Source organism: Quercus robur, chromosome 11, assembly GCF_932294415.1.
Source record: "Quercus robur chromosome 11, dhQueRobu3.1, whole genome shotgun sequence".
Classification (NCBI taxonomy): Eukaryota; Viridiplantae; Streptophyta; class Magnoliopsida; order Fagales; family Fagaceae; genus Quercus; species Quercus robur.
In genome coordinates this window covers 17,262,972-17,394,610 of record NC_065544.1, presented here as the reverse complement: position 1 = coordinate 17,394,610, position 131,639 = coordinate 17,262,972, and the positions used below count along the sequence as shown (strand labels likewise).

The 131,639-nt window shown below is 35.9% G+C and overlaps 2 protein-coding genes and 3 pseudogenes across 5 annotated transcripts; 4 read left to right on the top strand and 1 right to left on the bottom strand.

Moving 5' to 3' along the window:
• Positions 1-24,072: 24,072 nt before the first annotated feature.
• Positions 24,073-28,816, top strand: LOC126706542 ((-)-germacrene D synthase-like). 3 transcript variants are annotated; one of them, XM_050406072.1, is made up of 7 exons: positions 24,074-24,306; positions 24,492-24,768; positions 25,060-25,435; positions 25,533-25,751; positions 27,025-27,163; positions 27,258-27,506; positions 28,182-28,816. In XM_050406072.1, exons 1-7 carry the CDS (start codon positions 24,178-24,180, stop codon positions 28,473-28,475), a joined length of 1,683 nt encoding a protein of 560 aa, XP_050262029.1. In that variant the 5' UTR covers positions 24,074-24,177; the 3' UTR covers positions 28,476-28,816. The 3 variants fall into 3 exon arrangements, with proteins under 3 accessions (XP_050262032.1, XP_050262029.1, XP_050262030.1); XM_050406073.1 differs by having other exon boundaries at positions 24,075-24,306; positions 25,063-25,435; XM_050406075.1 differs by lacking the exon at positions 25,533-25,751 and having other exon boundaries at positions 24,073-24,306.
• Positions 28,817-30,221: 1,405 nt separating this feature from the next.
• On the top strand, positions 30,222-108,259 carry LOC126704779 ((-)-germacrene D synthase-like; annotated as a pseudogene).
• On the bottom strand, positions 41,797-46,341 carry LOC126706552 (glycine cleavage system H protein 2, mitochondrial-like; annotated as a pseudogene).
• A 12,066-nt stretch (positions 108,260-120,325) lies between the features above and the next one.
• LOC126706544 ((-)-germacrene D synthase-like) lies at positions 120,326-124,982 on the top strand. 2 transcript variants are annotated; one of them, XM_050406077.1, is made up of 7 exons: positions 120,326-120,546; positions 120,732-121,008; positions 121,303-121,675; positions 121,773-121,991; positions 123,256-123,394; positions 123,488-123,736; positions 124,415-124,982. In XM_050406077.1, the coding sequence occupies exons 1-7, from the start codon at positions 120,418-120,420 to the stop codon at positions 124,706-124,708; spliced, it is 1,680 nt and encodes a 559-aa protein (XP_050262034.1). In that variant the 5' UTR covers positions 120,326-120,417; the 3' UTR covers positions 124,709-124,982. The 2 variants fall into 2 exon arrangements, with proteins under 2 accessions (XP_050262034.1, XP_050262033.1); XM_050406076.1 differs by having other exon boundaries at positions 121,300-121,675.
• A 2,419-nt stretch (positions 124,983-127,401) lies between these two features.
• LOC126704778 ((-)-germacrene D synthase-like) lies at positions 127,402-129,691 on the top strand (annotated as a pseudogene).
• Positions 129,692-131,639: the final 1,948 nt, after the last annotated feature.

Below are 131,639 nucleotides of genomic sequence, written 5' to 3'. Positions count from 1 at the left end.
TACACCTTGCCTTTCGACTTCAAATAATTCGGACATTCCCTCTTAAAGTGTCCATGCCCGTTGCATTCAAAACAAGTGACACCTTGTGTTGATTGGGATTCTTTTCCATCTTTCCTCTTGAAATCCCTCTTCTCCCTTCCAGAATTTTGGAAATTTCTCTTATCATCAAATTTTCCATTGTTTTTGAATTTCAAAAACTTCTTGAAATTTTTAACAAGATAGGCTACATCCTTGTCAACCATATCTTCTCCTGACGAGCCTTGATCTTCCACCTTCTCATTAACAGTCTTTAGAGCAATGGATTTACCCTTCCGTTGATTTGGCAGCGACATTTCATAGGTCTGTAGAGATCCAACCAGCTCCTGTACCTTGATGTCGTCAAGATCCTTGCTCTCTTCAATGGCTGTCACCTTAGCACGGAAACTTTCCGGCAATGATCGGAGGATCTTCCTGACAATCTTTGAGTCCTCCATCTTCTCCCCCAAGTTAAACTTACTGACAACCACTTCATTTAACTTCCCATAGAAAGAGTCGAAAGACTCATCCTCACTCATCTTGAGCTCCTCAAACCGAGTGGTCAGCATTTGTAACTTGGTATCTTTCACCTTCTTCGTGCCTTCATAAGTTGTTTCCAGAATCTCCCATGCATCTTTGGCAATAGTAATGTGAGAAATCCTGTGAAATTCATCTGGAGACACACCACAGAAAATAGCATTTAGTGCTTTACTGTTAGCATTAGATGCAGTAAGTGCTGCCTTATCCCATGTGGATTTGGCTGCTTCAGGTTTGGCCCAACCAATCTCAACAGCATCCCACACGGATTCATCAATAGAGCATAAAAAGGCTCTCATACGAACCTTCCAAAATGCATAATTACTTCCATCAAAATATGGAGGTGCATTAAGGGATTGAGACCTATCCATCTCAAAAAGAAAGGGAGTCAAGGATCACACAGTGGTAATGAAACCAAACAGATGTGTACCCGCTCTGATACCAATTGAAAGTTCAAAAACGTGTACAAAAACACTTTTGAACGTTTAGACCCCCAAAAACCAATTTAATCAACACATGCAATATGTTAAACAACTAGTGTGCGGAAACTTAACATATGCTATAACATGGAATTGATTAAACAACTATCTAAGCCACAACAATATAAACCACAGCAAATAATGTAAAGGCAGAGATAGAGAGGAAGGAAGATGCAAACACAGCGATAACACCAGATATGTTATCGAAGAGGAAACCGAAGACCTCGGCGAAAAACCTCTCCGCCGCCCTCCAAGCGGTAATCAATCCACTAGAAAATACAGTTGGGATACAAGGACAGCAATAGACCCTCCAAGCCTAATCTACCCAATGCACCTAAGCCCTCCAAGCTTCTTGCTCCAACGAGGTTGCGCCGAACCTTTTTCTTTTCTAGCTTTCCGGATTCCGCTACTACACCGTAGCATCAACCAATGAATATTGGCTCCTTCCTAACTGCTTCCCAGAACTCCAAACGTCTGTCTCACAGAGATGATAATGGTGAGAACCAGGTTTGGTATAAAGGCCTCTCAAGGATTTGACAATGGAGAGGAAGAGAGTGAGGGAATTTGATGAGACTCTAAGGTAGAGATTGTGGGTGAAACAATCTGGTTTTTCTTTAGGGTTTTTCTCTCAAAATTCTCTCTCGAAGCTCTCTTTCAATCGTGGGTTAAAAGGGTATTTATACTGGAGTGAAGAGGAATGCGAAACGTCAGGTTTTTCCAAAACAGGGGTGGCTCGCGGCTTGACCTCGCGGCTTGACCTCGCGGCTTGACTAAGTCGCGAGATCCAGTCGCGAGTTAACCGTATGGCCAGTTGTCCTGTTTTGTCCTGTAGCGCTCCAGCTGGCATGACTGTTCATCTTCCAGCATGCTTGGCACGTGTGCATCTTCTGGCGGGTTGAAGCCGCGAGTCCAGCCGCGAGTCCCAGCCGCGACACTCTGTTTTCTTGCACACTCTTGAGCAATCTTCACACTATCTCACTCACTACCCTTACAACAATCCCACCTAAATACAGGGTTACTAAATGCTGAATTACAAGCAAATTTGGCACGGAATAAAGCCAATTAGATGGTTGAATAATTTCAACCTTACATCTTACAACATGAAGCTCAATCCGAGCAAGTGTGCATTCGGGGTGATGACAGGGAATTTCCTAGGGTTCATGGTTTCTCAGAGAGGTATCTAAGCCAACCCAAACAAGATCCGAGCCATACTAGAGATGGCACCCCCAAAGAACATAAAAGAAGTACAGAGCCTCAACGGCAAGGTAGTTGTGCTGAATAGGTTCGTATCGAGGGCAATGGATAAATGTCTACCTTTCTTCCGCACGCTGACAAAATATTTTCAATGGACGGCCGAGTGTTAGTAAGCATTCAAGGATTTGAAAGCCTACCTCTCTTTTCGATTATGGCAGCCTGCAAGCTCAAGCCATACTTCTAAGCCCACACGGTGATCGTCCTGACTGACAAACCCTTATGGCGAGCAATGAGCAATCTGGAAGCTGCCAGACGAATGGCATTATGGGCAATAAAATTGAGTGAGTTCGACATATAGTATCGCCCGCGTACTGCCATTAAGGGGCAGGTGGTCACTGACTTCATCGCAGAGTTCACCAGTGACGAAGGCCAAGGGGCAGAAAAGTGTCCTCAGTAGAGTATACACATTGACAGATCATCCAACAGGCTTGCTGGTGGAGCATGCGTTGTACTTCGTTCTCCAGAAGGGGATGAGATTGAATGCATGATTTGTCTTGACTTCCCTATTACCAACAATGAAGTGGAGTACGAAGCTCTAGTAGTGGGACTTGATCTCGCTAAAGCTGTAGGAGCCGCGAGTGTGGTTATTCATTGCGACTCCCAAGTCATCGCAAACTAGGTAAACGAGGATTACGAATGTAAGGGGGAAAGGATGAAGAAGTACCTGGAACAAGTGAAGAGAAGGATAGACGACCTACAGGCCAAGATTATTCAAATCCCCAGAAGAGAGAATGAGCAAGCCGACCGTCTTGCCAAAGCCGCATCGACAGAGCACATGATCATCCCAGACAAGGTACTTTCCTTTGTTTAGTTTTCACCATCAATAGATCCCGTTAGTGTGCAGGAAATAAGTTCTAAAAGCAACTGGACCACACCATTAGTCTCCTACTTAAAAAACGGTGCATTACCAAATGGGAAGGAAGCCGTAAGGAAGTTGAAAGTCCAAGTAGCACAATTCATTTTGATAAGGGACGTCCTGTACAAGAGAGGCTTCTCTCGCCCATACCTAAGGTGTTTGTGCCCTGAAGAAGCAGACTATGTCATGAGAGAAGTCCACGAAGGGATCTGCGGGAATCACTCAGGGTCGCGGTCGTTGGTACACAAAATAATTCGAGCTGAATACTATTGACCCACTATGCAGAAGGATGCCCAGATTTATGTTAAAGCCTACGACAAATGTCAAAGGTTCAATAATGTCATTAAACAACCGTCGGAAGAATTGACCCTAATGACAGCACCGGGGCCATTTGCTCAATGGGGATTCGCACCGTAGGCCCATTCTCGATAGCAATACGGTAGCCGTCTGGAAGTACATCATTTGTAGATATGGGATACCCAGAGTCTTGGTCTCAGATAATGGGAAACAATTCAACAACGACTCCTTTCGGGATTTTTACTCACAGTTAGGGATCAAGAACCACTACTCCTCCCCCGTCCACCCTCAAGCCAATAGACAGGTTGAGGTCACAAATCGATCCTTGCTTAAAATCATCAAGACCCGGCTCGAGAGGGAAAAGGGTATATGGCCTGAGGAACTACGAAGTGTACTTTGGGCATACAGGACAACAGCTAGAACACCTACAGGAGAGACGCCATTTTGACTAACATACAGGAGCGAGGCAGTTATTTCAGCTGAGGTCGGACTTACAAGCTATAGGGTAGACAATCATGATGAAAGAAATAATGACGAGGCTATGCGTCTACAGCTCGATCTACTAAACGAAGTCAGGGCGACAGCTAAACAAAGACTCGCGCAATACCAAGCCCTCATGGCCAAGCACTACAACTCCCGAGTCAGACACAGAGACTTCAAGGTAGGAGACCTCGTTTTGAGAAGGGTGACCAGCGCCACTAGAGATCACACTTAAGGAAAGCTCAGTCCTAACTAGGAAGGACCTTACAAATTTGTTTCATGGCAGAGGAAGGACACCTACCACTTAGAGATGTTAGATAGACAGAAGAGCGACACTCCTCAATTCTAGTCTATTTCTTTTTAGTTAAAATTTTTTTTGCAGTACTTTTTAAGCCCAAAGGGCAGGTTCTTTTTTAAGAACAATCTTTTACTTATGCACCCGTTTACCAAAATAAGAGGAGTATTCAGATACAAGCTGTGTATATATTTGTCTCTACCAAACTACTTTTGTTATGAAGTCCACAAATGGACAAGTTCATGATTAAGTCCACAAGTGGACGAGTTCATCCTACAAGAATGCTCTAAAGTTAAGTCTACAAATGGACAAACTTACAAGTCCACAAGTAGACGAGTTCACTACAAATCCACAAGTGGATGAGTTCATTATATAGTCCACAAGTGGACGAGTTTACTACAAATCTAGTGGACGAGTTCATTCTATAATCCACAAATGGACAAGTTCATGATTAAGTCCACAAGTGGATGAGTTCATCCTACAAGGATGCTCTAAAGTTGTTGAGTTTACAAATGGACAAACTTACAAGTCCACAAGTAGACGAGTTCACTACAAATCTAGTGGACGAGTTCATTCTATAGTCCACAAACTTAGAAGTCCACAAGTGGACGGGTTCATTATAAAGTCCACAAGTGGAGGAGTTCATTATATAGTCCACAAGTGGGCTAGTTCACTACAAATCTAGTGGACAAGTTCATTCTATAGTCCACAAATGGACAAGTTCATGATTAAGTCCACAAGTGGACGAGTTCATCCTATGAGGATGCTCTAAAGTGAATGAGTTCATTATATAGTTCATGAATGGACAAGTTCATGATTAAGTCCACAAGTGGACAAGTTTATTACAAATCCACAAGTGGATGAATTCATTATAAGGTTCACAAGTGGACGAGTTTATTATAAAGTCCACAAAGGGACGAGTTTATTATAAATGGATGAGTTTACTAGTCCACAAAGTGGACGGATTATAAAATCCAAAAGTGGACGAGTTCAAAATGGATGAATTAGAATTATTAAGTCTACAAAAGTAGACGAGTCCATGCCATGTGGATACTTTGAGGATAAAAAGTCCAACAAGTAGATGGGTTCATCCTAGTCTACCAAGCCCTTTGAACATACATACAAATAAAAAGCAATACGCATATGTTGAAGACGACAAATATAAAATAAAATACCATAAATAAAGTGAAGTCTTTACAAAAATAGCCCAAAAACAAAGGGGCATTTAACATTGTCTAAAAGTTAGACTAAATATACAATAAAATTAACATTAAAAAATGATAAAGAGCAAAGCTAAAGAGGCTAGGGCATCCTGAGGGTTCTTGTCAATCTTTGAAGAAGGTTCTTGAATGTCCTAAGCAAGGGGGTTTTCAACGTTCAGTGGATCAGTGGACGAGATCAATGAAGTGACGGGAGAATCCGCAGCAGGTTGAGCAAGGACGACACCATCATCTTTGGGATCCTGCTCTGACTAAGTGGATTCGTTGGTTTTCTCAAGGATAGTGTCGCCGGCAGGAGTTGACGGCCGGGGGTCGTCCATAGTGACCTTGGATAAATCCAAGTGTAGGTAGATGGATTTAACCTACTTAAGACAATCCTCAAACCCGTCACCATAGTAGACGGCACAGGAATCAATGTATGACTGTGAAGCCTTGAATTCCGTCACGACATCAATCCTGGCCATCTCCACTTGCCCGAGAAGGGCCGTTAGCTACTTCTCTGTCGTCGTCTTCGCAATTTGCTCCTCCTCCCTCCAACAGACCTCCCCCTCCAACTTTTCTTTCAACTTCATCACCTATTGGTTTAGGGTACGAAAGGCATCCTTGTACTGCGCTTGCTCATTAGTCAGGGTCTCGTTGCGCTTGCGTAGACGACTGATCACCCCCTCCTCAGCAACGCATCGGTCTTGGAGAGCCTTCATCCGCACCAGTGCCTAAAAAATGGAATACAACCGTCAGCTTATGAATAAACAATAAGGTGAAAATTGTTTAGGAAGAAGACTTACCCTGGAAAGATCAAAAAGACCTGAAGCCCCTAGATCCTCCGTCTCCTGCTCGGCATAAGGTTCAACATCTGTCTCCTTGATGATTGGTTCAACCATCTCGACAGCATAACCTTTGTGTGTAAGGAGGCGATGGGGCTTGAAGACGTCATTAAGCCCTTGCCAGCCCCATGGCTTAGCTTGGGAGGCGATTTCTTGGGCTGTTTCTCCCCAAGGACGACTGATGGCTTTTTAAGAGGAGGTTCGTCCTTCTTGTCACTCTTCCTCTTAAGCGCCCCCTTCCTGGTAGCCTTAGGGGTTGACGAGGACGCCCCTTCTTTTCCCCCTCCTTCTTTCGTGCCGCAGTAGTAGCCCTCACCAACGCCTTCTATTTGGCAGCTTGCAAAGGACAAGTGATGGCGTTAGAAAAGCAGATGCGAATAAAGATAATAAAAAATAATAAATGCAACTTACGTCGACAGGAGTAGACGTTTAGTCTACGAGCTATTGGTGTCGGCCCAGGGCCTCCGTAATATGCATGCAAAGTGTCGAGTGTAATTAGGTCCCGACACCTCTGCTCGTCCAACGGGATCTCTGTAACCCAACGGATAAAGGCTTCTTGCTTGTCTATAATATGTGGACAAACACTAGCTGAAAATGAGGAAGGTAGACAACATTAGAAACTTGAAACAAATGAATAAAGAAAAAGGTGGGATGTAGACGTTACTAAACCTGAATCATTGACGATGCCCCATGTATTGTCAAATCCATTAGGCATCGTCGCCCACTCTTCTGACGGCACACCCAGTCCGTTCCTTTGACAAAGAAATACTTGCCCTTCCAATTCCTATTGGAGTCGGCATGTCTGACACCAGCTTTAGCTCTTTCTTCCATATCACAAAGTGGTATATTCCCTAGGACGAGACGATGTGTTGGGGTCAATAGCACCAAAAGAACTCATCAAGGGTTAGCTGACGGTTCCCGCCACTTAAACGACCCCACAAGATCTCTATCCCAATGAATATCCTCCAGGCGTTGGGGGCAACTTGACTGACGTACAATCCCAAGAAATTGACCAACTGACGATGCAGTGCCGTCAGTGGCAACCTTAATCCTACCGCGAACAGGGCATCATACATGCTGACTCTGCAGTCCTCCCCGAGTAGCACTTCTCAAACTTTCTAGGGAGATGGATTGGGATGTGGTCTGGAATTTGGTAACGGTCCCGTAAAGAATTAAAAACCTTGGCCAATATCGTCAACATGAAGTCGTTGACGGTCCATATTTTAGGGAGAATAAATGGACAGGTATGCCCATCCTTAGGGCTTCCTGAACTTCCACCTTCGAGGGTTCTCTCGTCCCCATCATCCTCTCCCTCCTCTCCTCCCTCATCACCTTCATCATCACCCACACCTATCTCCTCTTCCTCACCTTCCTCTCCATCACAACTTTCCACTTCCTCGTTAGGAGAATGGGTTGATGGTTCCCTCTTTGACGACCAGGAAAGGCCCTCCTCAGGCTCGTGACTTATCTGGAAGACCTTGTCGTAGCCTGCTCCCTCACGGACTGAAGACTGCTTACTCGTCGCTTCTCTAGACATCTAATTTACCTATAAGCGACAGAGGTATTCTAAGCACCTAACTTGACGGCCTCTCCAAAAGAGTTAAACGATCAACTAGAGGAGCAAAGATCAAAGACATGATGAAATAAAAGAAAAGGTGACTTACCAAGTAGACGGTTCCTTGATAGGTGACAGAACAACAACAAAGGCAACATGGTTAGCAAGATGACTTGAGCAAAGTTCTCGAAATGACGAGTTCTCTCTTAAAGATCAGCAATAGTGAAACAAGAGAAATGAGGAAGGAGGTGAGATATATATAGGAAGAAGAATGCACGGGAGATGAAGCGACACCCTCATTCAGAGGCGAAGCCAACCGGCTTATGCCACGTGTTCTAGCATTTAATAATGGCTGCTTAAGGAAATCATCAATAAATGCCTCTTTCCTTTTTCCAAGAATATATATATATATATATATATATATAAAACAAAACAGCTACAAAATAAACTCCATAACTCATCAACTAAAGCCGACGGGGCTATGGAGTAGGGGGCAGCTGATAAGGATGATTTTATAATTTTGTTAAACTTGTCAGCATGAGTCAAAGGCGACGGTCCTAATGAACCCGTCAGTCTTACTTGAACAACCACGGCCAAACAGCGTTGTGAAGTTAACGATTTTACCTCAAAGCTTACGGATGCGCCTTCAGACCAACGCCTGAATTAGACGGCCTAAATATGTAGATGGGATAAGGAGCTGACAGAAGCAAGCTGAAGGGAATTAATAAACCTTTGATGAGTCTGACATGGCCTTACTTGGCCTCCACGCATGAGTATGTAAGGAAATATCTTGTGCCCCACGGTAAACCCTAATCAAGGAGACTCCTACAAGGAAATGATTCCACAAGATACATGAATTAAAGAAGATCTCTCCCATAAGGAAAGATCTTCTAAGCCAAGGAACGGATGTCAACCCTACGCTACTATAAAAACCCCAAAACCCTCATAAACCAAGGTACGCATAATTCACCCCGACTCTGGCATTCTAGAGTTGTGAGAAGTTCTTTGACTTAATCTTCGGAGGGTCTTTGGCCAGTACCACACCGGTACTCTCCTTAGTTCTTCTTGTTCTGTATTGTGCAAGTGTTGTCTTGAGCACGTGAGGACTGTGTGATTTACTGACGATTTTTAGCATCATCACCTCTAAACCTTATGGGAAGGAAGTGTAATTACCCCTTGATATTTTAATGGAATGTAGTTTAAAATAAATAATTCTGATGTGATGTTTTTTGAAAAGTGAGTATGTAAAATAAAAAAAAATAAGTTCTTATGCTAAAATAGACTGAAATTTTTGCACGAACTAATACGAATACTCTTAACGCTTAACTAAACCCCTAAAACTTTTTTATGGTTCAAGACACAATTTTATTTAATTTAAGCTTAGAGGAACTACATTTATTGTAATAAAAAAAAGCCACCAATGTTTTAAAAAATTCACATAACCAATCACATCTTTAGAAATTGCAGTGATTGTTGATGATTCCACACTCTCTCATACACTCATACACCACACACAAATCCCGTGAGCATTGCCAATGCAAGCGACACACCTGCGAGATGCACCGTGAGAAAGAAGGATCGTCATCCTATCTTCCCCACGAACACCGTCTCACCTTAAAATTCGTCATTAAAATCTCACAGGTATGAAAACTATTTCCAGTCCTAGGGTGTCAACAGGGATCGAAAACTTGGCGCCATGTTATAAGTATATTAGACATGTTATATAATATAATGTTCAGCGATTGAATTTGTATAGTTTCAAACTTTTTTTGGTGTATTTTTTTTTACTTGGAAACAATAATTATATGTAAATTTTTTTTTTCTTAGAAAGATATATAGCATTTATTTGGTTTATAGATTTTTCTAACCATAAATATTGTAAAAATAAGTTTTAATTACAAAAAAATGAAAAATATTTTTTTAATGGACTCTTTTATATATAGATAGATAGATAGAAAGGGAGTTACCGTGAATTTTAATGCAAATCAATCATAGATAGTTTTAAGGAAATTTGTTATTACAAAAAATTTCACCAAGAGAGTGCGGTAGTAAGAACAAGCTTATTATTTGAACTTTATTACTTTTATATATATAAACGCATTCAGTTTTGTCAAATGGTCAATTATGAGCTTGTCCTTTCCAGCCAAAGTCTTTTGCTTTTAAAAAATTGGCATACAAACAAGCGGATTGAGATCCGGTGATCTGGCACTAGAAACGTGATTAATCATTGGATGTGACAGAGAAATTACAAAATAATATATATATATATATATATAAGTAAAATGATAAAAGTTGAAAGTTAATTTTTTATTTCTATTTAAGGGCTGAAGTTAAAAATGACTTTAGAAATTTTTAATCTCAACTATTGATTTGTTATTATAGAAAATTTCACCAAGGGTGTGCGGTAGTAAGAGCAAGCTTATTATTTGAAATTTATTACTTTTATATATATAAACGCTTTCAGTTCTATCAAATGCTCAATTATGAGCTTGTCCTTTCCAGCCAAAGTCTTTTGCTTTTGGAAAATTAGCATACAAACACGCAGATTGAGATTTGGTGATCTGGCAATAGAAACGTGATCCATCATTGGATGTTACGGAGAAATTACAAAATAAAATATGAAAGTAAAATGATAAAAGTTGAAAGTTAAGTTTTTTTTTAAAAAAATTTTAAGGGCTGAAGTTAAAAATGACTTCTGAAATTTTTAATTTCAACTATTGATTTGTTATTACAGAAAATTTCTCCAAGGGTGTGCGGTTGTAAGAGCAAGCTTATTATTTGAACTTTATTACTTATATATATATATAAACGCATTTAGTTCTGTCAAATGCTCAATTATGAGCTTGTCATTTCCAACCAAAGTCTTTTGCTTTTGGAAAATTGGCATACAAACACGTGGATTGAGATCTAGTGATCCGGCAATAGAAACGTGATTAATCATTGGATGTGACAGAGAAATTACAAAATAAAATATAAAAGTAAAATGATAAAAGTTGAAAGTTAATTTTATTTTTTTTTATTTAAGGGTTGAAGTTAAAAATGACTTTTGAAAATTTTAATTTCAACTATTGGTTTGTTATTACAGAAAATTTCACCAAGGGTATGCGGTTGTAAGAGCAAGCTTATTATTCGAACTTTATTACTTATATATATATATAAATAAACGCATTCAGTTCTGTCAAATGCTCAATTATGAGCTTGTCATTTCCAGCCAAAATCTTTTGCTTTTGGAAAATTGGCATACAAACACGCGGATTGAGATCTAGTGATCTGGCAATAGAAACGTGATTAATCATTGGATGTGACAGAGAAATTTAAAAATAAAATATAAAAGTAAAATGATAAAAGTTGAAAGTTAATTTTTTTTATTTAAGGGTTGAAGTTAAAAATGACTTCTAAAATTTTTAATCTCGACAATTGATTTGTTATTATAGAAAATTTCACTAATGGTGTGCTGTAGTAAGAGCAAGCTTATTATTTGAAATTTATTACTTTTATATATATAAACGCTTTCAGTTCTATCAAATGCTCAATTATGAGCTTGTCCTTTCCAGCCAAAGTCTTTTGCTTTTGGAAAATTAGCGTACAAACACGCGGACTGAGATTTGGTGATCTGGCAATAGAAACGTGATCCATCATTGGATGTTACGGAGAAATTACAAAATAAAATATGAAAGTAAAATGATAAAAGTTGAAAGTTAATTTTTTTTTTTTTTAATTTTAAGGGCTGAAATTAAAAATGACTTCTGAAATTGTTAATTTCAACTATTGATTTGTTATTACAGAAAATTTCTCCAAGGGTGTGCGGTTGTAAGAGCAAGCTTATTATTTGAACTTTATTACTTATATATATATATATATATATAAACGCATTTAGTTATGTCAAATGCTCAATTATGAGCTTGTCATTTCCAACCAAAGTCTTTTGCTTTTGGAAAATTGGCATACAAACACGTGGATTGAGATCTAGTGATCCGGCAATAGAAACGTGATTAATCATTGGATGTGACAGAGAAATTACAAAATAAAATATAAAAGTAAAATGATAAAAGTTGAAAGTTAATTTTTTTTATTTTTTTATTTAAGGGTTGAAGTTAAAAATGACTTTTGAAATTTTTAATTTCAACTATTGGTTTGTTATTACAGAAAATTTCCCCAAGGGTATGCGGTTGTAAGAGCAAGCTTATTATTCGAACTTTATTACTTATATATATATATATATATATAAATAAACGCATTCAGTTCTGTCAAATGCTCAATTATGAGCTTGTCATTTCCAGCCAAAATCTTTTTCTTTTGGAAAATTGGCATACAAACACGCGGATTGAGATCTAGTGATCTGGCAATAGAAACGTGATTAATCATTGGATGTGACAGAGAAATTTAAAAATAAAATATAAAAGTAAAATGATAAAAGTTGAAAGTTAATTTTTTTTATTTAAGGGTTGAAGTTAAAAATGACTTCTAAAATTTTTAATCTCGACAATTGATTTGTTATTATAGAAAATTTCACTAATGGTGTGCTGTAGTAAGAGCAAGCTTATTATTTGAAATTTATTACTTTTATATATATAAACGCTTTCAGTTCTATCAAATGCTCAATTATGAGCTTGTCCTTTCCAGCCAAAGTCTTTTGCTTTTGGAAAATTAGCGTACAAACACGCGGATTGAGATTTGGTGATCTGGCAATAGAAACGTGATCCATCATTGGATGTTACGGAGAAATTACAAAATAAAATATGAAAGTAAAATGATAAAAGTTGAAAGTTAATTTTTTTTTTTTTTTAATTTTAAGGGCTGAAATTAAAAATGACTTCTGAAATTGTTAATTTCAACTATTGATTTGTTATTACAGAAAATTTCTCCAAGGGTGTGCGGTTGTAAGAGCAAGCTTATTATTTGAACTTTATTACTTATATATATATATATATATATATAAACGCATTTAGTTATGTCAAATGCTCAATTATGAGCTTGTCATTTCCAACCAAAGTCTTTTGCTTTTGGAAAATTGGCATACAAACACGTGGATTGAGATCTAGTGATCCGGCAATAGAAACGTGATTAATCATTGGATGTGACAGAGAAATTACAAAATAAAATATAAAAGTAAAATGATAAAAGTTGAAAGTTAATTTTTTTTATTTTTTTATTTAAGGGTTGAAGTTAAAAATGACTTTTGAAATTTTTAATTTCAACTATTGGTTTGTTATTACAGAAAATTTCACCAAGGGTATGCGATTGTAAGAGCAAGCTTATTATTTGAACTTTATTACTTATATATATATATATATATATATATATATAAACGCGTTCAGTTCTGTCAAATGCTCAATTATGAGCTTGTCATTTCCAACCAAAGTCTTTTGCTTTTTGAAAATTGGCATACAAACACGCGGATTGAGATCTAGTGATCCGGCAATAGAAACATGATTAATCATTGGATGTGACAGAGAAATTACAAAATAAAATATAAAAGTAAAATGATAAAAGTTGAAAGTTTTTTATTTATTTATTTATTTAAGGGCTGAAGTTAAAAATGACTTCTGAAATTTTTAATCTCAACTATTGATTTGTTATTATAGAAAATTTCACCAATGGTGTGCTGTAGTAAGAGCAAGCTTATTATTTGAGATTTATTACTTATATATATATATATATATATATATAAACGCATTCAGTTCTATCAAATGGTCAATTATGAGCTTGTCCTTTCTAGCCAAAGTCTTTTGCTTTTGGAAAATTGGCATACAAACATTGGATGTGATGGAGAAATTACAAAATAAAATATAAAAGTTAAATGATAAAAGTTGAAAGTTAAATATTTTTTAAAATTTTATTTAAGGGCTAAAGTTAAAAATGACTTCTAAAATTTTTAATCTCAACTATTGATTTGTTAGTATAGAAAATTTCAAACACGTTGAGAGAGAAAAAGAGAAGGTTGAGAGTCAGAAAAAAAGAAAAATTAAACTTTTAGTCTATGACTTGAATGTTATATACAAAACATTTGATTTTATAATTCCTCTATGTGTATTGATTTTAAATACTTTGAAGCGAATGATGAATGGACAAAATGTTATAATTACTTCACACAAAAAAAAAAAAAAAATTCAATTTTAAAAAAAAAGAATTACTAATCAAATTTTCTGTTTTTTTATTTTGGAAAATGTTTTTTTTTCTTCTAACCAAATGTGTTTTTCATTTTGAAAACACCAAAAAAAATTTTCCCCCTCTTTAAAACAAGAAAAAAAAAGCAATTACCAAATATGACCTTAGTTTTTCAATAAATTTTCTAATGTATTTTCTAATATACCCATGATACATGAATAGAAATGTATTAAGAACAATTATTTTGTCTTTTTATTATTATTTATATTTGATTAATATTTATACTATATTAGTTTGAATTTTATGTATCAACTTGCTTTTGATTTTTTTTTTAAATTTATTCTAGAATGATTAAAAAAAAATATATATCCTCTCAAGGAGAAATCCTGTTTCTGTGCATCCTTAAAGGAGAGGGAGCAACTGAATGATCTTGGAAAATTTTATTCTGAATGTACCCAATGTTAAATTTATTCAAAATGAATTATAGATTGTGTTAAAATTTTAATGTTATTGCATGAAACTTGGGAATCTTGATCTTTTATATTACTATTGGTATGAGTACCTTTTCAAATCCACCCTTCTAACTATCGACTTACTAGAATAAATAAATAAAATGAGTACTTTTTAAGAAAGAAATACATAATATTCATTCAAAAGTCATATCATAATGTTTTAATACAAAGGCATATTATAAACTTCACTCAAAAGTCAAACTTATAGTGGACTGGAAAGTACTATGTGATACACTCTATTAAACAAATATAGGACAATTACCTCTATTTATTTATTTATTTTTATTTTATTTTATTTTTCCTTTGAGAGACTAAGCAACTTGACTTAAGCAGAAAAGATTTTGTGAATGAAGGGAGGGGATACAATTTTTTTCCACAATTTATTTTATTTTTTTTACAAATTTCTAAGCGGTAAGTTATATTGGAATAACATTACTTGTAAATTGGTCCACCACTAATACAACTTTTATTATGTGTCAATTACAACAGACCAAGTTAACTATTGTGAAAAAACTTATGCCTCTTGATTTATTGGAATAAGGTAAGTGACTATGACAAATATATCTCTTCAAAAAAGTTTTAAACAAAGAAAATGTTAGAAAAATTGGAGGAGATATAGAAATATTGTAGATGCGGAAGCATAAAAGAGTAACATAAGAACAAACGAGGGTTACGTGGCTTTGTCTAACGACATATGTCCATGGAAAATGAAAAACCCCTTAGGGCTACATATTTGATAAATGAGTAAAGCACAATTCATATGTTATAATGAAGCCAATATAATCATAAGCGAAATCCTAAACTAATTAACCACACATTAGCTATGATTAATTGACTAGTAATAGAAGTATAAGACTTGACTTACACATAAAGCATAATTGGACTTTGGCCTAAATTATTAGGCTAACATATATTTCTAACATGTACAGAAAAAGAGAATGAAACTTATCTATATATATATATATATATATATATAAAGAGAGAGAGAGAGAGAGAGAGAGAGAGAGAGAGAGAGAGAGAGAGGAATGTTATTTGAGTATTGCTTATCGGCCTTGGTCCAATTCAAGCTAAGGACCTATGGTGGAGAATCGTTACACGAATGGTTGAATTAGTTTTGTGTAAAAAACTAATACTTAGCCGACCAAACCCTTGGTTTCAAAAGGAATTATGTTTGGTATCACACCCACCAACCTCCACCTCAAATTATGTGGCTAATAGATAAGGGTGGTATCAAAACCACCAACTTGACAAGACTAACCTAAACTGATGCCCAATTTTTTTACAATGCATAAAACATGTATGCACAACCCCTAACCCAACTCAACTCGGGTTTGGTTGGTTTCTACTTTCTACACGTGATGGATTGAGTTAAGTAAAGAATTTTACCAACCCAACTCATGCACACCCCTATTAACAAAGTCTTGAGGTGGTTTTTTTTTTTTTTTTTTTTTTTTTTTTTTTTTTTAACATAGTTATAACCTTGGACAACTAAGCCTCAAAATTTTTAATTTATGCTTTATATATATATATATATATGTATGTATGTATGTATGTATGTATGTATGTATATAAAATCTTCTCCTTGTCGACTCCGTCTTCTTCTCTTTCTCTTGTATGTACAATGATGAGAAATCAATTATAAACAAAAATTCACTTGTTAATAATTTATTGGTTTAATTTGTATGCACAAATTTATTATAGTCATACATATTATTCTTGATATTTGTATACAATTTAACTTAATTTAATAAAAATATATTTAATAAAATATTAAATGCACCTTAACTTATGCCTTTAAAGAACTTGATAATGATAGCCTTTTTCTCAAATAGATGTCATAAAAGTTGACATCTCTTTTGAAAAATTACTGATTGTAGAGTGAAAACAGGAATTGAACTCAAGATCCTCTTGTTTTGATACCAGGTCGAATTACACATTGTTCCAAAAGCTTAAATTATTAAAATGATGAATTCAATCATTTAACAATTAATGTATATATATATATATATATATCTTTTTACATCCAAATTCCTGTACTAACTTAGTTTAATATGAAATTTATGTAAACCCTCCTCTCATATATCATTTAGATGACACGAGAAAGGAGAAATAACTATGATTCTCAACTCAAAGATAGAAGAGAAAAGGGAAGGGGCTGACTCCAATATATTTAATAAAATATTATATGCACCTTAACTTATGCCTTAAGAGAACTTGATAATAATAGCATTTTTCTCAAATAGATGTCATAAAAAGTTGACATCTCTTTTGATAATTACTGACTGTAGAGTGAAAACAGGAATTGAACTCAAGATCCTCTTGTTTTGATACCAGGTCGAATTATACATTGTTCCAAAAGTTTAAATTATTAGAAAATAATGAATTCAATAATTTCACAATATATATAACTAATATCTTTTACATCCAAATTCCTATACTTAGTTTAATATGAAATTTATGTAAACCCTCCTCTCATATATCATTAAGATGACACCAGAAAGGAGAAAACTATGATTCTCAACTCAAAGATAGAAGAGAAAAGGGAAGGGGTTGACTCCAATATATGTTTGTTCATTTTGCTTTAAAATTTTTAAAAATTCTCTTCCTTGTTCCATATCGACCACAATTTTATTGCCATAAGTTTTGCTCACATGCTTCAGGAAAGTTAGAAAATACAACTGTATCGTTATCGTTAAGAAATTGTCCATGCAGGGAGCTAGGTTCCAATTATTTATAAGTGTGAGCCTCAGTTGTAAATATAAGTACATATAGGTGCATAAGCTTTTTCCTTCATGCTAGAATTTGAAGGACAAGAGGCACCCATTAAAGGCTTAAGCTGGAGAAAATGGGCAAATGCCTCCTTTGAAAAAAAAAATCCAGTATTTTACCCCCTTTCCCAATTAGGGAAATCCTCTCCTTTGAAACTCAATTTTCTCAAAATCGAGTTATAAAAAAAAAAAATTTCTGGAGCCCTATAGTGGCGTTTTTAAAGAGTCTATAGCAATGTTTTAAGAACCTATAATGGCGTTTTGTAACTCGATCTCCATGAAATTGAGTTATATGCAATTTTTTTTCTCTTTTTTACCTATAACTCGACTTCATGGAGATCGAGTTACAAAACGTCACTATAGGTCCTTAAAACGTCGCTATAGGCTACTTAAAAATGCCACTATAGGGCTTAGCTCGATTTTGAGAAAATCGAGTTTCAAACGAGGGACATTTCCCTAATTAGTTTGGAAAAGAGGGCAAAATGCTAGATTGTTTTTTTAAAAAGGGCAAAGGCCAATTTTTTCCTTAAGCCAATTGCTCCTTAATCCTTATCTACACCCCCAAAATGCTGTAAGAGTCACCTGTGGAAGTGTACATAAACCTATCATCTCTTATTTACTTTGGGAGGCCATCTGTCCTTTTGTGCATGGGTTTTTGTCTATTTACACATAGGGCCATGACCTTTCAATTTGTGAGAAAAAATCTTCCAAGTTCCATATCGACCACAAATTTATTGCCATAAGTTACATATGCTCACATATGATTTCGTTAGCCATTTTTCCTTTTTTTTTTTTTTTAGTCTTCCGTTTGTACTTTTTTTTCCTTTTATATATATTTATTGTTATATTGACACAACAAATTTCACAATATTTTCACAATTATTGAGGTGTCAATTTTTTATAAGTCAAAATAAAATAATAAAATATGAAACTGTGACCAACTACAACTGAAAATAAATGTTTTGTGAAAATTTTATGACACTTATTAGGTGAATGTGTAAAAGCTACAATACTTTTGGTTTGTTCAATATATACTGTTTTTTTTTTCTCAATCATCGATTTGTGCTCTTTTTTCTACTAACTATATAAAAAGAGGCTTGGTTTGTTCAAGTGGCACTGTAACTATAGCTTCTTCTTCTTTTTTTTTTTTTTTTTTTTTCCCAGTCTTCCGTTTGTACTTTTTTTTTCTTTTAAATATTTATAAGAACCTGCATATATATTGTTATACTGACACAACAAATTTCACAATATTTTCACAATTATTGAGGTGTCAATTTCTTATAAGTCAAAATAAAATAATAAAATATGAAACTGTGACCAACCACAACTGAAAATAAATGTTTTGTGAAAATATTGTGACACTTGTTGGATGAATGTGTAAAAGCTACAGTACTTTTTTTTTTTAATTTTTTTTTATCTATATATAAAAAGAACAAATAGGCTTATGAATAGTGTTATGAATAGTATTTTTGGTTTAATGACTTGTTTTTTTCCCCATTTTTTTCCTTCAAGTTCACCAACTTTTTTTTTCTTTTAAAGGATCTTTATATGTTTGCTTTCTACTTGTAATGTAAGCTTACATTGAATACACACAAAAAGTAGCAAATATTATATACATTTGCACAAAAAAAAAAGTACAAAATTTGCAAATGTGTATAACATTTACCAATTTTTTTGTGTTTAAAATATAAATTTACATTGTAAGTGCAATGTATATTTCTATATATATTATATATATAAAAAGAGTAAATGAGAAAAGTTATAGTAAATTTGATACAGTAGTTTTGGTTTGTTTAACTTTCACTATTTTGCTGGCCCTTTTTTTTTTTTTTTTGGTGAATGCATAAAGTTGTAGTATATTTGTATATTATTTTTGGTTTGTCCACAATAATTTTCACAACAATTTCATAACAAATCAAATATGGTAAATTGTTATTGGTTCTAATTTAAACTTACCAATAAAACTACTTTTTGCCCACCAATAACAACTTGTAGTAACCTAGTACTTATGATTTGTTGTGAAAATGTCATGGACATAACATTTTTTTGTGTAAAAAATGTTAAGACATCTTGATGTTGTCACAATATTTTCAAAACTGCTGAGCTGTTAATTCTTTACAAGTTAAAATAAACTATAACAAAATTATAAAGGTATTATGAAAATGTTGTGTTATTCTGTTGTGTTTTTAGAAATTTTTTGTTGGTTTAATAACTTTGTTGAGCCAAAATTCACTATTCCACATACAATTTTCTTGGGTTGACTTTTTGTATATTTTTTTCTTTACCCACTATTTTAAGTAAAAACACATAGTTTTGCACACAAAAACAAAAACAAAAACTTAGGAAAAAAACATTTTTCATCCTTTATGTTTGGGGTAGTTTACAATTCTTCCTTAAACTTTAAAATCAAGCAATTTTTCCCTTAATATTTTGGAAAAGAGCAAATATGTCATATTATTATTCTCTCAGTTAAACCCTAATAAAAGCTTATGATTCTTAAAATATTTTATTGTGTAATGTCTATATTACTCCTGCTAAATTTTAACATCCTCAAAATTTTCTTTACATATTTTGAGTTTTAAATGATAAAAATTCTTAGAAAGTTAGAATGATGATATTAGGTGTTTTATTTGTTATCTAAAGAATGTTGACTTTCTAGGTTTAAATTTTCAAAACTTATAATTTGTCTAATGAAAAATTCGATGACACATGCCTTTTGTTATCTTTTTTATTTTTTATTTTTTTTTTATTTCTTAGCAAAATTCAGTTGTTTATTGTTGAAAGATGATGATATTTGTTATCATTCTTAGAAGTTTTTAGAGAATAGATATATTGTCTTTAGCAAGTAGATACTAAAAAACTATTATAGTTAAATAAATATTTATATGTTAAATAGCTACCCTAACTTTGTGGTTGATCAAAATTCTTAAACGAATGAGATTAACTTTTTACGACATAATTATCAAAATTCTTAAAATTAATGTCTCTTTTGATTAATGTAAATCTTTGTATACTTTTGTAAGGTTGAATTTAATCAACCATTTTGTTGGCTTTATTCCGTGTCAATTTGCTTGTAATTCAGCATTTAGAAACCCTATATTCAGGTGGGAATCATGTAAAGATAGTGTGTGAGAGAGTGTAAAGAAAAGCTCAAAAGTGTGCACTAAAGTAGGGCCTCGCGATTGGCTCGCAGCTGGCAAGTCGCCAAAGGAGGCACACGTGTGAAGCATGTAGAGGAGCTGAAGAGACATGCCAGCTGGAGCACTATAGGATAAAACTTCCAGTCTAGCTAGGCAATTAGCTCGTGACTCAGACTCGTGATTCAGTCAAGTCGCGAGATCAAGTCGCCAGACTACTCTGTTTGGGAAAAACTAACCTTTCGCATTCCAAACACACACCAGTATAAATACCCCTTATACTCACGTATTGTAGAGAGTTTCCAGAGAGAATTTTGAGAGAGAAACCCTAAAGAAAAACAGGATTGACTCATCCACAATCTTCATCTTTTGATTCTCCAAATTCCTCTACTCTCACCCTCTCCATTGTTACATCCTTGAGAGGTACATTAGCCAAATCCTTATCTCACCATACCTATATTTGTGAGAAAGTTATTTGGTGCTTGGGAACCAGTTAGGAAAGGACCAATTGATATTGGTTGATGCTATGGGCTATAGCGGAATCTGGTAAGCTAGAGAAGACAAAGGTTCAGCGTAACCTCATTAGACAAGAAGCTTGGAGGACTTAGGTACACTGGGTAAATTAGGCTTGGAGGGTCTTCTACTGTTCATGTATCACAACTTCATTCTCTAGTAATTCTAAAATGTCAGAAAAAAATTGTTATAAAGCTTTATAGTTGTGGGCCATGCTGTGTTTAATGCAAGATACCTATTAAGGTGGATGAAAAAGATTTCAAGAGAGAGAAAATGACTAAATTTTTGTTTTTTGTTTTTTTTAAAAGGAAAAGAAATTAAAGAGAGATTGAAACTCATAAGAGTATTATTGCCATTTATTTTTGTCGTTAACTTGATACAGTTGTTCTGATTACCAAATGAAAATTAGGTTATAGTTTTCCTTTCTTTTCCAATATTATTATTGAGGCAAAGCTTGAGTTTGACGGGTTCTAAGTGGGAGGAAAATACAACTTGATAATCTGAAAGGAAAATATTGTGGGAAGGTAATAAATTAGAGCAAAAAAAAAAAAAAAAATTCCATGCAGGGAGGTTCTAAGTACGTGCCTCAGTTATAAATATCAGTACATATAAGCGCATAGCTCTTTCATTCATGCTAATGTTTAAAGATTTTAAATTTTATAAGAATGTGGTGTAAAACTAAAATTTTATATATATCTTCCAATCCAAACATGTAACGTCATCTTATTACATATTAAAAAAATAAGCACAACCACATTTACTCAATTCTAATATCCATCTGAAAATCCAACTCCACCATGTTATCTTGACAACTCATATCAAGATTAGTTTAGATTGTAGATCAAATTTAAATTCATTTATCAAGTAATCAATGGACCATACGCTATGGGTTGGGTCAAACTGACTCAATTACTAACACTTAGAAATCAAATTGATCATCTTGACATGAACTTTCTTAGATTTTTATTTTTTATTTATAATAATGGGAGAAAAATATTTATTCTGAATGCGAAATTGCACATGTACCTGTCATCTCCCACTTGCTCAACATGTCCTTTTGTGCATGGTTTTGTTCACTTACATGTAGGGATTTGACATTTCAATTGGTGAGAAAAACACATAAGAAACATGGGCATATAATTCTAGATGAGAGAGAATGGCTTTTGTGAACTATTCTTTTACACGTATTAGGTGAGTTAGGAAACTTATCTAATTTGCATTCTATATAGAGGTAATTAATTAATTAGCACAAAAAAAAGGTCTATGAAGGAGAGGTTCTAATTACGTGCCGCAGTTGTATCTATAAGTACCTAAGCGCATAATCTCTTTCGTTCATGCTAGTGTTTGAACTTTGTAGGACAAGAGGCACACATTAATAAGGCTTAATGTTAGGACATATGTGATTCAATGTTAGGAACATATGTCACTATTTTATGTAATTGGCTAATTCTTTGACAAAACGCACTTTACTTATAATTGGATAGATCTAGGATGTGTTTAACACTTTAAGGAACAAGATTTCAAGTTCAAGTGTTAAAGCCATGCAAGTCTAAGAATCAAGTGAGAAACTGCTGGATTTTAAAGCTTGACAGCTAGCATCTATCGAGGTTTAAAAGTTGTCTCAGCCCGTGGCTCGACAGCTAGCTCTATAGATTGCTGTATATCGAGGTTTATGAAACTCAGTTTTTCAGAGCTGTTTTTCATCCAATCCGTGGGTATTTGTTTGAACTTTCTTTTCTCACAACCCCAAAACATATATAAGGATTATTTTAAAGGCCGTCAAAGGTTGCGCAAGTGTGAAGCAAAGTTTTGTTCATGCAAATTGTGACTGGAGATAGAATTTGCCCTAGTTCATCTTTCTCTTGAAGAAGTTGTTGTGTTTGTATACCGTAGGGTTTTGTGACCAAGGAGTTTCTTGATCTTCATCATGCGATGAACTAAAGAAACAGCCAACATCCTTCTCAAGTTGGTGATTAAGTCACGTACTAGGATCCGCGCATCTATTGGTTAGTCATGTACTGGAAGTCGTGCATTGAAAATGAGAGATTGTCACTACAGAACAGTCTAATTGGGTATTGGGGTAAGGGTTCAACTGTAGGTTGGTATAAGGTACTGAGATTCCTTTACTTGTAACCGCTTATTATGATGATAGTGAATTCTCAGGAGTGGTAGCCTTAAAATCACCTGATGTTGTTTTTCCTCGGTGGTTTTCCCAATTCACAAATAAATCACCTGTGTCAAATTTAATTTCTGCTGGATTTAACTTAGTTGGTGATTTGTTTGTGCTACCACGCTTATTGCATGCTAATTGAATTAATTAATTAACTTGGCTAATTCATCACAAGCGGTCAATACATTCTTGGCCTATCACTTAAGCCTTTGCTCCATTTCCAAATATTATGGGGAGACCATTTCCTCTCTTATTCTAATGGCTCCAAGGTGTGTGTGTGTGTGTGTGTGTTTTGTGAAAAATTATCATTAATTAAGTACATATGTAAAATAGGCTTGATAACAGTTGCTTGTGTTTTTGGATAAAATAATAAGATAAGGTATATAACCAAGACAAACTGTTTTGCATCTAAAAAATGAAGATGTTAAAAGTGACATCTCTTTTGACAAATTACCGATTGTAGAGTAAAAAAATGAATTGAACTCAAGACTCTCTTGTTTTAGTACCACATTAATTTACCCATCATCTGAAAAGTTTAAGCTATTAGCAATAATTCTAACATCTTTACATTCAAATTCCTAAACTAACTTAGTTTAGTATGAAATTCATGTAAACCATCTTCACATATATCATTCAGATGACATCAGAAAGGAGAAAACTATGATTCTCAACTCAAAGATAGAAGAGAAAAGGGGAGGAGCTGTCACTGATATATGTTTGTTCATTTTTCTTTTAGTCCAAGAAAAATTGAAAAAATCTCTTCCAAATTTCATATCGACCACAATTTTATTGCCATAAGTTTTGCTCACATGCTTCTAGAAAATTAGAAAATACAATAGTCAATTGTATCATTATAAAGCTTTATAGTTGTGGTTAATTAATGCAAGATATCTACTTAAAGGTTGAAAAAAAAAATCAACCTTCATTAAAAGTTCCAAAATAACACCAAAGATAATCTATTAAAAAAAAATATGAAGGAATGCATTCTCAAATAGACTTACCAAACGTAACCAAAGTGCATGCCTCAGCTATATCTATAAATACCTAAGCACATAAGCTCTTCCTCTCATGCCAGTCTTTTGAAGGACAAGAAGCATACATTAAAGCTTTTGCTAATTGCACCATTTCAACACTAAGTTGTTCTCTCACCTCCCAAAATGTCTCAACAAATTTCCATGGCTACTGCTCAAACCCAAAATCAAGATGCTAAGGTACATCGTCGCTTAGCAAATTTTCGTCCAAGCTTATGGGGAGACCATTTCCTCTCTTATTCTAATAAATCCGAGGTATATATGTCTTCCACCTTACATGTTAGGCTACATAATAAAATTCATATTCTAATATAAATTGTGATTCATTTCATAGCCAATATTCAAATGTCATGGTCTTAAAATACATCATCTTTAAATGACAAATGATGCTTATAAACAGTGGTAACATGTCAATTTTTTATTTCGATTTCCAATTTTAGGAAACTATTGATGACTTGGAGAAAGTCCAAGGGTTGAAGGAAGAAGTGCAAAGGATGTTGATGGCTCCCATCGATAATCTTCTAGAAAAGTTGGAGTTGATTGATGCAATCCAACGTTTAGGTGTGTCTTACCATTTTGAAAGTGAGATTGATGAAGTATTACAACAAATTCACAGCTATCATTATACGTGTGATGTCCAAGAAAGTGATGATGCTCTTTACACCGTTGCACTTCATTTTCAATTACTTAGACAACAAGGTTATAACATTCTAAGTGGTAAGCACTCTTTTGGTTGGTTATTTGTTTATTTAAGAAAACTTACTTTATGTTTGGATTGAGGGAGATGAGAGAAGGGAGTAGGTGATTGGAATTTGCTAAATTTTAATATATTCTGGCTTCCTTAAATCCTTCCCCTCTATTCTCCTCACCTCTCCCTCCATCTCTTTTCATTCCAAACATATCCTCAAACAAGCTAAAAGTTAATTTTCATGATCAAGCATTCACTTCCATCAGTATTTTCATATCATCTACTAATGGCTCATGCATGTCTTGTGTTGGGTGGTAAAGTAGATATCTTCAACAAATTCAAAGACAATATGGGAAACTTCAAGGAATCACTTACTAACGATGTGAATGGAATGTTAAGCTTTTATGAAGCTACACATATGAGGGTGCATGGAGAAGATATACTTGATGAAGCACTTAAGTTTACTACCACTCACCTTGAATCAATGGCGATTAATTTCAGCCCTCCTCTTGCCACACAAGTAAGCCATGCTTTAAATCGACCTATTCGAAAGTGCTTGCCAAGGGTAGAGGCCAGGCAATACTTTTCTATCTACCAAGAAAATGCTTCACATAATGAAGTTCTACTAAACTTTGCAAAATTGGATTTTAACATGTTGCAAAAACAACACCAAAAGGAACTTAGCCATATCTCAAGGTAAGTTCATTAACTATATCTCACTACATTGGTGTTGTTCTTAAGCTTTCATAAGACATGATTTGACCAGCCAATTTTTGTTGAAATTGTAATTTAGGTGGTGGAAAGGTATAGATGTTGCAACAAACCTATCTTTTGCACGAGATAGGATGGTGGAGTTATACTTCTGGGCTTTGGGAGTATACTTTGAACCCCAATACTCTCTTGATAGGAAGATGCTAACCAAAATAATGTGCATGATATCAATCATAGATGACATATATGATGCATATGGCACACATGAAGAACTCGAGCTCTTCACAGACGCAATTAAAAGGTTTAATGCAAGCATATAGGATCCTCTTCATCTCCATTTGAAATGGAATGATATCATGATTCAAATTAAATATTATAAATCTAAAGATATATTCAAAACGACATCACTTAAAATTTTAAATGATGGAGTACTCTATGCACTATCAAATTAAAAAATAAAATCATAACCATGAAATGGATTTTCTCAATTTCTATTAGAATGGAGAATATCATTTTTCAAGGTTGTATCTTTACCAATAAGGATGTATCTTTACTTGCAAAAATATTAATTAAGCCCATATTAACCAATGGATGAAAAATAATGTTTTTAAAAATTAAAACGCTAAAACTATTACCACTTTTTAAAAAATAAAAATAAAAAATTATCTTCTTTTAATGTATAACTGACTGTTGGTTTTATTCATGTGAAAGTTTTAGAGTATAAAACTCATAGTGTTCCACACACAGAAGCTAGAAAATCACTTAATCTCTCTTTTCTATCTCAACAAAACAAAATTGAAATCTACAAATTAAAAAAAAGAAAAAAAAAAAAATCTCAAACCTCATTTTTTTGGGTACATATTGCTGGGATTTTTGACACTCTCTCCATTTAAAGAATAAAAAGTAATTTAAGCTTCTTTGTAGCTACACTGGACCTTCTTTTTTGTTCCTTTCACGTTTGGCTCAGCTTCAAATCTCTCTCTCTCTCTCTCTCTCTCTCTCTCTCTCTCTCTCTCTCTCTCTCTCTCCTTGTTTTTATAGGAGATCTTTTACTTTGTGTTTGTTTTATCCTGATAAAATAAATTTATTTAGTCACTCTTGTTTAGCTTAGCTTTAAGCTTTTACATAGTCCAGATTTATTATATTGTTCATCATTCACTATTTTTGACATAGCCCATTCAGCCATTCATAGTTTTGGGGGCGATGTAGCATGAGTTTCATAGTAGTTGTTGACAAATTTAAAAATTAATTTTGTGAAAAAATCAATTAAATATAACATGTTAAGAAAGATTAAGTGATTTAACTATATTATTAATTTAAAAATAGATGTTAGAAAACTTGAATAAAACAATTTAATTCATAATTTTTCATCTAATTAAACAAGCAAGTAGAATAATTTTATATTAAAAAATTATTACTTAATTGATAAATATATATATATATATATATATATATTTATATCAATTTAGTTATTGTCTTAAGCCCCAAAATACATGAAGCCGGCCCTGCCCTGTTTTTAAAATTTTGGGGTATAAGTCAACATTGCAAACATGATTTAAACGTTTAAATTTCAGGTGGGATATAAGTTGCATAGACCAACTCCCAAAATACATGAAGTTGTGTTATAAAGTACTCTTGGATGTTTTTGAAGAAATTGAAGAAGAGATGTGCAAGGATGGAAGATTATACTGTGTTTACTACGCAAAAGTTGCAGTAAGACAGTATTAATTCACTTGAAACCACTCTATTTTTTTCCCATTAATTCTCATTTTATAGTGATCAATATTTTATATGTTAATGTAACTAGATGAAAAAACTTGTTCAAGCCTACTTTGAAGAAGCCGTATGGTTGAAAGAAAAATATATTCCCACAATGGAGGAATATATGAGTAATGCACTAATAACTGGTGGTTACCTCACGCTTAGCACCATATCTTTTATTGGCATGGGAGATATCGTGACCAAGGAAGCATTGGAATGGGTCATCAAGGAGCCGAAGATTGTTAGAGCAGCATCAATCATAATCAGGCTAATGGATGATATTGTTTCCAATGAGGTACATTTAGCAAATGTTATATAGCACACATATTATTAGTGGATCTTATTGAGCATTGTGACTAAAATCAAGGGACGTTAATTATTCTATATTTAAAAAAAAAAAAAAAATTGAGAAAAATTGTTAAGTCACATTTGTGCTACACCTTAAAACAATTAGTCTAGTCACAATTGAGTTTTTTGTTATTATTATAAATTCCAGATTAACCCAATATATATGTCTAATGTGGGACTCAACACACACCTGCACAACACATAATTAATATTCAATCAATTCGGAGTATCACAATTTTAGTCCAATTAAAAGATCCTCCTACATGTAGTATGTACAAAAATTATAAAAATACATAGAGAATATACAATTTCACTCCTAATAACTATCTTCTTTCTTTTTTCGGTATTTTTACTTCAACAGTGTATATGAAAGACTAGTTCCGTACTACAAGGAATTAGATCCACGTCTGCAGATTTATGACATGGTTCAAATTTTGTTTTTGAATCTAGTAAATAACAGTGTACATATTGTTAGGTCTTAAATAATGTGGTATTAGATACACCTGTAAATTTTTATTATTTAAAGCAAGAAATTGATTCATTTCAAATGGATCCACAAATCCATTTAGGCCTAACAAAAAATGACACTCATTACATATTTTGGGAATTTATTTTTTTACAGTTTGAGCAAGAGAGAGAGCACGTTGTCTCGGGCATCGAGTGTTACATGAGGCAATATGGTGTCTCAAAGCAAGAGGTACATGAAGAATTTCGAAAGCAAATCGTGAATGCATGGAAGGATATAAACAAAGAGTGTCTTAGACCTACTGAAGTGCCAGAACCTCTCCTTACACGTGTTGTCAATCTTGCACGAGTTGTGGATTTACTCTACAAGGATGAAGATGCATACACACATCTTGGAGGAGTGATGGTAGAGGGTATCACCTTAATGCTTGTTGATCCAGTACCAGTTTGAAGATATTGATGCCAGTGCTCATTATGAGCACAAAATTATAACTAAGTTGGTTCCTTAAATAAAGATTTGATAAACTGTCCAACGAAGTTAATATAAAATGAATGTGTAAGTGTCTAGAGTGAAAATTTTACTTGAACTCCAAATTACTCTAAAAATTAGGAGCCCGATGTTTTTTTAGAATAAATATTGTTTCAATAGGTGATTAATGTGTGAGAATTATTTCTACATTACTTTTCTCATACGGTTCCATTTTGTAGAACTCTGCTTTGTTAATCCGCAATAATTAATATATGTTTCTTGTGCATGTGTTCTAACAATGAACAAATTATTCAATGCGACAACGCACTCTGTCTCTTCTATATATTAATATTTATCGTTTTTTCTTATTTGCAATTTTAAACTTGTTTTTATTTAGTTTATATTTGAGCTCTGAATTTCAATAAGCAATTTAGAAAAAATAAGGATTAATTCTTTTAATTGTAGATATTGAAAATCCCAAAAACCTAAGGTGATAACAAAAGAAGTTATTTTATTCACTTATTCATTATTCTAATAGCTCCTCACAAATGTAGATTTAAACTCTCTGCACCATGAGCGGCTCTAGGTACAGCCCAGGGGTTCAAATGTACTCCATGAGCTGGGCCAAAAAATAATTTTATATATAATTTTCTAATTTTTTTTTTATTTGAACTCTCTTAAAATAAAATTTTGAACACTCTAGGGTTTTTTTTTTTTTTTTTTTAAACCCAGCTGAAATAAACTTGAATATTATCATCTTGACAAAAAAAAACTCATAACAAATCAATTTGATCTAAAATATGGGGGAAATAGTAAGCCTAACAACAAAAGTCTAAATTTGTTCATCTTAAATCTAAAAAAAAAAAAATCCATGTAGATCTTAACAAATTTGAAATAAACTAATACATAAAATTTTATTGCATTTAGATCTTGCTTGGAGTTCACTTTATAACAATAATCAATATGTTTATTTTATTTAAAAACGATAGATGATTTCCAAGATTTAATCTTAGCAACAATAATTAGTATCTTCATTGTATTAATAAACAATATGTAATGAACTTATATTTTATCTTATATATGAGAAACGATATGTTTACAGCATTTTCATAACAAATCCTAAGTGACAAATTGTTACTGGCTGTTATATGTTGGCAAAATAGTAATTTCAGTTACTTTATAATAATAATCAATATGCTTATTATATTTAAAAACAATAGATGATTTCCAAGATTTAATATTAGCAACAATAATTAGTATATTCATTGTATTAATAAACAATATATAATAAACTTATATTTTATCTAATATGAGAAACGATATATTTACAATACTTTCATAACAAATCATAAGTGGCAAATTATTACTGGCTGTTTATATGTTGGCAAAATAGTAATTTCAGTAGTAAGTTTAAATTAGAACTAATAATAACTTATCACCAAAAAAATTTTGGGAAAGTGTTGTGAAAATATTGTAGATATAACATTTCTCATCTTTTATTCTCTTGTTAGTGCGTATTATGGACAAATTTGTAATAAAGAAATCACGTAAACTGCAAGATTAATTTTTTTTTACCCAAAATGCATCTTCTTACTGACCCCCTAAAATATATCCTGGAGCCGCCACTGCTCCGTACTAAATGAGGCCTAAAAATTGAAATTTTTAATTTTTGAGTAGAAGGTAGAATAGAGACAAGATTCAACTCAACATCATTGCTTTGACATAATAATGAAATATCAGGGAAAAAAAGGTAGATGAAAAGGAATCATTGAAGAAATTAACGCGATTCGGTCACTAAAAACTACGTACGTTCACAACATTTCATTGTTTCATGTAATCTTTTTAACATTAAGCATGTGATTTTTTTTTTTTTTTTTTTTTTTGGGTTAATGATATTAACATGTGAATCTGGTCATAAAAATTGGAAATTTGACTAACTAGCTAATTAACAAGTACAAAAGTCATCAATGGCGAAGTGAATCATGAAGCATTGATAACAACACTTTACAAACTAAATTAGAAATGTAACGTATCCGTAGCAAATGTACATTTATTTTTGAGACAGATAGAATTTTACTTTAATCTAAGTATATATGTATATGAAGCTTTCTCCGGAAGACTTAAATCCTGCCCTTGCCTCTCACACCTTACAAACACTTAAACTTGTGGAGTAACCACCGCACCAAGGGTGCGCAATGGTGTAGCACATGTACATTGACACTTAGAGATTGATCGATATGATTGAATGGGCAGTGCTATATATTGTTTAGGGGTTCAAATGAACCCCTGGGCTGGTAATTGTTTTTTAAAATATATAATTTATTTATTTACTTTTATTTAACCCTCATAAAATAAAAATTTTAACATCCTGGCCTTCATTTTTTTTTTTTAAGCCTAACTGAAATAAGCTTAAATTATATGATCCTCTTAATAATATCTTGGTCTTTTTAAACGCATAATAAAAATTCCAACAACAAATCAATTTTATCTAAAATCTAGAGGATTAAAAATAGTAAGCCAACAATAAAATTAGAAATTTGTTCATCTTAAAACTTAGAAAAAAACTCATTTAAATCTTAACAAATTTGAAATAAACTAATGAAAAATTCTTAATTTACATTGTATTATCAATATAAAATTTACATTGCCTCTAAACAAATACATATAGCTTTGTACACTTTTATGCAAATGTGTATAATATTGTACACTTTTTGCAAATGTGTAAAAAATTGTACACATTTATTTAATCTATAATATAAATCTTACATTGATAGTACAATGTAAACATATAATTGTCCTAAACTAATATGATTAATTCAATTTTGAGTAACAAAAATTAGTATAGTCATTGATAAAGAAACAATATGCTTAATGAACTTGTAGTTTATCTCTTATTCTCTTGCTAGTACATCTCATGGAGAAATTTGTAATAAGAAAACCACATAGACTGTAAAATTTATATATCTCTAACCTAAGATTCATTTTCTTACTGGCCCCTTAAGAAAAAAAAAATCCTAAAATCACTATCAGTTGATAAATGAAGCCTAGTGTTTAATCGAACTCTTCGCTTTCAAAAATGTAAAACATGTTTTATATCATCTACTAATGGTTAGTGCATGTCTTGTGTGGGGGTGGTAAAGTAGATGTCTTCAATAAATTCAACGACAATATGGGAAACTTCAAGTAATCTCTTATTAAAGATGTGCGAGGAATGTTAAGCTTGTATGAAGCCATATGACGGTGCGTGGAGAAGATATGCTTGATGAAACACTTAAGTTTACTACCACTCACCTCGAATCGATGATGATTAATTCAAGCCCTCCTCTTGCCACACAAGTAAGTCATGCCTTAAATTATCCTATTTGAAAATCCTTGCCAAGGGTAGAGGCAAGACATTACTTTTCTATCTACCAAGAAATTGCTTCATGTAATGAAGTTCTACTAAACTTGGAAAAATTGGATTTTAACATGTTGCAAAAACAACACCCGAAGGAACTTAGCCATATTTCAAGGTAATTTCATTAGCTATATCTCACTATGTTGGTGTTGTAATTAAGCTTTTTGTTGTGAAATTTTAAAGTATTCGCAACTGTATGAACCGTACCGAAATATAATTTGATAAGAACAAGATCGAACCCACAGAGACTTCTATGAACGTAAGAAAATTAATCAAATCTTAACCAAATTAATCCTAATCTAGTTTAATAAAAATTGATTGTTTTGAAATTAAATAAAGCTAAGCAAATAATTAAACTAAGCAAAAGATATAATACAAAAGCAGTAAAGAGATTAAAACAATCTAAAGAAATGAATTAAGGTTTTGGAATCTACCTTGTAAGTCATATCAGCATATATTTATGATCATTAATTTTTTCCAATTACTGCATTATAATCTAGAAATCAATCTTGCTATCATGGAAAATATTCTCATTAAAATTCTTATTTTAAAAACCTAAAGCACGCTCTTTTTTGCTTCCTAAATATAAAATCAAATCATCAATTGTATCTATAACTAAACAAATCACAAAAGATATTCAGTTTTATAATCAAGCAATAATAAACCAAGCATTCAATTTATTAAGATAAATCCAAAATCATGAGAAAAACATGATTGAACTCATATTAAGAATCCTATCTTAGTTGATTGTAATGAAGCAAGAACAACTATTTTGAGAAAAATCAAATCACATAAATAAAATTGATAATCTTTAAGAATGTTTCATCTTCAACCTTAATTGAAAATTTAGCTACTCATGGTAGCTGAAATAAAACACACAAAATAAATATTGACCATTAAACTAGACAATTAAACTGCTAACTAGAATGAAAGAGAAAAGTTAAAGTGCTAGCATAGAGAAAGGGTGAAGAAAAAAGCCACATGCGGCTCCTGCGTTTCAGCATTCTCCGTCCTCTATTTCAGCTTTCTTCTAGCCTGCGTTTCAGCTCTCCTCTAGCCACCCCCAATATTTCTTATTTCCCTCTATTTATACTTACATTCCCATAAGCGGCTAAGACCTAAAAGCTCATTATTAAGACCAACGTGGCCCAAAAGTAATTTCTCCCTCAGATGTTTTGGATGAGGCCCACAATAACAATACAATTCCTGATTTGGACCCTAAAGCCCACCACGTTGACTGTGTAAGAATTGCTTGAGTTGAGTTTTGTTTCCTTGCACACTTCATTCTCGTTGGATTGAATCTTGGGCTTCTTTTTGTTTTTGTTTTTCTCTTTCTTTTTCTTCTTCTTTTTTTTTTTTTTTCTTTGTTTTCGGCCTTCTCTTGAATTCACGCTTGGGCTGGATCTTTACTTTAGGCTGAATCTTTCCTTCGTGCTTCACATCTGGGTCATAAGTTAGCTTGACAATTGGCCTGGTGCCACTTTGAATGTAAAGCCTTTATTACCTATAAATCAAAGACAACTTACCATCAGTCACAAATTAATATAAAAGTGCAGCTAAATATGCAAATATGAAAGTATTTTATTGTATATATTTCATGATCATCACTTTCATAAGACATGATTTGACCAGACAATTTTTATTGAAATTATAATTTAGGTGGTGTAAAGGTATAGATGTTACCACAAACCTATCTTTTGCAATAAACAAGGTGGTGAAGTTATACTTCTGGATTTTGGGAGTGTACTTTGAATCCCAATACTCTCTTTCTAGGAGGATACTAACTAAAGCAATTTGCATGACATCAATTATAGATGACATATATGATGTACATGGCACACATGAAGAACTCATGATCTTCACAGATGCAATTAAAAGGTTTAGTAAAAGCATATATGATTCTCTTCATTTGAAATGGATTCATGTCATGGTTCATTCTAAATATTATAAATTTAAAGATGTATCTAGTGCCATGTCATTTAAAATTTTAATTAATGTGGCATTCTATACATACTGCCAAATCAAGAAAATAAAGTATTAACTGTGACAAAGATTCTCTCAATTTCAAATTAACTGGGGAATATCACTTTCATATCATTGTCCACCATATTAATTGATCTATATTTCTATTCATATCAAACCAAAATGCATATCTAAAAAAAAATCCATAATACATCTTTCTTTAAATGCATATTGGTAATTGATTAACTTATCTTGTGCTCACCACACTAGGTAAATTGTTGCTTTGCTTTCTATTTTAAATTGAAAGTTGTGTATTCTTCTCTATTTACTACAGGAAAAAGGTACAGTAACACTTGAGTACGAAATTTTAGACACTAGTGGAGATGTTTGTCATGGTACCTTGAGCGGTGATTTTGTATCATTTATTCGATATGATACTATTGAAAAAGCTCAGATGAGCCAAAGTCTTCTCCAAAGACTTAGCAAGGATGAATTTGTTTATCCTCTCTTGGTTATTATTAGTAGTAAACCCAACGTTTGGCTAGTGGTGCCGAAAATAGATTACACGTTAGACCAATTTAAAAAGAAAAAAACCCGGATTTGGTCTTGTGATGATCTATTGGATGATAAGTACAAGATCATTGTAAGGTATGAAAATAGATAATTAATTATTTTCTTGATCTTTGATCCTACGGATCATACATGATCCCACCAATCCTATATGCGATCTTAAAAAAGTACACGATCCTACTACGATCTTAATCATTTTGGCCTAGTAGATCCTACTCCGACTCCCGATTCTAATAATCATGCTTTAAATGCAAATTGACAGTTGATTAACTAATCTTGTGCTCACTACACCTCCCTAAATTGTTGCTTTGCTTTCTATTTTACTACAGGAAAAAGGTAAACACTGGACTATGAAATTGCAAACTCTAGTGGAGATGTTTGTCATGGCGCATTGAGTGGTGATTTTGTATCATTTATTCGATACGATACTGTTGAAAAAGCTCAGATGAGCAAAAGTCTTCTCCAAAGACTTAGCAGTGATGAATTTGTTAATCCTCTCATGGTTATAAGTAACCACAACGTTTGGCTAGTGGTGCAGAAAATAGATTCCACGTTGGACCAATTTAAAAGGAAAAATACCGGGATTTGGTCTAATTATCAATTGGATGATAAGTACAAGCCCATTATAAGGTACGAAAAGAGCTTGTAATTTATATTCTTGATCTTTGTAAAACTATCATGTGATATAATGATCTATTGATTGCTTTTTTAAAATTTCATATTTGAAGGGGCATTATTGCTGGTGTTATTCAATTGGTGAATCAAGGATATATGGGAGAACTAAAGATTGGAGACATTGCTATTATAAATGGACGTCCCAAATTGATGAGAATCTCAAATGAACTTGGAGTAAGTAAGCTAAGGCCACATTTACAAAATCTATCGGAAAACATATTGGGAAATGATCATAACAACAAGGAGTTGAACCATTTCTACTCTCATATGAAAAGAATGCCAATGTAAGTACTCATTTACATTTAAACCTGTTTGGTTATAAAATATTTTCTTGAAAATATTAACTGAAAACACCAATAAAATCATAGGATATGGTAAAACATTTTCTATTATTAGATAGAGATCTTTTATCTTCACTTTGTAAAAATTTTCAACCCAACAAAATCAACTAAAACTCTTCTTCCACTTGAAAAATACTTATTTTCCTTCAAATACAATTTTTCTTATGTGCATAAAATTATGTTTTCAATGTCTAAGTCGATTTCTTTCATGATTATTTTTACCTTTTACTTTTTGAAGGCACCAGCTTATTCATTTGAGAGATCATCCGATGCTGTTGACTTCTCAAGAGAGATTTCAATTCCGAGTATTATCACTCCTCTCACTAAATAATGAGAAATTGTCATCAATTTGGACACTTTCATATGATAAACTGTACAGTGACGAAAAAATTGACATAAAGGAAAGAGTTGAGAAAGATCCAGAATATAAGAAGATGTTCGATTACAGAAGTTACTCAGGCAGTCCATCGAGCCAGATTTATTTCTCAAGGAATGTCACAGTACACATTAATGATGATAGGCAATGTGTATGTCCTCTTATCTATCTATCTATCTATCTATCTATTACAATTATTATCATTAGTTGATTCTCCTTTAACTTTCTTTTACAGATTTCTTTTGTAGAAGTCGTATGTAGATTAATGTTACATGTGGCAGTGACAGTGAGAGAAGTTTTTCACAGATTTCTTTTGTAGAAGTCGTATGTAGATTAATGTTACATGTGGCAGTGACAGTGAGAGAAGTTTTTCAAAGTTTTTTGTTTTGGTTTGCTTATACAAAAGTAGATTGAATCTTTTTCGTAATAAGATTTAAATTTTTTTTTTTTTAATGCATGTTTATCACTTTATATATACAATGCATTAAAGTTTGTTTATATTGTTACAGAAAACTAGTGAGCAAGTTGAGAAAGAGTTGAATGATTACTTCCCAAAATTGTTGACAACTTTGTACTCATTTTTTATCAATGAGAGAATATAGGTTTGGGATCAACGTAAGTAAGTGTTCTCGTAATTAATTGTAAGAAACATGTTTCAATATATGTAGATTTATAAGTGTATCAAAAGTGTATTGTAATTTATATGGTCTCTTGAAGAATACCTTCCCAGGAGATATATAAATGCACCCATTGTTGGAAGAACAAAATTAATAAGGCATTTAATCCATTAGATTGAGTTATGAGATATTCCTTAATAGAAAGCATTTGTTTTCATGTACTAATTAATTGATAAATGTATATTAATATATTAGTGAGAAGTATGGAGGAGATCTACTCAAACATTGGAGAGCAACTTTGAAGCTTTGCATCTTGGAAAATGATGATTTGGCAACAGAGCATTTCTTGAAAATTTGCGGATCATTTCTTTCCCTTATAGGTATGGTAGTTCGTCTCTTGATGATACTTTCTGATGTGTGTGTGCCATCCTAAAACATTCTCTTTGAAGGGAGAAAGATACAATGACATTTAAGTAATCTTCTCAACCCAAAATGGCCTATTAGGAAAATGGTAAAATTGGGAAGGATAAAGATATGTAATAAGTTATTATATAAAACAAACAGAATTGAGTTTATTCTGGTTTGCTTGATTAATCTTCCCTTCACCAGTTGTTTGAACTTATACGACAAATAGTAAAAGCGAAAAGTAGACTCTATCTATATCTATGCATTTTGGTGCATGAATTCCTTGAGGTTGCATTGATTCAAACTCTTTACAAACTTGCTTAAGAAAACTTCCTTAAGCTTTTCTGAAGTAAACAAAGATTTGGGGGTGATCTTGGATGGTATACAAAAAGTAACATTTGTTACATGTATTATAATAATGTTGTTACAATTTGATGCATTGATGATTGCGTATAATTACGAACTAAAAATTTTGCATTGTATATGATGCCAGGGATTTATTTATATATGAGTGCCAATAAATGTGATGACATTTCAAGTCTTGTGACCATGATCAAAGACCAAATTCTTGTAAGTTCATCCCATTGACTATTGAAGCTCAAATTATGTGTCTAGATTTAAGCCAAAAATCAATAATGTGTTGTTATGCTATTTTTTTCCTAGGACAATATGCACTGTTCTCACTTTATTCAAAAGTCTTACATTGTTCTTGTTCATATGGCCAACTCATTTTACGTAGCAATATTTCTCAAATACATCCTATCGTGCCAAACCATATCGTGCCAAATACATCCTATCAATTCTTATTCCAAAAGTATTCTATTAATTTCTTGTTGTATCAAACTCAATATGTCAAGCCAACAAAATGAAATCCAGACCTTCCATGAAGCATACTCATGTGCTATTTTTTGTTACCAGTCATATCCTACATTAATTAGATCAGCTCCAGCATGATGCTATTGATAGAATGGAAATGAACAATCCATCCAACCACCTGTGGAACTCCACTAAACAAAATTGAATCTGTCATTCACCCTTGGCATAATTGAGTATTAGTTTTCTTCCTTATTGCAGATAGTGGAATCAAAGTTTCTACAAGATCAATTTAAATATAGAAGTTTGGCGTGGATATTCAAAGATGACAATGTCAGCAGAACATCTAGAAATTTAGAGGAGAATAGTTGCACAAACAGCATCAATTTTCTAATGAGGTAACTATGATTGATAAATTGCCTCTTGCCTATACATGCCCATATACCATTCATAATATCTGTAAACTATTTCAGGGTTTTTAAGTTCATAGAACTTCTTCTGCGCATTTATGCTCATAATCCTGATGGTGATGTAAAAGGAATGGTTAGAACTGCCTATAACAGGTTATTAAGGGATCATCCAGACTTGAAAACTCTAAAGAAACACAGCGTATGCTTCCATCTAAATTTTATTCCTAACTCCCTCTTTCCTAGTGTGTCTATCTAGCATTTGTATTACTTATCATTGTATATGTTGACTTGGCAGCATTTACTTAGAAGTGTTCCTAGTGATAAAGAATTCAAGTTACTGCTAGGCAATTCCAAAAACATCAAAGATTGTGGGATAAGTGTAGCACCAATCCCTTATGAATTTGACAGATTGTTGGCATAAATTATCGGTAAGTTTTACTTTATAAATTGTAATAAGCATTAATTTTGTGCACTATCCTGTCTTTCTTAAATATACCAATTTATTCTTCAATATATAAAATGAAATTATTCAAATGTTTTAACACCAAGCAAAGCAATGTTTGACTTTTGAAATAAATGAAACCAGAGAGAGACTGGTGCATCGGCTTTTTTTAATACATTACTTTTTAAATTAATCAAATATACCTTACTCGATGAACAGTTTCAATAATTCCATTTTAATTGTTACAGGTGAATGAGACGAGGTAATTTCTTGGCCCCCAATGGCACTTTACTACTTATCAAGGGCACAAGAAGAGGTCAATGAAACTGCAGTGGAAATTACTAATCTGAGAGAAGTGGGTCAAGGTGTGCAACAAGCACAAGTCATGATGAAGGCAAGAATGGGTTCTTGTTGATGTTAATATTATGGGTTGTTGATGATGATGATAAAAATAAGGAGTAGTGATAGTGGATGAGGATGACAATTGGGGCATTCTTACTCTTGGTGGTGTTGGATTTTACTTCATTTTTCAGTGTAAGCATCCTGATTCTTATTCTTGGGTGGGGCTTGTGGTGTTTGGATGGTTCTAAGGAATTCGAAGTAGAAGAAAAGAGCTTGAGAGAGAAGCAGATATGGCAGGGGCTGTTGGAAGACTGGAATCTGCAATATAAGAGCATAGTGAAAGAAATATCAAGTTGAGACTTGACACTTGAGAGACGACAAAGGAGTCAGCTCAGACCAATGAATATATATAGTCACCAAACAACAAAGACATTATGATCCTTGCCAGACCAAGTAATGATTGGTTCATGAGATCGATATTCATCATTCTAGTTTCAAGGGGGGTTCAGAGATGGTTATTAATGCTCTCCAACATGATGATCTGCCCCTGTCATCTATCGGTCATCTTGTAAAGACTAAAGATACTAAGTCTATTGTTGGTTCTCTTCAAAATCATTTCTTCTAAAGGTACTAAGTCTATTGTTGGTCCTCTTCAAAATCATTTCTTCGCTCATACTAGGAGGCAAGGCAATGTTGTAGCTCATGCCTTAGCTAAGAGAGCTATGTTGTCTTTTCCTTTGTTAGTCCAGATGGAGTTTATTCCTCCCAGCATTCATAGTATTCTTGATTCTGTTTTTGTAGTTGCTGAAGAAAACCATGCTGATTTGATCCTGTGAGTTCCAGAAAATATTTATTTATGATAATTTATTTAACAAAAAAACAAGTCTAGTAGGCTTAGGCTTTACTATTAAACGGTTACTAAAATATTATAATGTGTTCATGAATCATGATCATGAATATGAACAAATTCGTGAGGATGAGTATCAATCTAAAACTTCAGTACTTTACAAGTTCAGCCGCTTATACGTTCAGCATATGGTAATTGCAGTAAATTGTAGTTGTACCTTTTCTTGACAGTTTTTGTGGCAACACTTTATGAATATAAAGTTGGTCTAGATTCTAGAGCTGAATCAGTATAAAATAGTTGGAAATGCATTCTTAAATTGAGATCAAGTTGGTCTTGTCTGTCTTAGTGTTGTCAAAAATTAAAAATGATTGACAATGAAAATAAGGATGAAGGGTAACATATAAGCCGCTAAAGAAGAGGTGAAATTACCATTTTTATCTCTATGTTCTAAGGCCTTCCTCATTTTTTTATCAATAGTCAATTTGGTCACCATTATTTTTAACTTGCTGTCAAGTTAGTCCCTACCATCATCTCAATGCTCGTGGCTGATGGACGACACAGTTGGCATACTTGAAGCTGTCATGGCTACAAAAATAATAATAATAATTTTATTTGAAATTTTAAAATGTCAAATCAGCAAATAAATGAAAAAATAAAATAAAATAAAAACAAAAAAAAGTTAATTTCACAATTTTAAAGAGTAAAAAAATTATTTCCAAAAAAATGATTAAATTAAGAGAGAGAGAGAGAGAGAGAGAGAGAGAACATAATTTATATGCAAAAATTTTCACGTCAATTCAAAAAGTTTTGTTACCAAAATTCCTCTGAAAAACACCAGTACACAAATTCAATAATATATATATATAATCACAAATACAAGCAAAAAATTTTACACACAAATTCAACCAAATTTCAGCATCATTGTCATCACAAACACATACAAACATAATACTACACTAATCCCCTTTGATTGGAGTAGCAAAGTGTGTAATGCTATCAGTATTAATAGAACTTTCTTTCATTCAGAATTTCTATGTATTCTGCTTGAGTGTTGTGAAATTAATTACTAAAAAAAAAAAATTATAAGATATTTTCTTCCTAAGTATTTTGACAAATTTCTAATCAAAAAATCTCAACAAATGTCTCTTCAAGTTTCAGTGGCTGCTACTCAAACCCAAAATCCAAATGCTACTGTACTTCACGGCTTAGCAACTTATCATCCTACCTCTGGGGAGACAATTTCTTCGGTTATTTTAATGACTCCAAGGTATGTCTTCCACCTCACATTTCAGACCATATAATAATACTATTTTTCTAATATAAATTGATTCATTTCATATTCTATATTCAAATCTCCTAGTCTTCTATATCATCAATAAATGACAATTAAAATTTGTTCAACAACGCCGACAATTAAAATTTTTACTTTGATTGCCTTTTGTAGGAAACCATTCAAAACACGGAGCAAGTTCATAAGCTAAAAGAAGTGCAATGAATATTGATGGCTACCACTGATAAATTTTTAGAAAAGTTGGAGTTGATTGATGCAATCCATCACTTATGTGCGGCTTACCATTTTCAATGTGATATTGGCCAAGGATTACAACAAATGCACAAGTGTCATTATAATTGTGATGACTAAGAAAATGATGGTGCTCTTTACACCACTGCACTTTTTCGAGGCAACAAGGTTATAACATTCTTATTTACTTCAATTTTACGAGAGTTCTCAATCTGAATACGCAATTCAGTAAAAAAACTAGGATGCACATTCCGGTTATAAAACAAGAATTAATTTTTGAAATGGTAGCGCCAATCCGAAAAGCTTAAGATGATAAAAAAGAAGAAATTTAATCGCTGTTCTGGTACTCCCTCATACATGCTTAGCTAATATGTGAAATTTTTTATTTTTGAACTGGGGGTATAATAAAGACAAGATTCAAACTCAGTAACACTGCTTTTGATAAAATGATATTGGAAAAAGTAGATAAAAATGGAATAATTGAAGAAATTAGTGTGATTGGATCATTAAAACCTACATCCATAACACCAAATTTGGAAGAACATACCACTAGCAAGGTAGTAAAATGGTAATACAGGTTGAAATTAGTGAACAATGATATTTAGCCATTATGATTTAATTCCAAAGATCATTAATTTATGTTCCCTTGTCATCTACCCACAAAACTTCATCTAACTAACAAGAGTAAGTGAATAAGAAACTGTTCTCCAAGCATCGAGAAAATGGGATCCCATAAGTTGAATAAGTATTCAACTCAAAAGAAAATTATGAAAATGGTTCTCAAACCACAAACCTCCCTAAGCAGCACCAACGGATGAAACTAAAACCCAGAATGACTATTCGCTTAAGATTTCCACTAAATTTATAGCTCCTAGGCAACAAAAGAAGAACCATGAAAGCACATGTTTGGATAAAAATAGAAAGAAAGATATGTGCACCACGCACTTTTGAGGATTGTGTAATTTATCGTGATTATCCATGGACAACCCCTACATGAAAAGTACCCAAAGTTCTTTGTGGCAAGTCACTCAATGACTTCCATCTTCTTCTTCACAGAACTTGGTGTACTTATCTGCATCCATCAAGCTGTTCAATTCACCACTGTTGCTCACGTCAACCTTAATTATCCATCCTTTGTCATATGGGCTTGAGTTAATCTACATCAAGATAGCTACATCAGAAATAAGCATAAATGAAATGAAAGAAGAAACATATTCTTGATGGCAAAAAAGAAGTCAAACTTCACCAATTAAAGGAAATTGGAAATGTGAATGAATTTTTTAACACAATGAAGGTGGTTAACCAACATTTTCAGAGACCTATAAATTTATTCAGATGACTACCAGTATCAACCTTAAGCTCAATAAGTATAGTAGCATGAGTGTTGCCCTTATGGTCTATTCTGCCCTTGATTGTTCCAAATATTGGCTACTCAGGGACATTGCCCAAAACCTTGCATAATACAACTAAAAGGAAGTACATATAACCATTGGCCATTTAAGGTAAGGTGAAATAGAAAAGGAGGTGATGCGGGAGATGCAAGAAAATTATTATTTAATATTATTTATGTTTGCAAGTCAATTGTATTTTTATATTTTAGGTCCTAGTAGTTTATTGGGCTATTAGTATTTTAATTTGGGAAGCAAGATTATTTTTTTAATAAGGCAATTAAGGTTTCCTAGCCAATTAGAACTAGGGTTTAACAATCCTTTATATGCAACTATTGTAATCCTTGAGGAGATAGTTGATATTTTGATGAATGAAAAAACAATGGCCGTTTGGTCCTTCTTTGGTTTGGCGCTGACTCCAGGTCTACCTTAGGTGTTAACTTCTAGTTGTTTCCCCGCTTGATGCTGACTCCATGTAAGGCCTAGGTGCTGACTTCTAGGTCATATATTTTATTTTTCCGTTGTTTTAGTTTTGTTCTAGTTGTCCTGCGTCAATATGTGTTTCTCTTATAAATTATAAAAATACTTAGTGGGCTTTGGATAGTTGGGGGGGTGTTCCAAACTTCCAATCACTAGATTTTTAAGCCACAGGCAAGAAGAATTTTGGAGCCGGCTGAGAATTTTGGGTTGTTTAGAATGTTCTATAAGGAAGGGGAGACCATCACCACTGCCCTCAATATGTGCAACTCTCTGCAATTCTGAATCAGAACAACCTTTGCCTTCAGAACAACTTTCGCTTTGGCTTTGGGTTAATGTTGATGTTGGGGAACTGCAAGATGGTAGTATATCACTCAATTTGATGGAATAGATGATATAAGAGGCAATGCCCTTGTAAACAGACACAAACGTACAGAGACTTGCTAAGATCTACTCCTAATGATGGCAGTCGCAATAAAACCCTAAAATTCAAAAATCCCAAAATCTAAAGGAATAATAAAAAAATAAAGCTGATTAAACTAAATAATAAATGAGCTAATTAACCCCCAGAAACCCTAATACAACCAATTGCACGATAAAACCCATAATATTATGCCTTTAACTTCTAGTAATTTATCACAAGAGCAATTGAGAAAAAAAGGAAATGAAAGGCAGAAAACTTAATTATAACATTAGTTACGTTTTAGGGGTAGTGGTACCTAATGCAAGTATGGAGAAAACTAGAGTTGGATTGACCTACCACAAGCATTTGAAGCCCAGTGGTACCTCTTCCCCTTAATGGGAAGGCTATAGATAAGTGGAGGGTATTGATAAAAAGAAGATAGGTATTGGAATGAGCCAGTTGCATTGAATAGAGTGAGAGGGAATAAATAACAGGCTATCAAAAGGCAACTGTGTTTCAAAGTTTCAACACATGCTAAGAAATGAAGAACCTCCAAAAGAATAAAAGATGAGAGAGAGAGAGAGAGAGAGAGAGAGAGAGAGAGAGAGAGTCAGTTTAATGTGGTAAGTAAAGCTAGTTGACTGACTCTACAATCTTTTATTTGGAAGAAAAAGTATCTAGAGCACTTGCGCTTGAAATCTCATGTAAAATAAACGAACATAGGCTATCACATCCTTAACAAATGCAAAAGCAAGTTCAGATTGGCTGGCAATGTAATAAACTCTAGCATAGCTCCTAGATGATTGGCAACAAAGAGTCATTCAGTTTCAGTAAACCATGAAAAAGAAAATATGGTTATCTTTTCTGTTCCAATGTATGATTTTACTTGTGAATCTGGACCCAAAAAAATAAATAACCTACATAACATAAGGCACTGAAACTCAAATTAGAAAAGGAGACTCACCAGACCAGGGGAGTCATTGAGCTCTTCGTTACTTCAACCAATTTCCCTGAAATGGCCAAATGGGAGTATTAATATCACTAGTAGCCTTAACACTTCAACCGCACCAAAGCTGCTGCCATGTGATACAGGAGCCCCCACTTCCAGTAATTCAACATAGACAACATCACCTAAATGATCCTGAGCATAGTCGATTATACCAACAGTAGCAGAATTCCCCTCAACTTTAACCCACTCATGAGAGTCAAGATACTTAAGATCCTTAACAAGTGCATGTAAAATGGAGAAGAAAAGTATAAGCACAATAGGCATGACAATTTTCTAAGAATCCAAGAAAGAGCTGATCTCCTCAATTACCAAAATCAATATTAACTAAAGTGATTCTGTATCTGAAATGAGAAGATTAGAACCATCTTTATTCAATATGGATGCATCGATTAGAAATTTGATTGGATAACTTCATTTAAGATAAAAGAACTCTGATAAAAAAAAATTGAGAGAGAGAGCTGAGCAATGCACTTACAAATTAAGAATTTTTTTTGTTAACCTTGTAGAAGCATTCAAAACCCTTTACATTTTCTTTGCAATACTCTTGACACCCCACATACTGTTGGAGCATGTTTATGGTTACATTTTCATTAAATAAGCTGCTTTTTCTATAAGTACATACCTGAACGAAAAATGCTAGTGCCACAACAAGTAGCACAACTTTTGCCACAACTTGCCCACATGGCAAATTGTGAGTGGCAAGTTGTGGACCCACATAAACCCATTATTTTTTCTCCATCACTCACAACTGTCCAAGTGGGCAACTTGTGTCATTTGTTGTGGTCCTTGCAATTTTCTGCTTAAATTGAAATGGAGAGAGGTACTTGAAATCAGAGTTTGACCACCTAAAAAATAACAGCCTATTGACTTTACAGAACTTTGTACAAACACTTGCATTTGCAAATGATGAAGTGAGACGAACCATATTGTAAGCACACTGTTCAACCTTTTAATTTTATTGACAAGTTACAAACACACTCAGTGGGTCTTAAACCCACAAACTCACCCTCCGCCATGATTTTACATGGGGAAGAAGGTGTCATTTGGGCTAGACATTGTGTCAAAAGAAAATACGACACCTACTTTTTTCAAAGTGCAGGGAAAAAATTAATAAAGAGTTGAAAAATAGCTGAACGTAGAAAATAAAGGAAAATATTGCTGCAAGTGCCAATTTTGCCTTGGTGAGGACCATTTAAATTTAGAGAAACAGAGGAATCTGTGAACGAGCTGAAATGGGGGTAGAGATGGTTATCAGAAAAATTACATCTTTATGGTTTTCTTGTATAACAACCTGTACAGGAAAATTCAACTACATTCTTCACATAGAATCATAGATAACAATAACAATAATATCACAATATGCAAATATATATTTCTGTTCATTGTTTGTGTGACAAAATCTATCAAGTACAATGCATGCTAGCATCCATTTCTAATGAACAAAAAAATGCATTGATAGGAAAATAATATTTAAGATAAAAAATTCAGATTTAGTACATCATTTTGAACAACCTTTAATAGTTGAAACTTTTTAATAACTAATCAATATATTTCTCCACTGACAAGCCAAATTAACATTCTGAATTTGGTCGTATTTCATAACCATCATCATCTTTCTTACAAAGACTCTAAGAGCGTATTAGCCTAAAATTGTACATATCAATTGTCAGTAAATAATAACAGTAAACCCTGTAAAGTTCATTACTTTAAGGTAAAGCTTAGGATTGTACCGGCAGTAATATTCTGTACACTTACAGGTGAAGGTAATTACAATTATAAAATCGGGACCCAAAATTCACAACCATCTTTTATGAGAATAAAAGGATATCTACAACTGCTAGTACTCTTTCAAAATTTTTGAAAGTTCAAAAACGTGTACAAAACACTTTTGAACGTTTAGACCCAAAAAAAAAAACAACTTAACCAATACAAGCAATATGTCAAACAACTAGTGTGCGGAAACTTAACATATGCTATAATATGAAATTGGTTATAAACTATCTAAGCCATAACAAAATAAAATCCACAGCAGATAATATAAAAGCAAAGATAGAGAGGAAGGAAGATGCAAACACAAAGACAACACGCGATGTGTTATCGAAGAGGAAACCGAAGTCCTCGGCGAAAAACCTCTCCGCCGCCCTCCAAGCGGTAATCAATCCACTAGAAAATACAGTTGGGATACAAGGACAGCAATAGACCCTCCAATCCTAATCTACCCAGTGCACCTAAGCCCTCCAAGCTTCTTGCTCCAACGAGGTTGCGCCGAACCTTTTTCTTTTCTAGCTTCCCGGATTCCGCTACTAGACCGTAGCATCAACCAATGAAGATTGGCTCCTTCCTAACTGCTTCCCAGAACTCCAAACGACTGTCTCACAGAGATGATGATGGTGAGAACCAGGTTTGGTATAATGCCTCTCAAGGATTTGACAATGGAGAGGAAGAGAGTAAGGGAATTTGAAGAGACTCTAAGGTATAGATTGTGGGTGAAGCAATCTAGTTTTTCTTTAGGGTTTCTCTCTCAAAATTGTCTCTGGAAGCTCTCTTTCAATCGTGGGTTAAAGGGGTATTTATACTGGTGTGGAGAGGAATGTGAAACGTTAGGTTTTGGCAAAACAGGGGTGGCTTGCGGCTTGACCTCGCGGCTTGACCAAGTCGCGAGATCCAGTCGCGAGTTAACCGTATGGCCAGTTGTCCTGTTTTGTCCTGTAGTGCTCCAGCTAGCATGACTGTTCATCTTCCAGCATGCTTGGCACGTGTGCAGCTTCTGGCGGCTTGCAGCCGCGAGTCCACCCGCGAGTCCCAGCCGCGACTCTCTGTTTTCTTGCACACTCTTGAGCAATCTTCACTCTATCTCACTCACTACCCTTACAACAAACCCACCTAAATACAGGGTTACTAAATGCTGAATTACAAGCAAATTTGGCACGGAATAAAGCCAATTAGATGGTTGAATAAATTCAACCTTACAATCTCCCCCTTTGGCTATTTCGTGACAAAACCCTAAAACAGACTCTAGACTTAACATGTGAGTTGAGAACAGTTGAACAAAACTCACTCACACCTAACTCTAGAAGCTGTGAAGCACTTGAATCATATGAACATAATACTCCTGAAACACAACAATACACCATGATCATTGTAAGCAGAAAATTATAAATGCATATGAAACAGGCAAAATGTGATCAAGCAAAGATGGAGTTAATAAACAAACCATGGCTTGATCAGCCAAGTGAACACCACAAGGTAGTGATCACAGTGCTCAATCACACTTGGAATGAACACAAGGACATACAAGTTAACAAGCACAAGGCAAGACACTTGTATGCTCAACACTCAACCAATGCATAGCACACAAGGCATATGCATCTAGGAACAATCCTACAAGGGCACAAGAGTGACAGTACATAAACCAAAATGCAGAACATTTAGATTAAAGTACTGATTTCAACATAGCATAAAGGCTGCACTTAAGCAAGGTACATACCATAAAGCCTACAAACTATGCATAAAACATTAACCCTAAAAGCTTACAAAAGCACATGGGTACAAACCAAAAACATCCTGAATAACATCATCAAAATATTTTAAAGTTTAAACCAAGAGTATATGAAATGAGTTAGAAACAGCTATACACCAAAACACAGTGTATCAAAACCATAAAAACACTAAAATACCCAAATCATAAACATATATAAACACATTACTCCCCCTCAACTAATTACTCCCCCTTAAGAGCTGCTTTTCTGCTTCTCAATCATCAATGAACTTCTCCCCCTTTTTGACAGGAATGGCCAAAGGGTCACTGGTCATGCTGAGTTGTGAAGCTGTCAAGTTTAGCAGCCATGACATCAATCTGGTCTTGCATGGCTCTCATCCTGTCAGAGTGCTCAGTTTGGACTGCCCTGATCCCATCAAGCCTTTCCAGAATGATCTGGAAAGCATCTAGAGGTGTGTCTGCAGAAGTTGAAACTCTGTGTCTTTTGCCACTCCTCCTAGGTGTTGAGGTTGATGCAAGCCCTGCTGCCTCTGCTTCAGTCTCCATTGGGACAGCCTCTCCTTCATCACCTTCATCTTCTTCTCCTGGAAGCCTAACACTTATCCTTTTGCAGGTAAGCTTGTTGATTGCAGAGGGTGTGGACATGGGACTGATGTCTTGAGGGATTGGAACACCCTTACTTTTAAAAATCCTCATTAGCAAACTGGGAAAGATCAATTTAGGCCTAGAGGTTGTTCTAGTCTCATCCACAATGGTGTCATAAATGTGGGAACTTATGTCTATGAAGTTCTTTTCTTTGAGATCCATCAGAAAGACTGCTCTAGCACAATTGATTGTAGTCAATTTCTTAATGGGATAGAGGTTAAACATCATAATTATTGTAAGGCACCTCATGTCCACTGGAAAGGCAGTGGTATTCAAACATTTCCCTTCTCTCTGCCCACCTATCCTTTGTTGAATTGTTTCAATAGAAACACTCCTATCCTTGTAATTGATAAATTCTTCATCATCTAATCCTTCAAGCCCTAATGCATCATCTATGACATAAGCATCCAAGACAAATTCTTTACCCCTCACCCAGCAACTTAATTCATTATCCTTTATCACAGCATTTGAGTAAAATTCCCTAATTAAGGGTTCACACACAACAGGGAAACCACCCAGAAGCTTTTCCCATCCTCTTCCTTCAAAACAGCTGGGAATAAATGTTTGCCTTAAGTCCTCCAAATCTACAAATCTCTCTTGAATGATTCCTGCATTCAAGAAGTTATCCTTGTATCTCTCAAAGTGGTGAACTGACCTAAACAGTTTAGAATCCATCTTTAATCTTTTGTCAGCCTTCTTTGCAGTAGATTTCTTCTTCTGAGGTGAGGGAGCCATCTGTGAACAATCAGAAAAGGCCACAACAACATAGAGCAATATATGTGCATAACCAGTCAGTACCATATAATTAACAAAGAGATATCAACCATACAAATGAACTTTAAAAACTTAAACAACAAGCTACTTAGTTCAAACACATGGATAAACCAAGCCTAGGATAGGAAACACATGAACAACATGGTGAAACTATCCTAAAGGCAGATAAATGACATTGAGACAGATAATGGAAAAATGATATGACACACAAACAGTATATTGAGCCTAACAGAAGCTTCCCACAGATTAACACACTAAAACATGCAAATTTAGCACAGTAAAACTCACAACCTCAAAATGAACCAATAGAAACAACTCAACAGCTCAAAGTTCAGATTAAAATAAAAGAAACACTCAGCTAAGCACAAGATGAAGAGTAATAAGGATATGACAATCATCACCACAAACTATAGTAACAGCAACCACAAGCTAAGCATGAACAAGGAGCAGAAACCGAAACAAAAACCCATTTCAAAAACACAATCATATGCGAAAAATCAAAGGGTAAAAGCACAAAATCAAGTAGAAAAGAGTGTAAAACAGAAAACCCATACCTGTAACTTGACGATTTTGAGCTACAAGAGTGCAACACTAGAGATTGGAAAAGGGAGCACGGAGCGTTTGGGAGGGAGAGAGTTTAGAGAGAAGATGAACAGTCACAAAAATTCGAGGGAAAACTGAAAAAGTTTAAAAACTGCTCCTGTTTCTGCAAAACACGCGATTTTCGCGACTTGATTAAGTCGCCACACAGTCGCCAGCTCAAGCCGCCAAAGCACTCAAGAACAAAATTTTGAAAAATTTTACTAAGTGTTTTTCGCGATTGGAAGGTCTACCCGCGAGTGAGTCGCGAGCTGAGCCGCGAAAATCTCTGAGTGAACCTCGCGACTGGGCCTTCCACTCGCGAACAAGTCGCCAAAAATGACCAGCGAAGATGCGACTGAGGCTCGCGACTTGACATACCCGCGACTGAGCCGCCAAAACAGGGCAAAACAGTATTTTTGAAATTTTCAGATTTTTCAAACAAAATACTTTCCAAAAACACCTAAAACACTCAAAAATCTTTTTGTGCTTGAATTAACAAATATTGAGCATGTGAAAACACATTTTATCAAGTACAATCACACAAATGAATATGACATTTTTTGAACATAAACTTGTGTGTTGTGTGTGGATATCAACAATAAGATAGTCCTTTGTCTAATGTGAAGTTTCAATGATCAATTCAACCAAGGCATACACAATTAGCACTAGATCATGTGACCAATCTCAATTATAGAAATATGAATATATGACCTCCCACACATCTTTTGATAACATAACTTGGAGCTTTTCATTTGACTCCACTTTCAATCATAACAACTGATCTTTTTGATCTTTTGAGGCAATCATCTCTCATTGTGATAGGGATATATAACATTTCTCTTTGAAGAACAGGCCTTTGGCCTTTTTGAATGAACATTCACTTTTAATATAAGGTCGCTTACCCTTTTTCTTAGTCAAATACTAGAATGTGCGACAGGCTTTTGCAGCTCAATATCTCTTTTCATTTGGAGATTTACATTTGGTGAGCTCTTTTTAGCAAAATAAAAAATAAAAAGTGGGAAGATATATAGACACAAGTCTATGCATGTCTCAAGATCAACATAACCATTCACTAAACATTCATGACAAGTTTGAAAATCTATTTACAACAATCACATAGATTTCAAGATTTTTCCCACAGTGATATGAGTGCATGAAAACAAGCAATGCTCGAAAATGCACAAAGCCATTAGCACAAAGATACAAGGCAAAACAAGTTTTGAGACAAAACTCAACAAAGTCAATCAAGCTTTTTGATTTTCTAATTTTTATGTGATTTTTGGATTTTTGACACAAGAAACAAAAAGATTGATAAAACAAAATTAAGAAATATTCACAAGAAGACAAGCAAACAACCAACATCAAAAACAGCAAGTTTCCCAAACAAACATAGTCACAAAGCATAGGAAGTATTAATGCATGGACATGTTGTAATGCTTATGCATGAGTACCCTTATTCACCCGCACGTCACTTGCGTTTGGGGTGATTTCCTTATAGGATTGGGTACGGGAGTTAGGGCTTTCAAACCTTCGTGAGAAGCTTTCCAAGCAGTTGGTGAATGCACCAATCATCTTCATCACGTTCATCATTCCGGGATCTCCATTTTGACCTCTAGATTGATCACCTGCCCAAATTCTTCTATCATTTCTGGGTCTTCCTGACCTTTGAGGAGTTGCACTGTTCTTTGCTCTCAGCTTTTGGCAATTTGGTCGAGTGTGCCCTTGAAGTCTGCAATAATGGCACGCATACGTTCCTCTAGGACCTCTTTGTGGTCGTGAACGTGACTTGGCACGAGATTCAGACCTGCCCACAGACTGATTACGATGATTCAGCATCCGTTGGTCCACCACATTCTTCTTCTCCTCCACCTCGAGCTTCACACCAGTAAGGTCAGCTACAACTGGATCTTTGGCCTTTACAAACTTCACTTCTTTAGTGACATTTCCAGATGAACTACTTCCTCCGGTATATCCCAGTCCGGATTTGTCTGAAAAGCTCTTTTGAGAAGATATAACATCATCTAGCTTCTTGGTGGTGACCCTCTCTATTTTAGCATTTGCTTGCACAACCTCATTCTCAAGAAATCTCACTTTAGTGTAAGTTTCGGACAACTCACCATTCAGTGTTTCTATCTCACATTTGGCCTCCCTATATCGAATTAGGAGACTTTTGTAGTCCTCCTCAGCCTTCTTCATTTTTCTCACAGCAGCCTTGGCCACCCTTGTGTATTCACCCGACTTCTCCAAGAGTGAGTTATAATTCTCTTGAAGATTTGCTGTGCTTTCTTCTTCTTCAGCTTCTGATTCTTCAACAATTCCTAGTGATTCATCATCACTATGTTCTCCAAGGTCTCGTACAAGCAAATTCAACTCATCCGACGACTCAACATGAGCAATAGTCATAAAAGCTGAATAGTTCCCCTCTCCATCACAGCTCTCTTCAGATTCTGAGTCAGACGAGTCTGAGTCACTCAAAGTCGTGGCATACACTTTGCCTTTCGATTTCAAATAATTCGGACATTCCTTCTTAAAGTGTCCATGCCCGTTACATTCAAAACAAGTGACACCTTGTGTGGATTGGGATTCTTTTCCATCTTTCTTTTTGAAATCCCTCTTCTCCCTTCCAGAATTTTGGAATTTTCTTTTATCATCAAATTTGCCATTATTTTTGAATTTCAAAAACTTTCTGAAATTTTTGACAAGGTAGGCTACATCTTTGTCCACCACATCTTCTCCCGATGAGTCTTGATCTTCCACCTTCTCATTAATGGTCTTTAGAGCAAGGGATTTACTCTTCCGTTGATTGGGCAGCGACATCTCATAAGTTTGCAGAGAACCAACCAACTCCTGTACTTTGATGTCGTCAAGATCCTTGCTCTCTTCAATGGCTGTCACTTTAGCACGAAAACTTTCCGGCAATGATCGAAGGATCTTCCTTACAATCTTTGAGTCCTCCGTTTTCTCCCCCAAGTTAAACTTACTGACAACCACCTCATTTAGTTTCCCATAGAAAGAGTCAAAAGACTCATCCTCACTCATTTTAAGCTCCTCAAACCGAGTGGTCAGCATTTGTAACTTGGTGTCTTTCACTTTCTTCGTGCCTTCATAAGTGGTTTCCAGAATCTCCCATGCTTCTTTGGCAATGGTAATGTGAGAAATCCTGTGAAATTCATCTGGAGACACACCACAGAAAATAGCATTGAGTGCTTTACTGTTAGCATTAGATGCAGCAAGTGCTGCCTTATCCCATGTGGATTTGGCTGCCTCAGGTTTGGTCCAACCAATCTCAACAGCATCCCAAACGGATTTATCAATAGAACACAGAAAAGCTCTCATACGAACCTTCCAAAAAGCATAATTACTACCATCAAAATATGGAGGTGCATTTAGGGATTGAGACCTATCCATCTCAAAAGGGAGTTAAGGATCACACAATGGTAATGTAACCAATAGCAGTGTACCCGCTCTGATACCAATTGAAAGTTCAAAAACGTGTACAAAACACTTTTGAACGTTTAGACCCCAAAAAAAAAACAACTTAACCAATACAAGCAATATGTCAAACAACTAGTGTGCGGAAACTTAACATATGCTATAATATGAAATTGGTTATAAACTATCTAAGCCATAACAAAATAAAATCCACAGCAGATAATATAAAAGCAAAGATAGAGAGGAAGGAAGATGCAAACACAAAGACAACACGCGATGTGTTATCGAAGAGGAAACCGAAGTCCTCGGTGAAAAACCTCTCCGCCGCCCTCCAAGCGGTAATCAATCCACTAGAAAATACAGTTGGGATACAAGGACAGCAATAGACCCTCCAAGCCTAATCTACCCAGTGCACCTAAGCCCTCCAAGCTTCTTGCTCCAACGAGGTTGCGCCGAACCTTTTTCTTTTCTAGCTTCCCGGATTCCGCTACTAGACCGTAGCATCAACCAATGAAGATTGGCTCCTTCCTAACTGCTTCCCAGAACTCCAAACGACTGTCTCACAGAGATGATGATGGTGAGAACCAGGTTTGGTATAATGCCTCTCAAGGATTTGACAATGGAGAGGAAGAGAGTAAGGGAATTTGAAGAGACTCTAAGGTATAGATTGTGGGTGAAGCAATCTGGTTTTTCTTTAAGGTTTCTCTCTCAAAATTCTCTCTGGAAGCTCTCTTTCAATCGTGGGTTAAAGGGGTATTTATACTGGTGTGGAGAGGAATGTGAAACATTAGGTTTTGGCAAAATAGGGGTGGCTCGCGGCTTGACCTCGCGGCTTGACCAAGTCGCGAGATCCAGTCGCGAGTTAACCGTATGGCCAGTTGTCCTGTTTTGTCCTGTAGTGCTCCAGCTAGCATGACTGTTCATCTTTCAGCATGCTTGGCACGTGTGCAGCTTCTGGCGGCTTGCAGCCGCGAGTCCACCCGCGAGTCCCAGCAGCGACTCTCTGTTTTCTTGCACACTCTTAAGCAATCTTCACTCTATCTCACTCACTACCCTTACAACAAACCCACCTAAATACAGGGTTACTAAATGCTGAATTACAAGCAAATTTGGCACGGAATAAAGCCAATTAGATGGTTGAATAAATTCAACCTTACAATTTTAAACTCTGGACATGAAGCTTAAATTCCTTCTGGAAAATTTTAAACTTCAACAATGGTAGAGTAAACAATTTCCACATCACTGATAAATATAACCGTCTCATATAATGGTACACCTAGAGGTTATTCTATGTTGTTCTATACTTGTATTTGTCTGTGAATGTGACATCATGCAACAAAGTGAAAATGAACAGAACACATTAGATTCACGCAAATTGAAAGTCCAAACTTTTTTTTTTTTTTTTTTTGATAAGTAAGAATGATATATATACGAATGGCTGCTCTATGCATGAAAAACAAAGAGCAGCGCCTCTCCACAAACCACACCCATGAACCCCCCCTACCTAGCTTTGAGGTCCATCCCCCCCATTTTTCCCCATATTTTGAAACTACCACCCTCCTCCAAAACCGATCCTCTTCCTTCCCAAACCGCCACAGCCATTTCCCCAATAAGGCCTTATTGAAAGTAGTAAGTTTTCTTATCCCCAAGCCACCTTTAGCTAAAGGCGCACAAACTTTATCCCATCCAACCAAATGAGTCTTGCTATCACCCCATAGAAAATCCCTTTGAAACTTCTCAATTTTATTAGCCACATAAGTAGGAATGGTGAATAGAGAAAGAAAATAGGTAGGAAGACTAGATAACGTACTCTTGAGTAACATTAATCGACCAACTTTCCAAACATCACACCATATCAACCAACTTTCCACCACTGTAGCACAGATCATGGTCCATACTGACAGCAACTACTTCAAAACATTCAGACTCGGGTTTGAATTTTTGACAAATTATATGTGACAGACAATGGCTTAGATTTCATTTTCATTAAAAATAAAAATAAAAATTATAGAAATAATTGGCCTAACATTAATCACAATTCCAGAATAACAAAAAATTGATCAAACTATAAAAAAGTATAGCTTTCACACACATACAGAGTATATTGATATAAGAATGCCCAGATTCAAGAACCCATTGATCTATGCTGTAACAAGTCCAAAACTTTGAAAATATGATACCAATCACAACGACAAACAAACCCCAGTTCCAAAATTCAAGAACCCATCAATCTCAGCAGTAATAAAAACCAAAACTTGGTAACTAAATATGATACCAATGACAAAAAAAAAACAGACCCCATTTCCAAAAACCAATATTCTGATCAAAGAATCATAGATCAACCATTTTAACTAACACACACATAAATGAGTGATCCAAATTCACATTTTAATATATACATATAAAAGGAAAATAAAGAACAACCCATCAAAGCAAAGTCTGATATATACCAGAAGCAAACCCTCCGTGGAACGCTGAGATCCTGAGGTAAGAGGCAGCCCTTGAAGCCCACAACAACCTTGAAGACATGTTGGAAATTTTAAACCCAAAAACAAAAAGCACTGCCCTTTCTGTTTCTCTCTCCCTCAACACACAAAACACACTACACAAATATTTGTTTCTCTTATAAATTCTAATAAATTAGGTGGGGTTTGGAGAGTTGGTGGGGGTGTTCCAAACTTCCAATCACTATATTTTTCAGCCAACAGCGAGAAGAACTTTGGAGCCAGTTGAGAATTTTGGGTGGTTTAGAATGTTCTATGAGGAAGGGGAGACCATCACCCTCAATATTTAAGGCTCCCTTCAATTCTGAATCAGAACAACATTTGCCTACAGAACAACTTTTGCTTAGGCATTGGGTTAATGTTGATGTTGGTACATTGCAAGATGGTAGTATATCACTCAATTTAATGGAATAGATGATATAAGAGGAAATGCCCTCATACACAGAGACACAAACGTACAGAGGCTTGCTAAGATCTACTCCTAATGATGGCAATCGCAATTCCTCCAATAAAACCCTAAAATTCAAAAATCCCAAAATCAAAAAGAGTCATAAGAAATAAAGCCAATTAAACTAAACAGTCAATGAAATAAATTAACCCCAGAAACCCTAATACAAAACCATCAAGCTGAACCCAATTGCACAATAAAACCCATAATATTTTGCCTTTAACTGCAAGTAATTTATCACGAGAACAATCGAGAAAACTAGAAATGAAAGGCAGAAAACTTAATTGTAACATTAGTTCCGTTTTAGGGGCAGTGGAACCTAGCACAAGCATGGAGAAAACTAGTGCTGAATTGACCTGCCACAAGCATTTGCACCCCAGTGGCACCTCTTCCCCTTAATGGGAAGGATATAGATAGGCGGAGGGTTTAGATAAAAAAAAAAAGATAGGTGTTGGATTGAGCTACTTAGATTGGAGAGAGAGAGACAAGGAGGCGTAGGAAAGGAAATAACAGGCTATCAAAAAGCGACCGTGTTTCAATGTTTCAACACATGCGAAGAAGAGAAGAACCTCCAAAAGAATAAAAGATGAGAGAGTCAGCTTAATGTGGTAAGTAAAGCTTGTTGACTGACTCTACAAACTTTAATTGGGAAAGAAAAAAAAGAGGCTCAAGAGCACTTGTGCATGGATTCTCATGTAAAATAAAAGAACATAACATCAGGTATCACATACTTAACAAATGCAAAAGCAAGTTCAGATTGGTTGGCAATGTACTGAAACTCTAGTGTAGCTTCTAGATGATTGGCAATATAGAGACATTCAGTTTCAGGCAACAATGAAAAAGAAAATATGGTTATCTTTTCTCTCCAGTTCCAATCTAAAAAAAAAAAAAAAACCCTACATAACATAAGGCACTGAAACTCAAATTAGAAAAGGAGACTCACCAGACCCAGGGAGTCATCGAGCTCTTAGTTTACTTCAACCACTTTCCAAAAAATGGGATAATAAATATCACTAGTAGCATTGACACTTTCAACCACACCAAAGCTGTTGCCCTGTGATACAGGAGCGCCCATTTCTAGTAATTCAACAGACAAAATCACCTAAATAATCCTAAGCATGGTTGGTTATGCCAATAGTATCAGAATTCCCCTCAACGTTAATCCACTCATGAGAGTCAAGATACTTAAGATCCTTCACAACTGCACATAAAATGCAGAAGAAAAGTATAAGCACAATAGGTCGGTCAATTTTCAAGGAATCCAACAAAGACGTGATATCAACAATTGCCAAAATCAATATTAAATAAAGTGATTCTGTAACTAGAAATGAAAAGATATTGCAGAATGCTACAAAATCAATGAACTAGATCATCATTTATATGGGAGAACTATCTTTATTCTATATAGATATATCGATTAGAAATTTGATTGGATAACTTTATGAGAAAATAAAACTCCAATAAAAAAATTGAGAGAGAGAGAGAGAGAGCTGAGAAATGCACTGACAAATGAAGAATGTTGCTTGTTAAGCTTGCAGAAGCATTCAAAACCCTTTTACATTCTTTTTTTTTTTTTTTTTACAATACTCTTGACACCCCACATACTGTTGGAGTGTCATAAATAATAGTAGTAAATAAGCTGCTTTTTCATATAAGTAAATAGTTGAATTGAGATGGAGAGGTCCTTGAAATCAGAGTATTAACACTTAAAAAATAACAGCCTATTGTCTTTACATAACTTTATCCAAACACTCGTGTGTGCAAATGATGAATTGAGATGAACTATATTGTAAGCAGACTGTTCAACCGGAGTAGAATTCACAATAATAAGAATATCACAATGATAAGAACCCACTGGTTCTTAAGAGTTTAGATGATCTATGGTACTAATTGGCCTAACATTAACCACAATTCCAGCACAACATGAACTGGCCTCACACAGAGAGACAATATATTGATATATGAATATCCAGATTCAAGAACCCACTGACCTCAGCACTAATCAAAATCAAAATTTGGTAAATAAATATGATACCAATGACGAACGAAAAAAAAAAAAAAAAAAAAAAACCATTTCAAGCAACTAATACAAAAATAATATAAATGAGAGATCCAAATCCACATCTGAGTCTTTCTGATTGATATATAAAAGGCAAATAAAGAACAACCCATCAAAGCAAAGTCCGATAAATACCAGAAGCAGAGCCTCGGTGGAACACAGAGATCCTAAAGCCATGTTTGAATGAAAACTTTGAAGTCTGAACCAAAAGAAAAGAAAAAAGAAACCTGTATTTTTCTGTTTCTCTCTCCCTCAAGAGTCAACAGAAACATGCAACACTAAATATTTTTTGTTTCTTTTATAATAATATACTTGGTGGGGTTAGGAGAGAAGAATTTTGGAGGCGGTTGTGTGTTCTGTAAGGAAGGGGAGACCATCGGATCGCCATGGCCATGCTTTCAATTCTGAATTGCACATATTGAATATGTAAACAAAGACACAATTCCTCCATTAAAACCTTAAAATCCCAAAATCAAAAACAGTACTAAGAAATATAAATAAATAAAGTCGATTGAAGTAAACGGTCAACGAAATAATAAAAACAAAATCACCGAAAAGTAATATCGCGCATTTTTTGACTTCCACTCGCAAAGAAAATAAAATAATTTATTGACAAGTCGCAGAAAAATATTGGAAATTTGGAACAGGAAAGGCATTGTTAATCTTCAGTCTTGATTAAACATGAAGACGGAAATGAAAAAGAAAAAGACAAAATACTTACTCCGACATTCGAAACGGGAACGCATTAGATAGGGGGGATATAGGGTCCCACATCCCAACTGTCATATTTAATAATATATTAACGGATTTTTTTATGTTTAAAAAAAGAACTAAAATATTTGCCAGTTAAACCCTCCATGCTAAATTGCCACCAACGACGTCCATTTCCACCAAACCTCCTCAAGTCCTAGCTTTCTAGTTCCTTCCAAGCTCTCTTCTGAAACAACTGCAAAGCGGCACCCAAAATGAGGGGTCCATTATCTTATATTTTATAGTTGACATTTTCACAGTCCCCCCACTTTTTTTTTTTTTCTTAAATTAGACTTCTTATATGCATGTGTGTGATTTTACTTTCATTCTTACTATACATCAAAATCCTGAAATGAAATGGTAGTTTTTTCTTCCTCCTGGTAAAGTTTTTTTTTTGGAAATGCAAATGTTTGCAACTCAAATTTAGACCACTTTCATATGACTGTCCATCATATTGATCTATATTTCTAATCATGTTAATTGAACCAAAATGCAAATCTAAAAAAATTCATAATAAATCATTCTTTAAATGCATATTGATAGTTGATTAGCTTATCTTGTGCTCACTACACCTCCCTAAATTGTTTCTTTGCTTCTATTATAAATTGAAATTTGTGTATTATTCTCTATTTACTACAGGAAAGAGGTACACTAACACATGAGTACGAAATTTGAAACTCTGGTGGAGATGTTTGTCCTGGCTCCTTCAGTGGTGTTTGTGCATCATTTATTCAATTTGATAATACTGAAAAAGCTCAAATGAGCAAAAGACTTCTCCAAGGACTTGGAACTGGTGAATTTGTTTATCCCCTCATGGTTATAAGTAAACCCAACGTTTGGCTAGTGGTGCAGAAAATAGATTCCACCTTAGACCAATTTAAAAAGAAAAATACTGGGATTTGGTCTTGTTATCAATTGGATGAAAAGTACAAGATCATTGTAAGGTATGAAATAGCTTATAATTTATTTTCATGATCTTTGTAAAATTATCACGTGATATAATGATTTATTGATTACTTTTTTTTTTTTTTTTTAATTTCATGTTTGAAGGGACCTTATTGCTGGTGTTATTCAATTAGTGAATCAAAGATATATGGGAGAACTAAAGATTCAAGACATTGCTATTATTAATGGTCGTGCCAAATTGATGAGAATCTCGAATGAACTTGGAGTGAGTAAGCTAAGGGACCAACTACAAAATCTATTAGAAGACTTATTGGGAAATGATCCTAACAATAAGGAGTTGATCGATTTCTACTCATTTGAAAACAATGCAAATGTAAGTACTCATTTACATTAAACCCGTTTGGCTTTGTATAAAGTATTTTCTTGAAAATATTTTTCTTATTTTTCAATATTTGGTACACTGAAAATCATAGTCAACAAAAACATTTTTAGGATTAATTAAAAACACCAATAAAATCTTAGAAAATGGTAATGCATTTTTTTTTTAGATAGTGATCTTTTATCTTCATGTTGTAAAATTTTTCAACCAAACAAATTCAACTAGAACTCTTCTTCCTCCACTTGAGAATAACTTATTTTCCTCATAAAATTTTAGTTGAAAACTTGTTTTGAAGGGAAATATTTTATGTTGAAACATATAGTCTTTCTTATGTGCATAAAATTATGTTTTCAATGTCTAAGTCAATTTCTTTTCTGATTATTTTTACCTTTTACTTTTTAAAGGTGCAAACTTATTCATTTGAGAGATCATCCGATGCTGTTGACATCTCAAGAGAGACTTCAATTCCCAGTATTATCACTTGTGTCGCTTAATTATGAGAAAAAGACGTCAGATTGGAAAGGTAAATATGATGATCTATATAGAGCTGAAGAAGTTAACAAAGCACAAAGACTTGAGGAAGATCCAGAATATAAGGTGGTGTACGAGTACAAAATTTACCAAAAGAGAAAAGTTAAATTAGTTAATTACATAGCATCAAAAGCTGAGAAAGATCAAGCATATAAGAAGGTGTACGAGTACAAAAGTTACTCAAATAATGCATCGAGCCAGATTTATTTCTCTCGGAATGTCATACTACACATTAATGATGATGGGCAATGTGTATGTACTCTTATATATCTATCTTCTCTCTTTTTTATTAAATGCATATTAGTTGATTACCCTTTAACTTTCTTTTACCAATTTCTATTGTAGAACTAGTCATATGTAGGTTAATATTACATGTGGCAGTGAGAGTGAGAGAAGTTCTTCAAATTTTTTATTATTATTAACTAAATGCATATTATATGATTGTCCTTTAACTTTCTTTTAGCAATTTCTTTTGTACAAGCCATATGATAGATTAATATTACATGTGGCAGTGAGAGGGAGAGAAGTCCTTCAATTTTTTTTTTTTTTTTTTTTGTTGCAATAAGGTTTCGTTTGGAAGTTCATAAGGGAATGAAATAGAACGATAAAAAAGGAATGATTTATACTTAGACTATATTTAGTAATAATATTTTTTTATCATTTTTTAATGCATGTTTATCACTTAATAAATAGGCAAAAATGCAAAATTGACCCTCTAATTTTCAGTTTTTTTTCATTTCAGTCCTCTAACTTTCAGTATTGTCATTTTAGTCCTTTAACTTTCAATTGTTATCAATTTGGTATTCCATTAGACCTCAATTATTTACTGTCGTTAAGTGAGCTAAAACGGCGTCATTTTGAATTTTTTTTAATTAAAAAAATTAAGAAAACTGTTATTAAATTTTTTTTTTTTTTTAAACATTCATTTTTTTTTCTCATTTTCTCTGTCGTCGGACTCTCTCTCGCTTTCTCATTCTCTATCACTCAATCTCACAGTGCCGTGGTGCAAGGCCTCACTGCCGCCGCTGGCCTCCACCCACAACTTCCTTGTCACCGCCGGCCTCCACCTCTCTTTCTTCGTCACTCACTCCACCAAAATTTGAAACCCAAAGTCTCATACCCCTCTCCACCAAAATCTAAAAGCAAAGAAAATAATCTCAAACCCAAACTTCATACCCAAACTCCCATGATCATCTCCTTCACAATCTAGGTAGTACTGACCCCAGCCCTAAATTGTGAATTTTGGGGGAAGAAGCGAGAGTCCGTCTGGGTGAAAGTAAGTAGACCCATCTTGGAGATTCCATGGACTTGGAGAACCCAAATTACAAACAGAGAAAAACCCATCCCGTTTATCATCGAACAGATGGATTCCTTTCTTCTTACCCATTTATAATCAGAAAGAATTTGCTTTGCCTTTTTTGTTTGGGGTTTTAGTAACCAACAACAGCAACTAAAGCCATTGTTTTCATGAGCTTAAGCGTTTGCTGGGAGGGAAAGATTCGCTTTTGGCCAAATGAGTATTCAAAAATTCCTTCTTCTTTTTTTCTAAATTTTGAGAGAGAAATTGATATAAACAAAATGAGAATAAAGCAATGAAACAGGGTTTTTGAATAAATGGGTTATGTTATTGGTTTGGAGACAAAGAAAAAGAGAGAAAGGGAGTTTGAGATGGAAGCGAAATCAAAGTCTCAGGTAGGAGGAAAAACTAGAACAGACAAGTAGAGAGAGAGAAGAGGGGAGGGGGTAGGTAAGTGATGAAAACTCTGTGTGTCTCTCTCTCTGTTTCTATGTTAATGTTATTAGGTTGTGGGTGGAGGTCGATGGCGGCGGTGAGGCCTTGCACCATGGCACTGTGAGACAGAGAGATAGAGAATGAGAAAGCAAGAGAGAGTCCGACGAGAGAGAAAATGAGAAAAAAAAAAGAATTTTTTTTTTTAATTACAAAAAAAAAAAAGTCAAAACGACGTCTTTTTGGCTCACTTAACGGTAGTAGATAACTGAGGTTTAACAGAGTACCGAATTGACAACCATTGAAAGTTAGAGGACTGAAATGACAAAACTAAAAGTTAGTGGACTAAAATGAAAAAGGCTGAAAGTTAGAGGGTCAGTTTTGCATTTTTTCCTAATAAATAATATACATTGAAGTTTGTTTATATTGTTATAGAAAACTAGTGAGCAAGTTGAGAAAGAGTTGAATGATTACTTCCCAGATTTGTGGATGAGATTGTTCTCACTTATGATTGATGAAGGAATAGATGTTTGGGATCAACACAAGTAAGTGTTCTCGTAATTAATTGTAAGAAACATGATTCAATATTTATAGATTTATATGTGTATCAAAAGTGTTTTGTAATATATACGGTCTCTTGAAGAATACCATCCTAGGAGATAGATAAATGTACCCACTGTTGGAAGAACAAAATTAGTAAGGGGTTAAATCCATCAGATTGAGTTATGAGATATTCTTTAATAAAAAGCATTTGTTTTCTTGTACTAATTAATTGATAATTGTATATTAATATATTAGTGAGAAGTATGGAGGAGATCTACTCAGCCATTGGAGAGCTACTTTGAAGCTTTGCATCCTGGAAAAAGATGATTTGGCAACAGATCATTTCTTGAAAATTTGCAGATCATTTCTTTCTCTTATAGGTATGGTAGTTCATCTCTTGATGATACTTTGAGATGTGTGTGCGCCATGTAATACATCCTCTTTGAAGTGAGAAAGACGCAATGACAGTTAAGTAATCTTTCTAACCCAAAATGGCCTACTAGGAAAATGACAAAATTAGGAAGGACAAAGCTATGTAACAAGTTATTATAGAAAAAAAAAAAACAGAATTGAGTTTATTATGGTTTGCTTATTTATCTTCCTTCACCAGGTGTTTGAACTTTGAACTTATATGACAGATAGTAAAAGCAAGAAGTAGACTCTATCTATATCTATGCATTTTGGCGTATGAATTCTGAAAGTTCAAATAGTGTGTAAAACATCTATGAACGTTTAGACCCTCAAATATAAAAATACCAACACAAATCTTATACACAAACAATATATGTGTGGAATTATGAATATAAGCTAAACCCAAATTGGTAAAACACTCCAAACCGAAATTAATCATAACCACAGCAGTAATTAAAAGGTAAAGAGTAAGGAGAGAGAGATGCAAATACAAAGATAACACTGCAATATGTTATCGAAGAGGAAACCGAAGTACTCAGCGAAAAACCTCTCTGCCGCCCTCTAAGCTGTCAATAATCCACTAAAGAATAAAGTTGGGATACATGAATAGCTAAAGACCCTCTAAACCTAATCTATCCAGTGCACTTAAGCTCTCAAAGTTTCTTACTCCAATAGGGTTACGCCGAACCTTATCTTCTCTAGCTTACCGAATCCCACAATAGCCCATTGCATCAACCAAATGAATTTGTCCCTTTTGAACTACTTCCTAAGTACCAAAATACTTCCTCACTGATATGGGTATGGTGAGATAAGGATTTAGCTAAGTTTACCTCTCAAGGATATGTCAATGGAGAGAGTGAGATTAGAGAAATTTGAATAATCAAAGGATGAAGATTGTGGATGAGTCAATTTTGTTTTTCTCTAGGGTTTCTCTCTCAAAATTCTCTTTGGAAGCTCTCTACATTTCGTGGGTATAAGGGTATTTATAGTGGTGTGTATAAAGAATGCAAAAAGTCATTTTTAACCAAACAGGGCATTCTAGCGACTTGAGCTCGGGACTGGAATGAGTGGCGAGTTTGAGTCGTGAGCTAACTGCCTGGCCAGATTGGAAGTTTTGTCCTGTAGTGCTCCAGCTGTCGTGACCCTTTAGCTCCCCCTGCATGCTTCACACGTGTGTCATTCTAGCGACTTGCTAGTCGCAAGCTAGTTGCGAGACTCCTTTGAATTGCACACATCTTGAGTTTTCTTCATACTCTCTCACACACTACCCTTACATAATTCACACCTAAATACAGGGTATCTACTTGCTAAATTATAAGCAAATTTGGCACGGAATAAAGACAACATATGATTGAATAAATTCAACCTTACAAATTCCTTGACGTTGAGGTTGCATTGATTCAAACTCTATCTTTATCCATGTGACAGATATGAAGGCTGATAAAAGTGAAGCCATTTCAAGTCTTGTGACCATGATCAAGGACCAAATTCTTGTAAGTTCATCCCATTGACTATTGAAGCTCAAATTATGGATCTAGATTTAAGCCAAAGATCAATAATGTGATGTTATGTGGACAAATTTCACTGAATGCACTTTACTGAAAAGTCTTATATTACGTTGTTCTTGTTCATATGGCCAACTCATTTTGCATAGCAATTTGTCAAGCATATGATTGGTCCACCTTGGCCCTACGAGAAGCATCAAACCATATCATGCCAAATACATCCTATTATTTCTTATTCCAAAAGTATTCTATTAATTTCTTCTTGTATCAAACTCAAAACCTTCCGTGAAGCATACTCATCTGTTATTTTTGTTACCAGTCATATCCTACATTAATTAGATCAGCTCTAGCAAAATGCCATTGATAGAATATAAATGAACAATCCAGTCAACCGCCAGTGGAACTCCACTAAACAAAATTGATCCTTTCATTCACCATTGAAAGAGTTGAGTATTAGTGTTCTTCCTTATTGCAGACAGTGGAATCAAAGTTTCTACAAGATCAATCCAAATACAGAAAATTGGAGTGGATATTCAAAGATGACTATGTCTGCAGCACGTGTACAAATTGCATCAATTTTTTAATGAGGTAACTATGGTAAATTGCTTTTTGCCTATACACGCTCATATAACACTTATAATATCTGTAAAATATTTCAGGTTTTTAAAGTTCATAGCACTTTTTCTAGACAATTATGCTCTGAATGCTGATGGTGATGTAAAAGGAATGTTTGAAACTGCCTATAGAAGCTTATTAAAGGCCCATCCAGACTTGAAAAGTCTAACGAAACACAGTGTATGCTACCATCGAAATTCTATTCCTAACTGTCCTCTTTCCTAGTGTACCAATCTAGCATTTGTCTTATCATTGTATATATTGACTTTGCAGAATTTACTTGAAAGTGTTCCTAGTAATGAAGAATTCAAGTCATTGCTGGGCAATCCTAAAAACATCAAAGATTGTGGGAAAAGTGTAGCAGAATCCCTTATGATTTTGCCAAATCGTTGGCATAAGTTATCAGTAAGTCCTACTTTATTGGTGCAGTGTCCTGTCTTTCTTAATTATACCAATTTATTCGTCAATCTATAAAATGAAATTATTTAAATGTTTTAAATGTGTGTGAATTTTTCTCTTGAAAACTTGAATCCTGACCCTTATTATCCACACCCCACAAATACTTATACTTGTAGAGTGACCATCGCACTAAAGGTGTGCGATGGTTGCATCAACTTTGATAAATTTCTTCCCTAAAGTATTATGCCTACACAATTGACAATTTACATCCCACTATTTAGTTAGCGGATAATTTAGAAGGTATTTAGACTCACGTGCAAGTACCACGAGAGCTACAATGGCAAAAGACTGAATTGCCCCCATTTTAATCTCTTAAAACATCACAAGTCCCTCACTCGATATTTAGTTCCTCTCAGTCTCTCGCATCTTCTTCTACCTAGTGTCTGTTTGGAACAACTTATTTAGTTGAAATTAAAAACTTTTTGCTGAAAGTACGGTAGATAAAGCTAAAAAGTAGCTGAAATAGTACAATGGGTCCATAAATAGTGCCAAAGGTGTGCAATGGTTGCATCAACTTTGATAAATTTCTTCCCTAAATTATTATACCTACACAATTTACATCTCACTGTTTAGTTAGCGGATAATTTAGAAGGTATTTAGACTCACGTGCAAGTACCGCGAAAGCTACAATGGCAAAAGACTGAATTGCCCCCATTTTAATCTCTTAAAACATCACAAGTCCCTCACTCGATATTCAGTTCCTCTCAGTCTCTCGCGTCTTCTTCTACCTAGTGTCTGTTTGGAACAGCTTATTTAGTTAAAATTAAAAACTTTTTGCTGAAAGTACAGTAAATAAAGGTAAAAGGTAGTTGAAATAGTACAATGGGCCCATGTAGGGGTGTGCAGAAAACCCACCGACCCGCCAAACCCAACCCAACCCAACCCGACCCACCGGGTTGGGTTGGTTTAAAAGGCTTGGTGGGTTGGGTTGGGTTACAAAAATTTTTTTTATAGTGGGTCGGGTTGGGTTTGGGTCATAAAATTATAAACTCGCAAAACCCGACCCGACCCACCCGTATTTAATATATATTTAAAATATATTTTATATTTAATAAATTATTTTTTTAAATCAATTGTAGGGCACTTATATATAAATATATATATATATATATATATATTATATTTAATAATTTAAAAAGAAAAAAACCAGCTGTAGAGTAGCATTTTCTTAGTTCCTCCTACTAATACTAATTTAATATATATATAATATTATATAATTAATAAAAATTTTTAAATAACCAGTTTTTCTTATCCTATATAAAAACCAATTAGTTCACACAAATCCTAATAAATTACTATTGTTGTTTAGTCATCAGTGTTGTGCCTTTAAGGAGTTACATTGATACTAATCTTTAGGTTTTTTTAATATATTAATATTTATATTTTTTTTCTACTCAATTTAATAATAATAATAATAAAAAATTTGTCAAACCCATGGGTTCAACCCGACCCAACCCGACCCATGTGGTTTAGGTTGGGTTGGGTTGGACTTATGTGATGGGTTGGGTTGGGTTGAATTTTTTTTAACCCACTATGGTGGGTTGGCCAAAAAATCCCCTCAACCTGACCCATGCACACCCCTAGGCCCATGAATAGTGCCGAATAGTGCCAAAAAGTGCAATGGAACCCATAAATAGTAGCAAAAATAAGATAAATAGTAAAAAAAATGGTTTTTTAAGTAATCCTACACGCACACCTAATCTCTCACTTTCACAAAGGTAAACCATCTAACCAAACCCAATTGTATAGTAAAGCCCATAATATTATATACCTCTTTTTTTTTTTTTTTTGAGAATCATATTATATACCTCTTGATTTCAAAACGCCAACAAACGCCAAAAAATTCAAGAATTGTTGGGTTCCTATGAAGAAGGCTCGGGTCAAATGATAAACAAGAGCAAAACCACTCTCTTTTTTAGTAAGAATACTGATGCACAGACTATGGAGGAAATAAGATGTCCTTACGTGTCCCGGCCATTCAGCATTACGAGAAGTATTTGGGGCTGCCTTCTTTTGTTGGTAGGGGGAAAAAAGCTTACTTTACGCAAATAAAGGAGCGGATTTGGGCAAAGATGCAAGGGTGGAAAGAGAAGCTGCTATCCCAGGCTAGAAAGGAAGTTATGATAAAAGCAATAGTACAATCTATACCTACCTATTCCATGAGCGTGTTCAAATTACCTGTTGGTCTATGTAAAGACATTGAAGCAATGATCCGAAAGTTTTGGTGGGGGCAAGGAGAGACAAAAAAAATCCAGTGGGTGAAGTGTAGTGCTCTTTATTCGTCTAAGTCTGTGGGTGGGATGGGTTTTCGAGATATTCAGAATTTCAACAATGCTCTTCTTGCTAAATAGGTTTGGCGGCTATTACATCATAAAGATTCTTTACTTTATAAGGTCTTTGCTGCAAAATATTTCCCCAATGGTAGTATTTTGGAAGCACTGGGGTTCATCCACGGTGTTCTTTTGCTTGGAGGAGTATTTTACAGGCGAGAGATGTCATTAATAAATGCGCGGTGTGGAGAGTGGGGAATGGGGAATCTATCAAAATTTGGGAGCATAAGTGGTTGCTGGAGCTTTCAAACAGTTATGTTGTTTCCCCAAGAATTGATACTGAGGTTAGTTTGGTGAAGGACCTATTTGTGGCAGGTAGAAAGGTGTGGGACCCAAGTCTTGTACAGCAGATTTTTCTGCCTTAGGAGGCTGAATTGATCCAAAGAATCTCAGTGTGTGAGGAGTCTGTAGTTGACCTGTTGACTTGGCCTCTCACTCCAACTAGGGACCATAGTGTGTGGAGTGCCTATCGTATGTTGGAATCTAATGCAGGGAGTGTCAATCCGAGGTCAACTTCAGGGGATGGACAGAGTAAGATTTGGAAGAAGATATGGAAGATCAAAACTCCGAATCGGATTCGGCATTTCATTTGGAGAGCTGCTCGTGATTCTTTACCAACAAAGCAAAATCTTCGATATCGTCACGTACCTGTGGAAGACTCCTGTCCTACATGTGATGAGTACTCGGAATCTTTAATTCATTATCTATGGTTATGTGAACATGCCCAGGTTGTGTGGAAGTCCAACATTAATTTTGTTCGATTCTATAGGAAACAGTATAGAAGCTCTATTGATTTATTGGAGGAAGTATTGGATAATGCATCGGAATTTTAGGTTGCTCTATTCTCGACTATCTCTTGGTGTCTGTGGCAGAGGCGAAACAGAGTGAGGGAGAATCAACCCACTTGGTCGTTGTTGGAAGTGGGCGAGAGGGCAGTAGCATTGGTTCAGGAATTTATGGACCTTAGCAAACCAAGTGCGTTGTCGAGAAGCTCTAGTGTTCAGGTGGGTTGGTCTCATCCTCCAGTGGGGGTCTTCAAGGTGAATTTCAACGCTGCCTTGTTTGAGAATACTGGTAGTGCAGGCATTGGGGTGGCGATTAGAGATTCTGATGGTGAGATCATTGTGGCATTATCTCAGAGGATTCCACTTCCTTTTTCTATGAAAATGGCAGAAGCCATGGCTGCCCATAGAGCACTTCTTTTTGCGCAAGAACTGAGTATCAAGGTGATGTTGGAAGGTGATTGTCTTAGGGTGGTCTCGACGTTGAACTCTTCGGCCAGCTACAACACAATGTATGGAAATGTGGCTGGGGAAACTCGTCGTCAAGTTAGCAAGTTTCTTTTTTGCAGTTTTTCTCATGTGCGTTGAGGTGGGAATCAGTTAGCCCACGCCCTCGCTAGAAGAGCAGTTTCATCTGCGGGTTTAGATGTTTGGGTAGAAGAACTACCCATTGAGTTGGAAAGTGTGTTCCAAATTGATTTCCTTAATTTATAAGAGCTTACCTTTTTCTCAAAAAAAAAAAAAAAAAAAAATTCCTTAACAATGGAAAGTTTTCAAAAATAAATAATCGAACACCCATTGTTAGCCTAACTCCTAACTTAAAAACAAAACAAAACAAATGTGACACTCTCAATACCATTTGATAACAGCTTATTTAGAATAACCACGTCAAAAACTTTCAGGTGTCACAAAAATTAAGGCCCCATTTGATAGAGTTGTTAAAAAACTCATTTTCAGTTTTTAAACAACATCACACACATTTCCACATACTTTTTCACCCACACATATTTCAAAAATCTACAAACAACATTACTCAAATTCCTCTAACAAACAGCCCTAACTATTTAGAATAGAATATACAGTATATACTATTTTAGATTATTATATACAAAAAGAAAGCCGGAAAAAAAATTATATATATATATATATAATTTTTTTTTTTTTTTACTTCCTCACCAACAAATTCATTGTTTTGACGCTGTTGACCTCACTAGAAAAAAATCCTGAAGCCACTGTCTGGTTCTCAAAAAGAGGCTTCAACATCAAGCTCTCCAAGTGCGAGACAACAGGAAATTAAGAATGAATCTCCAGAATTTTCGAAGCCTTCAATACCTTTGTCAACCTCTTCGAGTAAGCTACCGATTTAGCCATGGCTTTTCCTTTCAACTATATATAGACTTGCTTTATAGAAAACTTGACTATCATTTTGTTTCTTTGTCTTGACAGGTCTACTTGAGACTTCATCGACAGAACCTGCTGTGGTAAGATTTCCTTTTATGCTCCAACACAACAAAATTTTCGTTAGTGTAATAGGTTGAGAAAGATATCAACAAAATTTATGATTCACATAATGATCTTGTTTGGACACGATACTACTTAGTTTAAACTATTAAAAGAATTTGGAAAGAATCACTAAATCAAATTGTTCGTAAAAGAAATATCAATTGAAGTGGATCGGGGTTTTAAATTATATACAACATCCCTTCAATCCATTTGGGATGTGATGCGCTTATTTGAATTTTTAGCTTCTTTTTTGATATTACTCATAGGTCTCAGTACACTTTTTAGTACCATTCATGCCTCTCTTTGTACTGTTCAACTAACTTTTTTTTTTTTTTTTTTACATTTTCAGCAAAAAGTTTTCAATTTTAATTAAATAAGTTGTTCCCAAACGGACCCATTATAGTTCACGTTTTCACAATGCCGATTTTCAGGGGCGGAGCCACGTTGTGGCTTGGGGGGGCCTCGGCCCCTGCAAAATTTTTATTTTTTTATTTTTTATTTTTTTTTCATTAGAGTAGGTAGAAAAAAAAAAAATTGGGCCCCCCAATATTGGACAACCGGCCCCCCCATGCCCAATTCTCAACTATTCTCCCAAGCCCAGTTTTAGTTTTAGGCCCTATCACCTTATGTACTTCAAATAAAACAAGCTGGCCCGCTCAAGCCTAAACACAAAAAGCAAAACTTCACTTTCTCTTCATCTCAAAAAATCCACCCACTGACCCACAGAATCCCTTTCTTTACTTCTTATTCTTTTGTTTTGTCTTCTTTGATACACTTTCATTTGCACTGGTAACGTTACCAACCTACCAGCCCCCAAAACTCCAGTCCTCTGTACTCACAGTCCGGAAAAAAAAAAAAATCTTGACCAATTTTTTCTTTCTTCATCAACTTTAGTTTTGGAACTTGGTGACTGGTGAGTTTTCTTCTCTTTCTTAAGCATTAGACATTCATCTCTTTTTAGTGTCTTTTTTTTTATTTTCTCAACTATCTACACCTAAATATTCACATGCTCTTTATATTTTCATAGATTTTTAGAGAAATACATGATTGAAGGCATGGGGAGATTGTTTGTGATGGGTCTTGAAGGGAAGATCTAAAATTGGAGGCAGTCAGGCAGAGGCAGTAGGCATTGCCACATGGGAGACCCATCTTTGCACTTTGTAAAGACAAAGTTTCTAAAATAAAATTGTTTTGATTTATTACCTATTTTTGATTAGTTAGATATCATGTGGCTGTGGATGTGGCCGTGAGTATTGTTAAATTGTTTGGTTTTGTGTACCAATACTTGTGTGTTTAATTTTTGTTTTTGTTTGAGGGGTTATTATTAATTAAAGTCGTATTAAAAATGGGTTGTATGTTTAAATTATAGTGGAAATTTTGTTTTTTCTTGAGTATGAATAACATCCATATAACTAAGTAAAAAATTTTAATTAAAATTTTATTTTTAAACTTCTTTTCAGGTTAATTTTTGAGTCATATTCTTAAAGCTAAAAGAATTATGAGTAAACGAAAAACAATTGATGCATTCTTTAAGAAAAAAGATGTTAGCAATTCAGAAATTAGGACACCTGTGGCTGTAGAAACAAATGTTGATACTTCGATACCTGAGGAACATCCTGACCCCTCCAAATGTTCAAGAATTCAATCTGAAGAGATAGACCGTGATCCAGGATCACGTAAACAAATATGTGAATTCCCTATCAACAAACAAGATGAAATCTGACGAGTTTATCTCAAAGAAGGTCCACATCAACCTAAAAATATAGACTACTCATACAACGATGATATTCATCGTCGTCGATTTCAACCTTCATGGTTCGAATCGGCCCCCATGTAAAAATTCCTAGTTACGCCCCTGCCGATTTTTTTTGTACATGTTCTTGAATTACACTTCTTATATGCATGTGTGTGATTTTACTTTCATTCTTACTATACATCAAAATTCTGAAATGAAATGGTAAGTTTTTTCTTCCTCTTGTTAAAGTCTTTTTTTCGGAAATGCACATGTTTGTAACTCAAAGTTAGCCCACTTTCATATGACTGTCCATCAAATTGATCTATATTTCTAATCATATTAATTAAACCAAAATGCATGTCTAAAAAAATCATAATAAATCATTCTTTAAAAGCATATTGATAGTTGATTAACTTATCTTGTGCTCACTACACCTCCCTAAATTGTTTCTTTGCTTTCTATTTTAAATTGAAAGTTGGGTATTCTTCTCTATTTACTACAGGAAGAAGGTATAGCAGCACTTGAGTACGAAATTTCAAACTCTGGTGGAGATGTTTGTCCTGGCTCCTTGAGGGGTGTTTGTGCATCATTTATTCGATTTGTTAATACTGAAAAAGCCCAAATGAGCAAAAGTCTTCTCCAAGGACTTGGAACTGGTGAATTTGTTTATCCCTTCATGGTTATAAGTAAACCTAACGTTTGGCTAGTGGTGCAGAAAATAGATTCCACGTTAGGCCAATTTAAAAAGAAAAATACTGAGATTTGGTCTTGTTATCAATTGGATGATAAGTACGAGATCATTGTAAGGTATGAAAATAGCTTATAATTTATTTTCATGATCTTTGTAAAATTAACATGTGATATAATGATTTATTGATCATTCTTTTTTAAAAAAATTTCATATTTGAAGGGACCTTATTGCTGGAGTTATTCAATTGGTGAATCTAGGATATATGGGAGAACTAAAGATTCAAGACATTGCTATTATTAATGGTCGTGCCAAATTGATGAGAATCTCAAATGAACTTGGAGTGAGTAAGCTAAGGGACCGATTATAAAACTATTGGAAGACTTATTGGGAAATGATCCTAACAATCAGGAGTTGAGCGATTTCTACATTCATATGAAAACAATGTCAATGTAAGTACTCATTTACATTTAAACCCGTTTGGCTTTGTATAAAGTATTTTCTTGAAAATATTTTTCTTATTTTTCAATATTTGGTACACTGAAAATCATAGTCAACAAAAACACTTCTGGGATTAATTGAAAACACCAATAAAATCTTAGAAAATGGTAATACGTTTTTTTTTTTTTATAGTGATCTTTTATCTTCATGTTGTAAAATTTTTCAACCAAACAAAATCAACTAAAACTCTTCTTCCACTTGAAAATAAGTAAATAACTTATTTTCCTCATAAAATTTTAGTTGAAAACTTCTTTTGAAGGGAAATATTTTATGTTGAGACAAATAGTTTTTTGTATGCGCATAAAATTATGTTTTCAATGTCTAAGTCAATTTCTTTTCTGATTATTTTTACCTTTTACTTTTTGAAGGCGCAAACTTATTCATTTGAGAGATCATCCGATGCTATTGACGTCTCAAGAGAGACTTCACTTCCTAGTATTAGCACTTAATGTCGCTTAATTATGAGAACAAGATGTCAGATTGGAAAGCTAGATTTGATGGTCTATATAAAGAGCAAAAGGTTGACATAGCAAAAAGAGTTGAGAACGATCTAGAATATAAAATGGTGTGCAATTACGAAATTCTCTCAAATAGTGCATCGAGCCAGATTATTTTCTCTCGGAATGTCATAATACACATTAATGGTGATAGGCAATGTGTATGTACTCTTATCTGTCTATCATCTTTGTATTATTATTAAATGCATATTAGTTGATTATCATTTAACTTTCTTTTATCAATTTCTTTTGTGGAAGTCATATGTAGATTAATATTACATGTGGTAGTAAGAGTGAGAGAAGTTTTTCAAATTTCTTAATATTATTGACTAAATGCATATTAGTTGATTATCCGTTAACTTTCTTTTATCAATTTCTTTTGTAGAAGTCATATGTAGATTAATATTACATGTGGCAGTGAGAGTGAGAGAGGTTCTTCAAATTTTTTTTTTTTTTTTTTTTTTTTGGGTTTGCTTATGACAAAAGTAGATTGATGCTTATCAAATTTCCAAGAGATGTCTAGGTTGATTTGGGTGCGTGTAGAAGGGTTGCAATAAGGCTTCGTTTGGGAGTTCATAACGGAATGAAATGTATTTGATAGTGCTTATTATTCTCATTTTCTTGACTTTCTTGAATCTATGTACTTTTAATTACAATTCTTTAAGAGATTCTCTCGTACACTTCCTTTATACTTAGATGGTGTATTTTTAGTAATAAGACTTTTTTTTTGTAAATAATTTTTTAATGCATGATTATCACTTTATAAATACTATACATTGAAGTTTGTTTATATTGTTACAGAAAACTAGTGAGCAAGTTGAGAAAAAGTTGAATGATTACTTCCCACAATTGTCGACAAGGTTGTACTCATTTATAATTGATGAGGGAATAGATGTTTGGGATCAACGCAAGTAAGTGTTGTCGTAATTAATTGTAATAAACATGATTCAATATTTGTAGATTTATATGTGTATCAAAAGTGTTTTGTAATATATATGGTCCCTTGAAGAATACCTTCCTAGGAGATAGATAAATATACCCACTGTTGGAAGAACAAAATTAATAAGGTGTTAAACCGATTAGGTTGAATTATGAGATATTATTTAATAAAAAGCATTTGTTTTCATGTTATCATAATTAATGGATTGATATCATAATGCATCCATCTGAAATGGATTGATATCATAATTCAAATTAAATATTATAAATCTAAAGATGTATCCAGTATGACATCACTTAAAATTTTAAATGATGGAGTACTCTATACACTATCAAATCAAAAAAAAAAAAAAAAAAAATCATAACCATGAAATGGATTTTCTCAATTTCTAGTAAAATGGAGAATACCATTTTTCAAGGTCGTATCTTTACCAATAAGGATGTATCTTTACTTGTAAAAATATTAATTAAGCTCATATAAATAGATAAAAAAATAATGTTTTTAAAAATTAAAATGCTAAAACTATTACCACTTTTATTGTAGGGGTGAAATTTACAAGCCAACAGTGGGCTTTGGGCCCTGCGCGGAGTCTAGCCATGACAAGAAGGGAAAACGGGGCCAGAAGATTTCCAGCCCAATCCTATTGGGCCGAACTTATTTAAGGGGCGTCCGAGGAGGAGTGCCTCCTCGGAAACACCAAATGGGAGTCCAACGTACACCCTGCACACAGTGAGGAACCATCCCAAACAAGAGGAGATTGTTAGACGTCCAGGAGGCAACCACAGCTGCCGCATTAAATGCAAGGGAGCTACTTTTCCAGCCGCATTAATGTGGAGAAGACAGGTGAATAGTGTTATCTTGGCCAGTGCAACTCACAGAAAGATAAGGTGGATGTCCAATGGGACAGGCACTCAAGTGAAAGTCCAGATGGTTAACAAGTGTAAGGCCCTTATCAATTTAAGGGTGCTATATAAGAGAAGGAGATCCCCATGAAGAGGGGATCGGGGAATTGAGGAAAAAGAAAGAGAGAGAGAGAGAGAGGCGAAAGAATTCTGTAGTCTGTAACCAGAGCAAGAGGTGTACTTATACGTCTCCTCGGATCGATATCCTGTGAACTAAAAATGGAATATTCTCAAGTTCAACATGTTGCATGGCATACATCTAACTGATGTTCACTTCGTCTAGCCCTAGTTCTGTAACCCGCTCTCTACAAATTCATTGTCTGGGGACTTTTGGGCCAGAACCACTTACTTGTTGGGTCTGGGCTCCAAAAACCGCCCCTACAATTGGCGCCGTCTGTGGGGAGAACTTGTGTCTCGACAAGTGAATCTGTAAGAAATGGAAGGATCAGGTCTACGCCAAACCGGACGTGCAGATTCCCAACGGCAGGACAATTTTTTGAATCTCGAACGAGGGAAAGACCAAGATAATCAACGAGAGGGCAATGTGAACACCTCTCACACGAGTAGAAGCCGTTCAAAGGGGAAAGATCATGCATCCCATAAGCAGAACGAGCGAAAGGCTCTACAGCAAGAGATTGATGATTTGAAGAAGCTGCGCCGAGCGCAGCGAAAACGTCCTTCACCCGGCTCGGACACTAGCAGTGATGAGGATGGCGAATACAGGCGAAGGTCAAGAACCCCTCCGAGCGAGAATTTTTCCTATGAGGAAGAACGGCCTCACAAACGCAGCCACAAAAGCCCGTCTTACTAAGGCCTGGCCAATGATGCCATGAGCAAGGCCCTGGATCGTATCTTCCAGTTGCCGTTCACGCGTAGAATAGAGAAGGCAGTGCTTCCTCTGCGGTTCCATCAGCCAACGTTTGCCATATACAATGGTCGGACTGACCTAGTAGAGCATGTAAGCCAATTCAACCAGAGGATGGCCGTCCACTCCAGGGACGAGGCGTTAATGTGTAAGGTGTTTCCATCTAGCTTGGGACCCATGGTGATGAGATGGTTTGATGCCCTCCAGCCGAATTCCATAGATTCCTTTAAACAGCTGACACAGGCTTTTGGTTCCCGCTTCATCACCAGCACCAGAGTCCCTCAGCCCCTTAATTCCGTCTTATCCTTGTCCATGCGGGAAGGAGAAACGCTGAAGGCCTACTCGGACCGATACTGGGAAATGTACAACGAGATAGAAGGAAATTACGATGACGTCGCCATTAGTACGTTCAAAAGGGGCCTGCCGACAGAGCATGGCTTAAGAAAGTCCCTCACTGGGAAGCCAGTCACCAGTGTGCGCCAACTCATGGACAGAATAGACAAGTACAAAAGGGTCGAGGAGGACCAGTAGATGGGGAAGGGTAAAGCGAAGGTTGTCCCTCAAGAGAGGAAGGACTTCAGGTCGGACCGCTTTAACAGCAGTAACAGGCCGAGAAGGGACTACGCCGAACAATCCGGACCTACTGGGGCTCAGGCAGTCCATGCTGTGTTCCGAGAACCATTGCACAAGATCCTGGAGAAGGTGAAGTGCGAACCCTTCTTTCAGTGGCCGAACAGGATGGCGGGCGACCCCTTAAAACGCAATCAGAATCTGTACTGCGCATACCACCAGGAGCCAGGTCACACCACCGACGATTGCAGGAATCTGAAAAACCATTTGGATCGGCTTGTCCGGGAAAGGAAGTTGAGACATCTATTGCACCGCCCTGAAGGATGGCAAGAACAGTCAAATGTCGAAACCAGACAAGGCACATTGAGGCCACCTATTGGCACAATAAATGTTATTCTTGCCGCACCTGGGAGGACCGGTTCCAGCCCTTTCAGAGTAATGTCAGTGGACAGGTTCCCGACTGAGCCAGACGAAAGGGAATCCAAGAGAGCCAGAGTGAGTGCCACACCATTAATCGGGTTCACGGAGGAAGACAAGCAAGGAATTATTCAACCCCACGACGATGCCCTAGTCGTCACGCTCAGAATAGGAGGTTATGACGTGAAAAGGGTGTTAGTTGATCAAGGCAGCACCGTGGAGGTAATGTACCCTGATTTGTATAAGGGGTTGAACTTGAAGCCAGAAGACCTGTCGCCATACGATTCCCCTTTGGTCAGCTTTGAAGGAAAAATCGTCATCCCGAAAGGCATGATTAGGCTGCCTGTGCAAACAGACTCAGACGTGATAGAGGTGAACTTCATTGTCGTAGATGCATACTCCCCCTACACAGCTATTGTGGCCCGGCCGTGGCTTCATGCACTAAGGGCTGTGCCATCAACCTTACACCAAAAAGGGAAGTATCCGTCAGGAGGTCAAGTCAAAGAAATAATAGGGAACCAAGGAATGGCTAGACAATGCATGGTGTCGACAATCTCACGACGACCAAATAGTGAACCTTCCACTTCAGCCGAGAACGGCTTATAGCAATCAATGACCCCGGTCCCAACTGCGGGTAGTGGAGGACCGGCCATGGAGGTGAGCTGTGAGGAGCTGGAGAAAGTGCTCGTCGGATCAGACCCTGAGAGGTCTTTTCAGATCGGCTCGGAATTGCCACCACAGGAGAAGTCAGCGCTAGTTGATTTTCTTCAACAGAATGAGGACGTATTCGCCTGGGATCCCTATGAGGCCCCCGGGGTTGACTCAGATCTCATATGCCATCACCTTAATGTTAACCTGGCTATAACACCGAAGAAGCAGCCTCCTCGGCAGCCGTCTAAAGAACATGCAGACGCTGTGAGAGAAGAGGTCGCAAAATTGAAGAAAGCTGGGGCTATCAAGGAAGTATTCTACCCCGAATGGTTAGCCAACACAGTCGTGGTGAAGAAGAAGAGCGGGAAATGGCGGGTCTGCGTAGACTTCACGGACTTAAACAAGGCCTGCCCAAAGGATCCTTTCCCAATGCCATGGATAGACCGATTGGTAGATGCGACTGTCGGACACCCCCGAATGAGTTTTTTGGACGCTTTCTAGGGCTACCATCAGATATCCCTGGCAGCCAAAGACCAAGAAAAAACCGCTTTTGTCACTCCAGTTGGAAACTATCATTATAAGGTGATGCCCTTCGGCTTGAAGAATGCCGGGTCGACCTATCAGAGGATGATGACTAGGATGTTTGAACAGCAGATGGGTAAGATCGTTGAAGTGTATATAGATGACATGGTAGTAAAGAGCAAATTGGTGGCCGACCACATCAGAGACCTCGGTGAAGTCTTTCAAATTCTGAGAAAGTACAAGCTACGACTGAACGCGTCTAAATGTTCATTTGAGGTGGAATCAGGAAAGTTCTTAGGCTATATGGTGACCCACAGAGGAATAGAAGTCAACCCTGACCAAATAAGAGCCATTCATAGCTTGCAGCCCCCTCGGAATCCCAAAGAGGTCCAGAAGCTTACCGGCATGATAACTGCCTTAAACCATTTCATCTCCCGCTCAGCGAACAGATGCAGACCTTTCTTCCTCCTATTGCACAAGTGGAAGGGTTTCGAGTGGACTAAGGAGTGCGCTTTAGCTTTCCAACAGCTCAAGGAATACCTTGCCCGACCACCGATCATGTCCAGTCCCGATGCCAACGAGGTGTTGTTCGCATACATCGCAGTAGCCTCTCATGCGGTGAGCTTAGTGCTAATCCGAGAAGACAACGGCACGCAGCGACGCATGTATTACGTGAGCAAATCGCTGCAGGAGGCAGAGACCTAGTATCTCCCCCTTGAAAAAGCTATCTTGGCCGTTGTACAAGCCACGCAGAAGCTCCCCCACTATTTTCAGGCACATACAGTAGTTGTGCTAACTCAACTTCCGCTGAAATCCGTCTTTTGCAGCGCCGACTACACAGGTAGAATTGCTAAGTGGGGAACGATCCTAGGTGCCTTCGACATTAGATACATGCCTCGCACCACCATAAAAGGTCAGGTCCTCGTTGATCTAGTAGCTGAATTTGCGGAGCCCACCTTAGAAGGAATGGAAATGTCGGGATCACCAAGTGCTGATGAGAAACTAATCAGTACAGTCTCTCAGCATGAACATAATTGGTGGAAAGCATACATCGACGGTGTAGCAAACCAAAGGGGCTCAGGGGTGGGGCTCGTTCTAGTCTCTCCCGAAGGGATAACCATAGAAAAGTCGTTGAGGCTCGGATTCTCTGCCACGAATAACGAAGCCGAGTATGAGGCGCTGTTGGAATGGATGTTAATGATCCAGAAATTGGGTGGAAAGTGCGTAAGTATATTCTCGGATTCGAGACTCATCGTGGGACAAGTGAATGGGGAATTGGAGGCGAAGGATGAAAGAATGCAAGAGTACCTTGCCCGAGCTAAACACCTACAGACCCATTTCTATCACTTCCGCTTGACTCATATACCCAGGAATGGGAACACCCATGCTGATTCTCTCGCAACACTGGCCACCTCCTCGGCTCAGCCCCTTCCGCGGGTTATTTTGGTTGAAGATCTCTGCTGCCCAACAACAGAGAAGGCCAACGGAATTCGGGTACATAACGTTGGGGCAAGACCTAGCTGGATGGACCCTCTGGTGCTATTCTTAAAGCACGACACCTTGCCGGACGATAAGGTTGAGGCTGACAAAATCAGGAGGAAAGCTTCTCGATTCTAGCTGTCCGAGGACTCCAAACTTTACAGACGCTCGTTCTCGGGGCCATACCTGCTGTGTGTGCACCCAGAGGCTACAGAACTCATCCTGGAGGAGTTATATGAAGGGATTTGTGGAAGCCATACGAGGGGTAGGTCCCTTTCCCACAGGGCCATGACGCTGGGTTACTGGTGGCCGAGCATGTATAAAGAGGCTCTGGAATATGTGAAGAAGTGCAACCAATGCCAAAGGTTCACCCCGAACATACATCAACCGAACGGAGAACTTAACCCGCTGTCCAGCCCTTGGCCATTCGCACAATGGGGCCTAGACATACTAGGACCGTTCCCCAAAGCGGCTGGGAACAAGAAATTTCTCCTCGTTGGCACCGATTACTTCACAAAGTGGGTCGAAGCTGAGGCGCTGGCAAACATCAGGGACGTCGATGTTAAGAAGTTTGTTTGGAAAAATATTATCACTAGGTTCAGGACCCCGTACACCCTGATCTCGAACAACGGCCTCCAATTTGACAACAAAGCCTTTAGAGAATACTGTAATGAGCTGGGAATAATCAATCGATACTCCACACCGGCCTACCCACAGGGTAATGGACAGGCGGAAGCCATCAACAAAACCATAGTGAATGGACTGAAAAAGAGGTTGGACGACGCGAAAGGGAGGTGGGTTGAAAAGTTAGCCCATGTCTTGTGGACATACCGCACCACGCCTCGCAGGTCCACGGGAGAAACCCCCTTTTCATTGACCTACGGAGCCAAGGCTGTCATCCCACTGGAGATAAACTTCCCAACACAGAGGACAACTGCCTTCAACCTCATTGCTAATAACAGCCTTCTGGAAAAAAGCTTGGATCTCCTCGAAGAAAAAAGGGAAAGTGCAATGGTTCACCTAGCATACTATCAGCAAAAGCTCAAACAGGGCTATGACGCCAAGGTGAAGTCAAGGCCATTGGCGCCCAGGGATCTAGTGCTGAGGAAAGTCCTGGGCACCGCGAGGAACCCTGCATGGGGAAAGCTTGGACCAAACTGGGAAGGCCCATATCGTATCACTTTCATAACCGGCATAGGGGCATACTTTTTGGAAGATTTGGATGAACATGTAGTGCCACGCCCATGGAATGTAAATAACCTGAAAAGGTACTGTTATTAATGAAAGACATCCTTCTTGACGCCGTGTTACTGTACAGCTACTTAGGCTAAGTGTTAAACAGAACCCAAGTCCTGCCTGGCTCCTCGTACCACAGACTTGGGAGAAATTAACCTCGCAACGACTCTCACAAAGTGTTAAACAGAACCCAAGTCCTGCCTGGCTCCTCGGACCACAAACTCGGGGGAAATTAACCTCGAAATGATTCTCACAAAGTGTTAAACAGAACCCAAGTCCTGCCTGGCTCCTCGGACCACAGACTTGGGGGAAATTAACCTCGAAATGATTCTTACAAAGTGTTAAACAGAACCCAAGTCCTGTCTGACTTCTCGGACCACAGACTTGGGGGAAATTAACCTCGAAATGATTCTTACAAAGTGTTAAACAGAACCCAAGTCCTGCCTGGCTCCTCGGACCACAAACTTGGGGGAAATTAACCTCGAAACGATTCTCACAAAGTGTTAAACAGAACCCAAGTCCTGCCTGGCTCCTCGGACCACAGACTTGGGGGAAATTAACCTCGAAATGATTCTTACAAAGTGTTAAACAGAACCCAAGTCCTGCCTGGCTCCTCGGACCACAGACTTGGGGGAAATTAATCTCACAACGATTTCCACTAAGTGTTAAACAGAACCCAAGTCCTGCCTAGCTCCTCGGACCACAGACTTGGGGGAAATTAACCTCGCAACGATTTTCACAAAGTGTTAAACAAAACCCAAGTCCTGCCTGGCTCCTCGGACCACAGACTTGGGGGAAATTAACCTCACAACGACTCTCACAAAGTGTTAAACAGAACCCAAGTCCTGCCTGGCTCCTCGGACCACAGACTTGGAGGAAATTAACCTCGTAATGATTCTCACAAAGTGTTAAACAGAACCCAAGTCCTGCCTGGCTCCTCGGACCACAGACTTGGAGGAAATTAACCTCGCAACGATTTTCACTAAGTGTTAAACAGAACCCAAGTCCTGCCTAACTCCTCGGACCACAGACTTGGGGGAAATTAACCTCGCAACGATTCTCACAAAGTGTTAAACAGAACCCAAGTCCTGCCTGGCTCCTTGGACCACAGACTTGGGGGAAATTAACCTCGCAACGATTTTCACTAAGTGTTAAACAGAACCCAAGTCCTGCCTGGCTCCTCGGACCACAGACTTGGGGGAAATTAGCATCGCTGCCATTTTGTCTAATTATCGACTATCATTTTTTACACATTCATTCACTCACGCTTGGTTTTCAACAGTTAATGGCAGAATAAACATTCATTCATGATGAAAACAAAGAGAAAGTAAAACAACAAGAATAAAAGGAAACGACACCTTTCATTAAAATCCCCAAAAGTGATTCTTTTACAACCATTAAACAGAATAAAATATAAAGGGTCTAACAAGTAAGATCCTACACTACTTTCCTAAATCTGATCCCTAAGCAGGCCCGGGTTGGTCGTCTGCTGGCTGTGACCCCGGAACAGTCTCCTTAGCCTGTGCAACAACCTCCCTGAGTGAAGGACTGTCCTCGGGCAACTTGTCCTTCACGGCCGGCTGCGCATCCTCAGCTTCAGGCATAGTGGAGTTCGAGGCTAAAGCCTTCGTTGGGAGAGGCTCTTCAGGCGCGACCTCGTCAGGGATCTCACGAACGTCCTCAGGAAAAAAGATATTCTCAGTTTTCCTAAGATTGGAATCCGCTGGGACCGCCGCCCGGTCCAAGGCTACACCCCAAGACAGGGTAATGTATTCCCTGCATACAGTAGCCACCTCCTCGGCCAGCCTGACCTCAGTGTCCTTGACCCCACAATCATAAGAGGCTGCTACTGCTTTCTTAGCCGCCTCCCTAGCCAAACGGGCCTCTCCCTTGACCTTCTCAAGCTCGGCCCTGAGATCTGAAACCGCCTGCTTCTCTGTCACGAGATTTTCCTCGGACTGGCGGAGCTGTAGGCGCAGATCCTCAACCTGCTTAGCAGCGTTTTTAAGGCCGGCCTCCGCGCTCACCTGGCCCTTCTTTGCCTCCTTCACTTCATGGCTCAGGCCATCCTTTTCCTTCTTGAGGTCGCCAACAGTCCTCTCGGGAGCGCAGCGGGACTGAGCCTCATTATGAAGGTCCTCACGTGCCTTTTTGGCCCACTCCTCAGCAACGAAAATTTGCTGAGTGACCTGCGCCAGAAAAGTAAAGGCTTAATTAAAGAGAATGATGAATAAATGGATGTGTAACAAGAGAATGAGATATTAAAAGTTTTCACTTACCATTGCCATGTCCCTCTTCAGCGACATGAAGAGTTCTGGTTACCGAGTATCCCGGAGCCCCTTCATGTCGCGAGGCAAAAGAAGAGGCTGCTGCAGGGCCTCAGCCAAGAATGACACCTCCCGTCGTTGGGATTCCCACAGGGTTGCATCCCAAGAAATTGGAGCGCCATCCAGTTCGAGCCGCGACGACCATATTCGTTGTTCCCTCCGAATAGCCGCCTCATCTTGGTTATCAATGGACTTGGTCCTCTTCTCTTTGGGCTCTTTGGTCTCTTTGCCCTTCTTCTGAGGTTTGGCTTTTTCTTGGCCAACCTCGTCCTCCTCCAATTCCCCCACAGGCCTCTTTCGCCTCAAATTGGGCATAGGCTGCAATGCCGCATCCGAGGTCGGAGGAGGAGGAGGAGGAGCCTTGGTGGTCGGCTGCTCCTTTGGGGCATCCTTGGAGGATTGCCCCTTGTTCCTATTGGCAAGGAGGCCCCTGAGACCAGACCTTTGTCTCTGGTCCATTCCTTCTTCTTCAAGCTCTTGGCTGGTACCAACTTGTGCGGTTACTAAACCAAGATCAGGGGCTGCCGAGGCGCGGTCTAAATCTGACTCAGAATCCGAGAGCTCTACTGGCCTGGCCAACACCTCTCCCTCCTCGGCGAAGTGGAACTGGTCTATCTGTTCCTCCAAAGACGAGTACGAGGAACCGGCTTCTTCCTTTGGGACAACCGCTGCGGGAAAGGCACACTGAGCAGGCAGCTGGACGGGAGGCAAATCTCTCGAGGCGAGAAAACTTGGTATGGAGACGTCGATCCGTGCCAATCGCGGACTACCAGCCCTGATTGCTTGGCCGGGCTCCACTAGAGCACGAGTAAAGGGCACGTAGTCCAAAATCAGAGGCGCAGCCCGCAATTACCCATCTGCACTCACGTAAATCTTAGACCTTAGAAGGAAATTGAGTGCTTAGACGTTGACTAAACTTAGCCGAGGAGTTGTATGCGCCTTGTCTGCAAGGTCCGAAGAGAGGGTTATGTTAGTCCGAGGAGGCAAACAAGCAAAGTCAGAATCGAAACAATAAAAAAAAGGGGGGAAAGATCAAAACTAAGATCCTTTCCAAGGGATCTAACTCTGTGGTGCCCCACCTGGTTTTCCTGCCTTGACTGGGCAGTGAAGACCGTCGTGCCACTGTCCAGAGACGATCAAAAGGTTGTCCTTCAAGCCTTTGTTGGACTTGGGAAGGTAGGATATCAACCTCACCTCATCAGACCTGGACTTCAAGTAATATGAGTCGCCGAGGCTGTGCAGTTCATATAGATGAACCACGTCATGCCATGTAAGGCCGAGGTTCATCTGATTGTTCAGGACCTCTATGCACCCCAGGATCCGGAACATATTCGCGACGCATTGGTGAGGGGCCAACCTATGACCACGCAAATAATCCCTAGTTATCCTCCCCATAGGGATGGTCATTCCTCCTTCCACAAAGGCTATCACTGGAATGGCAACCTGCCCCATTCTTCTCTTGATTAAGACCTCCTCCAGAGGACAATACTCTAGACCTACCTCCGGCGGAATACGGTATTTGGCCTTGAAGCCTTCCATACCGGCCGGGGAATCTACCAATTTGTCAAGCTTACCCATCCCTCTAATCCTAGGTGACGCGAAGACGATTTACTTAAGAAATAACGCCGGAAAAGGCAATGGAAAAAGGAGTGCGCACTTACGGGTGAGGAACTTGCAGGAAATCTTCAAGGGGACGACTGCGAAGGCTTGAACGCTTTGAAAGGGAAAGTGCGGGAGTGCTCTAAGTGCTTGGATGCTTGTCCAAAAATGAGAAGGAAATGCCTTCGAAAATCTTATGTATCCGGGAGAAGATGGACAGACATACTCCCGCCTAGGGAAACGGAAATGATCCCAATCGTTGATCTAACATCTAGTCGTCGGATTAAAAAGATATAAAACCGCTAAAAGCAATAATTAGCGCCTCCTGGGTCATTAAACACCTCCGTCATTAATGAGCCACGTGAGAAGCATACCGCCGCACGGGTTAAGCAGGGATCCACAGTAAATAGTCCTATGAATGTCAAAATCCCGCCTTTCCTCCTCGGACGAGAGAGAAGGAGCCGGAATTTTGAGGGGCTATTGTAGGGGTGAAATTTACAAGCCAACAGTGGGCTTTGGGCCCTGCGCGGAGTCTAGCCATGACAAGAAGGGAAAACAGGGCCAGAAGATTTCCAGCCCAATCCTGTTGGGCCGAACTTATTTAAGGGGCGTCCGAGGAGGAGTGCCTCCTCAGACACACCAAATGGGAGTCCAACGTACACCCTGCACACAGTGAGGAACCATCCCAAACAAGAGGAGATTGTTAGACGTCCAGGAGGCAACCACAGCTGCCGCATTAAATGCAAGGGAGCTACTTTTCCAGCCGCATTAATGTGGAGAAGACAGGTGAATAGTGTTATCTTGGCCAGTGCAACTCACAGAAAGATAAGGTGGATGTCCGATGGGACAGGCACTCAAGTGAAAGTCCAGATGGTTAACAAGTGTAAGGCCCTTATCAATTTGAGGGTGCTATATAAGAGAAGGAGATCCCCATGAAGAGGGGATCGGGGAATTGAGGAAAAAGAAAGAGAGAGAGAGAGAGAGAGGTGAAAGAATTCTGTAGTCTGTAACCAGAGCAAGAGGTGCACTTATACGTCTCCTCGGATCGATATCCTGTGAACTAAAAATGGAATATTCTCACGTTCAACATGCTGCATGGCATACATCTAACTGACGTTCACTTCGTCTCAGGGCCGGCTGAAGCTATAGGCGAGCTAGGCAACCGCCTAAGGCCCCAACTTCTAATAGGGCCCCCAAATAGTAATATAATATATTATATAATATTAATTTCTCATTTTTTTTAAATGGCCCCGTTTCTCACTCTGAACCTAACATGAAGGCAAAAAAAAAAAAAAAGAAGGAGCCCGTGAAGATTGAATGCTAATCCCAACTCCCATTAAAAAAAAAAAAAAAAAAAAGAGGCCTGTGAACTGACGTGAAGGCTAATCCCAATAGCTGTTTCTCACAATGAACTGACAATCCCAATACCCATCATCTGAAAAAAATAAAAATAAATAAAAAAAAGTGCCGTTTCTCACACTGAAGTGACACTATTCCCATCCCCAAATCTTTTGCTTGCAGAAAAAAAGATTGCAAAAGGCAGAAATCTTTAGCTTATAGGCAAATCCGCAGAAAGAAGAAACAGATAAGAAAAGGCAGAAAAAAGAAAGAAGAAAAAAAAAAACTCTCACTCTCTGACTCTCTCTCCATCTTGATTCTAAAAAAAAAAACACTGTTTTTAGTTAACTTACTCATCAATCGGTGTTAGCAATAGACTTGGTGTGTTCACAGAGCTTCATTTCAGGTTCTTTTCTGCTTTCTCTTCCTTTGCCTCTTTCGTCTTCTTCAGCTGTTGGGTGTTTGAGTTTTTTTTTTTTTTTTTTTGAAGAGGAGCTGCTGGGTTTTACTCTTTCTTTTTGGCTTTAGATCTTCTTTAGCTGATGGGTGTCTGAGTTTTTTTTTTTTTTTTTGAAGAGGAGCGGCTGGGTTTTTGCTCTTTCTTTTTGGCTTTAGATCTTCTTCAGCTGATGGGTGTCTGAGTTTTTTTTTGGAAGAGAAGCCACTAGGTTTTTGCTCTTTCTTTTTGGCTACAGATTTCTCTAGAAGCCTATCTCTCTATGGAAGGGTCAGAGCCCTTAAAGATGTGAAGTATTGTTTTGCTTTCTTTTTTTTTGGTCAAACGGATACATTAAAAGAAAGACTAAGGCAGAGGGATAGTGGTCTCTAGCTTTTGATAAGGTAGAGGGATAGAAAGCTTTTGGCTTTACACGTTTTGTTTTATTCTTCTTTTTGGCTTTACACGTTTTTTTTTTTTTTTTTTTTTTTTTTAAGAAATCAGGTATTATTTTGCTTTTGCTTTTGGTTTTGGTTTTGGCTTTACACGTTTTGTATTATTCTTCTTTTTGGCTTTACACCTTTTTTTTTTTTTTTTTTTTTTTAAGAAATCAGATTTAGTGGGATGGAACCATGAGGGATAGTGGGCTCTAGGATAGTAGGATGGTCTTAGTTTTAGCGTGGATCAGGTTGGGTCTTACACATTTTGCTAGTGGGTTGGTCTTAGTAGATTCAATCTTTTGCAAAAAAAAAGTTTAATGCTACACAAAAAAAAGAGTATTGATAAGTGATAACAAAATTATAAATTTAGAATAATTTACTTTGTATTAATATTAATTTTAATCTTTTTTTTTTATGCAGGTTTAAATTGTAAAGTGATCATATTAAGTAGAGCTACAATTGTGCTTTTGATAAACCAGGTTCTATTGTTTTATACATTAAATTTATATTATTCTAGTTAAATTGTTATTTTTTTTTATTATAGATTGTGTTTCATTTATTCATAAATATTTTTTAATTACAAATGTCTACTAGAAAATATCCATCTGGATATGAAAAACTAAAAAAAAAAAAGACAAAGAGAAGAATTAATTGAATCTCAAAAAGGAGCTATGGACAAATTTATTACTAGTAAAAAACAAAATTTTGTAGAAAATTTGAGTGAAGGTTTCATAAATGAACAAGAAATTCATCAAAAAGAGTTGGAAGATAATGAAAATATACAACAAAATGATAATAACGAATATAGTCATGATAATGTTCAAACATGTAATGTCACCATTCTTGATAATGAAGCTCAAAATAATTTAGAGGAGAGTGAAAATATTAATGATCAACCTAATTATATTCCTACAAATATTTTTGATCCAAGTCAATGGAAAACTATTGATATAAAATTGAGAGATTTGTTAGTAGAAAATGGTCCAATAAGAGTTGATGATCTAAACTTTCCTATAGATAAGAACTCTAGACATTTTTCTACTACGCATTATATTCGAAAATTACCAAATGGAGAGAAACATGATAGAAAATGGTTAGTGTATTCGAAAGATCTAGATAAAGTATTTTGTTTTTGTTGCAAGTTGTTTAATTCAAAATCTAATACAAATCAACTAGCTAATGGAGGAACTAAGGATTGGAAAAATATTAGTTCTATTCTTAAAAATCACGAAACAACCAATGAGCATATTACTAATATGAATACTTGGATTGATTTAGAACTAAGACTATTGAAGAATAAAACAATTGATCAAAATGTCCAAGAACAAATTAAGAAAGAGAAAGATCATTGGAAAAAAGTGTTACTAAGAATAATAGCGGTGGTAAAAAATCTTGGTAGAAATAATTTGGCATTCCGAGGAAAAAATGAAAAGATCTATCAAGAAAATAATGGAAATTTTTTAAGTATAATTGAAATGATTGCAGAATTTGATCCAATAATGCAAGAACATGTTCATCGTATTCAACATGGTGCAATCCATAATCATTATCTTGGACATAATATACAAAATGAAGTGATACAATTATTAGCAAATGAAATTAAAAGTAAAATTATAAAAAAGATTAAAGAAGCAAAATACTTTTCAATTATACTTGATTGTACCCCCGATGTAAGTCATCAAGAACAAATGACTCTCATACTAAGATGTGTGGATATTTCAGTAAGTCCGATAAAAATAGATGAACATTTTGTGGAATTTTTAAAGGTAGATGATACTTCTGGAAAAGGTCTTTTCAATGAAATTATAAGTGCAATAGAAAATCTTGAACTTGATATTAATGATGTACGTGGACAAGGATATGATAATGGGTCTAATATGAAAGGGAAAAAAACAAGGGGTACAAAAAAGAATTCTTGATATAAATCCTAAAGCATTTTACACACCATGTGGTTGTCATAATCTCAACCTTGTCTTATGTGATATGGCTAATTCTTGTCCTAAAGCTATATCTTTTTTTGGAGTAGTACAACGTATATACACACTATTTTCTTCTTCCACAAAGCGATGGAAAATTTTACAAGATAATGTGACAGGTTTAACTCTTAAGCCATTGTCACAAACGCGTTGGGAAAGTCGAATTGAAAGTGTGAAAGCAATAAAATTTCAAGTTCTAGAAATAAGAGATGCTTTGTTACAATTGGCAAACACAAGTGAAGATCCAAAAACAAAAAGTGGAGCTAATTGTTTAGCAACATATGAGATTGAAAGTTTTGAGTTTTTGCTAGCTATGACTATTTGGTATGACATATTATTTGCTGTTAACTCTGTTAGTAAAAATTTACAATCAAAAGACATGCATATTGATGTTGCTATAGATCAATTAAAAGGTCTCATGTCTTTTCTAAAAAAATATAGAGAAGATGGATTTACATCTGCTATGAATTCATCCAAAGAAATTGCAACTAAAATGGAAATAGAGCCTATATTTCGTGAAAAACGTATAATTCGTAGGAAGAAACAGTTTGATGAGAATGTCAATGATGAGACAACACAATCCGTTGAAGAATATTTTAGAATTAATTATTTTTTATATATAGTAGATCAAGCTATTTCTTCAATTGAAAGTAGGTTTGAACAATTTCAAATATATGAAAATATTTTTGGTTTTTTATTTAATTTTGAAAAACTAAAATCACTAGATAATGATAGTTTGAAAAAAAATTGTCTTAATCTTGAATGTTTTCTTACACATGAAACTTATTCAGATATTGATGGCTTAGATTTATTTTCAGAACTAAAAGTTTTAAAAGAAGTTTTGCAAATAAATGATAACTCTCCAATTAATGTACTAAATTATATAAAGAAGTTAGAATCTTTTCCAAATGCATGTATTGCTTTTAGAATATTACTAACTATACCTATTACAGTTGCTTCTGCAGAAAGAAGTTTTTCAAAATTAAAACTAATAAAATCCTATTTAAGATCAATTATGTCACAAGAAAGATTAAGTGGATTAGCCATATTATCAATTGAAAAGGAAATGTTAGCGGAACTTGAATACAAAAATTTAATTAGTAATTTTGCCTCTCAAAAAGCAAGAAAAATAAATTTTAATTGAAAAAAATATATGAATTTATAATTAAATTAAATAAAAGGCCCCATTTAAAGTATTCGCCTAGGGCCCCCAAATTCATTGAGCCGGCCCTGCTTCGTCTAGCCTTAGTTCTGTAACCTGCTCTCTACAAATTCATTGTCTGGGGACTTTTGGGCTAGAACCATTTACTAGTTGGGCCTAGGCTCCAAAAATCGCCCCTACAATTATAAAATAAAAAAATAAAAAAATTATCCTCTTTTAATGTATAACTGACTACTAGTTTTATTCATGCGAGAGTTTTAGATTATAGAACTCATAGTGTTCCACACATAGAAGCTAGAAAATAACTTACTCTCTCTCAACAAAACAAAATTGAAATCTGCAAATAAAAAAATAAAAATAAAAATCTCAAACCTCATTTCTTTAGGTACATATTGCCGTAAATTTTGCCACTCTCTCCATTTAAAGTATAAAAGTAATTCAAGCTTCTTTGTAGCTACATTGGACCTTCTTTTTTGTTCCTTTCAAGTTTGGCTTAGCTTCAAATTTCTATTAAAACTCTCTCTCTCTCGTTTTTATAGGAGATCTTTTACTTTGTGTTTGTTTTACCCTTGGTAGTGGTAGGAGATAAAAGAAAGAGACCAATGTTTTATCCTGATAAAATATATTTATTCAGTCACTCTTATTTAGCTTATCTTTAAGCTTTTATATGGTCCATATTTATTATATTGTTCATCATTTACTGTTTTTGACATAGCCCATTAAACCATTCATAGTTTGGGGGTGATGTAGCATGAGTTTTTATGGTGGTTAAAAAAAAATATATAAATATATATATATATATATATATATATATATTGTGGGGGCCGGATAATCAATAAATTATTAAAATCGTGTTAACTGAGCCTGTGGCCCATCCGAGGACGTAAAACCATCCGAGGAGGCCTATATCAGGTCATAAGGGTAACCAAATGAAACGGAGAGTAGATATCACGTGAGGTGAGTTCAGTATTCGTCCAAGGACAAAATCCTTCTCAGCAATATGAGTCCGAGGACGACCTGAATGCCACATTATTGCAAACACACCTCAGAGCTACATTACCACTGAAGGTGGGACATGAGACCAAGGATAAGAAAGAAAAGGTAAACAAATATCTTTAACAACAGCTGCCTCCACATTAATTGCCTCTCAACCAACTCTCTGGCCGCATTAATGTGGAGATGATGCCTGAACAGTGATGGGGCAGTCTTACAGCTGCTGGTTAGAGGTTCCAGGAGGTGTTGGATGAGACAGGAAGGGATCCCCCGAACCCAACTTACATGTGTGTGGTGAAGATGACACCAAGAGGGCAGTATATAACATGAAAGAACGCATTGAGAAAAGGGATCGGAACCTCTAAACAAAGAGCACTTAGAAGAAAACCTTATCAGAAAGAACTGAACTTGTTTCAAGGAGAAATTGATCGTTATATTGGTGTTAATTCATCTATAAATGTTAAGTCTAATCGTTTTTCTTTTGGAGTTAACCTAGTTCTTTGATATCCACGTTCTACAAATTTATTGTTTGGGCCTTTAACGTTCGAACCCAATACGAATTTGGAATCGTTACAAATCGAGTCCTTACAATTGTCGCCGTCTGTGGGAAGAGCTTGATCTAACTTAAAAGAAATCCGATGCAACGTTCATGATGGAGGAAGCGGGTTCGCATCACTACGCAGTAGGACCACTTCAGGTAGATGCCAACCCACACCAAGCAGAGTCAAGGGGCTCCCAGCATGGTGATCTCCACCGGAGTCCCGAGCGGAGAGAAGGCCGTGAGGGGAGTGTGTGCACAACTCATACCACCAAAAGTCACTCTCGTGGGAAGAGTCATGTTTCCCATGCAAAAAATGACAGGATCCTGCAACATGAGATTGACAAGTTGAAAAGAGAGTTGCGCCATGCCCAGCGAGAACATTCCCTACCTTGCTCTGAACCATCATCCGAGGAGACGGATGGAGCCAGTTATAGGTGGAGATCCAGAATTCCGCCTAGTGAGACTTTCTCCTATGAAGAGGAGCACGGCCATCGACATAGGTACAAAAGCCCGACTGGCAGGGGCTTGGGGAACGACGCTATGAACAAAGCGTTAAGCCAAGTCTTCAAATCACCCTTCACAAGGAATATAAAAGATGCAATTCTTCCTCGGCGATTCCACCAACCTACATTCACCCTGTATGATGGCCGGTCAGGCCCAGTAGAACACGTTAGCCATTTTAGCCAAAAGATGGCTATCTACTCCAGGGATGAGGCCTTGATGTGCAAAGTCTTTCCATCAAGTTTAGGTCCGGTGGCGATGAGATGGTTCAACGGTTTAAGGGCCAATTCTATTGAGTCCTTTAAAAAGCTTACCCGGGCTTTTGGCGCTCGCTTTATCACTTGCAATAGGGTTCTCGGCCTTTGGGATCCTTGCTGTCTATGTCCATGCGAAAAAGGCGAGACTCTCAAAACTTATTCAGATAGATACTGGGAAATGTTTAATGAAATAGAAGGAGAGCATGATGATGTGGCCATAAGTACTTTCAAAGTTGGCCTTCCAGCTGATCATGATTTAAGGAAATCTCTAACTGGTAAACCTGTTACCAGTGTACACCAATTGATGGATAGGATTGATAAGTACAGAAGAGTGGAAGAGGACCAACTTCAGGGAAAAGGAAAGGTTAAGGTAATCCCTCAGGAGAGGAGGGATTTCAAGTCGGACCATTACAACAGTAACCGACCTCGAAAAGACTTCGTTGGGCAATCAGGTTTTGCTGACACCCAGGTAGTTAATGCAGTGTTTCGGGAGTCGATGCAACAGGTGTTGGAGAAGATAAAGAATGAGCCCTTTTTCAAATGGCCAAACAAGATGGCAGGAGAGCCTAAGAGACGCAACCCGAACCAATATTGCCACTATCATCAAGATCATAGGCACACGACGGAAGATTGCAGGAATTTATGGAACCATTTGGAGCAGTTGGTCCGAGAGGGGAAATTGAAGCAACTCTTGCACCATTCCAGTGGTAGGGTAAGCCAGGCAAGCTCAGAAATGCATGGGGACGCTTCTTCAAGACTCCTCCTTGGTATGATAAACGTTATTTTTGCTGCCCCAGGGAGGACTGGATCTTGTCCTTCTAGGGTACTGTCGGTGTTTCGACCTCCGGCCGAGGATCATTGCCAAGCGTCGAAGAGAGCCAGGGTGGACGTCCCCCTGATTCTAGGCTTTTCGGATGAGGACAAGGTTGGAACCATACAACTCCATGATGATGCTCTGGTGGTCACGCTAAGAATTGGTGGGTATGATGTCAAAAGGGTGATGATTGATCAAGGTAGTGTTGTGGATATTATGTACCCAGATTTGTATAAGGGGCTAGGTCTGAAGCTAGAGGACTTAGCAGCCTACAGCTCCCCTCTGGTGAGTTTTGAGGGAAGGATGGTCACTCCGAAAGGACAGATCAGACTACCTATGCAAGCCGGTATGGATGTGGTGGAGGTGAACTTCATTGTTGTAGACGTTTTCTCTCCATATACAGCTATTATGGGCAGACCTTGGCTTCATACCCTAAGAGCAGTCTCATCTACTCTACATCAGAAAGTGAAGTACCCATCCGGAGGCCAAGTATTGGAGATATTAGGGAGCCAGATTGCAGCTCGGCAATGCCTGGTAGCGACTATACAATATCGGCCAGAGGCAGAGACCTCAACTACTGCCGATAATGGATTATAGCAATTAAAACCCCCAGCATTACCCTTGGATGTAACAGCCGACGAGGTAAAGTGTGAAGATTTAGAGAGGGTAATTGTTGCTGATGATCCGAAAAGATTCTTCCAGGTTGGAGCTAAACTGCCTTTGCAAGAGAAGGAGAGATTGCTGGAATTCCTCAGAGCAAATGTAGATGTGTTCACATGGAGCCCATATGAAGCCCTGGGTGTAGATCTGAATTTCATTTTTCATCGACTCAACGTGAATCCTTCTGTTATTCCCAAAAGACAGCCACCTTGGCAACCATCAAAAGAGCACACTGAAGCTGTCAGGAGTGAGGTGGCCAAGCTCAAGCAGGTTGGGGCTATCAAAGAAGTTTTTTATCCTCAATGGTTGGCCAATATGGTGGTGGTAAGGAAGAAGACAGGAAAGTGGCGAGTGTGCGTGGACTTCACGGACCTCAATAAGGCTTGTCCCAAGGATCCATTTCCCATGCCGAAGATAGACCAGTTGATGGATGCAACCGTTGGTCATCCTAAGATGAGTTTCTTGGATGCCTTCCAAGGATATCACCAAATACCGCTAGCATTGGATGATCAAGAGAATACTGCTTTTGTTACCCCTATTGGAAATTATCATTACAAAGTGATGCCCTTTGGTTTGAAAAACGCCGAATTTACCTACCAACGGATGATGACTAAAATGTTCAAACCATAACTGGGTAGAAGCATTAAGGTCTATATCGATGACATGGTAGTGAAGAGTAAAATGGTGTCCGAGCATGTGGAAGATCTTATGAACATCTTTGGAATACTGAGAAAGCATAAGCTACGTTTGAATGCTTCAAAGTGTTCCTTTGGGGTAGGCTCCGGAAGGTTCTTGGGATACATGGTGACTCATAGAGGAATTGAAGTGAACCCAGATCAGATTAAGGCCATCAACGATTTACAAGCACCTAAGAATCCAAAAGAGGTGCAGAAACTGATTGGAATGACTGCTGCTTTGAACCGATTTATCTCCAAATCGGCCGAGAGGTGTTGTCCCTTTTTCTTTCTACTGCATAAGTGGAAAGAATTTGAATGGACGGAGGAGTATGCTGTGGCGTTTTAGCAATTGAAGGAGTACCTGTCCAGGCCGCCTATCATGTCTAGACCTGAGGTGGATGAGGTACTGTTTGCTTATCTGGCAGTTGCCTCTCATGCAGTTAGTTTTGTCTTAATACGAGAGGACAGCGGCGTTCAAAGACCAGTTTACTATGTAAGCAAATCCCTTAATGAAGCCGAGGTGAGATACTTGTCATTGGAAAAGGCCATCTTGGTAGTGGTCCATGCAACACGCAAACTTCCGCATTACTTTCACACCCAGATTGTGGTTATCTTGACTCAGTTATCTCTCAAGTCCATACTAAGAAGTGCAGACTACACTGGGAGAATTGCTAAGTGGGGCACAATCCTAGGTGCTTTCGACATCAAGTACATGCCTCACACCTCTGTGAAAGGCCAAGTCCTTGCCGATCTGGTAGCTGAGTTCAGCGAGTGTCCAGAAGAAACTAATATGAAGCAAAGTGACATGGATGAAAAATTGGTTGGTTTGATATCCACACATGGCAGTTCCTCTTGGAGGGTATATGTGGACGGAGCAGCAAACCAACGGGGGGCAGGATTGGGGCTAGTTTTGATATCCCCTGAAGAGATCATCATTGAGAAATCCTTGAGGTTGGGATTCTCGGCTACTAATAACACGGCAGAATACGAAGCTTTATTGATGGGAATGAGTATGGTCCAGAAAATGGGTGGAAAGATAGCAGAATTATTCTCGGATTCAAGATTGGTTGTCGGCTAAGTGAAAGGAGAACTGGAAGCCCAAGATCCAAGAATGCAGGGGTATTTGAGTCAAGTTAGGTGTATGCAAACGAAATTTGAATCTTTCGTCTTGTCGCATATCCCCCGAGGTGAAAATACCTATGCCGATTCCTTGGCAACCCTTGCCACCTCTTCAACACGGAATTTTCCTCGGATGATAATCGTCGAAGATTTGTATACACCCACTTCACCGGAAAAGGACATACGTCAGGTTCATCAAGTCAATCTAGCGCCGAGCTGGATGGATCCCATATTGAAATTCCTCGAAAGTGACATCTTGCCCGAAGAGAAAATAGAGGCTGATAAAATATGGAGGAAAGCTCCTCGGTTTTGGTTATCCGAGGACAAAAAGCTATATAAACGGTCCTTTTCTGGGCCGTACCTACTTTGTGTACATCTCGAGATGTTAGAGACACTCCTAGAAGAGCTGCACAAAGGCATTTATGGAAGTCATACAGGAGGAAGGTCCCTATCACACCGAGCCATTACTCAAGGATATTGGTGGCCAAATATGCAGAAGGAAGAGCAGGAATATGTAAGAAAATGTGACCAGTGCCAAAGATTCGCCCCAAATATCCACCAGCCTGGAGGAATTCTTAACCCTCTGTCCAGCCCTTGGCCTTTTGCTCAATGGGAGCTAGATATTGTCGGTCCTTTTCCTAAAGTCTTGGGAAACAAAAAGTATTTGCTGGTCGACACGGATTATTTTACTAAGTGGGTCGAGGCTGAGCCTTTGGCTAACATCAGAGACGTAGATGTTAAGAGGTTTATTTGGAAGAATATTGTCACACGATTTGGAACTCCGCGCACTCTTTTCTCGGATAATGGCCTTCAATTTGATAGTAAGGCCTTCAAGCAATACTGTTCAAACTTAGATATAAAGAATAGATATTCCACTCCGGCCTATCCTCAAGGGAATGGGCAAGCTAAAGCTGTTAATAAAGTAATAGTCAGCGGACTTAAGAAGAGGTTGGATGATGCAAAAGGAAAATGAGTGGAGGAATTGCCACATGTTCTTTGGACCTATCGAACAACGCCTCGACGATCAATAAGGGAGACTCCTTTTTCCATGACCTATGGAGCAGAGGTCGTCATCCCTCTAGAAATTGGATTCCTAACGCTAAGAACTAGTACATTTTCCTCGGACAGTAACAACAAGCTATTGGGGAAAAGTTTAGACTTGATTGAAGAGTGAAGGGAGAGTGCAATGGTCCAATTGGCTTACTACCAGCATAAACTCAAGCAAGACTATGATATTAATGTGCAGCTGAGACCGTTAGCCGTAGGAGATCTGGTGCTGAGGAAAGTTCTGGGAACCACCAAGAATCCAGCTTGGGGAAAACTGGGTACTAATTGGGAAGGGCCTTATCGGATCACTTCAGTAGTCGGAAATGGAGCCTATTATCTGGAAGACCTAGATGAAAAAGCTATACTTCACCCTTGGAATGTAAATAATCTCAAGAAGTATTATTATTAATAAAAGTAGTCTAGTTTGGGTTTTTCCTTTAATTTATGTTAATCGTGCATCTTTTGTTTCCACATCTAATGACATCTATTGAAATATTAAACAGAAACTAAGTTATGTTAGGTCCTCGGACCACAAACTTAGTGGAAATTAATGCCCTATAACATCTATTGAAGTATTAAACAGAAACTAAGTTATGTCAAGTCCTCAGACCACAAACTTAGTGGAAATTAATGCCCTATGACATCTATTGAAGTATTAAACAAAAACTAAGTTATGTCAGGTCCTCAGACCACAAACTTAGTGGAAATTAATACCCTATTGCATCTTGTGAAGTATTAAATAGAAACTAAATTATGTCAGGTCCTCTAACCACAAACTTAGTTGAAATTAATACCCTATTGCATCTTGTGAAGTATTAAATAGAAACTAAGTTATGTCATGTCCTCAGACCACAAACTTAGTGGAAATTAACACCCTGTGTAGTCTATTGGGTCACTAAGTGGGTTTCTTGGAAACTAATACAGCCTCTTGATATTAAAGTGCTTGGGCCACTTAGGCTTATGCATTCCAAACCCCACTAAGCCTATGAACATCATCTAATGTACAATTGAAGTACTGTAGGATCAACTTTATTCAACTTTTGAGCATTCCCTAAAGTTTCAATTGATTAGAAACAATACGTATGTATCCAAGATGTCTCCTTGAGACCTCATAGTATTAATGGTTATCACCCATTTTTAATCCCCGATTGTTAATATTTATAAGTTATTTTTTCTCTTGCAAACAAAAGATAGCCAAAATGAGTCCATTCAAATTAAGATAACACAGTGAACAAGTACAAAAAAAAGATAAAACGGCAATAACAATAAGCAAATAAACATAAGAATCCTTACAAAATTCCTAATCAAACTACAAAATAAGTCCTATTTTTTCAACTTGATTTGGAGCTTTGGAGCTTGGCTAGCTGGTTTGTCTGCCTCCGAGGTGGTGACTCCCTCTTTATCCTTAGTTGCTTCCCCAGCTGGCATGACTGTGGAAGCCAAATCCTGTTGGAAGCCTTGAGAGGCCACCTCTGCCTCGGAAGCAGCTACAGTCTTGTTCGAGAAGGCTTCTGGTAGGGCGTTATTATCTTTAACTGGTTCTGATTGGCCAGAATGAGGAAGACTTGGAGGCAAAACCTCCTCATTAGGATTAATGGTTGAGAGAGTGTTTTCAGCTTGACTGGATGGAGCGGCTGAGGTGCGGATTGCTTCAGGGTAGAATACGTTCTCTGGCCTCTTTAACTCAGATGAAGCCTCAACCCCAGCTCGGTTAAGGGCTTCATTCCAAGTTTGGGCGCAGTATATACGACATACCATTGGCACCTCTGCCCTTAGTGTATCCTCCGTCTCAGCCACGCCGATTTCATAGCTTTTCTGCTTGGCCTTGTTCGTTGCCTGTTCGGCCTTGGCTTTTGCTCTCTCAACCTCCTCCCTGGAATTCTTAGCTTGCTCCCTCAGCTTTTGGGTTTCCTCCAAGTGCTTCTTAAGGACTGCAACTTGTTCCCAGGTAGTCTTCAGTTCTGTATTTGCCTCACACAAGTGTTTTCCCTGGTCCTTGGCCTGCTTTTGACAGCCTTCCAAGGCCGAGTCAGCGCTCTTGCGAGCTTGCTCCTCAGCAAGTAGTTTTTTCCTCACTTTAGCCATGTCCTGCTCGGATTGTGTCAAAGTCTGTACAGCCGTTGCCCGTTTCTTCTTTTCATTGTCTAGCTGACTGTAGCAGATGTTGAGCATCTCATCCAGCTTGAAAGTATTTTGGATAACCTACAAGGAAGAGATTAATACTATAGACAGTAAAAAGTACACATCAATGAGTAATGATCACAAAAAGAAAAAGAAAAGAGTTAGCACTATACCATGCCCATATATCTTTTATTATTGAGGATGAGTTCAATCTTCCTCGCATTCTTTATTTCAGCCATGTCCTTAAGGAGTAACAAGGCCTCCTCTATAGCTGAGGCTACGTGACACCTAATGCCACCGTTGAAGTCCCTAATGGATGCATCATCTCGTAGGGGCTCCCCACCATGCATGGGTGCTGGCAGCCAAGCTTAAGGCTCAAGAGGTTGAGTTTTAAACCTCTCCTAGCCTCGTTGAGGAAGATGGCTGGTCTTCTGCTGCTTTGCAGCTCTTTGAGCATCTTCCTCGCGGGTCGGACGGGACTTGCCAGCATCCACCACGTCCTTCCCTTTCTGTTCCCTGCGCCTTTTTAATTCGGCTGCATCAGCTCTGACTAGTTGTTGAGGTTAATGAGAAGGTGGACGAGGAGCAGGAGGTGGAGACATGGAGGGAAGAGAAGGAACCTGGGATTGCGTTGATTTTGCCGGCGCATTCTTCCCGGGCTGATTCTCAATCAATTCCATCAAACTTTTTTGGGGCTTCCTTTGTATCCCCATCTCGTTAGGATCTTCTTCGGAGTGTACAGGTTGATCAAAAACCCCAAAGTCGTCCGAGGAGTCTAAGAGTTCTACAACTTCTTCCTCTTCTTCTTCCTCTTCCTCCTTCTCTTCTACTTCCTTTTCTCTGAGGATAGGCTGGGATGAAAAGGCTCCTGTTGAGACAGCGGCCACAAAAAGGGGCTCGGTGCGGGATGTATCATAGGGAAGTGGGATACCTTCTGGAACGATGAACCCCTTGAAGGCAACACTAATACGGTGAAGCCGAGGGTCGCGGGCTCTGATCACGCACTTCGGCGCTTGGAAAGCAAATGAAAAGGGGGTGTAGCCGAGGATTAAATGGGCTGCCCGGAGTTGGCCATCAGCTTCATTCACGTATATCTCGGCTTTCACTACCCTATCGAAGCTTGCTTTATTGACTAACTTAATGTTGGGCTTCGTGAAACGTCTATCTGTAAAACCGTTGAATTGAAATGAAGCGTTATTAGGGATAGGAATACTAAGACTCAAAACAAAAAAAGAGAAAAAGGGAAAAAACATGTATGTGTAAACCAAATGTTATGAATCTATGACTACATTCCCACCTGGTACTCCTTCCTCCACGAGGCATGGCAGACCATCATGCCATTCCCTAGAGAAGATAAGGAAATCCTCCTTTAAGTTCTTGTTTGAAGTGGGAAGGCACTGAATTAGCCTCACCTCGGGATATCTCGACTTGAGATAGTACCCCTGCCCCTTCAAGTGATGGAGATTGTACACCCAATTCACGTCATGATGGGTAAAGTTTAGATCCATTCTCTCGTTCAAAGCCTCTATACTTCCCAGGACCCTAAACATATTTGGGGCACACTGAGTTAGGGATAACCTAAAGAACCTAAGGTAACTCCTAGTAATCTTACCCATGGGGATGGTCATCCCGCCTTCTATGAAGGCAATCATGGGAATAACTACTTCCCCTGTTTGTCTAGCGTCGGCCCATTCCCCTTGGGCTGCGTACCTCATACCCACCGTAGAGGGAATCCTATACTTAGAGCGGAAATTTCTCATACTTTCCTCGGACTCAACTAGACATCGAAACTTACCCTCCTTTTTCCCCATTTTCCTAAAGGATTTAGTAGAGAAATTAACGAGTTTAAGATGAAAGCGGTAAAGGTTTTGAGAAAACTTACAGGTTTGAAAGAGGGACCTAGGACAAGATTTAAGTATTTGTAGACGCCAGGAAAACGACGAAAAAGGAGAAAGACAGGTTCAATGTATGATCTCTAGAATTGTGTGATCACTGAAGGTAAGAAAGAGAATTGATTTAAGAATTCCTTTATAGTCGTGCAGAAGTTATGAGCGGGAAAGTTCCCGCTCGCGAAACAAGATAGACCCCCTATCGTTCGATTTACATCTTACCGTTGAACGTGGGAGACAGAGGCGTCGCCAAAATTTAATGCTGCCACGCTCGGGATGCTGAAGCGTCAGGAGCATGCCCAAAACATAAAAGAGTATGGGCTTGTGACATCAAAATCAATCTTTTCTCCCGAGGAGTCGAAAAGCAAGATTTTGAGGGGCTATTGTGGGGGCCGGATAATCAATAAATTATTAAAATCGTGTTAACTGGGCCTATGGCCCATCCAAGGATGTAAAACCATCCAAGGAGGCCCATATCAGGTCATAAGGGTAACCGAATGAAATGGAGAGTAAATATCACGTGAGGTGAGTTCAGTATTCGTTCGAGGACAAAATCCTTCTCGGCAATATGAGTCCGAGGACGACCTGAACGCCACATTGTTGCAAACATACCTCAGAGCTACATTACCACTGAAGGTGGGACATAGGACCAATGATAAGAAAGAAAAGGTAAACAAATATCTTTAACAACAGCTGCCTCCACATTAATTGTCTCTCAACCAACTTTCTGGCCGCATTAATGTGGAGGTGATGCCTGAACAGTGATGGGGCAGCCTTACAGCTGCTAGTTGGAGGTTCCAGGAGGTGTTGGATGGGACAGGAAGGGATCCCCCGAACCCAACTTACACGTTTGTAGTGAAGATGACACCAAGAGGGCAGTATATAACATGGAAGAACGTATTGAGAAAAGGGATCGGAACCTCTAAACAAAGAGCACTTAGAAGAAAACCTTATGAGAAAGAACTGAACTTGTTTCAAGGAGAAATTGATCGTTATATTGGTGTTAATCCATCTATAAGCGTTAAGTCTAATCGTTTTTCTTTTGGAGTTAACCTAGTTCTTTGACATCCACGCTCTACAATATTATTGTTTGAGCCTTTAACGTTCGAACCCAATACGAATTTGGGATCATTACAAATCGAGTCTTTACATATATATATATATATATAGTAGTTGTTGACAAATTTAAAAATTGATTTTGTGAAAAAAATCAATTAAATATAACATTTTAAGAAAGATTAAGTGATTTAACTATATTATTAATTTAAAAATAGATGTTAGAAAACTTGAATAAAACAAATTAATTCCTAATTTTTCATCTAATTAAACAAGCAAGTAGAATAATTTTATATATATATATATATATATATATATATCAATTTAGTTATTGTCTTAAGCCCCAAAATACATGAAGCCGGCCCTGCCCTATTTTTAAAATTTTGGGGTTAAAGTCAACATTGCAAACATGATTCAAATGTTTAAATTTCAGGTGGGATATAAGTTGCATAGACCAACTCCCAAAATACATGAAGTTGTGTTATAAAGTACTCTTGGATGTTTTTGAAGAAATTGAAGAAGAGATGTGCAAGGATGGAAGATTATATACTGTGTTTACTACGCAAAAGTTGCAGTAAAACACTATTAATTCACTTGAAACCACTCTATTTTTTCCCATTAATTCTCATTTTATAGTTATCAATATTTTATATGTTAATGTAACTAGATGAAAAAACTTGTTCAAGCCTACTTTGAAGAAGCCGTATGGTTGAAAGAAAAATATATTCCCACAGTGGAGGAATATATGAGTAATGCACTAATATCTTGTGGTTACCTCACGCTTAGCACCATATCTTTTATTGTCATGGGAGATATCGCGACCAAGGAAGCATTAGAATGGGTCATCAAGGAGCCAAAGATTGTTAGAGCAGCATCAATCATATGCAGGCTAATGGATGATGTTGTTTCCAATGAGGTACATTTAGCAAATGTTATATAGCACACATATTATTAGTGGATCTTATTGAGCATTGTGACTAAAATCAAGGACCTTAATTATTCTATATATTTAAAAAAAAAAAAAAAAAAAAAAAAAAAAAAAAAAAAAAACTTGAGAAAAATCGTTAAGTCACATTTGTGCTACACCTTAAAATAATTAGTCTAGTCACAATTGAGTTTTTTGTTATTATTATAAATCCCAAATCAACCCAATATATGTCTTATGTGGGACTTAACACACACCTACACAATACATAATCAATATCCAATCAATTCAGGGCATCACAATTTTCGTCCAATTAAAAAAATCCTTCTACATGCAATATGTACAAAAATTATAAAAAAAATATATATATATAGAGAATATACAAATTCACTCGTAATAACTATGTTCTTTCTTTTTTCAGTATTTTTACTTCAACAGTGTATATGAGAGACTAGTTCAGTACTACAAGGAATTAGATCCACGTCTACAGATTTATGACATGGTTCAAATTTTGTTTTTGAATCTAGTAAATAATAGTGTATATATTGTTAGGTCTTAAATAACGCGGCATTAGATACACTTGTAAATTTTTACTATTTAAAGCAAGAAATTGATTCATTTCAAATAGATCCACAAATCCATTTAGGCCTAACAAAAAATGACACTCATTACATATTTTGGGAATTTTTTTATAGTTTGAGCAAGAAAGAGGGCACGTTGTCTTGGGCATCGAGTGTTACATGAAGCAATATGGTGTCTCAAAGCAAGAGGCACATGACGAAATTCGAAAGCAAATCATGAATGCATGGAAGGATAAAAACAAAGAGTGTAACACCCCATAATTTTGATACCAATTTAATTCTTACACGTAAATTAAAAAGGAGGCCTACAATTAAATGGATTTAATTGATTTGGGCCTAAGATATTAAAAATAAGATAAATACTATGGTATATGAAGCCCAAGTGAGGTGGTATAAGTAAATATATAGGTCTTGATAAGCTTTTAAAAACTCTAACATTTTACCTCTTAAGTTAAACGTGTATATATATAAGAATGTTACTTTTGTTTCAGCCGCAACACACAATTAAGGTTTTCTTTTCTTCTAGGCGGCTGTGCGTGGAAACCTGCAGGTATGATTTTCTCGTGCTCTAAATTTAAGAAGTTTGAATATTCAATTGCTAGCAATTGTCATAAACCTAGACTATCATTATATTAATAGAAAAAAGGCTCCTATAATTGTTATTATATTAGATTAGGAATGGTCAATATGGCTGTATGTCAGGAAATGGTACTGCATAGGCTTTGAAATTGTACCTAATAGAGTAATAGGCTTGGACCTTATCAATTCAAGTCTGTCACCATGTGAAAGGGAAAAGGTTGCTTTATGGTTGATATTTATCTTCTTATCATCCTTCTAGTGACCTGTATTCAACTCTAAATTATTGTAGAAGGCAGCAATGCTTTTCAAGCCTAGAATATCTTGTTAGCCCCTATAATGTAGGAATAAGAAATTATATATTATTTAAGTTAACCAATTTGCCATCCTCGCACTACCATTGTTCAGAAAATTGACTAGCAATATCTTATGTTTTGTGGCATCAAGGGATTTATGGTGGCAGCTATAGGCGGACACTATAATTAGAATAGTTGTGAAAATTTTGGAAACCTAATTGACAAGTTCAGGAATCAAACGGGGCATTTCAATGCTCCCATTTATCAATTTAATAACTGCAATCCCAAGTAGTGATAGCCATGAATTCAATAGCCAAGCCCACTGACAAAGCTGAAATGTATTTCAAAGAAACTAGACACCTTCGTAGGCCTTAATGATGATAGGTTAAACTATTTAAGTGTGAAAACTGATTTTAAGTGGGAAATTGTGTATTGATGGACCTATCTTTGGTGTAGCTAGGTTCTAATTCTACTAATTTTTTGTGATTTAAGGGAGGTTGGTTTCATATTTTTGTAACTAAGAGGTAAGTGGTGTTTACTAATTATTTTAGGGGTTTTCCCAAAACAGTGTTGATTATTAAACTATTCTATATCAAAGAAATATGTTGATATTCTATAAATATATTAATATCCTATAAATGTTTGATGTACATATTGACTATTCATTTTATGAAAAACTTGTGGGACAACCTAAACTTATTTAAACTTGTATGTGTGAATATACCTTTACATTGTTGAGAATTATGAATGGATTATGTTTGTGAGCATATTGAATATGTTTTGAAAACCTATGGCAAGTCGTGATTAGAAGTTCAGTATGGTATTTAGTCCTTAGTAAGGGACAATCATACTGCAGCTAGTCCTTAACAAGGGGCGGTCCCAGAAAAGGGGACAGTGCACATTTGATAGCTCCTTAGCAAGGGAGTATACTATTGAGGATCCAAAAAGGAAGCTCCTTAACAAGAAAGTGCACCTTTAGATTCCAAATGAGCCATCCTTAAGAAAAGGGATGAAAAGGAGGTTCTAGTCCTAAAAGGGGACAGTACAACCCTGTCAGCAGGGCGTAAACGTTGACCACGAGAAAATCCTAGGAGATTGTTTATATGATAGTATTGATATATATATTATGATGGCTCACAATATAAAGATATTTTTTTTTATATGAAATATTTGATGATAAAATATTGATGAGTTACAAATTATGTGAAAGTTCAAAAACGTGTACAAAAACACTTTTGAACGTTTAGACCCCCAAAAACCAATTTAATCAACACATGCAATATGTTAAACAACTAGTGTGCGGAAACTTAACATATGCTATAACATGGAATTGATTAAACAACTATCTAAGCCACATCAAAATAAACCACAGCAGATTAATGTAAAGGCAGAGATAGAGAGGAAGGAAGATGCAAACACAGCGATAACACCAGATATGTTATCGAAGAGGAAACCGAAGACCTCGGCGAAAAACCTCTCCGCCGCCCTCCAAGCGGTAATCAATCCACTAGAAAATACAGTTGGGATACAAGGACAGCAATAGACCCTCCAAGCCTAATCTACCCAGTGCACCTAAGCCCTCCAAGCTTCTTGCTCCAACGAGGTTGCGCCGAACCTTTTTCTTTTCTAGCTTTCCGGATTCCGCTACTTCACCGTAGCATCAACCAATGAATATTGGCTCCTTCCTAACTGCTTCCCAGAACTCCAAACGACTGTCTCACAGAGATGATAATGGTGAGAACCAGGTTTGGTATAAAGGCCTCTCAAGGATTTGACAATGGAGAGGAAGAGAGTGAGGGAATTTGATGAGACTCTAAGGTAGAGATTGTGGGTGAAACAATCTGGTTTTTCTTTAGGGTTTCTCTCTCAAAATTCTCTCTGGAAGCTCTCTTTCAATCGTGGGTTAAAAGGGTATTTATACTGAAGAGGAGTGGAATGCGAAACGTCAGGTTTTTCCAAAACAGGGGTGGCTCGCGACTTGACCTCGCGGCTTGACTAAGTCGCGAGTTCCAGTCGCGAGTTAACCGTATGGCCAGTTGTCCTGTTTTGTCCTGTAGTGCTCCAGCTAGCATGACTGTTCATCTTCCAGCATGCTTGGCACGTGTGCATCTTCTGGCGGGTTGAAGCCGCGAGTCCAGTCGCGAGTCCCAGCCGCGACACTCTGTTTTCTTGCACACTCTTGAGCAATCTTCACACTATCTCACTCACTACCCTTACAACAATCCCACCTAAATACAGGGTTACTAAATGCTGAATTACAAGCAAATTTGGCACGGAATAAAGCCAATTAGATGGTTGAATAAATTCAACCTTACATTATGAATTTGTTATAAGAGTTATTTATTTGAAAGGTTTGTTCTCACACCCCAATATTAGTGAATTCTACTTATTGAGTTATCTCACCCTCCTTTATTTTCCCTTACAGATACATTAGAGGGATTATTGGAGTAGAGATTCTTGGAAGACAACAGTTACGAATTATTTTGTAGGACTGAGGATTTTATTATTATTTTTATTGGTATTAAACATTGTACTAGAGAATTATTTTGAGGATGTTTTATTTTTGGTGGATTAGAGCTCTGACATTTGTGATGAGATTTTAGGTTGCTAGTTGCTTTTATTTAATATTTTTTTTATGGATTATTTAGATTGAATAGACTTTTATTATTTATGATTTTGGGGCATTACAAAGAGTGTATTAGACCTACTGAAGTGCCAGTACCTCTCCTTACACGTGTTGTCAATCTTGCACGAGTTATGGATTTACTTTACAAGGTTGAAGATGCATACACATCTTGGAGGACTGATGGTAGAGGGTATCACCTCAATGCTTGTTGATCCAGTACCAGTTTGAAGATATTGATGCCAGTGCTCATTATGAGCACAAAATTGTAACTAAGTTGGTTCCTTAAATAAAGATTTGATAAATTGTCCTACGAAGTCAATATAAAATAAATGTGTAAGTGTCTAGAGTGAAAATTTTACTTGAACTCCAAATTACTCTAAAAATTAGGAGCCCAATGTTTTTTTCAGAGTAAATATTGTTTCAATAGGTGATTAATGGGTGAGAATTATTTCTACATTACCTTTCTCATACGGTTCCATTTTGTAGAACTCTGCTTTGTTAATCCGCAATAATTAATATATGTTTCTTGTGCATGTGTTCTAACAATGAACAAATTATTCAATGCGACAACGCACTCTTTCTATTCCACATTTAATATTTATCTTTTTTTTTTTTTTTTTTTTTTTTTGCAGTTTTAAACTTGTTTTTATTTAGTTTATATTTAAGCTCTGAATTTCAATTGTAGATATTGAAAATCCCAAAAACCTAAGGTGATAAAAAAAAGTTATTTATTCACTTAATCATTATTCTAATAGCTCCTCACAAATGTGGATTTAAACTCTCCGCACTAAGTGAGGCCTAAATTATGACATTTTTAATTTTTGAGTAGGAGGTAGAATAGAGACAAGATTCAACTGAACATCATTACTTCACTGGATCAAAAGTAGATGAAATATCAGGGAAAAAAAGTAGATGAAAAGGAATCATTGATGAAATTAACATGATTCGGTCACTAAAAACTACGTTCACAACATTTTATTGATTCTTGTAATCTTTTTAACATTAAGCACATGATTTTTTTTTTTTTTTTTTTTAAAAATTGTTAATGACCTAAACATGTGAATCTGGTCATGAAAATTGGAAATTTGACTAACTAGCTAATTGACAAGTACAAAAGTCATCAATGCCAGCGAAGTGAATCATGAAGCATTGATAACAACAATTACCAAACTTAATTAGAAATGTAATGTATCCGAAGCACATGCACATTTATTTTTGAGATAGATAGAATTTTACTTTAGTTTAATCTAAGTGTATATATATGTGAAACTCCCTCCAAGAGACTTAAACCCTGCCCTTGCCCCTTACACCCTACAAGCACTTATACTTGTGAAGTGATCACCGCACCAAGGGTGCGCAATGGTGTAACACATATACATTGATACTTAGAGATTGATCGATATGATTGAATGGGTGGCACTATGTATAGTTTAGGGGTTCAAATTAACCCTTGAGTTGGCAATTGTATAACCCATAAGTTTTGCTCACATGCTTCAGGAAAGTCAGAAAATACAATTGTATCGTTATCGTTAAAAAATTGTCCATGCAAGGAGCAAGGTTCCATTATTTAGAAGTACAAGCCTCGGTTGTAAATATAAGTACATATAAGTGCATAAGCTTTTTCCTTCATGCTAGAGTTTGAAGGACAAGAGGCATCCATTAAAGGCTTAAGCCAACTGCTCCTTATCTACACCCCCAAAATGCTGTGAGTCACCTGTGGAAGCGTACATAAACCTGTCATCTCTGATTTTCAATGGGAGGCCATCTGTCTTTTTGTGCATGGGTTTTTGTCTATGTACACGTATAGGGCCATGACCTTTCAATTTGTGAGTAAAAATCTTCTGAGTTCCATGTCGACCACAATTTTATTGCCATAAGTTACATATGCTCACATAATTCTAAAATGTCAAAAAAATATGGTTATAAAGCTTTATAGTTGTGGACCATGCTGTGGTTAATGCAAGATACCTATTAAGGTGGATGATAAAAATTTCAAGAGAGAGAAAATGACTTCTTTTTTTTTTTTTAAGGAAAAAAAATTAAAGAGAGATTGAAACTCATAAGAATATTATGTAAGGTTGAATTTAATCAACCATTTTGTTGACTTTATTCCGTGTCAAATTTGCTTGTATTTCAGCAATTAGTAACCCTGTATTTAGGTGGGTTTGTTGTAAGAGTAGTGAGTGAGATAGAGTGTTGAATGCTCAAGAGTGTGCAAGAAAATAGAGTCTCGTGGGTGACTCGCGGCTGCAAGCCGCCAGAAGTAGCACACGTGCCAAGCATGCCAGAAGTTGAAGCGTCATGCTAGCTGGAGCACTACAGGACAAAATAGGACAACTGGCCATTCTGTTATCGCACGGCTGGATCTCGTGACACAGTCAAGCCGCGAGGCCAAGCCGCGAGCCAGCCCTGTTTTGAAAAACCTGACGTTTCACATTCCCTTCTCACCCTAGTATAAATACCCCTTATACTCACAAAAGAAAGAGAGCATCCAGAGAGAACTTTGAGAGAGAAACCCTAGAGTGAAACAAGATTGATTCATCTACAATCTTTACATAAGAGTCTCTTCAAATTCCTCAACTCTATTCCTCTCCATTGTTAAACCCTTGAGAGGCCTTTTACCAAAACTTTTTCTCACCATATCCATTACTGTGAGAGGGCTGTTTGGTGTTCTGGGAAGCAGTTAGGTAGGAAACAATCTACATTGGTTGATGCTATGGTCAAGTAGCGGAATCCGGGAAGTTAGAAAAGAAATAGATTCGGCACAACCTCGTTGGAGTAAGAAGCTTGGAGGGTTTAGGTACACTGGATAGATTAGGCTTGGAGGGTCTATTGCTGTTCATGTATCCCAACTACATTTTTTAGTGGATTACTTACCGCTTGGAGGGCGGCGGAGAGGTTTTACGCCGAGGGCTTCGGTTTCCTCTTCAATAACACATCGAGTGTTGTCCTTGAGTTTACATCTTCCTTCCCTTTTATCTTTGCCTTTTATTATCTACTGTGGATTGTGATTTTAATTGGCTTAGATTGTTTACCGATTCTGTTTATAGCTTTTATTCATTTTCCGCACACTAGTTGTTTGACATAAAGCTTGAATTGGTTATTTTGTAATTGGGGGTCTAAACGTTTAAGGGTATTTTACACATTATTTGAACTTTCAATTGGTATCAAAGCGGATACACTTGTTGTGGTTTAAATACCTAAGTGTGATCCTTGACCCCTTGTGTTTATTTGTCATGGATTGTGCTTTGTATGCCTCTTTATATGATTTGGTTGATGATAAATGGAGCATGTCACGTGTTTGTGAAAATGCCTCTATGAGTGTGGATCCTCATGATTGTGATGCTATGTTGCATGAATCATTTGATGTTGTTGATATTCCAAATGACAAACTCTTGAAGAAAAATGCTAAGAAGTTTCAAAAGAATTTGAGCAAGTTATTTTGTGAAAATGATGATTTGATTGCTAAGCTCAATGAATCCAACAAATTGGTTGAGAAATATAAAAAACTTGCTGAAGGTTCTCTTGAAAAGCTAAAAGAGTTTGAATGTTTGAATATAGACTTGGATGCTAAACTTGTTTTGTCTAACAAACTTGTTGATGAGTTAAAATGTGAAAATGAATCTCTTAAGATGTATGCCAAGTGTTTGATTGCTGAACCCATTGATCAAATGGATGACAATATTTGTTGCAATTATGTTGTGGTACCCGATTTTGTGCCTATTGTGTGTTCTACCTCAAAAGACAAATCGGTGTACATTCCTCCACATAAAAGAAATCAAAAGGTGGAGAGAAAGGCTGTTAAATTAAAGCCTCCGTTTCGGTCTCAACCTAAGGCTTTAGATGGATCTAAGTTTGTTCCAACTTGCCACCATTGTGGTGTGATTGGTCATATAAGACATCAATGTCATAAGTTGAAGAGGGAACAAAACCATGTTGCTAGATCCCTTCCCAAAAATCCTAGTGGACCTAAACACATTGTTTGTCACCATTGTGGTGCCTTTGGTCATCTAAGACCTCAATGCTCTAAGTTTCATGCTGTTAAAAGAATCAAAAGACAAGAAAAACTTGAGCTTTTTGGAAGTTGTGCTAAAAAGAGTAAACTAGTTTTGAGTGAAAATAGCATGTTGTTAAAGAAAATATTTAATGCTCTTAACTCCTTAACTATGTGCATCTCTGGTTCTCATTCTTCCAACCCTCGTCTCACTTTTCTTTAGACACTCATTCCAAACAATCTTTCCGTTTGGATGAGGAAGGGTTCCTATGGTTGAACTTTTACTCTTTTGGTCCTTAATCTAATTTTTTCGATCTTTGTAGGACCTTTCATGCATTAAATGTCATATCTTCATGCATTTTGTGCATCTTGCATTTATTTGTATGCATTGTTTTGTTTTTTTATCTTACTTTTATATTTCAGTTTTGTGTGAGTAAAAAATCCAAAACCTCATAAAAAGTGAAAAATTCAAAAAGTTTGATCGTATATGTTTGAGCACATATCGCATGTGAGTTTGGCCTTGTACCTTTGTACAAATGGCTTTGTGCATTTACGAGTTTAGCTTGTTATTTTTGCACATATATCTTTATGGGAAAAATCTTGACATCTTTGTGTGATTGTTGTAAATCGATCTTCAAGCTTGTCATGAACGATTAGTCAATAGTCATGTTGGTTTTGATACATGCGTAGACTTATGCTTATATCTCTTCCCACTCTTTTATTTTTATTACTTAAAGAACTCAATAAATGTAAATCTCAAAATGAAAAGAGATAATGAGCTGTAAAAGCTGTCGCACATACTTATATTCGACTAGGAAAAAGAGAAAGCGACTTATATGAAAATGTATGATGCCCAAAAAGCCAAAGGCTTGTTCATCAAATTGAAATATCACAAATTTCAGGCATCGATCTCAAAATGAGATGTTTTGATTCAAAATAATCAAATGTTATGAATTGTAAAGAAGCCAAATGAAAAGCTTCATCGTATGTAATCATTTTCTTGTGGGAGGTCATATATGTTCATTTCTATAATTGAGATAGACCACTTGACTTAGTACTAGTTGTGTATGACTTGATTGAATTCATTATTAAAGTTTCACTCTAAACTAAGGATTATTCCACATTTGATACACATACACAACACACATGCCTAATGTTTAATAAATATCTTATTCATTTGTTAGATTGTACTTGTCTAAATGTGATGTGTGTGTGCTCAATCATATATAGGTTAATCCAAAAAGATTTTTTATCATTTTATATGTTTTTGGAAGTGATTTTTATCACTCTTTGTATTCATGTTCTATTTTGAAAAACAAGTGTCAGAATTTTTGGCTACTCATTTTGGCTACTCATTTTGGCTACTTGCATGAGCTGCCAGCAAGCTGCCAGTTTTGGCTACTCATTTTGGCGGCTTGCAGCCGCGAGTTTAAGTTGCGAGTTTTACACAGAATGGTTTCACGACTCACTCGCAACTCGCCAGTCACGAAATGCCCAGAATCAGCTTTTTAAAGAGCTTTTCGTGGGAAACTTGTTTTAAACCTCTCCCATCCTCTCTTAAATCCCTTTTTCAATATTTTTACATCTAAACCCAATCAATTTGAATGATTTTTTTCATTCCATTAACATTTTTAAGATAATTATAAACTCTTTTCATTAATTTTGATCCTTAGATTATGTTTTGGAGAGTTTTGTGCTTTTGGTTGGGATTTTTATCATAGGGGTTGGGAAAACTTATTTTTTTGTCAAATTTCTTCATGGGATTGGTTTCTTTTGCTGATTTGCATTGGATGCTGGCCCCTTATGGCAGAAAGAACATGTATTAAAGGTGGATTTCATGATGTTCATGCATTGTTTCACATTATTGTTCATAGTATGCATGCTAGGTGTTTGATAAAATGCCTCTTAGACATTTTCTCGCTTGTTTGGACTCCAATGAGTACCAAATTTTGGGGATTCTCATGTTTCCTTATTAGGAATATGTTTGGTTCATTGGTTGTGTATTTAACACACCTTGCCTCACATGTGCATTTTTCATGCATTGGTCTTGACCTTGCTTCTTCATCCTAGCATGTCATGTCTACCTTATGCTCTGTAGCATTTTACATTGTCTTAGGTTTGAGTTTCATTTTCTCATTCATCTCGCGCCCCTCATGCATCATTATCATTGTTCGTACCTCCATCTCTTGCCCTCGTTTCTTCTTGACCCTTTGTCTATTCCTGACAAAAAGGGGGAGAGTATACTTTAGAGAGTATACCGGAGTGTTTTGTCATTTCTATATGACTCTTGTGCACATCCTTAGGGGGAGAAATTCTATTTCTCATGCACATTTGTAGGGGGGGAGATATTCCATAGAAGAGATGCATATACTAAGAGGGAAAGACATTGAGATAATAAGAAAACTTTGTTCTGTTTGTTTTCTTGTTGGCTTTAGGGTGCTTTGAGTTATGCTTTGTGGTTCTCATCGCATCATGTTTTTGTTTTGGACATGCATATATCCCTATGCTATTGTGCTTCATTGAATGCATATTCAAATGATCATTTGCTTTGCTATGTGATCATTATAGTCATTTCTATATGACTGTTTTGGTGTATGATCAAGTTGCTCACATGTTTCACATCATGTTTGCTTGATCGCAATTTACTTGTTACATTATACTTGTCCTTTTATTACTTGCTTTACCTTGAGGGTCTAATGTATTTTGTGTAAGTGTTTCAGGTTACAAGTATATATGTTCTAAGTGTATCACAACTTCTCATCACTTTGAAGGGGAGAAACTTTAAGCACTTTTAGTTTATATTGTTTAAGTTTATATTCAGTATTTTGTGGTTTGTACCCATGTTACTTTTGTAAGCTTTTAGGGTTTATTTCCTGTAGGCTTTATGGTTTGTACCATGCTTTATGCAGCCTCTATGTTTTTGTTAAATCAGTACTTCTATCTAAATGTCATGCATTTTCCTGTTAAGTACTATCACTCTTGTGCCCTTGTAGGATTGTTCCTAGATACATATACTTGGTGTATTATGCATTGGTTGAGTGTTGGGCATACAAATAACTTGCATTGTTCTTGTTAGCTTGTATGTTCAAGTGTTTATTCCAAGTGCGAATGAGCACTGTGGTCACTACCTTGCAGTGATTACTTGTTTGATCAAGCCATGATTTGTTTCTTAACTTCATCTTCGCTTGATCACTTTATGCTTGTTTCATATGCATTTCATGTTTTCTGCATACAATGATCATGGTGTATTGTTGTGTTTTGGGAGTTTCATGCTCATATGATTCAAGTGCCTCACAGTTTCTAGAATTAGGTGTGAGTGAATTTTACTCAACTGTTCTCAACTCACATGTTAAGTCTAGAGTCTGTTTTAGGGTTTTGTCACGAAATAACCAAAGGGGGAGATTGTAAGGTTGAATTTAATCAACCATTTTGTTGACTTTATTCCGTGCCAAATTTGCTTGTATTTCAGCAATTAGTAACCCTATATTTAGGTGGATTTGTTGTAAGGGTAGTGAGTGAGATAGAGTGTTAAATGCTCAAGAGTGTGCAAGAAAACAAAGTCTTGCGGTTGGATCTCGCGGGTGACTTGCGGCTGCAAGCCACCAGAAGCAGCACACGTGCCAAGCATGCTAGAAGTTGAAGCGTCATGCTATGCTAGAAGTTGAAGCGTCATGCTAGCTGAAGCACTACAGGACAAAATAGGACAATTGGCCATTCTATTATCGCACGGCTGGATCTCGCGACTCAATTAAGCCGCGAGGCCAAGCCGCGAGCCAGCCCTGTTTTGAAAAACCTGACGTTTCACATTCCTTTCTCACCCTAGTATAAATACCCCTTATACCCACAAAAGAAAGAGAGCTTCCAGAGAGAATTTTGAGAGAGAAACCCTAGAGTAAAATAAGATTGATTCATCTACAATCTTTACATAAGAGTCTCTTCAAATTCCTCAACTCTCTTCCTCTCCATTGTTAAACCCTTGAGAGGTCTTTTACCAAAACCTGTTCTCACCATATCCATTTCTGTGAGAGGGCTGTTTGGTGTTCTAGGAAGCAGTTAGGAAAGAACCAATCTACATTGGTTGATGCTATGGTCAAGTAGCGGAATCCGGGAAACTAGAAAAGAAATAGGTTCGACGCAACCTCATTGGAGCAAGAAGCTTGGAGGGCTTAGGTGCACTGGGTAGATTAGGCTTGGAGGGTCTATTACTGTCCATGTATCCCAACTACATTTTCTAGTGGATTACTTACCGCTTGGAGGGTGGCAGAGAGGTTTTATGCCGAGGGCTTCGGTTTCCTCTTCAATAACATATCGCGTGTTGTCCTTGTATTTGCATCTTCCTTCCCTTTTATCTTTGCCTTTTATTATCTGCTGTGAATTGTGATTTTAATTGGCTTAGATTGTTTACCGATTCTGTTTATAACTTTTATTCATTTTCCGCGCACTAGTTGTTTGACATAAAGCTTGAATTGGTTATTTTGTAATTTTGGGTCTAAACGTTCAAGGGTGTTTTACACACTATTTGAACTTTCATATTATTACCATATATTTTTGTCGTTAACTTGATATAGTTGTTCTGATTACAAGATGAAAATTAGGTTACAGTTTTCCTTTCTTTTCCAATATTAATATTGAGGCAAATTAAGCTTGAGTTTGACGGGTTCTAAGTAGGAGGAAAATACAACTTGATAATCTAAAAGGAAAATATTGTGGGAAGGTAATTAATTAGAGCAAAAAAAAAAAAAAAAAAAATCCATGCAGGGAGGTTCTAAGTACGTGCCTCAGTTATAACTTATAAATATCAGTACATATAAGCGCATAGCTCTTTCATTCATGCTAATGTTTAAAGATTTTAAATTCTATAAGAATGTGGTGTAAAACTAAAATTTTATACCCTCCAATCCAAACATGTCATAACATTATCTTATCACATATTAAAAAATAAGCACAACCACATTTAATCAATTCTAATATCCATCTAAAAATCCAACTCCACCATGTTATCTTGACAACTCATATCAAGATTAGTTTAGATTGCAACTCAAATTTAAATTCACTTATCAAGTAATCAATGGACCATACACTATGGGTTGGGTCAAACTGACTCAATTACTAACACTTAGAAATCAAATTGATCATCTTGACATGAACTTTCTTAGATTTTTATTTTTTATTTATAATAATGGGAGAAAAATATTTACTCTGAATGTGAAATTGCACATGTACCTGTCATCTCCCACTTGCTCAATATGTCCTTTTGTGCATGGTTTTGTCCACTTACATGTAGGGATTTGACATTTCAATTTGTGAGAAAAACACATAAGAAACATGGGCATATAATTCTAGATAAGAGAGAATGGCTTTTGTGAACTATTCTTTTACACGTAAGAGCATCCACAACAGATGTGACAAAAATTATGTCTTTTTGCCATACTAAAGACCTACTTTATTAATTAAGTACATATGTAATATAGGCTTGATAACAGTTGTTTGTGTTTTTGGATAAAATAATAAGATAAGGTATGTAACCAAGACAAACTATTTTGCATCTAAAAAATGAAGACGTTAAAAGTGACAAATTACTGATTGTAGAGTAAAAAAATGAATCGAACTCAAGACTCTCTTGTTTTAGTACCATGTTAATTTACCCATCATCTGAAAAGTTTAAGCTATTAGCAATAATTATGTAATACTCGAAAGAAAAAAAAAATTAAAAGGATGGTATTTAAGTAATTTTCTTTTGTGAGGCCAATTTTATAATTTATAATTATAATGGAGTTTTTAGAAAATGAAGTTGAAACCCTAGCTATATATAAGTTTATTAAGTCAACGTACATGGAGAGATATTTTGAGAGAAAAGACTACCCAAATGACTGAAGTAGAGAATGACTGACTATATCCTTGAATTAAGTTTGATCAAATTTAGAATCTATGTGGTATTAGAGTTTATATATATATATATATATATGGATATTTTGGCCAAGAAGTGAAACTATTTAAATATCTAATGAATTTTACAATCTGAACGGAAGAAGGGATAGAGAAAACATATGGTCAAGAGGTGGCGTAAAATACTGTTTCGATAAAAGATATTCTTTTCCTACGCCACTATTGCGTTAAGTATGGATGGATATACAGAAAATTAGGCATGGTCATGGTGGTCTGGTTCTACACAGTTTTTGCATTCAAAAGTTGTACTTTTGGTGAATAGGAAAGTGGATGATGCAGCAGCAGCAGCGTCATATTGATGATGTAAGTGTGTCGGTATAGATGAGGGCTAAAACAAGAAACAAGCAGCCTTAAACTTCTTTTTTATTATTATATTTTTTTTAGGGTCATACTAACGAGTGTTCTAAGGGTAATCATTAATAATCTGTTTTAGGAAAATTTTGATATCACTTTTATGGAAAATGAAAAAAGTTATTAAAATATTAATTACTTTTTTTTATTTTTTATAAAAACTTTCTTTAAATGAATTATTAATCAATGTTTCTAAAAACACTCGTTAACCTCTTTTTTTTTTTATTTTTTTTTTTATTGATTTTGATAAGAATGAACAGGGAGTCAATGAAATCTGACAAGTCATAAATTATAGTGAAAAATAAATAAATAAACAATGACTGTTTACCGTAAGGTACATGGCCTAGCTTGTACTTGGCGTTGTCTTCATCTCAAAAGATGATAACGGTGGCAGATGGAGAAAAATAAAAAACGTGTATCTGAAGAGGAGTCCACGTGTTGCTCATCTTTTACAAGTGACCTTTTTTTTTGAAGGGAACCTATAGAATGCATAAGGGTAAAAGTCACTTGTAAAAGAAGAGCAACACGTGTTTCTCAAAAAAAAAAAAGAGCAACACGTGGACTCTTCTTCGTATACACGTTTTTTTTTTTCTGCCACCTGCCAATGTTATCATCTTTTGAGATGAAGACAACTCCAAGTACAAGGTAGGTCATGTGCCTTACGGAAACAAGTGCAACACGTGGACTCTTCTTCATATACACGTTTTTTTTTTCTGCCACCTGCCCCCATTATCATCTTTTGAGATGAAGACAACTCCAAGTACAAGGTAGGTCATGTGCCTTACGGAAAAACAGCCATTTTAATTTTTTTTCCCTATAATTTATGACTTGTCAGACTTCAGCGACTCCCTGTTCACCCCTACCAAAACCAATAAACAAAATATAATAAATATAATAGTAAAAAGAAGTTTAAGGCTGCTTGTTTCATCTATACCGACACACTTACATCATCAATATGACGTTGCTGCTGCTGCATGGACTTTCCTATTCACCAAAAGTACAACTTTCGAAGGCAAAAACTGTGTAAAACCGGACCACCGTGACCATACCTAATTTTCTGCATATCCATCCATGCTTAACGCAATAGTGGCGTAGGAAAAGAATGTCTTTTAACGAAACAGTACAAATACCGATAATATATTTTAATCCCTTCTTCTGTTCAAATCGTAAAATTCATTACATATTTAAATAGTTTCACTTCTTGACCAAAATATCCACATTAAAAAAAAAAAAAAAAATTCGGTTAATGTGTACCTTTAAGTCATCTATTTTTTAAAATATTTTTTCAAAAATTGAAAAAATTGTCAATACTTTTTCAATTTTTAAATTTTTTTTTCTAAAAATAATTAATTATTGTGTGCTCTTAAGGCATACATTAGCAAAATTAAAAAAAAAAAAAAAATCTCTAATACCACATAAATTCTAAATTTGACCAAAGAACAAGATTTCTTAAGCTTTTACATCAAGGGTGTTGTCAATCCTTCTCTACTTCAGTCCTTTGGGTAGTTTTCTCTCTCAAAATATCTCTCAATGTACGTTGACTTAATAAATTTATATATAACTAAGGTTTCAACCTTATTTTCTAAAAACTCCCTTATAATTATAAATTATAAAATTGGCCCCCATAAAAGAAAATTACTTAAATACCCTCCTTTAAATTTTTTTTTTTCCTTTCAGGTATTACAAATTCTAACATCTTTACATTCAAATTCCTATACTAACTTAGTTTAGTATGAAATTCATGTAAACCATCTTCACATATATCATTCAGATGACATCAGAAAGGAGAAAACTATGATTCTCAACTCAAAGATAGAAGAGAAAAGGGGAGGAGCTGTCACTGATATATGTTTGTTCATTTTTCTTTTAGTCCAAGAAAAATTGAAGAAATCTCTTCCAAATTTCATATCGACCACAATTTTATTGCCATAAGTTTTGCTCACATGCTTCTAGAAAATTAGAAAATACAAAAGTCAATTGTATCATTATAAAGCTTTATGGTTGTGGTTAATTAATGCAAGGTACCTACTTAAAGGTTGAAAAAAATAAATCAACCTTCATTAAAAGTTCCAAAATAACACCAAAGATAATCTATTAAAAAAAAAATGAAGGAATGCATTCTCAAATAGACTTATCAAACGTAACCAAAGTGCATGCCTCAGCTATATCTATAAATACCAAAGCACATAAGCTCTTCCTCTCATGCCAGTCTTTTGAAGGACAAGAAGCATACATTAAAGCTTTTGCTAATTGCACCATTTCAACACTAAGTTGTTCTCTCACCTCCCAAAATGTCTCACCAAATTTGCATGGCTACTGCTCAAACCCAAAATCCAGATGCTAAGGTACATCGTCGCTCAGCAAATTATCGTCCAAGCTTATGGGGAGACCATTTCCTCTCTTATTCTAATAAATCCGAGGTATATATGTCTTCCACCTGACATGTTAGGCTACATAATAAAATTAATATTCTAATATAAATTGCTGTTCATTTCTTAGCCAATATTCAAATGTCATGGTCTTAAAATACATCATCTTTGAATGACAAAAGATGCTTATAAACAGTGGCAACATGTTAATATTTTATTTCGATTTCCAACTTTAGGAAACCATTGATTACTCGGAGCAAGTCCAAGGGTTGAAGGAAGAAGTGCAAAGGATGTTGATGGCTCCCATCGATAACCTTCTAGAAAAGTTGGAGTTGATTGATGCAATCCAACGCTTAGGAGTGTCCTACCATTTTGAAGGTGAGATTGATGAAGTATTACAACAAATTCACAAGTATCATTATACGTGTGATGTCCAAGAAAGTGATGATGCTCTTTACACCGTTGCACTTCATTTTCGATTACTTAGACAACAAGGTTATAACATTCCAAGTGGTAAGCACTCTTTTGGTTGGTTATTTGTTTATTTAAGAAAACTTACTTTATGTTTGGATTGAGGGAGATGAGAGAAGGGAGCAGGTGATTGGAATTTCCTAAATTTTAATATATTCTGGCTTCCTTAAATCCTTCCCCTCTATTCTCCTCACCTCTCCCTCCATCTCTTTTCATTCCAAACATATCCTCAAACAGGCTAAAAGTTAATTTTCATGATCAAGCATTCACTTCCATCATTATTTTCACATCATCTACTAATGGCTCATGCATGTCTTGTGTTGGGTGGTAAAGTAGATATCTTCAACAAATTCAAAGACAATATGGGAAACTTCAAGGAATCACTTACTAACGATGTGAATGGAATGTTAAGCTTTTATGAAGCTACACATATGAGGGTGCATGGAGAAGATATACTTGATGAAGCACTTAAGTTTACTACCACTCACCTTGAATCAATGGCGATTAATTTCAGCCCTCCTCTTGCCACACAAGTAAGCCATGCTTTAAATCGACCTATTCGAAAGTGCTTGCCAAGGATAGAGGCTAGGCAATACTTTTCTATCTACCAAGAAAATGCATCACATAATGAAGTTCTACTAAAATTTGCAAAATTGGATTTTAACATGTTGCAAAAACAACACCAAAAGGAACTTAGCCATATCTCAAGGTAAGTTCATTAACTATATCTCACTACATTGGTGTTGTTCTTAAGCTTTCATAAGACATGATTTGACCAGCCAATTTTTGTTGAAATTGTAATTTAGGTGGTGGAAAGGTATAGATGTTGCAACAAACCTATCTTTTGCACGAGATAGGATGGTGGAGTTATACTTCTGGGCTTTGGGAGTATACTTTGAACCCCAATACTCTCTTGCTAGGAAGATGCTAACCAAAATAATGTGCATGATATCAATCATAGATGACATATATGATGCATATGGCACACATGAAGAACTCGAGCTCTTCACAGACGCAATTAAAAGGTTTAATGCAAGCATATAGGATCCTTTTCATCTCCATTTGAAATGGATTGATATCATGATTCAAATTAAATATTATAAATCTAAAGATGTATTCAAAACGACATCACTTAAAATTTTAAATGATGGAGTACTCTATGCACTATCAAATTAAAAAAATAAAATCGTAACCATGAAATGGATTTTCTCAATTTCTATTAGAATGGAGAATATCATTTTTCAAGGTCGTATCTTTACGAATAAGGATGTATCTTTACTTGTAAAAATATTAATTAAGCCCATATTAACCAATGGATGAAAAATAATGTTTTTAAAAATTAAAACGCTAAAACTATTACCACTTTTTAAAAAATAAAAATAAAAAATTATCTTCTTTTAATGTATAACTGACTGTTGGTTTTATTCATATGAAAGTTTTAGAGTATAAAACTCATAGTGTTCCACACATAGAAGCTAGAAAATCACTTACTCTCTCTTTTCTATCTCAACAAAACAAAATTGAAATCTACAAATTAAAAAAAAAAAAAAAATCTCAAACCTCATTTTTTTGGGTACATATTGCTGGGATTTTTGACACTCTCTCCATTTAAAGAATAAAAAGTAATTTAAGCTTCTTTGTAGCTACATTGGACCTTCTTTTTTGTTCCTTTCAGGTTTGGCTCAGCTTCAAATCTCTCTCTCTCTCTCTCTCTCTCTCTCTCTCTCTCTCTCTCCTTGTTTTTATAGGAGATCTTTTACTTTGTGTTTGTTTTATCCTGATAAAATAAATTTATTTAGTCACTCTTGTTTAGCTTAGCTTTAAGCTTTTACATAGTCCATATTTATTATATTGTTCATCATTCACTATTTTTGACATGGCCCATTCAGCCATTCATAGTTTTGGGGGCGATGTAGCATGAGTTTCATAGTAGTTGTTGACAAATTTAAAAATTAATTTTGTGAAAAAATCAATTAAATATAACATGTTAAGAAATATTAAGTGATTTAACTATATTATTAATTTAAAAATAGATGTTAGAAAACTTGAATAAAACAATTTAATTCATAATTTTTCATCTAATTAAAAAATTATTACTTAATTGATAAATATATATATATATATATATATGTATATATATATATATATGTATATATATATATATATATATATATATCAATTTAGTTATTGTCTTAAGCCCCAAAATACATGAAGTCGGCCCTGCCCTATTTTTAAAATTTTGGGGTATAAGTCAACATTGCAAACATGATTTAAACGTTTAAATTTCAGGTGGGATATAAGTTGCATAGACCAACTCCCAAAATACATGAAGTTGTGTTATAAAGAACTCTTGGATGTTTTTGAAGAAATTGAAGAAGAGATGTGCAAGGATGGAAGATTATACTGTGTTTACTACGCAAAAGTTGCAGTAAGACACTATTAATTCACTTGAAACCACTCTATTTTTTCCCATTAATTCTCATTTTATAGTGATCAATATTTTATATGTTAATGTAACTAGATGAAAAAACTTGTTCAAGCCTACTTTGAAGAAGCCGTATGGTTGAAAGAAAAATATATTCCCACAATGGAGGAATATATGAGTAATGCACTAATATCTTGCTGTTACCTCACGCTTAGCACCATATCTTTTATTGGCATGGGAGATATCGTGACCAAGGAAGCATTGGAATGGGTCATCAAGGAGCCGAAGATTGTTAGAGCAGCATCAATCATAAACAGGCTAATGGATGATATTGTTTCCAATGAGGTACATTTAGCAAATGTTATATAGCACACATATTATTAGTGGATCTTATTGAGCATTGTGACTAAAATCAAGGGACGTTAATTATTCTATATTTTTTAAAAAAAAAACTTGAGAAAAATCGTTAAGTCACATTTGTGCTACACCTTAAAATAATTAGTCTTGTCACAATTGAGTTTTTTGTTATTATTATATATCTCAGATCAACCCAATATATGTCTAACGTGAGACTCGACACACACCTGCATAACACATACTTAATCAATATGCAATCAATTCAGAGCATCACAATTTTAGTCCAATTAAAAGATCCTCCTATATGCAGTATGTACAAAAATTATAAAAAAATATGGAGAATATACAAATTTACTCGTAATAACTATCTTCTTTCTTTTTCCAATATTTTTACTTCAACAATGTATATGAGAGACTAGTTCAGTACTACAAGGAATTAGATCCACGTCTATGTGCGGATTGATGACATGGTTCAAATTTTGTTTTTGAATCTAGTAAATAATAGTGTATATATTGTTAGGTCTTAATAACACGGTATTAGATACACTTGTAAATTTTTACCATTTAAAGCAAGAAATTGATTCATTTCAAATGGATCCACAAATCCATTTAGGCCTACAAAAAATGACACTCATTACATATTTTGGGAATTTATCTTTTTTACAGTTTGAGCAAGAGAGAGGGCACGTTGTCTCGGGCATCGAATGTTACATGAAGCAATATGGTGTCTCAAAGCAAGAGGTACAAGACGAATTTCGAAAGCAAATTGTGAATGCATGGAAGGATATAAACAAAGAGTGTATTAGACCTACTGAAGTGCCAGTACCTCTCGTTACACGTGTTGTCAATCTTGCACGAGTTATGGATTTACTCTACAAGGATGAAGATGCATACACACATCTTGGAGGAGTGATGGTAGAGGGTGTCACCTCAATGCTTGTTGATCCAGTACCAGTTTGATGATATTGATGTCAGTGCTCATTATGAGCACAAGATTATAACTAAGTTGGTTCCTTAAATAAAGATTTGATAAACTATCCTATGAAGTCAATATAAAATAAATGTGTAAGTGTCTAGAGTGAAAATTTTACTTGAACTCCAAATTACTCTAAAAATTAGGAGCCCAATGTTTTTTCAGAATAAATATTGTTTCAATAGGTGATTAATGTGTGAGAATTATTTCTACATTACTTTTCTCATACGGTTCCATTTTGTAGAACTCTGCTTTGTTAATCCGCAATAATTAATATTTGTTTCTTGTGCATGTGTTCTAACAATGAATAAATTATTCAATGCGACAACGCACTCTGTCTCTTCTACATATTAATATTTATCGGTTTTTTTTTTTTTTTTCAGTTTTAAACTTGTTTTTATTTAGTTTATATTTGAGCTCTGAATTTCAATATGTAATTTAGAAAAAATAAGGATTAATTCTTTTAATTGTAGATATTCAAAATCCCAAAAACCTAAGGTGATAAAAAAAAAAGTTATTTTATTCACTTAATCATTATTCTAATAGCTCCTCACCAATGTTGATTTAAACTCTCCGCACTAAGTAAGGCCTAAATTATGGCTTTTTTTTTTTTAATTTTTGAGTAGGAGGTAGAATAGAGGCAAAATTCAACTCAACATCATTGTTTTGACATAATAATGAAATATCGAGGAAAAAAAAGTAGATGAAAAGGAATCATTGCAGAAATTAACTAGATTCGGTCACTAAAAACTACATTCACAACATTTCATTGTTTCTTGTAATCTTTTTAACATTAAGCATGTGTTTTTTTTTTTTTTTTTTTTTAAATTTGTTAATGATCTAAACATGTGAATCTGATCATGAAAATTGGAAATTTGACTAACTAGCTAATTAACAAGTACAAAAGTCATCAATGGCAAAGTGAATCATGAAGCATTGATAACAACACTTTCCAAACTTAATTAATGTAACGTATTTGATGATGAACAAAAATCATCAGTGATTTGATGGCTCTTGATCACACTGATGGATACCTGCAGAATAAGAAAACAAGAACCAAACAGAAGGCATTGGTGTGGTACTGACCAAAGACCCTCCGAAGGTTAAGTTAGTGAATGAAAAATCTCTAAGAACTCTATAGTGAGAGAGCTAGGGATTTTCTGCATACCTCAGAAAGGAAGAGAACTGTTGTTTATATAGTGGTGGGAAAGAGCCCTAGATCCCAAGAATAGGGGGATTTTCCTTATGGGGAGAGGGTGAAGTTAATGCTATCAAAATCTTAGGGATATTCTCCATTCTGGGAAGGTGAAAATCATGTGATAAAGTCTTTGTACGTGACATGCAAGATGTTTCCATATATGAATGTGCATAGACCACATAGGGCTGCGTAAGGCCACATAAGGCCACATGGGACCCATTGGTATTTGTCCCCGTCAGTTAGGGGATTCCGTCAATTAGGGGATCCTCTGTTGGTTACTATCCTCACGGCCGTCAGTTCCTAAGGAAGTCGATGGTTTCTATAGGGCCGACGATTTCTTTGAAGCTGTCAACCTCTCAATTCTCTTATGGGCCCCAATTTTATTACCAAAAACACCCTTATCAGTATTCGTAGCACATGTACATTTATTTTTGAGATAGATAGAATTTTACTTTAGTCTAATCTAAGTATATATGTGTGTGAAGCTCCCTCCGAGAGACGTAAACTTTGCCCTTACCCCTCACATTCTACAAGTACTTACACTTGTGAAGTGACCACCACACCAAAGGTGCGCAATGGTGTAGCACATGTACATTGACACTTAGAGATTGATCAATATGATTGAATGGGCGGTGCTATGTATAGTTTAGGGGTTCAAATGAACCCCTGAGCTGGCAATTGTTTTTTTTTTTTTTTTTAATATATAATTTATTTATTTACTTTTATTTAACCCTCATAAAATAAAAATTTTAACATCTTGGCCTTAAATTTTTTTTAAGCCTAACTGAAATAAGCTTAAATTATATAATCTTCTTAATAAAATCTTGCTCTTTTTAAATGTAAAATAAAAATTCCAACAACAAATCAATTTTATCTAAAATCTGGAGGATAAAAAATAGTAAGTCAACAATAAAAGTAGAAATTTGTTCATCTTAAAACTTAGAAAAAACTCATTTAAATCTTAACAAATTTAAAATAAACTAATGGAAAGTTCTTAATGTACATTGTATTATCAATGTAAAATTTACATTGCCTCTAAACAAATATGTATAACATTGTACACTTTTATGCAAATGTGTATAATATTGTACACTTCTTGCAAATGTGTACAAAATTGTACACATTTATTTAATCTACAATGTAAACCTTACATTGAAAGTACAATGTAAACATATAATTATCCTAAACTAATATGATTAATTTAATTTTTAGTAACAATAATCAGTATAGTCATTGTATTAAGAAACAATATGCTTAATGAACTTGTAATTTATCTCTTATTTTCTTGCTAGTATATCCTGTGGAAAAATTTGTAATAAGAAAACCTAAAATTTATATATCTCTAACCTAAGATTCATTTTCTTACTGGCCTCCTTAGAAAAAAAAATCCTAAAACCATTATCAGTTGATAAATGAAGCCAAGTACTGTTTAATCGAACTCTTCGCTTTCAAAATATAAAACATGTTTTATATCATCTACTAATGGTTAGTGCATGTCTTGTGTGGGGTGGTAAAGTAGATGTCTTCAATAAATTCAAGGACAATAGGGGAAACTTCAAGGAATCTCTTATTAAAGATGTGTGAGGAATCTTATGCTTGTATGAAGCTACACACATGAGGGTGCATGGAGAAGATATGCTTGATGAAACACTTAAGTTTACTACCACTCACCTTGAATCGATGGTGATTAATTTAAGCCCTCCTTTTGCCACACAAGTAAGTTGTACCTTAAATCGGCCTATTCTAAAATCCTTGCCAAGGGTAGAGGCAAGACATTACTTTTCTATCTACCAAGAAATTGCTTCACGTAATAAACTTCTACTAAACTTGGCAAAATTGGATTTTAACATGTTGCAAAAACAACACCAGAAGGAACTTAGCCATATCTCAAGGTAAGTTCGTTAGCTATATCTCACCATGTTGGTGTTGTAATTAAGCTTTCTGTTGTGAAATTTTAAAGTACTCGCAAGTGTATGAACCATACCGAAGTATAGTTTGACAAGAGCGAGATCGAACCCATAGAGACTTGTATGAACATAGGAAAACTAATCAAATCTTAACCAAATTAATCCCAATCTAGTTTAATAAAATTTGATTGTTTTGAAATTAAATAAAGCTAAGCAAATAGTTAAACTAAGCAAAAGATATAATACAAAAGCAATAAAGAGATTAAACAATTTAGAGAAATGAATTAAATTTTTAGAATCCACCTTATAAATCATATCAACATATATTTATTATCTTTAATTTCTCCCAACTACTGCATGATAATCTAAAAATCATTCTTGTTATCATGGAAAATATCTCATTAAAATCCTTATTTTAAAAATCTAAAGCATGCTCTTCTTCGCTTCCTAAGTATAAAATTAAATCATTAATTGTATCTGTATCTAATTTTATAATCAAGTAATAATAAATCAAGCATTCAATTAATTAAGATAAATCCAAAATCATGAAAAAAACATGATTGAACTCATATTAAGAATCTTATCTTAGTTAATTGTAATAAAGTAAGAACAATTTAAATCATTAAAGAACAACCATTTTGGGAAAAATCAAATCACATAAATAAAATTGATAATCTTTAAGAAGGTTTCATCCTCAACTTTAATTGAAACTTTAGCTACTCATGGTAGCTGAAATAAAACACAAAAAATAAATATTGAACATTAAACTAGACAATTAAACTGCTAACTAGAATGAAAGAGAAAAATTACAGTGTAGCATAAAGAAAGGGTGAAGAAAAAAGCCACATGCGGCTCCTGCGTTTTAGCCTTTGCGGTCCTCTGTTTCAGCTTTCTTCTAGCCTGCGTTTCAGCTCTCCTCTACCCGCCCCCAATATTTCTTATTTCCCTCTATTTATACTAAGACCTAAAAAGCTCATTATTAAAACCAACGTGGCCCAGAAGTAAGTACTCCCTAAGTAGTTGTTTTGGTGAACAAATCAAGAGGCCCACAACAACAATACAATTACTGATTTGGACCCTAAAGCCCACCACGTTGACTGTATAAGAATTGTTTGATTTGAGTTTTGTTTCCTTGCACACTTCATCCACGTTGGATTGAATCTTGGGCTTCTTTTTCTTTTTTTCTTTCTTTGTTTTTGTCTTCTCTTGAATTCACGCCTGGGCTGGATCTTTACTTTAGGCTGAATCTTTCCGTCGTGCTTCATATCTGGGTCATAAGTTAGCTTGACAATTGGCCTGGTGCTACTTTGTATGTAAAGCCTTTATTACCTATAAATCAAAGACAACTTACCATCAGTCACAAATTAATATAAAAGTGCAGCTAAATATGCAAATAGAAAGTATTTTATTGTATACATTTCATGATCATCACTTTCATAAGACATGATTTGACCAGACAATTTTTGTTGAAATTATAATTTAGGTGGTGTAAAGGTATAGATGTTGCCACAAACCTATCTTTTACAATAGACAAGGTGGTGGAGTTATACTTCTGGATTTTGGGAGTGTACTTTGAATCCCAATACTCTCTTGCTAGGAGGATACTAACTAAAACAATTTGCATGACATCAATTATAGATGACATATATGATGTACATGGCACACATGAAGAACTCATGCTGTTCACAGATGCAATTAAAAGGTTTAGTAAAAGCACATATGATTCTCTTCATTTGAAATGGATTCATGTCATGGTTCATTCTAAATATTATAAATTTAAAGATGCATCTAGTGCCATGTCATTTAAAATTTTAATTAATGTGGCATTCTATACATACTGCCAGATTAAGAAAATAAAGTATTAACTGTGACAAAGATTCTCTCAATTTCAAGTTAAAGGGTGCGCAATGGTGTAGCACATGTACCGTTGACACTTAGAGATTGATCGATATGATTGAATGGCCGGTACTATGTATTGTTTAGGGGTTCAAATGAACCGTTGGGCTGGCAATTGTTTTTTAAAACATATAATTTATTTATTTAATTTTATTTAACCCTTATAAAATAAAAATTTTAACATCTTGGCCCTAATTTTTTTTTTTTAAGCCTAATTGAAATAAGCTTAAATTATATGATCTTCTTAATAATATTTTGGTCTTTTTAAATGCAAAATAAAAATTCCAACAACAAATCAATTTTATCTAAAATTTGGAGGGTAAAAAATAGTAAGCCTAACAATAAAATTAGAAATTTGTTCATCTTAAAACTTAGAAAAAACTCATTTAAATCTTAACAAATTTTAAATAAACTAATGAAAAATTCTTAATTTACATTGTATTATCAATGTAAAATTTACAGTGCCTCTAAACAAATATGTATAACTTTGTACACTTTTATGCAAATGTGTATAATATTGTACACTTTTTGCAAATGTGTAAAAAATTGTACACATTTATTTAATCTATAATATAAATCTTACATTGATAGTACAATGTAAACATATAATTGTCCTAAACTAATATGATTAATTTAATTTTGAGTAACAATAATCAGTATAGTCATTGTATAAAGAAACAATATGCTTAATGAACTTGTAGTTTATCTCTTATTCTCTTGCTAGTACATCTCATGGAGAAATTTGTAATAAGAAAACCACATAGACTGTAAAATTTATATATCTCTAACCTAAGATTCATTTTCTTACTGGCCCCTTAAGAAAAAAAAAAAAAATCCTAAAATCACTATCGGTTGATAAATGAAGCCTAGTGTTTAATCGAACTCTTCGCTTTCAAAAATGTAAAACATGTTTTATATCATCCACTAATGGTTAGTGCATGTCTTGTGTGGGGGTGGTAAAGTAGATGTCTTCAATAAATTCAATGACAATATGAGAAACTTCAAGGAATCTCTTATTAAAGATGTGCGAGGAATGTTAAGCTTGTATGAAGCCATATGATGGTGTGTGGAGAAGATATGCTTGATGAAACACTTAAGTTTACTACCACTCACGTTGAATCAATGGTGATTAATTTAAGCCCTCCTCTTGCCATACAAGTAAGTCGTGCCTTAAATCGGCCTATTTGAAAAACCTTGCCAAGTGTAGAGGCAAGACATTACTTTTCTATCTACCAAGAAATTGCTTCACATAATGAAGTTCTACTAAACTTGGAAAAATTGGATTTTAACATGTTGCAAAAAAAAAAAAAAAAAAAAAAAAAAAAAAAAAAGAAGAAGATTTTAACATGTTGCAAAAACAACACAAGAAGGATCATAGCCATATTTCAAGGTAAGTTCATTAGCTATATCTCACTATGTTGGTGTTGTAATTAAGCTTTTTGTTGTGAAATTTTAAAGTATTCACAAGTGTACAAACTGTACCTAAATATAGTTTGACAAGAACGAGGTTGAACCCACAGTGACTTGTATGAACGTAGGAAAATTAATCAAATCTTAACCAAATTAATCCTAATCTAGTTTAATAAAAATTGATTGTTTTGAAATTAAATAAAGCTAAGCAAATAATTAAACTAAGCAAAATATATAATACAAAAGTAGTAAAGAGTTTAAACAATCTAAAGAAATGAATTAAGGTTTTAGAATCCGCCTTGTAAGTCATATCAACATATATTTATGATCATTAATTTTTCTCAATTACTGCATGATAATCTAGAAATCAATCTTGCTATCATGGAAAATATTCTCATTAAAATTCTTATTTAAAAAATCTCTTTTTTGCTTCCTATGTATAAAATCAAATCATCAATTGTATCTGTAGCTAAACAAATCACAAAAGATATCAAATTTTATAATCAA

Coding starts and splice junctions, on each gene's coding strand:
- LOC126706542 (XM_050406072.1), top strand. CDS start 24,178: ATGTCTCAACAAATTTCCATGGCTACTGCTCAAACCCAAAATCAAGAT. Junction 24,307..24,491: donor CTTATTCTAATAAATCCGAG/GTATATATGTCT, acceptor TTCCAATTTTAG/GAAACTATTGATGACTTGGA. Junction 24,769..25,059: donor AGGTTATAACATTCTAAGTG/GTAAGCACTCTT, acceptor TGGGTGGTAAAG/TAGATATCTTCAACAAATTC.
- LOC126706544 (XM_050406076.1), top strand. CDS start 120,418: ATGTCTCACCAAATTTGCATGGCTACTGCTCAAACCCAAAATCCAGAT. Junction 121,676..121,772: donor GAACTTAGCCATATCTCAAG/GTAAGTTCATTA, acceptor ATTGTAATTTAG/GTGGTGGAAAGGTATAGATG. Junction 123,395..123,487: donor TTTACTACGCAAAAGTTGCA/GTAAGACACTAT, acceptor TAATGTAACTAG/ATGAAAAAACTTGTTCAAGC.